The sequence below is a fragment of the Camellia sinensis genome, chromosome 8 (genome assembly GCF_055761805.1).
Source record: "Camellia sinensis isolate YWXY chromosome 8, ASM5576180v1, whole genome shotgun sequence".
NCBI classification, from domain to species: Eukaryota; Viridiplantae; Streptophyta; class Magnoliopsida; order Ericales; family Theaceae; genus Camellia; species Camellia sinensis.
In genome coordinates this window covers 17,185,835-17,312,273 of record NC_138968.1, presented here as the reverse complement: position 1 = coordinate 17,312,273, position 126,439 = coordinate 17,185,835, and the positions used below count along the sequence as shown (strand labels likewise).

Genomic DNA, 126,439 nt, shown 5'->3' with positions numbered 1-126,439 from the left:
ACCACCAGGTTGTAAAACTATTGGTTGTAAATGGGTTTTGAGGAAAAAACTTAAATCGGATAGAACTATTGATAAATATAAAGTAAGGCTTGCTACAAAAGGGTTTTAAACAACAAGCAGATCTTGACTTTTTTTGATACATTTTCTCCGGTTGTAGACGTGCCGGAACGTCCCGGGGTCCGCGCACGAAATTGGCACGAGAAATCCTGTTTTCGTTCATTGGACTACTACAGTTCGGACTCAATGTTATGGTTCTGAATCTAATCCCGCAAGGTGCAATGCAAGACCGATAAATCATCAAAGAGTCCAAATCCGGCAAATCGTTTTGGAAAACTGATTTTATAAAGAAGTGCCAAACATGGACTGCTTTGCTAGATACAGAGTCGCCACCTAAATATTTTATTTTGGGAGAATTCAGGAAACCCTGACTCGTGCCTAAGGCCACGTGTCCGTCATCATCAAAGTTGCCTCGGCTCGGGAATTTGGGTACGAAAGGGGAAGGTCATGCAATGAGCACCCCCGCTCGCCCGATCAAAGATCAGTCTGTACTAAGCATGATATCTTGCTTTTGAAAACACATGTATTCTTATTTCGGTTAATTAGCTAATCTTACTACGTGATGCGCACAGCAAACAAATATAGACTAGATCGCCTAATTTGGAACAAAACATTGCATGTTCATTTGTTTGAAAATGGTTTGAAGTTTGTTACTCGCAAGTTTAGACACCCCATTTTTGATCGTTTTCAAGACTTGGACGTCACCGCTTGAACACTCGGTGATCATCCTTGTTTGTGTTTGTCTTGAGTTCCCAAAGGTCTTGGCTACGCGCCTTGCCTTAGGATCTCTCAGCATGACTGTTTTGTGTCTGGTTTTGCACCAAACACTTGTGCTTTGCCTTTGAGGGGCAAGGAATGGCTTGTTGACTATCCCCACACATCACCGGCCATGGCTTGCGGCCACCGGCCACTGGTTTGTTGCCACCGGCCAAATGTTTGGCCGACCGGCACTCTTTGTAGTCGACCGGCCATCTATTTTGGTCAAATTGCATTTTTGGCCGGCTGACCACTGTGCATCTGCTTTTGCAGATATTTTTTATGCCAGCTGTACTAGCTGGCATACACTTTGCTGCCCTCCATACACGTGTATGGAGGGATCTCCCTCTTGACTAGCTTACTTAAGAAGCTTTGCAAGAGTGAGCTCTATAAGAGGGAGCCTCTTCTCCCTCCATTAGGGTTACACACAAAAAAAAATAGAGAGGGAGCTCTGAGTTAGGGTTGGTTCATAGTTGTAGCTATTTTATCTCTATATCTCTCTCTTTAGTGCATAAGTGTGTGTTTTAGTCTTACTATTGCACACAAGCGCATAGAGTTACACCTTCTCTAGTTTTTTGAGGGGCCAGAGAGCTGTTCTTGGTGTTCTTGAGTGGATTCAAGCTTGAAGAAGGGGTTGGAGCTCAGTTCTTGAAAGAGGTCTTCAAGGGTAACAATTTCACCCTTTATTTCCCATTTTTGCATAGCTTTTTTGCCCATCTTGAAACTATTTTTAGACTTTGTATATAACTAATAAAAGTCTTGTTTTTGAGTGCTTTAAATAGTTGTTTAAGGGTGTTTTGTTGTTTGGGGTTGTTTGACCCCTCTTAGGCCTTGTTTGGCCCCCATTTTGTGCTATTTTGGTAAGCTCCGGGACCACCTTGTTTGGGCCTCCTCGCCACTGAAATCTTGAGGGATTTCAGTGGTGAGAATGGTGGTTTAAGGTCCTAAAAAGGAGAGGGCCACCCCCTCTCCTTGTTGTCTTCAATATGTGCCATTTTAGCCTCATGTGTGAGCACCATTTTTAAGTGCATGTTGGCCATGTCTTAAGTGTTATTTGTGCTTATTATGCCATAATATAGCACTTTTTTTACTTGGTTTAGACACACCATGCTTGCCTTGCATACATGTCTTATAATGTCATGGTTTGCCTTAACATGTGCCTAGAATTCAGCCTATTATGCTTACTTGTTTTGGCCTACCTTTGTGAAGCTTTTGTGCTTGTTTTAGCATGCTTAAGTTTTGTTTTTGATTGTTTTGGTCGACCATGACATGCTTAGTATAGCCACCTTGCATTTTGGGTTGTTAGCGTTGGATGCGTGAGTGTGGAGCATGCTTTACTTGCTTTGTTTCAGTGGTTTGGAACCATTTGCCATGTCATTTCAGTCCTCATGGTATGCTTGAATGCTTACATTTGATGCCCCTTTAATGTGTTAAGAGGTTGGTGTTTCATGCTTCATGTTTGTGCTATTGTGTATGCTTCTAGGATTAGGTCATTTAGATGCCATCTAAGTGGTTCTTAGGGCTTACTTTTGCATGATTTAGGACTGTTTTGGTTCATTTTGGTCATTTGTTTCATGTGTCATATGATCATGTTTTAGGTCCTTGGGCTTGGTTGCATGCCTAGCTTGCGTTGGTAGGTTGATTTGGCATCATTTCCTACATGTTCTCAAAGCTTATTATGTATGCCATATGTCCATGGTTATTCCCTTTTAAGTGTGCTTAAAAGATGCTTCTTGATGCTTAAGTGTTTAGGCCTTAACATGTGCATGCTTGTGTGTGTTTTGCCTCTCATTTCCATAGCATTTAGCCACTGTTTTGGGCCTAATAGAGAGCTGTCCAAATTAGTGTAAGTCCCTCCTTTACATATTGTGGCATGCTCACCTTGTGTGTTGATTGCATACTTGACTTACCATGTATTGTTGTTTCTTGTTTAAGTGACACTTGCATTTGGCACGCATTTCCTTGACTAGGTTGCATAACATGTTGCATGCCTTACATACTTGCATGATTAGGTTACATCTTGCATGTCGATCATTAGCATAGTTATTACATGCTTACATGCTGGCTAGCTTAGGTTGTGTGCCTAGCATACTTGTCTTCATGTTCATATTGCATGCCTAGTTCGCATGCCTAGGTTGCATTGCATTGGCATGCATGCTCTGCCTCTTGAATTGAGTATGATAGAGGTTGAGCGCATTATTTGTTTATGTGTATTTTATCCTACATTAAAAATGCACAACTTGGTTCCTTGGGCCATCACGCATTGAAATGCGCGATTGGTGGTCCGAGAATCGAGTACCATGCCCCTTTGAGTCACAAACATGATATGGTGTGTTGGTGCACACATTTGCTTGGAATGCATTGCCATGCCTTGTTTTGCTCTCTGCTGCTGTCAAAACAGGTTCTACAGGAAGACTTGGCCGGTCGACTACATGGAGTGCCGACCGACCAATTATTGATGGCCGAGAGCTCAACAAATGGTCGATGACCATCCGGACATGGTCGGTGGGGTTTCCACTTGGCCGGTGGTGATCCACAGTGTCCATGGAGCATACCTTGGGAGTTATGCAATTTTCAAAGGAGCAGAGCAGGGGAAACAGAGGCAAACTTGTGCATGGTGATGGGTTTCCGAGAGGAACCAAGCACGCATGCATTGAGCCCTCTTCCCGAGGCTTCTTTTATTGCTTAATTAGCTTAGTTAATTGGCTTAACTAGTTAATCGTCTGTAATATTTAATTAGCTCGATAGTTAGTTAAATTGTATTATTCTTTCGGTCCCTCCGAGCGAGGCCAAACCTGTAATAAGTGTGGGTGCGTGCGTGCATATCTTCCAACCCGCACTTCTTTCTCCCTTTTACTTACCTGCTTTCAATGGTTAGTATTAGGGCATGTTTCAATTAGCATACTTATGCTCGTATGTTTGCGTCATTCATCAGTCTTGCATGCACTGGGCTCGGCGCATCATACTAACTACATCGTATTTCAAATCAAACTTGAATACATGTTATCTGTCGCATCTCACATGCCATTCATAGATTAGCCGAGCCTATTCTAGTGACATTTTGTATGAGATACATTAGCCACCTTAACATGAATTAGGATAATGCATATGATTACTAACTGGTTCACTGTTTTGGCACGGAGTACGATGTAAGTATTTATGCTTTAGCATCTCGCATGAGTGTGAATGTTAACATGATAGCATGCTTACCATGTGGCTATATGCTTATGTGATATAACTGCATGAATGCCTGTGGGTGAAGGTTGGATTGTTTGAATTGGGATAATCCATCGAAATCCGTATTTTAGTCTACTCACGAGTAGCAAAATTCAAACCATTTTCCAAACAAACGGAAATGCGATGCTTTGTTCCGACTTAGGCAATTTAGTCTATACTTGTTTTGCTGTGCGCATCACATAGTAATTCTAGGCTAATAGCCGATATAAGAACGCATAATGTTTTCAAAACAAGATATCATGGTTAGTAGAGGCCGATCTTCGGATCGGGCGAGAGGGGGTGCTCATAGCTGACCTTCCTCAATCGTACCCAAGTTCCCGAGCCGAGGCAAATTTGGTGATGACAGACACGTGGCCTTAGGCAAACGAGTCAGGATTTCCTAAATTCCCTCAAAATAAAATATTTAGGTGGCGACTCTGTATCTGGCAAAGCAGTCCATGTTTGGCACTTCTTTTCTAAAAATCTGTTTTCTCAAAATGATTTGCCGGATTTGGACTCTTTGGCTCAGATTTAGAACCGTGACAATTATTCGAGTCCGAACTGTAGCCAACCCACATACGAACAGAACGGGACATCCTCCCGGGACGTTCGGGGACGTCTACAGTTTCTGGCGACTCTGCTGGGGATTTAGAGAACTTGACTCAAACTCATGATATCTTGTTTTGACTACACTTATGTGTTTCTTTGCATTGCATGTGCATTGGTGCGCCTAGGACACCGTGTTGGCCATCTGCTATTCCTGAGCGGTTTGCCAGAGGCTCGCTTTGAGAAGCGTGCCATAAGGCTGACCAGTTGCGGGCTCTGCCAGTATGGTAACACAAACCCCGGTTTTAGCAGGGTACCCTTTTGACCATTCAACCTAGTGCATGTTCGGAAACCATAGTGACCATTCCAAGCTAGGACATGTTGCTCACCCGATTATAGGTTGTTTGAAACCACTGCGTGCGTAGTGAAACCCTATCTCCTGACAAAATAGGACAGGAAAACCCTACCCCAACATAGGAGTGTTTTAGCTCTCACTTGTTTGCTATGTACTCTAGAGTGTATCTCTACAGGGAATGCATGTAACAATTTACAAGTCTGGGTATCAGGCCCGCGGGCATCAGTATTTGATGGAATCAGTTTTACCTGAGGGTATTAGTTTAAATGCAGGATTTTGGACAGAATTCTGTAGGGAGCTGTAGACACCCCATTTTTGACCGTCCTCGAGACTTGGTTGTGCTTGCAGGTACACCCAATAACTAGTTCGATTGCTCACTGAGTACTCGATTGTCGCGGCAGAACGTCACCGGTTCGAGCTTCCCGGACCCTGTATCCTTTCTCTCTTTTTTTTTTTTGGACCTTGACTAGGTCCTTTCAAAGTGACCTTCTTGGTGCACTGCCGGCCATGGCATGGAACTGCCAGCCATTGCCTTGTTCCTGCCGGCCATTGGTGATGCCCTGCTGGCCATCAGTGAGCCACTGCCGGCCATTGATGATGGCCGGCACCACCCCTGTCTCAGCTGGTTTTCCTCCAGATCTTTTGAGCCAGCTGGTTTTTTGTTTGCACCCCTCCATACACGTGTATAGAGGGATGAAGCCCTTGTAAAGCTTCCTGGAGAAGCTTTGGCTTTGCATTCCTTTATATAAGCAAGAGACCTCCCTCTTTGCCAGGGGTTCTGCAACTTTGGAAGAAAAAACCTCTCTTTCTCTCTATATTGTTTGTGTCTTGTGGTTTGGAGTTGGATTTCCTTGCACTTTTACACTACAACACCTAGATATACACCACCTCCATTTGACAAAGCTTCTTGGGAGGTCTTCTTGAGGTCTGAAAGTGAGTTTCTACCCCCTGAAGTTGCTGGTTTCGCAGAGGGTCTTCAAGGGTAAGTATTTTCCCTATTTTTGCATTTTCTTGCACCTTGCTTTAGCCCTCTTTGCATATTGATTTAGGCTTTTCTTATAACTAAAAAAAGTCTTGTATTTAAGTCCTTTTTAAGTTTGTTTAAGGTCATTTTGCTGTTAGGGGTGTGTAGCCCTCTTGCATGCTTTGTTTGGCTTTGTTTTAAGCCATGTCTTGGAACCTTCGAGCTAGCCTTGGTTTGGCCTTCCTACCACTGAAATCCAGCGGATTTTCAGTGGTAAAGGTGTGGTTTTGAGGTCCTTAATCAGAGGGTGTGGCCCCATCTCTTTTGGTTCCTCTTTGCTTGCATTTTTGGCCTTCCAAAGGACCATCCTTCTATGTATTTTTGAGGCTTGGTTCAGGCCTATTTTTGTGACTTTTAGGACCTGCCTTGGCCCTGTCCATGGTTGGTTTGGTCATATTTTGCATGCATATAGTATGTGTAGTGTAACTCCATCCATAGCTCATCAAAGTAGCATGTGTGCTTAGCTTGTGTTGAGTCCATTTCAGTGGGTTTTTGGTGATGTTTTACCATGCCATGAACCTGTTTTGGGTTGGTTTTGTTACTCCATGCTTGCATGATGCACTTGTAGTGTAAATCTCCTAAACTAGCTTCATAAGATCCATGCCATGCCATGTCATTTTAGCTTGTTTGGTTTACATTTCAGCATATATTTGGTCATCATTTGGCATGTTATGACCCTATCCATAGTTGGTTCAATCATCCTTTTCATGCTCCATATAGGTGTTGAACAAATCTTGTTTACTAGCCATTTGTGCATGATGTTTTGACTCATCATACTAGCATATTTTGGCTTTACGCAAACTTGATTTTATGCTTATTTTGAAGTGTTCTAGGACTTTTTTGGGCTTCCATGGCCATATCACTCGTGCTTTGTATAGCTATAGTGTAAATGCTTAGGCTAGTCTTGGGTTTTGAGGCCCCTACCATGCCATACATGTGATGTTTGCATGCTTTGCCCTCATTCCATATGCTATTTCAGTCCATGAAATGTTGTCATACACTTGCATTTGACATGCCTTGAATGCTTTATAGAGCTTGTGCTTTATGCCTCAAGAATGAGCTTTTGTGCATGCCATTAAGCCTAAGCCTTTGGCTCATCATTTCAGTGCATTTTGGGTCCTATTATACCATGATGTAACTCTGTTTTATGTCTCCCAAGTCATGCCATGTTTGGTTTCAATAGGTGTAGTGCATTGCCTCTTTAAAGCCTTGCATGCTCCATGTTTTTGGCTTTGTGTTCTAGCCTTTGTTGGCTAGCTTTGAGCTTAGTTTTGGTCTTGTTTGGACCTACCCTAGGACTATTTTAGGTCCCCTCGGCCCCTTGGGGCTTGCCTTGTATGGCCGTGGCTTAAGTCCCTTTGCTTGCCTTGAGCTTTGAGCATCATGACATGCTATGCTTGCATGGTTGATTTGATTTGGCATCACTTTACATGAAATTTCAGAGCTTACCTCATTGTCATACATTCGTGTTTGTTGCTCCTTAAGTGTGCTTAAGAGTTGTCCTCTTTGTGCCTTAATACTTGAGCCACTTGGCATACATGTTTGCCTTGCCATTTCATGCTTTTCATGCCATCAATTCATCACTTATGGCCACTGATTTGAGTGTGGCTGAGGTCCGCTCATATTGGTGTAAGCCCATCGTGCATTGTGTATGCCATTTTAGTCCATTGCATTGCGTATGCTAGGTTGTAAGTCGCATTGTGTATGCCATATAGTTTATAGCATTGTGTATGCTAGTAGCACGTTGCGTCTCATCCTTGCATGTTTGCATGGTTAGGTCGCATTGCATTAGGATTGCATGCTAGTTGCATTTGTGCATGTCATGCATATTGCATTGTGTTTGGATTTAGGGTTAGTCCAAACACGGGGAACGAGGGGCGTTTCATACTCCGAGTGATGGAACGTGTCTCAATTCTCGGTCGCCGAAGCTCTTGATGATTCATGATAGAGTTCTAGGCTTTACTTGCTTTATTTGTGCATTCATTTTCATATTGATTTGCACAAGTTGGATCTTTGGCCATCATGCATCGGGATGCGTGATTGATGGTCGTGGATCCAACTAGGCCTCTCCCTTGATGTTTTGAGGTGATTTGGGGTGGCATAGTGCATATATACCCTTGGGAGACCCTCCCATTCCTCTATTTTGTGCTTTGTTGCAGTTTGGTGTCACAGCACACTAGTGGCCAGCAGTGCACCACTGATGGTCGGCAGTGTCACACCCTTGGCCGGCAGTGCCCTGTTGTTGGCCGGCATCTCTCCTTTCATGGCCGACAGGCCACTAGTGAATTCCCCAGCAGTGTTTTGGTAAGTTGCAGCAACAAACACTGGAAGACACCCTGCAAACAGAGCCTCTAAAGAGCAACCCGAAGGTGTTCCGAGGCGAGGAACCAAAGCAAGCATGCATACCTTCCTTTTTCGAACAGAGCTGGAGCAATTCTCTTTTACTGCTTACTAGTTAGTTAGCATGTGTTATTTGTAATAATTAATTTGTTAATTAATTAAGTTGTGTAATAATTAGTTGTAACTAGTTATTCATAGGGTTTTGTAATAATTAAGTAGCTTGTTAGCTAGTTAATTAGGCGGCTTGTATTATTTATTCGGACCCTCCGAGCGAGGGCATAATTGTAATAAGTGTGCGTGCGTGTGATGTATGTCTTCCAACCCCACGTCTTTCTCCCTTTTATTTATCAGCTTATGATGATTAGATTAGGACATGTTTCAATTAGCATACTTATGCTCGCATGTTTGCATCCATTCATCTGTCTTGCATGCACCGGGCTCGGTGCATCATACTAACTGCATTGTATTTCAATTCCGAGTTGAATACTTGTTAGTTGTAACATTTCACATGCCATCCTTAGAATAGCCGAGCCTACTACAGTTGCATTTTGCATGTGTTGCATTAGGCATTTCTGTATAGTTAGGATCATGCATGATTTCTAATCAGCTTCGGTTTTGGCTTGGAATACTCGGTAAGTTTTATGTTTTAGCATCCTTGCATGCGTGTGAGTGACTGCCATAATAGCATGCTTACCATGAGGCTAATTGCTTATGTGATATACCTGCCTGAATGCCTGTGGGTAAAGGTTGGGTTATTTGGATTGGAACAATTCATCGATTGTGAGTTTTAAGCCCACTTGAGAGTGGCAAATCATCATGTTTTCTAAGCCCACCCGAGGGTGGCAAATCCACACTTTAGCCTACTTACGAGTAGCACCATCAAACCATTTTCAAAATAAACAAACATGAGATGTTTCGTTCCAATTCAGGCGATCCAGTCTATACTTGTATGCTGCGCGCATCACATAGTAAATATAGGCTAATAACCGGAATAAGAACGCATAATGTTTTCAAAATTAGATATCATAATTTGTAGAGGCCGATCTTTGATCGGGCGAGCGGGGGTGCTCACGAAGTGACCTTCCCTAATCGTACCCAAGTTCCCGAGCCGAGGCAACTTTGGTGATGACGGACACGTGGCCTTAGGCAATGAGTCAGGGTTTCCTGAATTCTCCAAAATAAAATATTTAGGTGGCGGCTCTGTATCTGGCAAAGCAGTCCATGTTTGGCACTTCTTTCAAAAAAATCTGTTTTCAAAATGATTTACCAGATTTGGATTGTTTGATGATTCATCGGTCTTGCATTGCACTCCGCGAGGTTAGATACAGGACCGTGACAATTGAGTCCGAACTGTAGTGAGGCCCAAGGACGCGTCTACAGGAGCGTAGTTATTGAACTATGCTCAAATCTGTTCTGGTGAAATTGGGCTGAGATGCTGTCTGTTTTCTCTTTTGCTAGGTAGTCTTGGAACCATAACTTCAGAAGGCTTTGAGAGCCCCCAGATTCATTGGACTTGTGTTGATAGACTTTGTCAGGTCAGAGATTCAATTCAAGGGCAATCAGTGTTCCTTTGCCAGAGGCAGGGTAAAAGGGCCAGTCAAGCACAGATCACCAGTTCAGCAGTTACCAGATCAGTGGCCCTTATCCACCCAACCAGTGAACAGTCAGGCTGAGGCCTCAGTTTTTATCATAGAGATAGATATACCAGTTAGTCAGCCGGAACAGCAGAACATGGCAGGAATGGAGGAAATGATGCGTCAACTCCAAGAGAGCATGAAAACCATGCAGCAGGATGCCGCTCGTCAAGCAGAATTTGCCAAATAGCAGGCTGAGATCATGGCCCAACAGGCAGACTTAATTGCCCAGCTGCAGCAATAAAAAGGAGCATCTGCTTCACATCAGGCTCCTCTCCCACCCAGAGTTCCAACACTCGGGGAGACAGCTAATGTTCAGGAAGATATGGACATTCCGACAGGGCCACCTCCGCCCCCGATCCTACCCCAGCTATCTAAAGCACCGATCAACCTGCCGGATTCACCCTTTGAGTTCGAGTTAGACCCTACAGCGCTGAAGGTGAGCAAGCTGGAAAAGATGTTCAAGAAATCTCAAGGAGTAAAGTCCATTCCAGACATTGAGGACGGATACACCGACTCAGCCGTGACGCTGCCAGATCGGTTTAAGATGCCACAAATTGATCGTTTTGATAGATATGGGAATCCCATGGTGCATCTACGGTTGTTCTCAGATATACTAAGGCCGATGGGCCTCACCAGGTTACAGAAGCTTTCTTTGTTCACCCAGACCCTGTCGGGTATAGCGGCCATCTAGTACGCAAAACTGGAAGACTCTGTCAAAAGGAACTGGGAGGAGATGGCCGAGGCCTTCGTTGCACAGTACTCCTATAATATGCAAATCGAGCTTACAACCCGTGATCTTGAGACGACAAGACAGGAGCCTAAGGAGAGTTTTCTGACTTCGTAACTCGCTGGAGGGCCAAGGCCTCAATGATGACCATTAGGCCGACCGACAAGGATCAAATACGGATGGTTGTGCGCAACCTCCAGCCTAAACTCATACAGAAAATGATCGTTCTCCTATTCCCCACCTTTCCAGACTTACATGAGATGGGAGTACAGATCGAGGACGCTATGAAGCAGGGCCTCATTGATCAGGAGAAGGAGCAGCCCTGAAGGGCGTTTACCCGCAGTTCGAATGCGACCGCCAGCGGTGATGCAGCTGCAAGATCTTCCGAAGCGGGCATGGTCGCCACCACCACACCAAGAACAGCCACCCCCTTTGTTAGTGCATCCAATCCAAACCCCCGAACTTCGGACTATCTACCCCGAGGCAAGAGGGTTTTCAACCCACTCTATATGCCTTTGTCTAAAGCCCTAGGGGTCCTACTCAAGAAAGGACATCTGAAACCGTTAGAACAACGGCCTCTACCCAACCCCTCCCTGTGAAGCATGACTCGGCCAAGTACTGTGCTTTCCATCAACAAACCGGTCATGACACTGACAGTTGCGTCCGTCTTCGTCACGAGATACAAAATCTAATTGACAATGAGGTCATCGTTGCACCAAGCTCTGCAAAGTCTATCGGCACTTGATTAGTGAACTTGTAGGGGATAATGTGACTATGTGATCTGGGGGTGAACCACCTACGGGCGGCGTTCAGTTTATTTCAGATGTGGTATATGGCACGCACTGTTTTGAGCATTTGTGAATGCTGATTTTTGTACGTTCTGGCTTGGGTATTAAGTCAGTTCCGTTGTTTTGTTTCGAGTCTGTCTCTTTGTTTTGAGTCAATCTTTTCATACTGAGTCAGTTGAGGTCTGTCTTGTCGTATCGAGTCAGTCCTGTTGTACAGGAGTCGGGTGATTCTGAGGGTGTTACCTCGAGCATCACTATTTTGTTTTGTGCTTATCGTTTCGCTTTCTTTTGAGTCTGTTTCTGCTATGGAGCCAGTTGCGCCAACAGATCTAAATGAAATAACAGTAGTTTTTGCACCCTTGTGTTTGCTTCTGTCGTGTGCTAGTTGTGCCGGGATTTGAATGAAATGGCAGAGCGCCTCACCTACTCTACTGCACCTCGAACTCATTGCATTGACCTAAGTTTTTGAAAACTTTTTGAAAACTGCGGTGAAAACGAAGAGGAAAGAATTCCTCGGGTTTTGTAAAATTTGATCACTTGAGAGAAAGAGAGGCGTGCTAAGCCCTTAATGATTGAAATCATGCTTGTCAGCGTGAGTACTGAGAAGGACCCTGGCTTGATCCAGATTGGTTCCACACTATCTTCAACACGAGCGATTTGTCGCTTTCGTAAAAACTTTTAAAAACAAAATGTTTTGCGTGGTCCTGTGAAGACCTGTGTGGAATCGCTCTTGAGATTGTGCAGCCTAGGATCGCTCTCAGCCTCAAGATTCAATCCATTTGTTTTCAAACCTTGAACCCATTTAGAACGTTCAACGATCAATCATTAAGAGAGGCCTGTGTGGCCAGATTTGAAGCAGCCCTTGAACAAGAGGCATCAAAGTCAGATCAAGAAGATCAGGTCTTGCCAGAAGAAGCTTGTGAAGCTAGAATAGAAGCACCCCTTAAACTAGGGGCAAAATGTCCGATGTACTCGAAGAGCCGAAGATGAATCCTTTTGCAAATCAATAACAACAGCCACTCTTCTGGATATGGATGGCTTAAAAACCCTAAAACCATTTGGCATGGACTTGTTACATTTTTACCCTTTGAGAGGCTCGCTGGGCCGAAAACCCGGAAGGGCGACCCAGGCAAAAGTTAGAGCAAGAAAAAAATATATACAAAAAAAAAAAGAAGGGAAAAAAAAAGAAAAGAGAAAAAAAAAAGAAAAAAAGAAAAAAAAAAGAAGAAAAGAATCGAAAAGAAAAGAAAAACAGAAGCTCGCAAGGTCAAAAACCAGCAACGGACGCCTTGGCAAAAGTTAGAGCCTAAAAAGTGAAGTTTAAAATACCCGAGTGTACCTTAACCGGAACTACGTAAGGCTTGATTCCCATGTTTGGGATACATAGGCAACTTCATCCTGAAGTCCAGCCCCCAACGCTTTCATAGCGACTAAGTCCATGTAATGGTTTTAATCATCCTTGATCTCCATGTTTGAGATACGTAGGCAACTTCATCCTGAAGTCCAGCCACCAACACTTTCAAAGTGAATGTGTCCATATATTGGTTTTGACCATCTTCGTCTTCTCTGTATCCGAGAGTTCAGTTGCGATCATCACTAAGGAGGACTGTTTACAATACGCTACAACGTCATCCAGACAAGGGGCAACTTTCCGTTGCCATGAGTCGCCATTCAAACCAGGGGCAACTTTCCGTTGCCCTTTAAAGCACTGCGGTGCCATTCAAACAAGGGGCAATTTTCCGTTGCCATGCAGTGTCCTTCAAAAAAGGGGCAGTTTTCCTTCCGATCTGAGGTTGTACATCTCGAGAGGAAGTTCTGCGCTCGTTGAGCAGCGACCGTTTGCAAAAATAGTTTTTGAGAATTTTTATTGAGGTTGACTATTTTCTCGAAAATTGTTTCATTTTCCAAAACTGAACCATTTTCTTGGACCCCAAAAAGGCAAATTTTCAGTGCTCATAGCCTGACTTGCATGATTTTAAATCAGAAAATCGAACAAGCATGTTAATCTAAATCTCATGTTGGTCAAAATTGTTTTAGTAGAAAACCGAAACAAAAAATGTCAAAACGATGAACTAGGGGCACAGTTGAGTCAGGTGTTCTGTCTTTCCCCCGTCGCCAACATACTTGCCAGAAGGGCACTCTACCTGCCAACAAAGGTACAACTGAGGTTAACAACAAAGGGCTGAAAGCTCTCAACATCCTCCAAGCAACGAGATGTCAAACCAAGTGCGAAGCACGAATTGGGGTGGATTAAGATACTCCACTCCTTCATCCGGAACAACGACTAAACGTCGCCAGAGGTAATAGCTGCAAGCTAATAGTGTTAGGCATGAACCTGCTCCCTCTTGTTTATCCATCGACCATATCTGGGGAGGGATGAAAAATGAGAGAGTGAAGAACAGAGAAGTGTGAGTCGAGAGAAAAGTGAGCAAAAGGGGTTTTGAGAGAAAAACCGAGCCTAAGGGCCGAGTGATATGAGAATCACAAATAAGAAAGGGTAGGAAACAGTATTCGAAAAAACTGGCTCCTCGTGATCTGAGGTCTCTCATCTTTGTAACACGTCTGTGTATCGTGTCTTTTGTTTTGTTTTGTTTTGTTTACCTCAACTCTTGTTTTGAGTCAGTTCCGAGCGTGTCTCGTTGTGTTTAGGTTGTTTACCTTTTGTTTTTCGTTATTGAGTATTTTTCACTGTGTTCAGTTGTAGGCTCAATACCTTTTTTCTCAAATCGTTTTGTGCTCAGAGTGCTGTGTCATTCTCCACATTTCTGTAAAACAGGTTTGGTTCTTTTGTAAAATCGCAGGGGTTCAACCCGGGTCACTTGGAAACAATGAACATGTGGGTTCCGGATTGCATCTGAGTGTGTTTCAGCTTTTGTCGATTCTACCTTTGTATTCCGTCTTTTCATATTTGGACTGTTTTCGCCGCATGCAGAATGAACTAAGAATATTGTGTTATGGGCTATGAAGTTCAGAATGAGCAGTGTTCAAAATCAATTGTGAGCTGTGTGGGCTGTATGCAGATTAAACCAAGCACTGTGTTACGAGCCGAGTATTCAAAATGAGCAGTGGTTTGTTTGAGTTGTTTTGCTGTTAGCTGGTTCATTACCGGGTTATTACAATACAAGTGTTTGATTTTCAGACAAAAGACTAATCCCATTTACATTGAGGTGTAATATGATGCAATGCGAAGTATGAAATGTACAAATATGACACTTTTTCAGGCAAAAAGTTTGTGTTATTTCATCATCTTTTCAAGTACAAAGTTTTGGAGAAAACAAAAACCTATCTGCGGCAGTACAAGGTACTCTAGCTACCAGCAAAAAGAAAAGCAAAATAAGAAAAAGAAAAATAGCAAAAATCTAGATCAATGTCAAATGGTCTCAGGCCTAGAGGCCCGTCCTCATCCTCTTCCTGGACGAAGGTCCAAGAACATCATCATCAGCGCCGTCATCTAAGCCCGAGTTAGTGCCATCTCCGGTCTCCTCCTCAGATGACTCTACCTCCGCCTCCGCCTTGGACTCGTCGTCATCTGGAACTGGCGCCCGAGAGCTACTCCCAACATGAGTGCGACCCGCTTTGGTGCGGGGGTATACTCTGTAATCTCCTCGTCCTCGGGTGGGAACCGAAGGTCTGGCTGGAGCACCTCCTGCAGCGGGAATCAGAAATGGAGGCTGAAAAGTACAAATTGCAGACGCATCAGTATGTTACGCAAAACAGAGTATCAGTACAGAATGCGGTGTATGAGTACAGAGTATGAATGCTATGAGTAGTATGACGGTACAAAATGCAGTGACTGAGTGCAGTGTATGAATGTCGTGAGTAATGCTGTGAACAGTCTGTGGGCTACAGTGTATCAGATGCCGTGAGGGCAGTGTATTGAGTGTTGTGTTAACAAGGCAATGCATCAGATTATGTGAAACAGTTTATGTATGGTTTGAGACCATGGTCAGAAGAACATACCGGAATACTGTACATGGCCAAAAGATCCAGGCTTTGCTGGAACATCCCCCTCACCGAAGCAGTCAACTCCAGGGACTGGCAAGTGTACTCGGAGGAAGCCGGCAAAAGTGTTAGAAGTATCAATATTCTGCGGAATATCAAACGAAATGAAATAAAATGGCGGAACAAAATGAAATAAAATGGCGGTGCAAAATGCAAAATACAAAAGTACATATCGGAGGCAAGTCGTAAAAACCGACTAACTCATGATCAGCCGGAGGAGGAGCGATGGGGATCGGGTAAGTCACCCCACCCCGCCCTCTGCATGTCATCGTCGTGGGCAGTGCTGGCCAACTAGCCCCCCGTCCTCTCCGAGCTCCACCCCTGCCACGGACTCGAGCCATCCTCGATGTCCCTGCTCCAGCCGCTGGCACCGCCGGCCTCTCTCTCTCGACTCGATGGCCACTGCTCAAAGGCCGCATGATATACGTACGGACGTACTCTGTGTAGTCACCCTCGCCCCTGAAGCCCTCAGCATCCCAGCCGATCGTGTAATCAGCCATCTCCTCCAGGGTGTACCTCTCAATGTCCCTCATATGCTTAGGAGGGTGAACCGGGACTATCTGCTCTGGCAAACCCAGGGTCTGGGGTAAGAAACGCTCACCCAGGTACCAAGCCCGACAGACCGGCCCCTCCAGCAAGATCCTGAAGCGTGCAGTCTCCTTAGGACCGGCAAATCGCTCCTGCATCACGGCTGGCAATGGAGCCCAAGGCTGCCAGGTGATCTGTAAATGGCATGCAGTTTGTTATCTACTGATATTGAAAATACAGTGTAAAGTGAAGTTTAAATAAACTCTAAAGTTGAACATACCTCTGCGGGGGTGATGGTATCGAAATAGCGGCGAAAGAATATGAACGTCTCCCGTGGTCTCCGCACACACCTCACATCGAAGCGTCAGGAGAATGGAACGACAAGAGGGGTCTCCTCGTCAGGCACTGGGGCGAGTCTCGAAAAGTAGGCGTAGACCCACAATTGCAGAGCGAATATCAGTATGCTTATCAGATAAAGCAGAATACAGAATAAAGCAAAATTACAGAACCGTGTATTGTGCAGAGTGTACAGTGTGTACAATGTACAGTCAGTGTAAAACAGAGTATATGTGTGCCGTGTGTGTAATATACCGTCAGCGTGAAGTTCAGTGTGTGCAGTGTACAGAGTACAGAAAATGTAAAGCAGAAATGTAAAGCAGAAAAGAAGATGTACCTCCCAAGCCCGCCAGTAGCCTCCGAGCAACTGCTCGCTACAACGGGAGGCTGAGCTCATGTATCCGTACAGGGTGGCCAGGGCAGCGCCACCCCAGTCATAGCGCAAAATCCGCGTGACGTCCACTAGCGCACTCAACAAACAGAGGGGCACGGTATTCGCCCGGTCGACGAAAATGGTCGTCCCCAGTAGAAACATTAGGAAACCGCTAGCGTACTGCTCCACCTCCTCCTGGGTCATCGGTGCCTTCTCAGCTAAAGCCAGCTGAGTCCAGAAGTGGCTCTCGAACCACGAGTATCTGACGAAGCCGGGATGCACAAGAGGCGGCATCTCGCCGAGCAAGTAAATCTAAGCGGCCTCTCACTCATCCATGTCTGTGTCGAAGGGGATCGGATCACCCCCTACCCCGATGCCAGTGAGCATCGAGAAGTCATAGGGAGTCATCGTCATGTCTCCCGCGGCGGAAAGGTGGAAGGAGTCAGTGGTATCCCACCACCTCTCCACCAGAGTGGCGAGAAGAGGCCTGCTCGCAGTAAGCCGGGAGAGTCCTCTGCAGAAGGCGCCGAAGCCGGCCTAGTCTATGATGTGGCAGACCGCATTGGGCAACTCCATGTACCAATCGCGGACGGCGACATTCCCATACCCCCGGAAGGCATGGAAATCTCCCTGTATTCAAAAATAAACAGTTGCGAAGCAATATGAAATATACAGTTTTGAAGAATAGTCAAAATTGATGCAAATATAGTGTGTGTGCACGTTTTCAGATTCAAACAGATATCGGGTGCCGGTGTGCTCGAAGTGAACTACAATATCTGATGTATCAGTGCGTTTGTGTGGTTCAGTGAAGATACAGCGTATGTGTACGTTTTCGGATTCAAACGGGTATCAAGTACAAGTGTGTTCACAGTGAAATACAGTGTGTAATGTATCGATGTATCCGGGCTAAGCAGTTAGAGAACAGAATCAACTATGGCAGTTATGTTCTACATTACGGAAAATAAAGAGGAAAGACTGTACCTCAGAAGTGCCGAAAGACAGATGAGACTCTGGCTTGCGCAGAAGCAGCTCTAGTGGCACGCCCCTATTGAAACTCCTGAACTAGCGAAGTCCGTCAGGAGGAAGTATGTGAATCGCTGGCCGGTAGGTCACCGGGTCGAACGGGCGGATGCTCAAGGGCAAGAGCTCGGCCTTGGGATCCATCTCCTGATCTGGGGGAGTCCCGCCTTGTGGTAGATCGTCTGCCATGTCAAGAGTGGTGTGAAAATGGCCGGAAAATGTGAAAATCGGGTGAAAATACGAAAGGTCAACCGAAAAGTCAACCCCCAGGAGGGTGGAAAATGGCCGGAAAAGCCAGGGTGCGGAAAAAGCACAGAGATCGAGGTGAACTTGAGGGAAACAAGCCCCAAGAGGCAGAAATCAAGAAAGAGACATCGAAACGAAGTTTCGTTCGGTTCAAAATGTTCGAAACGCGAAGGTATTCGCGAATCGAACGTCGAAATGGGCTCTAAAACCAAGGAAAATGGAGGATCGAAGGGAGAGAAATAGCCTAGAGAGGTGGGGGAGGAATTTTCGAGCAAGAGAAAGTGAAGAAAATAGGGGTAAAGGCCCTAAAAGACCCGAGGCCAAATGACCAAACTGCCCCGATTCAGGCATGTTTGGCCAATCGGCCAAATATTTGGCCGGTAGACTTTTCTGATGGCCGGCGGACAACCGATGAGCCTCCTACAATCTTGTTTGGGTCAGATATGTGGTTTGGGGCCTTTATTGCTCAAGTTAGTGCAAGAAAGTGCATTTTTGAAGCTCAATCGGTCTCCGTTTTGACCTCAGACTGTGCCTTCTGTGCGCAGCACTTGAATATGTGCAAGGTGTATCCTTTTTGTATCCTTTTGTCCCTTTCAAGATTTGAAAGTTACCCCACACACGTTGCTTTACAATGCTTTGATGTGAACGCGCGTTGAGTTGTACGTCATTATGCTTGCATTGTCATACACCTTAAACACGCACGGTCTGGCGAGACCTTAAATACGCTCGATCTAGGAGACCTTAAATCCGTCGGTCTGCATTGTCATGCATGATCCTTGTCACGCGTTGCCATACGCATCTTACATGTGTTGTTATGCATCTTCATCATTTGCATTGTCATGCATTTCAAGCCGCGCTTTGTCGCGCATTTCAAATTCACATGCATTTCAAGCAACTTGCGTTGTCGCGCATTCCAGACAACATGCATTTAAAACCAAAAAAAAAAAAAAAACATGCATCATTTGCATTTCGAAAGAAAAAGCCAAAAACAACATGCATCATTTGCATTTCAAAAAACAAAAAAACATGCATATGTCATGCATTGTAAATAGCATGCATTATCATGCATTTGTCATGCATCCACTGTATATAGTGCATATGTCATGCATCATTGTAAATAATGCATATGTCATGCATTACATTGTAAATAGTGCATATGTCATGCATTCACTGTAAATACTATTCCATTCCATTGCATATTGTATATATTGCATTGTAACTTGCATGTATTCATTGCATCACCTCCATTTATGGCTTGCGCCTTTCCATGTTGAGCTTGGTCTGGTATGTGCCCATATCTTTCACGTCAAAGCACAGTTATGATATTATGTGTATGCACCTATTCCACGCCGGTATGTTGGTTTGAGGGTGATGGCACCGTTTCTGTGTTAGACGCGGCTTGTATGTGTCCATGCCTTTCCTAGGCAAAATACGGTTTGGCCGCAGGCCTTATCCACTGCATCCATTGCATTCTCCCCAGTAGATCGCATTGTACATAGCATTCATTGTATATAATGCATTGTACATCCATTCTATCCATTGCATATTGTAAATATTGCATTGTAGCTTGCATGTATTCATTGCATCATCTCCATTTATGGCTTGCGCCTTTCCATGTTGAGCTTGGTCTGGTATGTCCCCATATCTTTCACGTCGAAGCACAGTTATGATATTATGTGTACACACCTATTCCACGCTGGTAAGTTGGTTTGAGGGTGACGGCACCGTTTCTGTGTTAGACGCGGTTTGTATGTGTCCATGCCTTTCCTAGGCAAGATTTGGTTTGGCTGCATGCCATATCCATTGTATATATTACATTGTAGTGTATTTTTTGCATCCAGCATTAGGATCATTGGTCTTTCCTCAGTGGGTCATTTCCCCACTTATGTCATTCCATCCAATTACTTGTTCTTGTGTCCGTCTACATCACTCATAGTGCTGCATGTGTACCCGCCTATTCCACGCTGGTATGTTGGTTTGAGGGTTGCGGCACCTTTTCTATGGTAGACGAACTTTGCATCTCCATCATCCTTTTGGCATTTGTGTGGTTTTGAACCGCTCATGATTTAATCATGATTCAATTGCATTGCATTTTCATTTGCATTATTATACATAGTTTTGTATATATCGCATATCATTTTGCATTCATTTTGCATGTTATGCATGTTACTAACGATATCGTACCTGTTAAGTTGCTTTCTCTTGCAGGCACGATATTGTATGTACGGTTTATTTGAAGCTGGTGCAACCAGACGAACCGCACAGGTATTGTATTCTCCGAGTGAGACATATTGAGAATTGCATAATTCTCTTACATCCTTTCTGCATTGTAGTGTAGTTGGATTTGTTTTTTCTAGCTTAAAACTGTCGCATGATATGCTTCGTTACAACTTTCTTTGCATGATCATAAGTTATGTTCGGCTTCTTGCATTGTCAGTTGCATTTTGCCCCTGCCTTCGGGTGCATATCTTGTCTGTCTTACATGTTTGTCTAAGTCTTCGGCCTTGTCAAAAATGGGTCGTCTCTAGGCTTTGACACTCACTCCCGTCATTCTTATGACTTTCGAGTTCTGTCAAAGAGGGGCAACTGTAGACACCCCATTTTTGACCGTCCTCAAGACTTGGACGTCACCGCTTGAACACTCGGTAATCATCCTTGTTTGTGTTTGTCTTGAGTTCCCGAAGGTCTTGGCTATGCGCCTTGCCTCAGGATCTCTCGGCTCGACTGTTTTGTGTCTGGTTTTGCACCAAACACTTGTGCTTTGCCTTTGAGGGGCAGGGAATGGCTTGTTGACCATCCCCACACATCACCGGCCATGGCTTGAGGCCACCGGCCACTGGTTTGTTGCCACCGGCCAAATGTTTGGCCGACCGACACTCTTTGTAGTCGACCGGCCATCTATTTTGGTCAAATTGCATTTTTGGCCAGCCGACCACTGTGCATCTGCTTTTGCAGATATTTTTTTTGCCAGCTGTGCTAGCTGGCATACACTTTGCTCCCCTCCATACACGTGTATGGAGGGATCTCCCTCTTGACTAACTTACTTGAGAAGCTTTGCAAGAGTGAGCTCTATAAGAGGGAGCCTCTTCTCCCTCCATTAGGGTTACACACAAAAAAAAAATAGAGAGGGAGCTCTGAGTTAGGGTTAGTTCATAGTTGTAGCTATCCTATCTCTATATCTCTCTCTTTAGTGCATAAGTGTGTGTTTTAGTCTTACTATTGCACACAAACACATAGAGTTACACCTTCTCTTGGTTTCTGAGGGGCCAGAGAGCTGTTCTTGGTGTTCTTGAGTGGATTCAAGCTTGAAGAAGGGGTTGGAGCTCAGTTCTTGAAAGAGGTCTTCGAGGGTAACAACTTCACCCTTTATTCCCCATTTTTGCATAGCTTTTTTGCCCGTCTTGCAACTGTTTTTAGAATTTGTATATAACTAATAAAAGTCTTGTTTTTTAGTGCTTTAAATAGTTGTTTAAGGGTGTTTTGTTGTTTGGGGTTGTTTGACCCCTCTTAGGCCTTGTTTGGCCCCCATTTTGTGTTATTTTGGTAAGCTCTGGGACCACCTTGTTTGGGCCTCCTCACCACTGAAATCTTGAGAGATTTCAGTGGTGAGGATGGTGGTTTAAGGTCCTAAGAAGGAGAGGGCCACCCCTCTCCTTGTTGTCTTCAATATGTGTCATTTTAGCCTCATGTGTGAGTACCATTTTTAAGTGCATGTTGGCCATGTCTTAAGTGTTATTTGTGATTATTATGCCATAATATAGCACTGTTTTTACTTGGTTTAGACACACCATGCTTGCCTTGCATATATGTCTTGTAATGCCATAATTTGCCTTAACATGTGCCTAGCATTCAGCCTATTATGCTTACTTGTTTTGGCTTAACTTTGTGAAGCTTTTGTGCTTGTTTTAGCATGCTTAAGTTCTGTTTTGGGTTGTTTTGGTCGACCATGACATGCTTAGTATAGCCACCTTGCATTTTGGCTTGTTAGCCTTGGGTGTGTGAGTGTGGAGCATGCTTTACTTGCTTTGTTTCAGTGGTTTGGAACCATTTGCCATGCCATTTCAGTCCTCATGGTATGCTTGAATGCTTACATTTGATGCCCCTTTAATGTGTTAAGAGGTTGGTGTTTCATGCTTCATGTTTGTGCTATTGTGTATGCCTCTAGGATTAGGTCATTTAGATGCCATCTAAGTGGCTCTTAGGGCTTACTTTTGCATGATTTAGGACTGTTTTGGTTCATTTTAGTCATTTGTTTCATGTGTCATATGATCATGTTTTAGGTCCTTGGGCTTGGTGCATGCCTAGCTTGCGTTGGTAGGTTGATTTGGCATCATTTCCTACATGTTCTCAAAGCTTATTATGTATGCCATATGTCCATGGTTATTCCCTTTTAAGTGTGCTTAAAAGATACTTCTTGATGCTTAAGTTTTAGGCCTTAACATGTGCATGCTTGTGTGTGTTTTGCCTCTCATTTCCATAGCATTTGGCCACTGTTTTGGGCCTAATAGAGAGCTGTCCAAATTAGTGTAAGTCCCTCCTATGCATATTGTGGCATGCTCACCTTGTGTGTAGATTGCATACTTGACTTACCATGTATTGTTGTTGCATGTTTAAGTGACACTTGCATTTGGCATGCATTTCCTTGACTAGGTTGCATAACATGTTGCATGCCTTACACACTTGCATGATTAGGTTACATCTTGCATGTCGATCATTAGCATAGTTATTACATGCTTGCATTCTTTCTAGCTTAGGTTGTGTGCCTAGCATACTTGTCTTTATGTTCATATTGCATGCCTAGGTTGTATTGCATTGGCATGCATGCTCTGCCTCTTGAATTGAGTATGATAGAGGTTGAGCGCATTATTTGTTTATGTGCATTTCATCCTACATTGAAAATGCACAACTTGGTTCCTTGGGCCATCACGCATTGAAATGCGCGATTGGTGGTCCGAGAATTGAGTACCATGCCCTTTTGAGTCACAAACATGATATGGGGTGTGTTGGTGCGCACATTTGCTTGGAATGCATTACCATGCCTTGTTTTGCCCTCTGCTGCTGTCAAAACAGGTTCTGCAAGAAGACTTGGCCGGTCGACTACATGGAGTGCTGACCGACCAATTATTGATGGCCGAGAGCTCAACAAATGGTCGATGACCATCCGGACATGGTAGGTGGGGTTTCCACTTGGTCGGTGGTGATCCACAGTGTCCATGTAGCATACCTTGGGAGTTATGCAATTTTCAGAGGAGCAGAGCAAGGGAAATAGAGGCAAACTTGTGCATGGTGATGGGTTTCCGAGCGGAACCGAGCGCGCATGCATTGGGCCCTCTTCTCGAGGCTGCTTTTATTGCTTAATTAGCTTAGTTAATTGGCTTAACTAGTTAATCGTCTGTAATATTTAATTAGCTCGATAGTTAGTTAAATTGTATTATTCTTTCGGTCCCTCCGAGCGAGGCCAAACCTGTAATAAGTGTGGATGCGTGTGTGTATGTCTTACAACCCCCACTTCTTTCTTCCTTTTACTTACCTGCTTTCAATGGTTCGTATTAGGGCATGTTTCAATTATCATACTTATGCTCATATGTTTGCATCATTCATCAGTCTTGCATGCACCGGGCTCGGCGCATCATACTAACTGCATCGTATTTCAAATCAAACTTGAATACATGTTATCTGTTGCATCTCACATGCCATTCATAGATTAGCCGAGCCTATTCTAGTGACATTTTGTATGAGATACATTAGCCACCTTAACATGAATTAAGATCATGCATATGATTACTAACTGGTTCACTGTTTTGGCACGGAGTACGATGTAAGTATTTATGCTTTAGCATCTCGCATGAGTGTGAATGTTAACATGATAGCATGCTTACCATGTGGCTATATGCTTATGTGATATAACTGCATAAATGCCTGTGGGTGAAGGTTGGATTGTTTGAATTGGGATAATCCATCGAAATCCGTATTTTAGTCTACTCGCGAGTAGCAAAATTCAAACCATTTTCCAAACAAACGGAAATGCGACGCTTTGTTCCGACTTAGGCAATTTGGTCTATACTTGTTTTGCTGTGCGCATCACATAGTAATTCTAGGCTAATAACCAGTATAAGAATGCATAATGTTTTCAAAATAAGATATCATGGTTAGTAGAGGCCGATCTTCGGATCGGGCGAGAGGGGGTGCTCATAGCTGACCTTCCCCAATCGTTCCCAAGTTCCCGAGTCGAGGCAACTTTGGTGATGACGGACACGTGGCCTTAGACAAACGAGTCAGGGTTTCCTAAATTCCTCCAAAATAAAATATTTAGGTAACGACTCTGTATCTGGCAAAGCAGTCCATGTTTGGCACTTCTTTTCTAAAAATCTATTTTCTCAAAACGATTTGCCGGATTTGGACTCTTTGGTTCAGATTTAGAACCGTGACAATTATTCGAGTCCGAACTGTAGCCAACCCACAAACGAACAGAACGAGACTCATCCTCCCGGTGCGTTCGGGGGACGTATACAGCAAGTAAGCTAAATCACAAATTTCGATAAATTATTTCAATTCAAGTAACCCAACCTTCACCCACAGGCATTCAGGCAATTATATCAAATAAGCAGTTAGCCTCATGGCAAGCATGCTTTCTTGGCAACATTAACATACATGCAGTATGCTAAAGCATAAGCACTCACCGAGTACTCCAAGCCAACATAGAAACTAGTTAGTAATCAATGTATGATCCTAGTTCATGTTAAGATAGCTAATGCAACGCAGGCAAAAAAATGCAACTAAGATAGGCTCGGCTATTCTAAAATGGCATATGAGATGTAACAATCGATACACGTATTCAAATAGGTATTGAGATACGATGCAGGTAGTATGATACGCCGAGCCCGGTGCATGCAATACAGATGAATGATGCAAACATGCAAGCATAAGTATGCTAAGTGAAACATGCCCTAAAACTAACCATCAAAAGCAGTTAAGTAAAAGGGAGAAAGACGTGGGGTTGGAAGACATTTACACACTCACGCACACTTATTACAAAGTTCACCCTCTCGGCGGAGGGTCCGAATAAATAATACATGCCAACTAATTAACTAACTAACAAGCTAATTAATTATTACATAACTGAATGAATAACTAGCTACAACTAATTATTACATCACTTAATTAATTAACAAATTAACTAATTAAATTACAAAACCAAATGCTAACTAACAAGTAAAACTCTAAACCAAAATTGCCGCAGCAAGTTGAAGAAGTTTGAACATGCATGCTCAATTCCCGTCCCGGTAAGCTCTCCGGTTGCTCTCTTGAGGCTCTGTCTACAGGGTGTCCTTGAGAACTAGCTGTTGGGTCTTACCAAAAACATGCTGGGGAGTGCATCAGTGGCCTGCCGGCCATGGGGAGCTGCTGCCGACCATCCTGCCGGCCAAGAATGCACACTACCGGCCATCAACAAAAGAGTGCTGGCCACTGATGTGCTGGGACACCAAGCTGCAATAGAGCACAAAAGAGAGGAAAGGGAGGGTCTCCCAAGGGTATGTATGCACTATGCCACCCCATATCAACTCAAAATATCAAAAGGGGAGGCATAATCGGATCCACGACCACCAATCACGCATCCCGATGCATGATGGCCAAAGATCCAACTTGTGCAAATCAATGTGAAATGAATGCACAAATAAATACATAAAGCCTAAAACTCTATCATGTGTGATCAAGAGCGTCGGCGACCGAAAATTGAGACACGTTTCATCACTTGAAGTATGAAACGTCCATCGTTTCTCGTGCTCAAATTAAAACTTAATCCAAACAACGATGCAATGCAAGGTGTGCCAAACACGATGCTAATGCAATATGAACAACCTAGCAAGGCTAATGGCATGCACAATGCTAATGCATGCAACAACTGAGCATACACAATGCAAATGTCAATTAGTATGCACAATGCAAATGATGGCATGCTCAATGCTATGTAACCTCAGCATACACAATGCAAAGTATAAGGTATACACAATGCTATGAACATGGCATACATAATGCGATGTAATGCAAGCATGCAAACAACATGTAATCAAACATGCTCAATGGGCTTAAACCAAAATGGACAGACCTCGGCTATGCCCAAATCAGTGGCCAAAATGCTAAAATGAAGGCACCAAAAACACATACAAGCATGCATGCCAATTGGCTCACCAATTAAGGCACTAAGGTGTAACTCACAAGAACACCTAAAGAGTGAAGAGCATAGAAGTGTAACAACACTAAGTGCACTGAAATGAGGTAAGAAATGATGCCAAATTGATTAAACAACACAAGTAAAGCATACAAAGGTCCATAAGCATGAAGGCTAATAAAGAGGACGACAAAGGAGGCATGCAATACATGGCACAAATGCATGAACTAAGCACGGACAGAGCTCAAATAGGTCAAACTAAGGACCTAAACATGCTGAGATGAGGGCCCAAAGACCTAGGCATGCAAGCATACAAGCTAAGCCATAAACTAGGCAACAATGCACAACAGTCAAAGGCACTTAAAGCATGATTGAAGTGGGAATATGGCAATGCTATAGGCTCTGAAATGTCATGTTAAGTGGTGCCAAATCATGTACACAACACAAATGAAGCATGCAAAAGTGCTCAAAGCTTGAGGCAAGCGAGAGCATTTATACTACAAGTACACAAAACATGAAGCACGTGGTTAAGGCAACCCAAAACAGTCCTAGAACATGTTAAAATGAGACTAAAACATGTATGGAAGTAAGCCAAAACAAGCTAGCATGGTGAGCATGAAGCATGATGCATACAAGGCAAATAAGGTGGATTACACTACACCTATTAAGACCAAGCATGGAATGACTTAACCAATAAAAATCAGAGTTTTATCATGGCATAATAACCCCAAATAAACATTGAAATGATAGCTCACAAGCTATGGCATGAAGGCATAAGCAATGATTCATGTTAAGACATAAATGGGGTAAACCCTCCAACGCATTGAAAGCATGTCAAAAGCAAGTGTATGACCACATTACATGGACTGAAATAACATAACAAGTGATGCCAAATCATTCAAATAGGCCAAGTAACGCATGCTAGTGGACTCAATACACAAAGCCAACAAGTTAGATTGAACCAAGGCTACACAAAGCAAGCCATGTATGACCAAAACAACACAAATTAGACCTTAAACATGTTAAAACATGAACAAAGTCTCCTCAGAGTTAAGCCAAAAGCATGCTAGAATGACATGTTAAAGCATGATGCATGTTAAGGCAATAGAGAGGATTACACTACAAGTGCATGGAACATGCAAGAGGTGACCAAACCAAACCCTAACAGAGATATGACATGGCAAAAAAATCACCAAAAACCGACAGAAATGGCCCCAAAACAAGCTAGAAAGACATGCTCAAACATGAGGCATATAACACTAGTTTATGAGATTTGCACTACAAGTGTATTAGGCATGCATGGAGTGACCAAACCAAGTAAAAATAGTGGCATGCCATGCTAAAATAAGGCCAAATACAAGCTAAGATATGGCTAACATAAACTTACCAAAGGTGCTCACACATGAGGCATTCAAAGCAAGTAAACAAGACACAAAGGAGAGGGGATGACCCTCTCCTATTTAGGACACCAAAACCACCTTTCCACCACTGAAAATCCTCTGGATTTCAGTGGTAGAAAGTTCATGCAAAGGCTTCAACAAGAGCCTAAGGGGATGGCTCAAAATAAGACCTAACAAGGCCTAAGAGGGGGTAAACAAACCCCAACAAAAAAATGACCTCAAACAAAGATCTAAAGCACTTAAAAAAAGAACTTTTTTCAGTTGAAAGAAAGGCCTAAAACAATATGTAAGGATGGCCAAAATGAGGTACAAATAAATGCTAAAAAGTGGAATATACTCACCCTTGAAGTTCAACTTCGAAACCAGCAAGCTCTGAGGCTAAAAACCAACTTTCAAAGCTCAAGTAACACTCCCAAGAACCTCAGCCCAAAGATGGTGGTGTATCTCTATGTGTTGTAGTGCAAAAGTGTAAGAAAAATGGACTTTAGAGCACTATTCTATGCAATATAGAGAGAGAGAATGATAAATATATATAGAGATATATATATATATATATCTTCTCTAAAATGGCTGACCCTCTGATAGAGAGGAAAGGCCTCTCCTTATATAGAAGAAAAACAATGCAAAGCTTGTTAAACAAGCTTGGAAAGGAGCTCATCCCTCCATACACGTGTATGGATGAGAGATGAGTGAAAACCAGCTGGCTCAAAAGATCTGGCGTGAAACCTGCTGTGACAAGGGTTCTGCCAGCCATCAGTGGTGGCCGGCAGTGGCTCATTGATGGCCGGTAGGCATCATCAATGGCCGGCAACGACAAAAGAATGGCCGGCAGTGGCTGGCAGTGCACCAAAATGAGTATGCTGGAAGAACCAACACATGGTCCAAGAATGGGGCAGAAATGATACAGGATTTGGAAAGCTTAAACTTGTGACGTTCCGCCGTGAAAGTCGAGTACCCAACGAGCAATCGAACTAGTTGTTGGATGTACCTGCAAGCACAACCAAGTCTCGAGAACAGTCAAAAATAGGGTGTCTACATCGGTTACTAGAGTTACATCCATTAGATTATTAATTGCAGTGGCTGCAATTCATGATCTAAAAATTTATCAAATGGATGTTAAAACAGCCTTTTTAAATGGAGACCTGGATGAAGAAATCTATATGGATCAACCTGAGGGTTTCGTGAAACCTGGTCAAGAAAGCAAAGTGTGCAAGCTAGTTAAATCCCTATATGGCTTAAAACAGGCCCCTAAACAATGGCATAAGAAATTTGATTCCTGCATGATTGAGAATGGCTATAAAACTAATGAATGTGATAAATGCATCCACTATAAATCTGAATAAAATTCACATGTCATTATTAGCCTCTATGTGGATGGTTTACTTATATTTGGCTCTAATTTGCATATCATCGTGGAAACTAAAAATATGCTTAATAGCCATTTTGATATGAAAGATCTTGGTGAGGCTAATTATATTTTGGGAATGAAAATTACCAAAACCTGTGATGATATATTTCTTGATCAGTCGCATTATGTTGAGAAAATTTTGAGAAAATATAATTTTTATAAGTGCAAGCATGTTCTTAATCCTTTTGGTCCTCATGTGCGTTTATTTCCTATTGAAAATGATGAGAATGATATTAGTCAAAAGGAATATGCTAGTATGATTGGTAGCTTACGTTATGCGATTGACTGTACTAAACCTGACATTGCCTATGAAGTTGGAGTACTTAGCAAGTTTACTAGTAAGTCTAGCAGTGATTACTGGCTAGCCATTGAACGGATTATGAAATATTTATCAGGTACCACAAAATATGGCTTGTTTTATAATAAGTATCCTGCAGTACTTAAAGGTTACAGTGATATAGATTTGAATACCTTGTCAGGTGATTCATTATCAACCACTGGTTACTTATTTACCTTGGGAGGTGATGCTATAAGTTGGAAATCGAAAAAACAAACCATTATTGCTAATTCAACAATGGAGGCTGAACTTATTACTTTACCTACAACTAGTGAAGAAGCAAATTGGTTAAGAGATTTGTTAAATGAAATCTCTTGTTGGGAAAAATCGATTCCACCTATATTGATTCATTGTGATAGCATCGCAGCAATTGGTCGAGTTAATAACCGTTATTATAACGATAAATCCAGGCCTATCAGAAGAAAACACAGTACTGTGGGATCTCATATGAATAATGGCATCATAAATGTGGATTATATTAAATCTGGTGATAATCTTGTAGATCCATTAACTAAGGCCTTAGCAAGAGATAGAGTCTGAAATACATCGAGAGGGATGGCGTTGAAACCCATTGAATATAGCAGGAGCCATGTATGAGAATACTCAACACAAGGACCAGAGATCCTGTAACTGGGTTCAATGAGAAGAAAGATCATATGATGACCGTGAGAAATGCACTAAATTATTTTTTACCCATCTCTATGATGTAAGTGCATTTATCCTGTAACGCTATAGAGGTTAAGTTATTAAAAAAAACTCTTAATGAATTTATGTAGCTCTTATTGAGTGGGGTGTCATAGTTACAGGAGCACCCTTGACAGAATTCACCTATGTGAGTGTGGTAGTGGGGCCGCTACCTATGAGATTTGAGCTAATTCTCAAACACACTTATGAATCTTGAGATCGCACAAGGCCATAATGTCCTGGCTATTAAAGCTTATATGAACACCTGGAATATTATGTGTGTGCAATAATTATTTATTTCCCTTAAGCAGTCATAGTTCAATGCTGAGCATACTATTGGCTCTAGAGTAGATATTATTATTTCACTAATGGAGGTTCAATGCAGAGCACACCTACCATGATGCATAATATCCTTATTTGCCTAATAATCTCAGATTTTGTTACCTATAATATTAAAATAGGTGGGGGAATGTTAGCAGATATTTTAATATTATAATGTGTTATAGATTATATAGTGCTTGGGCTCCAAGCAACGTGTTCTCTAAGCTACCTTTCTTTGCTTCTAAGAAAAGTTTCTTTCTCTCTAAGTTCTCTTTTCTTCTCCTCCAAGCAACTTGCCCACCAAGTTTTCTTCTCCTCCAAGAAATTTGCCCACCAAGTTTCCTCTCCTCCAAGACACTTGCCACCAAGTTTTCCTCTCCTATAAATTGAGCTAACCTCTTATCTTGGAAAATATAAGAAGGTTTTGTTGTTTTATTATTTTTGGGTGAGATTGTTAGGCAAAGAAATAAAAGATGTATGTGATAAAGTTTTGGGTTTAACCAATTTGTGCAGTATTGTGAGTCATACGACTTAGTCGGGCTGTTGTATCTTGGGGGGGACAAGTCAAGGTTTTTATGCTGCACCTGTGTGAGGCTTTGCCTAACCGCAGAGAGCTTGAATCTCCTTAAAGAGAGTGGATTTCCCACGCCTCAGCCCTTTCAATAGTTATTGTAATTTTTATTATTTGTATTTTCTGATGTTTTATTTGTAATTATCACCAACAGAATGTGTATACAATTTCTTTATTTTATTTTATACAGTATCTCAAGAGAAAATCAAGCAAAACCCATTTCTTTAGAACTCATCATCTCTATCCATGGGAATTGCGACAACTGGCAATTAAGGCCATAGAAACATCTAATGCAGCACATCTTCGCCTTCGTTGTCGTCATTGTCACATTGCCTCTCCGCCTCTATTGTGCCGGAGTAGTCTCCTATTCCTCCATCGCCCCGCCTTAGCCTCAATCTACCTCCACCACACTGCAGTTCTGGGTCTTCTGTGATATCATTGATGGGTCTTTGTGCTATGGTTGAGAAAGAGAGAGAGGCTTGCCATCGATGGGTCCCTTGGTATTTCATGATATTTTTTTCATGACTCCTAGTATTATTCCTATAGTTTACACAAAAGGCACTAGTGTGAGAATTTAAGTTTTGGGGGTTTGGTTTTGGGTGCTTTTTTTTTTGGGAGGGGGGGGGGGGGTTTCATTGAAGAGGTTTTTGTTTATTATTGAAAATTTGTCGTTGGAAATAGGAAATCTTTTGTATTTGTCACTAGGTTTTTTTTTTTTTTTTTTGTATTTCTAGAAATAAAATTACATTTGTTTCCACTTCTATTTGTTCTTCTCACATAATGAAAATTAGAATCTCAAAAAAGACATTATTGGTAATTCACCATTGCACTAAATGATGTTAGCTGACAAAGGGTGTGACCTTATTTATATTGAAAAATTAGTCGACTTTCCTTGACATTTGTCTTGCATTTAATTGAACCCCTCACCGTTAGATAATTGGAGGGAATTTTACGATGTTCTTAATTTTATAGTTGAATTTTCTATTTCATCCTTTAGATCATATTTGTTTGTCAGATTAAGTTGATTGAAATTATAAGTAGGGTGAAATGAGATTACTAGTACCGTAGTATTCGGTTGAAAATATATGATAAATGGTGTTTGTTTGTTGGTTGATATTAAATCTATAAAAATACATAAAGATCCTCATTATATAAAATGTTAATTTTCTATTGGGTTAAATTCATTTTACCCCCTTATGGTTTGAGACCAAAACATTTTACTTCTTATGGTTCAAATATAGTCAAAAAAATCTCATATAATTTTGGACTAAAGTATATCTCTTAATATCGTTAACTATAGACGTAAAATGACTATAATACTCTCAAATCTTATATCATTTTCATTATTTTTTTCTCTTTCCTCTCTCATACACATAATTTATAATATCTAACATTAATTCAATTAAAATACACTTAATCATAAATTATTAGTAATTTATTTTTTTGATTAGCAAATTTTATTAGTTATTTATTATAATTCTTAAAATTCAATTTTAATTTTAATTTAATTATTGTCTTATATCACAATTAATCCTCAATTCTTAATTATTTATTGTAATTCTTAGAATTTTAATATAATTTTAATCTAATTATATTTTAGATCATAATTAATCCTAAATTCTTAATTCTCTTAATTATAAATCCTAGCATGTTAATCTAATTTTAATTTAATTATATTTTATATCAATTCTTAATTATTATTTACTTTATATTTTTATTTAATTATATTTTAAGGCAATCTTTAATTTTATTTTATAATTTAGATTAATCTTTAATTTATTTTATTTTAATTAACATATTAATTTAATTTTAGGATTGGAAGAAATAAGACTAAAATGATCTTTTTGTTGTGTTAATTTCACTTTATTTTTTCATAAAATCAAACACACTCTAAAAATTAGTATGTGTAATACATCTTCTGTTAATTTGAAAAGAAAAACCAACGATGTAACTTTAATCTAAAACCATATAAGGACTTTCTACCTGTATTTAAACCATAAATGGTTTTGGCCTCAAATCATAAAAGGATAAAATGAATTTAACCCTTTTTATTTTTGTAAAGTGAGGAGCAAAATTATCCTTCCACCCTCAACCCCCCCAGGTGGGGGAATGATAATTCCCTTCAGTTCGGGGATTTTCCCATTGCATTTTTTTGCTACTAAACATGATTTATGCTAAGCCCACCGAATTGCTAATCCAATTTAGTCCCTAATGGAGTTGAACAATAATTTGTCCATAAAAAACTTATTGGTTGTAGTGCTCGGCCTAAAGTATATATTTTATTTTGCCTATTAACTATTTCATATTTTTACTCCAACCATGCTCTTTATTTTAGCTATTTATCCAAATACTATTAATTTTATAGAATGCCACGTCAACAACAAAGATGGAGGGAAATGATCCTAATGATTGAATACATTTTGCCTAGCGTTGAAGGCTAGCTACATGTAGCTAGTGAATATGAGTTGAGCCAAAATGCCTAATCATATGCCTAGTGCATTGGAATTGAAAAAAATTAATCACACTAGGCATTTTAACTAGCAAGTATTATATGCCTAGTGCATTGGAGATGCTCTTAATATGCTAGGTTAGAGAAATGGGCCAACATAGTAAAACATGGGCCAACCCTTTAACATTATTATTTGAGTAATGATAGAGATATAAAAATTTTGCCAAAACCTTATACGAGTATGAGACCCACTCATTTAAGTGTTCAATAAAATTTTAAATAGAATATTTAGGATATCTAGTATTTTTATAAACATTTACCTCATTCTTTATTTTTTAGTGTCTCTGTGTGTCTCTATCTACAGTTTTTCTTAACTTATGGCTCTTTTCACCACCTTGCCGCTTCCCATCACAACCTCCACCTCCCTCATTTTCCTTAACATTACCAAGTTCAACTTCATGCTTATGTCATCTCCCCCTCCTCCTACCACCAAATCCCTTGTGATCGTTGCGACAAACCTTCTCCCTCAACCATCCTTTTGCACCACCAAAGCACCAATTTGGTTCAAGGGACTTTGATATCCAGGTTTCGGGCAATGAACAAATGTTGGCGGGTTAGGGTTTGTGATAGTGATATGGACTTCAAGATAAAGCATAAATTCTTTATCTTACAGAACAACAATGCATCAAATGTGGAATTATGTTTTAGTTATTGATTAGTGTTGGTTGGTTGCAGCTGGACATATCGCCAATACGAAGATTTGTTGGATTATTAGTTCTTTGGAGCCCCCTGTGGGGGTAGTCTTGATCAATAATGTTAGGGATCATGAAAAATATATCATGAAATCTATCATGAAGATTTTTCATCCCTTAATTAGTGTGTGGTATTTTATTGTATGACTAATCTAAAGGTGGAGAATCTGTCATGGTCATCTTCATGATATTTTTTTCATGATTCCTAGCGTTACTCTTTGTTAATAGGCCTTCGGGTCTTTGGTGTGACCTTTGCTTACTTGATATCTCTTGATTAAAACTTTAGTTTTGTGGAACTTGTGTAGAGAGGATTTGGATTCGGTGAGAGAATTTATATTTTGGGCTTGGTGAACTTAGTTATTTGTGAGAGATTATTTTGTCACCATTGTAACTCTTCGGAGCATTTTTGCTAACGGAATTCTTCTCTTTGTGATTGCCTGTGGGTGTAGACTTAGGCTGAATCACGAAAATCTTGATATCTTGTTAGTTTGTGATTGTTTCCTCTCTTAGATTTGCATGATTCTTCTATTTCGTATTCGAAACCATCAACTATTTTAGCGTAATTAAGTTTTTTAGGAACTCTCCGCTCAATAATTAAGAATCTAAATTTTATATTATTGAAATAAGGGGGGTTCCATGAACTCGATCAATGAAGGGGATGTGAGTTTGCAGTGGTGGTTCAAATGTTTAAGTAGTATAGAGTAGTTGGAGTTGAAGAAAGAGTTCGCGAGTGGCTCTTGTCTTGGTCTCATGAGGTTGAGATTTTAGTGAGAAAAATTATTTAAAGGGAGAATGAGAGACAACCGTAAACCCAGGCACCCAATGTTTGGTCATTGTCTTAATTTTTTTTTTTTTTACTTTAATTTCTTAATTTTTGGATTTGTGGATTATGTTGGTGATGGGTGGTAATGGGGATAAGATGTGAGTGAGGACGTGAAAAAGGTGGTGGTAATAGGTGACAGTGGAGATGATGAGGTGGTGGAGGTAAGATGAAGTAGAAGATGTTAAGCGTGATGATAGGTGGTATATGGTAGTGGGGGTAATAAGGGAGGAGAAGTCAAGGGTGACACTTAGAGCGGCCCCTGGGCCAATTAGTATACCAAAATAGTTAAAAGCCTTGCCTTGTTTAATTTGTGTCTCAAAAAAAAAAAAAAATTGAAAAAAAAAATAGTTTGATAAAAATAAATATAAAAAATGTTATTTTAAATTTAAAAAAATAATTTCTGACCTCTTAAAAAATAAAATTATATGAAAATGATAAGTATTTTTTTAAAAAAAATTATGAGATAATTGTTAAAAAGTCCAAGCTAAGGAGGGTATGAGGCATTAGATCTAGTGGATATTTTTTGTTGGTGAGAGATCCACCCTTTGTGAAATAATTTGGTGAGAAATCCTTTTGTTTATTTTGAAGGGTATTTTGTTTTTAATTTTACCTCTTAATTTATTTGTTGACTTTTGTTGACTATTTATTCCAAAAAAAAATTCATTTGCTCAAAATTTTTGACCGTCTGTTCAAAATATTTTCTATCTGTTAAAATTTGTATTTCCTAGCTATTCATTTTTTTCCATTTGTTCAAGTTTTTTCCCTATCTGTTCAATTTTTTTACTATCTATTCAATTTTTTTCTCTATTTATTCAAATTTTGTGGATTTCTCTCTCTATTTGTTCAAATTATGTGGGTTTCTCTTTGTTCTTATCTATTTGAAACAATAATGGTTGAAATATGTGTTTCTTTTTTTTATTATCTCTTCAACGCAATTACACATCTATTCATCTATGCCAACACTCACCATCATGATCACCATCACCATCAACAACAAGAAGAACAACAACTCATCAACAACAACAATAACATATAAGAGAAAAAAAAGTACTCTTGCAAAAGACCAAAAAAAGGGGGAAAAAACGATAAGCGACGTAACAAAAAAAACTCCATTATTTATTATCCACTATCTGTTCAGATCTAAGTAAACCTAGAGACAGATTAAAAAAACACAAACCATAACAAGATCTGGATTAAACAATTTCAAGCCCAAAGAACACCCCTCCCCCCCCCCCCCCAAAAAAAAAAAAAAAAAACAAACAAACAAACAAACAAACAAATGTTCATGATATGTTGAAATTTTTCATGTCCTTTATACATATATACAATCCAATCTTGAATACAAGAATAGATATATAGAGATACATACATTCACACACACACACACACACAAATTGTACTCCTCTTTTAGCTATCCAATCTAACACTAAACAAACAGTAATCAAAAAATTTAAAAAAATTAAAAAAATAGAGAAGAAATATATATATATATATATAAATATATAGAGAGCCTCCTTTGTTGTTTGTTTCTCATGTTATGTGGCAACATTCTTCTCGACTGCACAGTGTTCAACCCCCCTTACGTGCCGTCCGACAAGGCGAAACTACTCGACTACACCACTACCTCCTCCTCTCCATGGTGCACTTCGAAGAACCGTGGAGAGGAGTGACCAAGGTTTTAAAAAGCAGTCGCAACCATTACGTAATGCCGTTACGTAACGGTTGTGGTGGTTACCACCACCCGTTACGGATGCTATAGCAGTGTAACGAAAATTTATATGTGTAATGGCTGTTTTGGTATTTTGTAACGGCCGTAGCGGTACCTTAATGGCTGTAACAGTCCGTTAGACACCGTTATACCCTTTTATAATATTCTGAATAGCTTCCTTTTCAAAAAAAATAAAATAAAATCTTATAAAAAAAGAACAAATACTCAAGTGATCCAAATCCAAAGAAAAAATCTTATATGAATTTTCTTTCTTTATAATTTTTTTTAAAATCTATGGCAAAATTTTTATTTTATAATCCTTTCATTTAATAATTGCAAATATTTTTTATTCAGTTAGTTCAGGTATTGGTAAAAAATAATTTGTAAACATTTAAAATCAATTATTCTTAAAATCATTAACTATTGAAATAAAATGTAAAACGTTTTTTTTATAATGATTTGAAAATATGAAAGATATTGGATCATGCTTAATAATTAACAAAAATTGATCAAAATTTATGTTAAACCCCAATAAATGTGATTCTAAAAAAAAATGTGCGTATCGGTAAGCTTTCTTGAAATCGTGCGAAATAAAATAAAAAATCACGATTTCGATTATAGCAACTGTTGCGCTATGACCTTTACACCTTGCAATTGCTACTACGTCACCATAACTGTTACGGCGACTGCAACTACTTTTCAAAACCTTGGGAGCGACAAATTTGAGGTTGAGCCATCGCTTGCAGACGAGAGAGTAGACAGAGAAGTCTAGGGTTTTGGTAAGGGAGGAGAGACAGGAGGATGAGGAAATGGATAAAGTGTTTGCCGCGAAGTTATAGAAGTGGCGGAGGTTGACGGTGATTAGGGTCAGCGGTGGGTGTGTTAGTGGTGGTGGAGATGGAGTCAGCGAAGTAGGAGAGGAAAGTGAACGAGAGGGACTCAGACTAGATGATAGAGCGGTGGTGGAGGTAGTGGTTCTTGGTGGTAGTCGTAGTCATGGTGGTCTTGGTAGTGGCGGCGGAGCTGACGATCATAATAGTGGTGGCCTTTGGTTTGTTGCTGTATAGAGTGTTGTGTGGAGAGAGAGAGAGAGATATGAAGAAATGAGGAGTGAAAGAGAGGTTTGGATAAATGGGATTCAAAGGGGAAGAGACCTGTATATATAATGTAGGTATTTTTGTCATTTTGTGGGAGCTTGTTCCTATGAACATAATATTTCAGATCTATAAATTTTTGGGCAAAGAAAACCCAAATTTGAAATAAACCGAATGCCTTTTTTTTTTTAGTATTGTTTTTATTTCTTTCACCAAATTAATTTTTAAATTTTTAGAAAAAAATTCTGAAACAAGTTTCCAAACATGGATATAAGGCCACAAAAAAGAAATTTATTGGGCTACAATGTATTAAAGGCGCAAGAACGGGTACAAAAGAAAGGGCCCTATGAAAATTCTATGGCCTATTCGCAATTGTAAAAAGCATAGAGATATAGAGAGTTCAGTGGAACCCAACTCCTTGTTACTACTTTGTTTTTTTAATTATATATTTTTGTGTGTTTGCATGTTGGTCCTGAATAAATGGTGTTAATTGTAAATGGTCCGGATTCTCTCTAGTCTAGATTTGGGATAGTCCAGTCTAGTTCGGCTTATTAGGCTCACTTTTGGGCTCCTTTTTGATAATCAGAACCGTTCACATTTTAGAATTTGTTGAGTACATTATCCTTATAAAAAATCACGTCGATTAGATAACAGATACTATATATTCGAATCACTTTTGTCCCGAAAAAATGGACAGTTAGAAAATTAACGGTTCATTAAAAAGTGATTCGAATACATAGTATCCGTTATTCGATCAACGTGATTTTTTACAAGGATAATATACTCAACAAACCCTAAAATGTGAATAGTTAGGATTATCGAAAAGGGGCCCAAAAGTGAGGGACTGGACCCTCCAGTCAAGATGATGGACTAGAGGCAAGCCCCAACCAATTGTAAAATATGTTGAAGCTAAATGGGAAAATTACCAAGAAGTCCTTGAAAAAGGTGTGGCCTATTTAGTCCCACAACCTTTTGTTTATACTTAAAAGTCCTATAACGTTTTTCTTATTCTCTGCCTTCTTTCTCTTTCTGATTTTCGGCGATCGTCAACGGGCAACCACGTCTTTCTTCTTTTCTTTTTCTTTCTGATATATAGTCACCGGCGACCAACGACTACCATCGATTAGGGTTCACTGGCAACCACCGACCACTAACTCCTTACTTCACCCTCACTAACAGTAAGAAGATATGTTTTTTACGAAGAAGATGAGTAGATCTACTCAAATATGATGTAGATCTACATCAGATCCGGCTAGATCTAAACAAAAACTAGTTGTCGAAATACAATCCTCTCTCTATATCTGTTTCTCTCATTCGATATCTTAATTTTTCTACATTTTCTCTGCTATACACTTCTCTTTTCCAGTTTTAATGGAAAAAAAATTTAAGTTCTAAACAAGTTGTTTTTAAGTTTTAGTTACAAGCGGTAAAAATTGTAAAATTTTCAGTTTCAATTTTTTTTGTGCTAGAATGAATCATGGTTTAAAACTGTAAAATTTTACAGTTTCATAACATATTTTTCAGTTTGATTAATAAGGATAAATGCTTAATAGATTTTTGCTTTGAAACTGTAACATTTTACAGTTTCAAAACTTGTTTTTTAGTTTGATCAATATTGGAGATTATTTTCTTAAACCCTACAAAAATTGAAAAATAACATATGTTTTTTCTCATTGTTGCTATTTTTTGTTGTTACATTTTTTTTTTTAGTTTATCAATATTTAGCACATTTTGCTATATTTTTTCACTCTAATTTCTCCATTTATTCTAGCAATATTCTGGACATTTCGATGAGTTTCCAACAATGTTCTTACCGTCCAACGAACGTTCTAGATATTCTGGCGACTTCCATTGACATTCAAAACACTCTGATGAACTTTCGGCGATACTCCAGTGACTTTCCGGTAATGTTGAACATTCCGACGAGTCTCCAGTGACTGTCTGACGGAAGTCCGACAGTAGTGGAATGTAGCAGCGTCTGTAAATTTATTTATTTAAAAAAAAAAAGATTTTTTGGTAGCAATTAAAAATATATAAGGCTAATTGGTGCAAGTGTTTTGTTTTAGGATTAGATGGATTTTGGATTTTGTGTATGTGATTTATTGGTAGGTTTCCCAAATTAAATTTGTATTTCCTATGCTTCGTGACTGCTCAGTCTTGAATTATGTTTGGCTCTATTGCTGAATTGAAGTCTCTATTCCATTTTTTTTTTAAAATTATTGTATTGTTTTTAAATTTTAGATCTTTATCACAAAAATCAAAATTTTAAGCTTACAATTGTTGAAATAAATTTATACTTATAAATATTTGTTCAATTGCTATGTTTTAAAATTCTTATTTTTATGATCTATATATTACTTGTATCATTGGATTATATTCGTAAATTTCTTATATTGATGAAAATATAATCATTCTTGAGCAAATTGTGATAGCATTATTGAAATGGAAAGCAATAATAGGTTAACTCAGGGGATTGTCCCACACACCTCTGAACAATAATCGTAGACAATCATATTACAAAAATAGTTTGAAAGGTTTAATTTTTATTATATTATTTAACTTAGGTTTCATGAATCGTACTCACTTTCTTTTTCATTTTTATTTAATTTATTTACATATGCAATCAAACTTTGAAAGCTAACAATGTTTTCTTCACAATTAAGGAACGAATCAAAATAAAATGATGATTCATCGTAATATTTATTCTTACAATTGGTTCACTAAAAAATAAAAATAAAATTTTTATTTCAAATAAATTATAATTGACAATTGTAAAGAAAAATATTTGGTAACACAAATTTTTTTTTTTTTGGAGGATTCGCATGAGTTGGAAATTTAAATTTTATCAATTAATTATTGTGTTTTTTGACAAATCAAATGAGACTATTTGTATTTTTTTACATTGATAATTATAAGAATATAATTATTTATTTTTTATTATGTACAAGTATTGAACAAAATCAATAGGTTGTGTGTAAACAAAACAATTTGAAAAACCAAAACAATAATCAACAATCCAAACGGTGCCGTTTAATTTGTATACAATCAAAACTAACAAAGTTGTGCCACCAAAGCTGTGTCGTTTTCAACCACAATATTCCGAGTTCAGAAAATGTTAATAATACTAGTTCTCACTTCCGGTCCATGTCCAAGAAGCAAATCGATCTTCCCAGATGGTCAACTCAGGTTTGTGCTCGTCGAATTGGCTCTAACCATCCAGAGTAAACAATAAATATGGAGTCTTTTATACATATTAAAAAAATGATATTTACAAAAAATTTACTAAATTTTGCTTAAATATATAACACAATTTAAAATAATTTACTTTCTAGGAATCATGATTGGCATGTTTGATATAATTTAACAAAAATTATTAATATCATCATCATCATAATACTAGCAGTTAACTTGATCCTCAATCATAACAAATTCAATCGTCAATAAACATAAAATAAAATAAAATATCATGGAATCAAAATAAAAAAAAAATTATAATCATCGTCAAACAAATATTTCAGTAAGCAAAAATTTAAAACCTATTTTATATAACAAATATAATATGAGATGAGTAATAAAAAAATTAAAAAATATATAAAATGTTCAGTAATATAATAGTTATCTATTAATTTCAAAAAAAAAAATGAAAAGTTCCATAAAATCAATAAATAAATAAAATAGAGAGGAAAAAAAAAATATCTTTACTGTTTGTGATGAATGAAACTTGAGAGAAGATCAATAATATTGAGTTAGGCCTCCGATTTCTCCTTCTTTAGACTTCAATTAATTTTAGGGTGACTGAGGCCTCGTTTGGCAAGAGGCTATTTTAACCAATTAGCCAAAAAGTTACTAAATTAGCCAAAAAGCCAACAACTCATACCAAAAAGTCAAAGATTCTCTTTTCTCTCTACTTTTTGCACATCTTTTCGTAATTAGCCAAAAAGTCATCCCAAACATACAAGTTTTTTTTACCTACCTTTTTAGCCAAATAGCCAAAAAGTTACTAAATTAGCATGTTCCCAAACGAGGCCTGAGTGTGGCTTACTTTGCTCTAGGGCATAGAGCTAAGTCTCTGCCTTTTTTTTTTCCCCCTTCCCACCCAATTTTGATTCCCAGGCAAGGAGGCAACGAACAACACAATAGGTATTATAGATTGGTTAGACCTCAAATTATTTACACATAGTTTAAGAAGTTTTTATAATATATATTGGGGTCTCAACTTTTTGGGCCTTTCTAATTCAATTTGGGTTTTGAGATGATTTTGAACTTTTAAAATTAGAGTGGGCCTTTTTTTTGTGAATTTATATTTTAGATTGGGCCTTTTATTCCTTTAGGGGGAAATTACCCATAGGTCTCATGTGGAATATGTAGACACCATTTAATCCCATAACTTTTTGAGTACACCCAAAAGTCCTTTCCCCTCTCTCTCTGCTTTTTGCTTCCCTCTTTACACCTCCTCCTCTAACCCTAATCTCAGTCCTAAAGTCAAACAAGAAGGTGATGAAGAACAAGAACAAGAAGACGATGAAGAACAAGAACAAGAAGACGCTTATCCTCAGATCTGTGCTTAGATTGAACAGATTTGTGTATATATCTTTGTCAATTTCTCTCTCTTTCTCTCTCTATTTACAGATTTTTTTTGATATAGTTGTTGATCTATGGTTGTTGTTGTTGATGATGAAATAGATCTATAATATCATTGAAACAGATCTGTAATGACTCAGATTTGTACAGATATCACACAGATTTGTAATGAGAAAATTTTCGAATTCTGAACAAGTAATTTTCGAGTTTTTGTTACAGGCGGTGAAAACTGTAAAATTTTGCAGTTTCAAATTTTTTTTTGGTGCTGGAATGAATCATGGTTTAAAACTGTAAAATTTTGTAGTTCTATAACATTTTTTAGAACTGTAAAATTTTACAGTTTCATAACATGTTTTAAACATTCCGACGAGTCTCCGGTGATGTTGAACATTCCGACGAGTCTCCGGCGACCGTTTGATGGAAGTCCGACGGTAGTAAGATGTGAACAGTGTCTGTAAATTAAAAAAAAAAAAAAGGATTTTTTGGTAACAATTAAAAATGTATTGGACTAATTGGTGCAAGTATTTTGTTTTGAGATTAGCTGGGTTTTGAACTTAGTACATGGGACTTATCAGTAAGTTCCCCTTCATTTAGTTTAGATTGGGTCTTTTATTTGTTCAGTACTTTGAACTTATAATATTGAATTGGGCCTTTTTTTTTTTTTTTTTTAATGAACTAGTATAAGACTATACATATTTTTCGGATCCTATTTTAGTCTTTTTTAAGGGTCCAAAGCAGGGGATTCTATTTACACCAAAAAAATTATTAAGTACTTTCAATTTTTAATTACACCATGTTTAATTATTTAAAATTTTATTTTACTCTCATTACATCCTATTATTCTTTCCAAATTACCCTCAAGGTAAATCCAAATAATAAATGATAAACAAACTAAAAAGACTAAATTATTTCAAAAACTTTTCAATACAGAAAATAATTCTCAAATACAGGGGAAAAAAAAAAACCAAACTTATAAGCACATAAGTATTATAAATACAGAAATTGTGAAACCCCTTTATGTTTTCCAGTAACTTCACAGTTCATGCATGATGATCTAATCACAATTGTCAATTCATAAAGTACCTTAGTTTGCTAATATTTAGGTTGAACAATATTGCAAGAAAAAGAAGAAGAACAAGAAGAAGTATAAGAAGACGACATAATAACTTTGATCTCTTAGGGAAGAAGATGTAGATATTTAAATAAGAATAGTGGATTAGGGTGTACCATAAGTAAAAAAAAAAATTTATTTTAAGATTTAATATGTGTTATCCTTATTAGTAAATTCATATTAGGATATAATATGAATTAAAATTTATAACTTTAAATTAGGCGTACTGAAACATATTTTGAGTTCAAATAGAACCTCTCAGTCCAAAGCAGCTATTTTGTGGGCTTGCTCTGAAAATCGGGCCTGGCTTTTGGTGCACTACAGGGTTGCTCTAAATGAAATAACTACAGAGAATCCAAACTCGTTATTAAGTGTCATAAAAAATATTTTATAAAAATGGCCATGAAAATTTTTTGATTCTTAAATTATACATACAATAAGTCACAATATATAATAGAAAGATAAAAATTCTTTTATAACCATCCTCATAAAGTATTTTTCATAAAACTTAACATCTTTCCACACATTTTGTTTAGCAAGAGATATTTTGTGTGATTCGTGAAGCGGGACCACGTGAAAAGTCTTGAAGTGATTACGTGATAATTTGTTATATAAATAATAAAAGATACGATACATAAAATAAAAAATAAAAAATAAAAGAGAAGATGAATAGAGAAAAATTGAATAACTATTTATAGTAAAAGTTATTAGGCTCTTACGTGATAATTTTAGTATTTTTTTAAATATTTTATTTTATTTTTAATTTTTTTTTTTGACACTACACTATAATAATTACTTTACGTATTAACAAGACCTTTTGTTATCTCAATATTTTAATACTTTGCCTGATATTTTGAGATTTGAAGTTTGATGTGGTTATGGTGTGAGATATTTGAGAATATTCCTACAATAAGTACTTTATTTTGAAGATTTTTTGAATTTATGAATATTGTTTTGATAATTCGAATAGTTTAACTTTTAAATAATTGAGTATTGTTTTCTTTTTCTTTTTTTTTTTTAGACTTGAATTTGAGTGTTGGTTTTTATTGAAAAAAATCACATTAGTAGTAAGGCAAGCCTTGAATTTGTCAGGGTTCAAGGAGAATTTAAAACATGAAGTATTTATATTTATTTTGAAAAAAAATTATTTGTATTGCATATGTAGATACGAAAATTACTTGATTTATATGTGCTATGCACTAAAGTTATTTAAAAGATTAGGCGATGAATCAAAATTTAAAATATTGTATTAGTAAATAATTCGATAATAATTTGTGTGGAGGGAAAAAATATGAACCAAGCCCAAACCTAATCACGCTAGCCCAAAACAGGAAGTAGTAAGTCCAAACCCATCCCTTGCAGCCTATGGAGGATAGTTGGTAGCAACTTGGCATCCAATCAAGGCGCATGGGAGGACAAGCAAATATAAGAGATAACCTTCTAGCAAGCAAATCTGTAAAATAAAGTAGAGACATCGGATTAGGTATCACCCAATGATAACAAGTGTAGAATAAGAGAGAGAGTAGGCACAAATGGTAGAGGAAGAGAGAAAACAAAATACTATTTAGGACAACACAAAACACTCAAGGTTAAAAAAGAGAAAAACAACAAATGAGTCAGGACTTATGTGTGCATAAAAAAGTCAAGACCTAATGGGTAATAAGTCCCAAAAAGAGGATCGCCAGTAATAAGCCCAATTTATACCCGATTATTATGTGAGTCGGGTTTGAAAAAGTACTTCAAGCCTAGTCTAGCCAGGCCCACCCACAAATAATATTGTACAATATATATATATATATATATTGTTTATATGTTTTACATTGTTTAGCTTTCTTTTCTTATAAACATATATTATGTATTGCTAGTCATGTAAAAGAATTGGTTAGAAAATTTAAGCTACTAATTTTGAATAGGTTAAACAGACTTTAAACCACTAAACTAATTATATTTTTTATTTTAAAATATATATAAAAAATATATATTAAATAATATCATAGTCAAATAGGCAGATTTTGAATTTATTACTTGTTTTTAGAAGGACTTCCAAATAAACTATAGCTTTGATCTCGACTGAAATGTTATTATATAATATGGGCCCGGTCCGAATCAGACCCAACCCAGCCCTGTCCACCCCCTACCCAAGCCCAAACACTAATTTGAACAGCTGAAGGACTTTTTAACATGCAGTGTAGGGCTTGAATTCAAGTATTCAGCCTATCACTGCTCCTGTCGCGGCCCAGTTGATGAATTATTATTATTATTATTATTATTTTATTTTATTTTGCTGTTTTATGCGTTTTTAAATAATAACAATGTTTTACTTTTCACATATTTTCAAAAAAAATGCACAAAAGAATGAAAAAAAAAAAAAGAGTTAAAAAGCCTAGTGTATATATACATTATGGTAATAATCTGTATATGTAGATCCTATTATGTATATTGCTATCTACATACACATTGTACTCTTCACTTTTTTCAGTATAATAAAACTAGTATGAACTTTGAACATAATAAATAGTCTTGTCAAATCGTATAAATGTGTTCGGTTTTTCTTGCGTAATTTCTCACTATTATTTGTGATTGAAATTTATTTCACAACACATATTCTTGAGTTGGTTGAAAATAACTTGAAACTAACCAGCGAATTGAAATGTATATCATCCAATTGACTAATAGTTATTTTATGTACATGTAATTTAAGCACAAATTGAACATCACTCTTCAAACCAAACAAGATTAAAGAATCTTTAGTGTTCAAAACTGAGAAATGCCTGACAAAAGGGTGATTGAAGAATGGATAAATATAGAGATACATACATATCACTCTCATCACACTCTGCATTTCCCAAAATTATTCAATTCCACCACCACCACACTGATATTATCTTTGCTCCCTGAGCCATCGCTAGCTGAGTTAGCGCTGCAATTGCCTCAGCAACATGGCTTTCATTTATGCCTTGTTGAATCTACTTCCGTTAAGTGAAGTCTTCTCCTCTTTATTTTGCCATCCAGACATCTCCTGATGACCTGGCATGCGAAGTTGTTTGAAACTACGTCCCACAAGCCGTTAGTGGCGAAATAAAAAATTCATCTGTACTGGTTCTTCTCCTCTCTCTAACTTTCGGTTTCGGTATTGTAAATGGTTTGAGCGAGTGATCCCCTGCATCAATGGTTCATAATTTAGAAATATTGTTAAGTGTTTACATTTCTACATAGCACCAAAAATTATCTAGAAGGAATGGTAAAATGGATTAGTGATTTGCTATGGTCTATGGCAGTGCCCAACATGAACTCAATATTTAGCAGAACCAATTTAAGTGCACAAAAGATTTCACAAAATGAAAAACAGATGAGAGATAGAAAGCAATGCCCAACCTAAATGTTTAACATGAATACTTTTTCCACAAATAGAGATTTGGATGTTGGCATGGTTCTAAATAGAGAAATAAAATTTGTCACCAGTTGTTTGTCACCATTTATATCACCTTTTAACATGAATACTTATGATTAATTTTTTTGTTTGGAGACAATTATTAAGAAATTAATGAAAATACATAACATCTTGTCGTGTAATTTTATTTATTTATTTTTAGGCACATTAGAAATAAAAAAAGGAGGGAAGAAGGTTAAGACATCTCCCTCAAAATTCCTAGGATGTCCGCAACCAAGAGGCTACGTATCTCCGCTAGAGGGTCATTCACTACAAGCAAGTCCTCCGGTTGCTCAACTTCAAACTTTGCAAGGGCATCGGCACAAACATTGCCTTCTCTCATTGTAGTGTAATTTGGTGACATAAAATGGTGGGGAAAAAAAGGTGATATATGGCAGTCCACTTCTAAATATTGACATACCCATTTGTTTCTTTCGATATCAATATACTCTGGTATATCAATGAGAATAAAAATGACATTCATATCAGCTGATTTGTAATATGTATGTTCATAGGCAATTCATGAATCGATTCACAACCAATACAATTGATTCATAGCTGATACCGCCGATTTAAATGCTATAAAACTCAATCATGATTTTTCAAAGAATCAGCTCAATAGCAGGTATTTCCAGGCAGGGTCTACAAAAAGCTGTTGGACAATCTTCGCTGTATTTAAATAGATTAATTCTGTTTGGGTACTAAACGACAAACAGAATATAAAAGAATTAAAGGAAATGAGAGAATTTGTTTGATTACAAAAATCAAACTAGAAATAAAAATAAATAAATAAATAAAAAGATTTTATTTTGTTATAAAAATAAAATTAAAATCTGATTTAAATAAATAATAACACTGAAAATAAATTAAATAGCTTACTTGATTAATTCTTGAATAATAATATGATCAAACCCAGTGTTTGACACTGTGTCCTTAAGACAGATTCATCCTCTCCACAGTGCTTTCAAAATGTGGACGTCTATCTCCCAAGATGAAATGATCAACTACAAACAATAGCAGCACTACAAATTGTTTGCCTTACGAACACACTAAGTGTTTACACTCTTTCTTACAAGAAAATAATGCAACAAAATGAAGAATAAATTTGCAGAGCTCTTAAGGACGAAAATTATTTATTTTACATCAAATGAGGGCTGCCCTATTTATAGATGTAATGGTGGCTGCTGGTTTTGAATTGAACAGGTGTAAACCTGTTTGACCAGGTATAAAACCTGTTTGGTTTTGAATTTAAACAGATTTAAATCTGTTGGTTCAAAATTCAAACAGACAAAAACGGGAAGGGCCTTGTTTGGGTGTACAGAAAAATCGGACCAGATTATTTCTGGTTTAATTTGAATTATGGATTTTATTTTACCAAAAATAAAATTAAATTCAAATGTTTTTAGGTATTGGGCCGGACAAGCCCAACTCAACCTCACACCACGCATCCGCGCCCAAGCCCAGGCCCAGCCCAGCCCAGCCCGCCCAACTGACCAGACGGACGGCGGCGACGCGCGCGGTGATTTTTGGGTCCAATGGGTCTAGCCCATTTTTCCCATAACCTCCATCTCTAAAACACTTGGCTACCCCTTGGGGCACGCCTCAAGTACCAAACCCATGCCTTATAAACCCATTCAAAACTTCCCACCAAATCAATGTGGGACAAGTCTTATTCAAACCTTTAAGGATTTTCCATCAAAACTCCATTTCCATGGAGCATACTTTGGCTTCAATTTCTCATTCACTCAATAATGGTTTTGAGCAACCAAATATACCACGTGAATCACAACGCGGCATAGAACGCGTTACCACTTTGACCAACGAAAATCGACGTACGGGGCCCACTGTAGACGCGCCCGCGAAGGGGGCCCTCGCTTCTACAGTTCGGACTCGATTTGTGTCACGGTTCTTGATCTTGAACCAAAGAGTCCAAATCCGGCAAATCGTTTTTAGAAATAGATTTTTTTGAAAAGAAGTGCCAAACATGGACTGCTTTGCCAGATACAGAGTCGCCACCTAAATATTTTAAAATGGGGGAATTTAGGAAACCCGGACTCGGTGCCGAAGGCCACATGTCCGTCATCACCGGAGTTGTCTCGGCTCGGGAGCTAGGGTACGATTGGGGAAGGTCAGCTATGAGCACCCCCTCTCGCCCGATCCGAAGATCGGCCTCTACTAACCGTGATATCCGCTTTTGAAAACATTATGTGTTCTTAAACCAATTATTAGCCTAGCGTTACTATGTTATGCGCACAGCAAACAAGTATAGACTAGATTGCCTAATTTGGAAATAAGCATTGCATATCCGTTTGTTTTGGAAAATGTTTTGGATTTTGCTACTCGCAAGTAGGCTAAAACACGGATTTCAACGAGTTTTTCCAACTCAAGCAACCCGACCTTCACCCACAGGCATTCAAACAATTTTATCACATAAGCATTTAGCCGCATGGCAAGCATACTGTCATGGCAACACTCACACGCATGCGGGATGCTTAAAGCATAAATACTTACATCGTACTCCGTGCCAAAACAATAAACTAGTTAGCAAACATGCATGTCCTAGTTCATGTTAAGAATGGCTAATGCATCGCATACAGGATGCAATAGATAGGCTCGGCTAATCCTAAACATGGCATGTGAAATGCGATCGATTGATGCACGTATTCAATTTGGAATTGAAGTATAAATGCAGTTAGCATGATGTACCGAGTCCAATGCATGCAATACAAATGCATAAATGCACGCATGCATAGCATAAGGTATGCTAAATTAAACGTGCCTTAATACTAACCAACAAAGCAGGTAAGTAAAAGGGAAGAAAGAAGTGGGGATTGGAAGACATACACACCACTCACACACACTTATTACAGATTTGCCCTCGCTCGGAGTGACCAAATAAATAATACAAATTAATTAACTACGCAAGCTAATTAAATATTACAAATTGCCTAATTAGCTAAGCAAATTAACTAATCTAGGAAAAGCAGTAAACCGCCTCGGGAAGAGAGCCAGATGCAATGCATGCTCGGTCCTGCTCGGAAATGCACCGCCATGCATAGGCTGTCTCTGTTTTCCTTCTTTTACTCCTATGGAGGCTGCCAAAACCTTAGGACTGCTTCCTTGGACATTGGGGAACACCACCAGCTGAATGGGATTGCCACCGGCAGTGGGATGTGGCCACCGGCCATTGGTGAAGCTATCGGCAGAGAAGGGATTGCCGGTCGGCACTGGGAACTGCAGGTCGGCAGAGTGTTCCTGCAGAATCTGCAATTGACAGCAACAGAGGGCAAGGCAGAGCATGGCAGTACAATTCAAGGCATATATGCACTGATCATGTCCCCTATCATGTTTGTGACTCAAGAGGGCATGTGCCTCGATTCCCGGGCCACCAATCACGCATTTCCATGCATGATGGCCCAAAGAATCAAGTGTGCAACTTTCATATCAAATGAAATGCAAACCAATCAAACAAACCAAGGCCCAATTCCTATCACCAATTCAAGGAATAAGGCATGCATGCAAGATGCAATGCAACCTAGGCATGCAAGCTAAGGATGCAACATGGCATGGCAAAACACTTATGCAAGCATACAAGCAAACATGAGGCGATGCAAATGGATAAAAAGATGGACTTATACATGATTTAGGCAACTCTAAATAGGCCCAAAACAGTAGCCAAAGTGACCAAAATAAAGGACCAAAACACATACATACATGCACATGTTAAAGGGCCAACACTTAGGCACAAATGAGGCCACTCTCAAACACAATTGAAAGAGGCATAATGTGGACTAATGGCATGCAAAGTAAGCATTGAAAATCATGTTAAGATGGTGTCAAACCAAGCAACAAGATGGGCTAAACATTAGCATGCAAATGGTCCAAGTACTTGAAGCAAGTCAAAGGGACTTGAACCATGGCTAAGCCAACCAAGCCTCACAAGGCTAAGAGGGCTTAAGATAGGTTCAAGACAGACCTAGACTATGCAAAGGGGGCCCCCTAGATGGCATCTAAGTGGCTCAATTTCAAAGCATGCACAATGGGCAAAACATGGAGCATACTAGACAAGCTTTCAAAGCATTAAAGATGCGTCCAAGGCAAACATATAGGCATGCAAGGGGGACTGAAATGACATGGTGGATGATTCCAAATCACCAAATCGATGCAAAAATGCCATGCTATGCATTCACATACTTAAGGCCAACAAGCCGGAATGCAAAGGGGCTATACTAAGCATGTCAAATCCGACCCAAACAACTATGGACAGACCTAAAACATGGCAAAATATACACATAACCTTCACAAGACTAAGCCTAAAACATGCTTGAACAAAGGCTAACAACCTAAGGCATATTAAGGCAATAACAAGGCATTACATGGTAGGTATGCTAAGCATGCATGGTGTACCAAAACCGACAATAAACAGAGGCATATTATGATATAATAGGCACAAAAAAACAGCCAAGGCATGGTCAACATGAAGCTTAGCTAGATGCTCCCTCAAGAGGCCAAAAATGGTCCATTTCAAGGACAACAAGGGGAGGGGGTGGCCCTCCCCTTTTGGAGACTTCAAGGCACCATCTTCACCACTGAAATCCCTCAAGATTTCAGTAGTGATGAGGCCCAAACACCAAAGTCTCGAAACTTGCACAAAATAGCACAAAATGGGGCCTTTCAAGGCCTAAGAGGGGTCAAACACCTCCAAACCACAAAACACTCTTAATAAACAATCAAGAGGGCTAAAAAACAGAACTTTTTTGTATTATACACTAAGCACAAAAATAGTTCTAAGATAGGCAAAAATAAGATGCAAAAATGGGGTAAAAAGGGGTAAGATTCTTACCCTTGAAGACCTCTTCAACAATGATGCTCCAATAGCCCTCTTTGGCTTGAATCCAGCTCCAAAACTTCAAAACCAACCTCTTAGAACCTTAGTAGCTAAGTGAAGGTGGAACACTAGGTGTTTGTGTGCAATAGTATGAACTAAAACACAATTAAACACACACAAGGGTAAAAAGAGAGAGGTATAGAGATAAAATATGTATGGATTCTAACCCTAGAACTCAAAACCCTAAAAATGGCTGTCTAAACTCTCTAAAAAGTCCAATCCTAAACAAAGGAGACAAGGGCTCCTCTTATAGAGCTTCTTGTCTTGTAAAGCTTACAAGACAAGCTTCTAAAGAGGGAGATCCCTCCATACACGTGTATGGAGGGGAGCCAAAAGCAAGACAGCTGTCTTAAAATATCTACAAAAGCAGATGCACAGTAGTCAGCCGGCCAAAGATGCCATTTTGGCAATATACATTGCCGGTGGAAGCAAAAACCAGCCGGTGACCTTTAACCACTGCCGGTGGTGTGTGGGGATGCCTCACAAGGCATTCCCTGCCCTTCCAAGGCAAAATGCAAGTGTTTGGTGCAAAACCAGACACTAAACGGTCGAGTTCGGAGATCCTGAGGCAAGGCGTGTAGCCGAGACTTTCGGGAACTCCAAACGAACACAAACATGGATAATCACCGAGTGTTCAAACGGTGACGTCCAAGTCTTGAGGACGGTCAAAAATGGGGTGTCTACAGTTGCCCCTCTTTGACAGAACTCGAAAGTCACAACGATGACGGGAGTGAATGTCAAAGCCCAAAGACGACCCATTTTTGACAAGGCCGAAGACTTAGACAAACATGCAAGACAAACAAGGTATGCGCCCAAAGGCAGGGGCAAAAATGCAAGACAATGCATGAAGCCGAGCATAACTTATGATCATGCAAAGAAAGCTGTAATGAAGCATACATGCGACAATTTTAAGCTAGCATACACCAAACTACACTACAATGCAGAAAGGATGTAAGAGAATTATGCAATTCTCGATACGTCTCACTCGGAGGATACAATACCTGTGCGGCTCGTCTGGTTGCACCAGCCTTAAATGAACCGTACATACAATATCGTGCCTGCAAAGAAAACAAACTTAACAGGTACAATATTGTTAGCAACATACATAACAATGCAAAATGGATGCAAAATGATATGCAATATATACAAAACAATGTATAAACAATGCAAATGAAGATGCAATGTAATTGAAACAATGCAAACTATATGCAAAGCAATTGAATCACGATCCAATCACGAGTGGTTCGAAACCACACCTATGTCAAATAGATTGATGGAGGTAACAAGTCTGTCTACCATAGAACGGTCAACTGAACTATGAGCATCGTAGACAGACACAAGAACAAGTATTGAGTGGAATTGACACAAGTGGGGAAACGACCCGCTGGGGAAAGGACTACGATCCTAATGCTGGATGCAACAACTACACTACAATGTAATATATGCAATGAAAATGCTGGGGAAATGGCAATGGATATGGCGCGCGGGCCAAACCAAATCTTGCCTAGGAAAGGCATGTACGCATACAGGCCATGTTTAACATAGAACGGTCCACTGAACTATGCTTCGACACGAGAAGTATGGGCACATACCAAACCAAGCTCAACATGGAAAGGCGTAAGCCATAGATGGAGGTGATGCAATGAATGCATGCAAGCTACAATGCAATGGATATGGCACGCGGGCCAAACCAAATCTTGCCTAGGAAAGGCATGTACGCATACGAGCCATGTGTAACACAGAAAAGGTGCCGCAACCCTCAAACCAACATACCAGTGTGGAATAGGCGCGTACACATGCAGAACTGTGTTTTAACGTGAAAAGTAAGGGCACATACCAGACCAAGCTCAACCTGGAAAGGCGCAAGCCATAGGTGGAAGGTGATGCAATGAATGCATGCAAACTACAATGCAATATCTACAAATATGCAATGGAATGGATATTTACAAAAATGCATGACAATGCAGTATGATGCGACCTACTGGAAAAATGCAATGGATGCATGCAAGCTACAATGGAAATGCATGACAATGCACTATGATGCAACGGCTATGATTGCAGCTTTCCCTATCTTACCAACAGGGCGATATACTAGGTTGGTTCAGTATCCAGAACTGAGGCGCAGACATGCTGCCTCAATCTATGGGGCTTCCATACAGATTTCAAGCCGAGGATACACCCCTGGGTATTTAAACCAGACTTTAGTCTCGGAACTCCCGAACCTTTGCGTTCTAGGCATAAGCCGTTCGAACTCTAGTTTCCACCGTCCCAGTTGGTCTTCTAGGAACTCACCGCAAACATAGGCAGGTGGCTTTACCAGACCACCGAAAGTCGTTCGGGCACGACAAACACCAAAGGAATTGCACCTTTAGAGGATTTAGGGTCTCCTAGACTGTATATATTGCACAAGAAATGCATAACAATGCAAGTGATCTTGAAGTGCGCAACAACGTGGGGCTTAAGATATGCATGACAATGCAAGCGAACTGTGCACATCAATGCGCCAAAGGTCTTGCACCTTCCAAGGATTTAAGGTCTCCTAGACCGGCACGACAAACACCAAAGGAATTGCACCTTTAGAGGATTTAGGGTCTCCTAGACCGACACGACAAACACCAAAGGAATTGCACCTTTAGAGGATTTAGGGTCTCCTAGACCGGCACGACAAACACCAAAGGAATTGCACCTTTAGAGGATTTAGGGTCTCCTAGACTGGGATGCAAAATGTATGCATGACAATGCATGTTTTTGTTTGTTTTTTTTTGAAATGCAAATGATGCAAGTGCGACACGCATGCCACACGGAATGTAAAGTGATACAAATGAGACACGCATGCCTCGTAAGATGCAAAGTGATATGAAAGAAGATTTTGATAATTGGACTTATACGCTACGCAAAGCCGGTTCGTATTCAAAACAATGCAATGTACTAACAAGTAGAAGTGAGATGCGCAAGATAGTGCGATAGGATGCATGCAAAATGCAAGTAAGGTGCACAAAACAGTGCGATGCGCAAGAAAGCGCGAGTGATTTGAAATGCACAAGACAGTGCGATACGCTAAACAGCGCGATTGAAATGCAATGCACAAAACAGTGCGATGCGCTAAACAGTGCGAGTGATTTTAAAATGCACAAGACAGTGCGATACGCTAAACAGCGTGATTGAAATGCAATGCACAAAACAGTGTGATGTGCAAAATAGCGCGATTGAAATGCAATGCACAAAACAGTGCGATGCGCTAAACAGCGCGAGTGATATGCACAAAACAGTGCGATTGATTTGAAATGCACAAAACAGTGCGATAGAGGTGCGCAAGATAGCACGATGCAATGCACTAACAAGTGTAGAGAGGTGCAGAAAATAGCGCGAATGATAAACTGCACAAAATAGTGCGATTGAGGTACAACCACAAGATGCACAAGACAGTGCTAGTGAGATACAAATTGTAAGTGCACAAGATAGTGCGAGTGAATGCATGTTCTATGCAAATGAGGTGCGCATGCTAATGCAAATGACGACACACATGCCAATGAAAATGCGACACGCATGTCGATGAAGAAGATGGGGCACACGTGCTGATGGAAATGAGGCACACGTGCCGATGAAAATGAGGCACACGTGCCGATGAAAATGAGGCACACGTGCCAATGCAAATGGGGCACACGTGCCAATGCAAAATAATACAAATGAGACACACATGCCTCATGAGATGCAAAACAATGCCCAGTGTGACACGTATGCCACACGGAATGTAAAATGATGCCCAGTGTGACACGTATGCCACACGAGATGCGAAATGAAACAAATGAGACACGCGTGCCTCATAAGATGCAAAATGAAACAAATGAGACACGCATGCCTCATAAGATGCAAAACGATGCCCAGTGTGACACGTATGCCATACGGAATGCGAAATGATGCCTAGTGTGACACGTATGCCACACGAGATGCGAAATGAAACAAATGAGACACGCGTGCCTCATAAGATGCAAAATGAAACAAATGAGACACGCATGCCTCATAAGATGCAAAATGATGCCCAGTGTGACACGTATGCCACACGGAATGCGAAATGATGCCTAGTGTGACACGTATGCCACACGAGATGCGAAATGAAACAAATGAGACACACGTGCCTCATAAGATGCAAAATGAAACAAATGAGACACGCGTGCCTCATAAGATGCAAAATGAAACAAATGAGACACGCATGCCTCATAAGATGCAAAATGATGCCCAGTGTGACACGTATGCCACACGGAATGTAAGACGATGCTAAGTGTGACACGCATGCCACACGGAATTTAAAATGATGCTAAGTGTGACACGCATGCCACACGGAATGTAAAATGTAAATGGACTTAAATGCATAACAACGCACGTGTTTCGGAATGCATGACAATGCATGAGAGATGTGCGACAATGCGAACGATGCGCGAGGCGACGTATGCATTGAAATGCATGACAATGCTTGTAATAAAAATGCAATAACAATGCATGAGAGATGTGCATGACAATGCAAGGGGTGCGTGTTACAACGCATGTAGTGTGTGCATAAGAATGCAACTGTGAGGCGCATAATAGCGCGATGTAAGGCACCGAAATAGTGCGATGAATGCGTGCAACGCACACGGGGCGACTTTTGGATCTCGTAAGAAGGAAAAAGGATACCAAAGGATACAACATTGCATGAGTTGGAGTGCTACGCACAGAAGACGCGGTCCGAGGTCAAAACGGAGGCCGGTTGAGCATCGGAGATGCACTTTCTTGAGCTATGAAGACCAAAAACTATTCATATGGCCTGAAAAAGGTTGTGGGAACACCACCGGCCGGGAGGGGAGGTCACCGGCTGTCCACCGGCTGCAAAATAACTCCATCGGCACAAAATACTGCTGGCCGGCACAAAACATTGCCGACCGGCAAAAAGTTGCTGAGTCGGGGCAGATTCGACATTTCACCTCGGGTGTTTTAAAATAGGGTTTCAAAACCTATTTTCTTACTTTCCCTTCCGCCGAAAACTCACACATTCTCTCTCTAGAGCGTTTTCCTTTCCTCTTTTGCTCGTTTCTTCGCGTTTTACGCCCGTTTCATCGTCGGATTCGCGATTTTCTTCACGTTTCGGACATTTTCAACCGAACAAAACTTTGTTTCGGTGCCTCGTTTGGCGTTCCCGCCTTTTCGGGGTTTGTTCCCCTCGCTTTCCTCTTGATTTTCGTACCATTTCACATTCCGGCCTTCCCGGCCATTTTCGACCTTCTCGGGAGTTGACTTTTCGGTTGACTCTTCGTATTCTAGCCCGGTTTTCCTTCCTCCGGCTATTTTCTCATCATTCCTGACATTGCGGACGACATTCCACGTAGCGGGACTCCCCCGGATCACGAGATGGATCCCGGGGTCGAGCTCCTACCTTTGAGCGAGCGCCCGTTCGACCCGGAGACCTACCGGCCGGCGATCCATGTTCTGCCCCCCGACGGACTCCGCCAGTTTCGGAGCTTCGAGAGGCACGTGCCACCCGAGCTATTACTGCGCGAGCCTACCTCCCACCTGTCCTTCGGCGTTTCCGAGGTAACTCTCTTTTCTCTACTTTACTTTCTGCAATGTAGGGCACAAAAACTGTCGTAGTTTATTTATGCTGTTTAACTGCTTTAGCTCAGATACCCTGTATACTGTAGTTGATTGTAAACATACATACAACTGATATCTGCTTGAAACTGACACATGCACACACACTGCACTAGCCCTGAATCACCTAAACACACTGTATTTCACTGCATACACACTGGTACCCAGCATTTGCTTGAATCTGTCGAACTATGCACACATGCTATACTGTACTGAACTACCTGAACACACTGACGCATCACATGTTGTAGTTTACTGTAAGAACACCGGTACTCGGTATTTGTTCGAAATCTGTCAAACTTGCACACATGCCACATCTATATGCTTCTTAAAACTGCATTTTGAATGTTGTCTTGCAATTGTTATCTTCTGTTTACAGGGAGATTCCCATGCCATCCGCGGGTATGGGAACACTGGCGCTCGAGAGTGGTACGACGAGCTTCCTGACGCGGTCCGTCTCATAGTGGACCAGGCGGGCTTCGGCGCCTTCTGCCGAGGACTCTCCAGGCTTACCACATGCAGACCTCTCCTCGCCGCTCTGGTGGAGAGGTGGTGGGACACCACCGATTCATTCCATCTATCCACAGCAGAGGACATGACGATGACCCCTTACGATTTCTCGATGCTCACAGGCATCGGGGTAGGGGGTGATCCGATCCCCTTTGATATTGACATGGATGAGTGGACTGCCGCTCAGGTCCATCTGTTGGGTGAGGCGCCACCACTTGCTCGTCCAGGCTTTGTCCGGTACTCCTGGTTCGAGGTGCAGTTTAGGGTCCAGCCCACTCTTGTTGATGCAGCCCCGATGACCCCGGAGGCCGTGGAGAGTTACGCCCGCGGCTTCCTCATGTTCTTATTCGGGACGACCATCTTCGCCGACCGGGCGAACACCGTGCCTCTCTGCCTGCTCAGCGCACTGGTGGACGTCAGGGACATCCTACATTACGACTGGGGTGGCGCCGCTCTGGCCACTCTCTACGGATATATGAGCTCAGCTTCCCGCGGTAGCGGATAGTTGCTCGGAGGCTACTGGCGGGTCTGGGAGGTACGTTTCTTCTCCGCTTTTCTATCTTTTCTGTACTCTGTACACTGCACACACTGTAGTCTGCTTTATACTCGCTGTATACTGTACACACGACACACACATACATTCTGCTTTACACTGACTGTACACTGCTCACACTGTACACAATACACTGCATAACACACGGCTCTGCCATTTCTGGTTTATTCTGTATTCTGCTTTATCTGATAAATGCACTGGTATTTACCTTGCAGTTGTGGGTTTATGCCTACTTTCCTAGGCTCGCTCTCGTACCAGTCATGGAGACTCCTCTGGTCGTCCCGTTCTCGCGACGCTTCGACGGGAGATGCACCCAGCGGCCACGAGAGACATTTGGCTTTTTCCGCCGATACTTCGACACCATTACCCCGGCCGAGGTATGTTTTACTTGCAGTTCATTTAAGCTTCGCCTTTCACTGCATATTTCAAAAATAGTAGATAACAAACTGTATGTCACTTTCAGACCACCTGGCAGCCGTGGGCTCCATTGCCGGCGACGATGCGGGACCGGTTTGCCGGTGCTGAGGAGACCTCGCGTTTCCGGATCTTACTGGAGGGCCCGGTCTGTCGGGCTTGGTACCTGGGTGAGCGTTTCCTACGCCAGACTCTAGGGTTACCTGAGCAGATAGTCCCGGTTCACCCTCCTGCGGACATGAGGGAGACCGAGAGGCTCACCACCGAGCAGATGGCCGATTACACTATCGGCTGGGAGGCGACCCGCTTTAGAGGCATCGGCGACTACCGAGAGTACGTGCAGACGTACCTTATGCGACCTCTGAGCGGCGGCCGTCGAGCGGAGGGGGCTAGGCCCGTGGCGCCAGCAGTTGGGGCAGGAGAGGGAGCTGGAGCGGGAGCTTCGAGGAGGGCCCGAGTTCGTGGCAGGGGCGGAGTCCAGGGAGGACGGGGGACCGGTTGGCCTGTTCTGCCTGCTGCATTGACTTTCCGAGGGCAGGGTGGGGCGACCTATCAGGTCCCCTTCGCCCCTCCGCCGGCTGATCACGAGTTTGTCGGTGTCCCCGACTTGCCTCCGGTATGTATTACTGCCTTTTTGTACAGTCATTTCATTTCAGTTTATTTGCTATTCCACAGAATATTGATGCATCTGATACTTTTGCAGGCTTCTTCTGGGTATACCCGGCAGTCATTGGAGATTAATGCCTCCATGATGGGGATGCTTCAGCGGACTTTTGATCTTCTGGCCCTCTACAGCATTCCGGTATGTTCTTCTAACACTGGCCTCAAACCATTCATACACTGCTTCGCATAATCTGATGCACGACACAACACCTGATACACTGATCTCACAGCATCTGATACACTGCATACACTGCATTCTGCACTGTATTCTGCTCACGACATTCATACACTGTACTCTGCATTCTGCATTGATAAACTGCTCACGGCTTTCACACACTGCACTCATACACTACATTCTGCACTGATAAACTGCTCACGGCATTCTCACACTGTACTCATACACTGCATTCTGCACTGTTAAACTGTCCACAGTATACTGATGCATTTGCCTTTTATGTACTTTTCCCAGCCTCCTTTCCAGATTCCCATGGCAGGAGGTGCTCCAGCTGGACCTTCCGTCCCTGCCCGAGGGAGAGATGAGGAGGGCAGAGCATTCCCCCGCACGAAGGCGGGGCGCACTCATATCGGGAGTAGCTCGCGAGCTCCAGTCCCGGATGATGATGATGACGAGGAGTCAGAGGCGGAGGCAGAGTCGGAGGCGGAGTCATCAGAGGAGGAGACCGGAGGCGGCACTAGCTCGAGCTCTGACAACGATGTTGATGATGCTCCTGGACCCTCGTCCAGGAAGAGGACTAGGACAGACTGATGGCCCCCCGGAGTGCTCGACACGGATACAGATTTTTGTTATCTTTTCTCTTTCTTGTACTTTTCTCTTTTTGTTGGTAGTCAGGATGCTTTGTACTGCCGTAGGCAGATTTTTGTTTTCCTCAAAACTTTGTACTTAAAAGATTATGAAATGAAACGAACTTTTTTTTTTTTGCTTAAAAAGTGTTACATTTACATATCTCATGTATTGCATCGCACCACATCATGTTACACCTCAATGTAAATGGAATTGATTGGTCGTCTGAAAATTGGACACTCGCACTGTAATAATCAGATAACTAAACAGCCAACAGCAAAATAACCCAAGCAACCCACTGCCTGATTCTGGATACACAGCCCTTACTCTAGTAGGGATTGATCTGCATACAGCCCATAACACAGCATTCGATTTATTCTGCACATAGCAAATCCCGAACAAACAACCCAATTTGACAAGACGGACTACGGAGGCGAAACCAGCTGGAGTTGAAACACAATCGAATATAGAGAATGGCACAGCATTCTGAGCATAAACGATTAACTTTCGGAAAAGGGGTTTTCTTAACCAGGGTATCGAGCCTACAACTGAACACAGCGGGAAGGACTCAAACAAAGAGGTACACGACCTAAACACAACGAGACACGCTCGGAAGAGACAAAAGACACAACATACAGACGCGTTAACGAAGACGGGGACCTCAGATCACGAGGAGCCAGTTTCTCTGGATATTGTTTCCCACCCTTTTCTCATTTTGTGATTCTCACATCACTCGGCCCTCAGGCTCGGTTTTTCTCTCAAACCCTTTGGCTCGCTTTTTCTCTCAACTTACACCTCTCTATTCTTTATTCTCTCATTTTTCGTCCCTCCCCAGGGTGATTAATGAATGAATAGGAAGTTGTGGGTTCACGCCTGATGCTGTTAGCTCACAGCTATTTCTTCTGGTGGGTGGAGTGCCCTCCTGGCAAGTACGTCGATGACGGGGAAAAGACAGAACACCTGACTCAACTGTGCCCCTAGTTCATTATTTTGACCATTTTTTTATTTTTGCTTTCTACTAAAACAGTTTTGATCAAGATGAGAGTCGGATTAACGTACTTATTCGATTTTTGATTTGAAAACCATGCAAGTCAGGCTGTAAGCACTGAAAATTTTCCTTTTTGGGTCCAAGAAAATGGTCCGGTTTTGGAAAATGGAATAGTTTTCGAGAAAGTAGTCCACCTTCGTAAAAATTTTCAAAAACTATTTTTGCAAACGGCTGATGCTCAACGAGCATGGAACTTACTCTTTGAGATGCGCAACCTCGGATCAGAGGCAATGGAAAATTGCCCCTAGTTTGGAGAACGCCGCACGGCAACGGAAAGTTGCCCCCGGTTTGAATGGCGGCTCGCGACGACTGGTGGCAACGGAAAGTTGCCCCTTGTGTGGATGGTGCCGCAGCAGTCCGCCGACAGTCTTCATTGGTGGTGGCCGAACTCTTGGACACAGAGATGACAAAGACGCTCACAACAAATATATGGACACAATCACCTTGGAAGGTGTTGGCGACTGGACTTTGGGACGAAATCAAAACCATTGCACAGACTGGGACGCTATGAAAGCGTTGGGGGCTGGACTTCAGGATGAAGTTGCCTACGTATCCCAAACATGGGAATCAAGCCTTACGTAGTTCCGGTTAAGGTACACTCGGGTATTTTAACCTTCACTTTTTTTTTAGGCTCTCACTTTTGCCAAGGTGCCCGATGCGGGTTTTCGACCTTGCGAGCTTCTTTTTTTATTTCTTTTTTTTATTTCTTTTCTTTTTTATTTTTTGTATTTTTTGTATTTTTTGTATTTTTCTCTTGCTCTAACTTTTGCCTGGGTCGCCCTTCCGGGTTTTCGGTCCAGCGAGCCTCTCAAAGGGTAGAAGTGTAGCAAGTCCATGCCAAATGGTTTCTGAAGTTAAAGCCTCTCTGTATCTAGGAGAACGGCTGTTGCAATGTTTTGCAGGAGGATCCATCCCGGTTGCTCCACAAGCTTCTTCCGGCGAGGTCTACTCCTTCTGATTCGGCTTTGGTGCCTCTTGCTCGAGGGCTGCTTCAAAACTGGCCATACAGATCTTGCACGACGTTTAACCTTTGAACTTGCTGAACGGGTTCAAGGTTCAAAACGGACAAGTTGAATCTTGAGGCTGATAGCGATCCTAGGCTGCACAATCTCAAGAGCGGTTCCACACAGGTCTTCATAGGGCCATGTAAAACATTTGTTTTTGAAAGTTTTTAAGAAAGTGACGAATCGCTCGTGCCGAAGATAGTGTGGAACCAATCTGGATCGAGCCAGGGTCCTTCCCAGTACTCACGCCGACAAGCATGGTTTCGTTCATTAAAAGGCTTAGCACGCCTCTCTTTCTCTCAAAATGATCAAAATTTTGTAAAACCAGAGGAATTCCTTCCTCTTCGTTTTTATCACCACAGTGTTAAAAGGGGTTTTTGAAAAACTTAGGTCAATGCAATGAGTTTGGCGCGTAGGAGAGCAGACGGGATGTACTGTCAGCCCATTCGAATCCTCTGGCATTTATACTGAAAGCAAGCACGAAAGTGAGATAGCAACAGCTGTTTCATTCAGATTTGTTGGTGTAACTGGCCCCTCGGCAGAAACAGACTCAAAAACAAAAACGGGTAATTACAAGACAAAACGGTGTTCGAGGCAACAACCCCAGAATCACCTGGTATTATTCTATACAAATGGGACTGACTCGATACAACAAGACAGACCCTTAAGCAAAAAGACTGACTCAAGACAAAGAGACAGACTCAAAACAAAAGACTGACTCGATACCCAAGCCAGAATTTACAAAGCTCGGTTTCACCGATGCTCAAAAATGCGTGCCAGACGCTACATCCAAAAATACACCGAATGCCGCCCGCAGGTGATTCGCTTTCTGACTACATACTTACAGTATCTGTGTCCTCAAAATCCAATAACTGGGTAGTGACGGACTTGGCTGAGGTGGGCGGGAGGATAACCTCGTTATCAATCAAATCTTGCACCTCATGACGGAGGCGGAAACAATTGTCGGTTGGATGGCCTGTCTGCTGGTGGTACGCGCAGTACTGAGCAGCATTATGCGTGGTAGGGAGATTCTTCGGGAGTGGCTGAGGCTCCAAGGGTTTAAGGTGTCCCCTCTCGGCAAGGATCTGAAGTGCCTTGGACAAAGGCATGTAGAGAGCATGAAAGGCCCTGCGCCCTCGGGGCAGGTACTTTGGAGTCTGAGCGCTTTTACTAGCCGCACAAGCGAAAGGATCGGCGGGCGCCACCTTAGCTTTATGATCTTTCCCAGGTGCAGGGCTGGGAATAGGAGGAACTGTTCTGGCATGACGGGGCCTATCCCAGTTTTCTGACTGACTTGAACTACCCTCAGGTGGAGTGGGGAAAGCATCTTCCACAGTTTTTTCCGCGACTGCGGATACTTGTTGCTTGTTCATCCCCCCGGCTTTCAAAGCCTCGACTGCCCACAGCAGTTGTTCAATACGATCGGCATCTACCTTTGCTTTGTCTTTTCTTCTGGCGTCAGCCTGATCGAGGGTTTGAGTCGATGCCGGCATGTCATTGCCATAGCTGGAGGCCATCTCCGGTTGGCTAAGTTCGATCACAATTCGCCCCAACAGCGGGGGTTCCTGGGGTACAAAACTCCCGGCATATGGTGCGGTTGGAGGTGAAGTTGACATTCCGTAGGCGAGATCCGCCACAGACCTCTGGAGATCAACTGTCATCCCCATTAATTCAAAGGTGGTGGGCTCGCGAGCCTGATACAACTGGGGGGTCCAAACCGGGTGCACAACAGGCGACCTGGGTGGATGCGACATATCAATGTTGGCCTCACTTTGCAGGGTGATCCCTTGATCTAATGCAGTCGTCATAACCACGAACTCTTCTGAATTCTGCGTCGTCATAAGTCCTGCCTCGGCAAGGGGGAACACTGGCTATTCTGTATCAACTCTCTGACCCTCTGAACTGAAAGGAAAAATAAACAGCATTTTAGCCCCAAACGGATCAAACACAGGCGTAGCCGAATAACTGAACTCTACTACTGATCACTGTTCCCCAGAAATCACTGTCCCCAAAACTGAACTGATACCCACAGATAACTGATTCCTGACAACACTGATACTGGTGCCCTCGGGCCTCAAACTTGCAAACTGACATGTACATTCCTGTAGAGATACATTCTAAAAGCACATAGCAAGTAAAGAGAGCCAAAACACCCCTATATTGGGGTAGGGTTTCCCTGTCCTATTTTGTCAGGAGCTAGGGTTTCACTATGCACGCAGCAGTTTTTCAAACAACCTAATATCGGGTAAGCAACCTGTCCTAACTTGGAATGGTCACTATGGATCCGAATATGCACTAGGTCGAATGGTCGAAAAGGGTGCCCCGGTAAGACCGGGGTTTGTGTTCCCATACTGTCAGAGCCCATAGCCGGTCAGCCTTATGGTCATGCTTTGACAAGACAAGCCTCCGACAAACCGTTCAGGAATGGCAGATGGCAAACACGGTGTCCTAGGCGCACCAATGCACATGCAATGTAAAGAAACACATAAACGAAATCAAAACAGGATATCATGAGTTCGAGTCAAACTCTCTAAAATCCCCAGCAGAGTCGCTAGAAACTGTAGACGCGCCCGCGAAGGGGGCCTTCGCTACTAAAGTTCGGACTCGATTTGTGTCACGGTTCTTGATCTTGAACCAAAGAGTCCAAATCCGGCAAATCGTTTTGAGAAATAGATTTTTTTGAAAAGAAGTGCCAAACATGGACTGCTTTGCCAGATACAGAGTCGCCACCTAAATATTTTAAAATGGGGGAATTTAGGAAACCCGGACTCGGTGCCGAAGGCCACATGTCCGTCATAACCGGAGTTGTCTCGGCTCGGGAGCTAGGGTACGATTGGGGAAGGTCAGCTATGAGCACCCCCTCTCGCCCGATCCGAAGATCGGCCTCTACTAACCGTGATATCCGCTTTTGAAAACATTATGTGTTCTTAAACCAATTATTAGCCTAGCGTTACTATGTTATGCGCACAGCAAACAAGTATAGACTAGATTGCCTAATTTGGAAATAAGCATTGCATATCCGTTTGTTTTGGAAAATGTTTTAGATTTTGCTACTCGCAAGTAGGCTAAAACACGGATTTCAACGAGTTTTTCCAACTCAAGCAACCCGACCTTCACCCACAGGCATTCAAACAATTTTATCACATAAGCATTTAGCCGCATGGCAAGCATACTGTCATGGCAACACTCACACGCATGCGGGATGCTTAAAGCATAAATACTTACATCGTACTCCGTGCCAAAATAATAAACTAGTTAGCAAACATGCATGTCCTAGTTCATGTTAAGAATGGCTAATGCATCGCATACAGGATGCAATAGATAGGCTCGGCTAATCCTAAACATGGCATGTGAAATGCGATCGATTGATGCACGTATTCAATTTGGAATTGAAGTATAAATGCAGTTAGCGTGATGTACCGAGCCCAATGCATGCAATACAAATGCATGAATGCACGCATGCATAGCATAAGGTATGCTAAATTAAACATGCCTTAACACTAACCAACAAAGCAGGTAAGTAAAAGGGAAGAAAGAAGTGGGGATTGGAAGACATACACACCACTCACACACACTTATTACAGATTTGCCCTCGCCCGGAGGGACCAAATAAATAATACAAATTAATTAACTACGCAAGCTAATTAAATATTACAAATTGCCTAATTAGCTAAGAAAATTAACTAATCTAGGAAAAGCAGTAAACCGCATTGGGAAGAGAGCCAGATGCAATGCATGCTCGGTCCTGCTCGGAAATGCACCGCCATGCATAGGCTGCCTCTGTTTTCCTTCTTTTACTCCTATGGAGGCTGCCAAAACCTTAGGACTGCTTCCTTGGACATTGGGGAACACCACCGGCTGAATGGGATTGCCACCGGCAGTGGGATGTGGCCACCGGCCATTGGTGAAGCTATCGGCAGAGAAGGGATTGCCGGTCGGCACTGGGAACTGCCGGTCGGTAGAGTGTTCCTACAGAATCTGCAATTGACAGCAACAAAGGGCAAGGCAGAGCATGGCAGTACAATTCAAGGCATATATGCACTGATCATGTCCCCTATCATGTTTGTGACTCAAGAGGGCATGTGCCTCGATTCCCGGGCCACCAATCACGCATTTCCATGCATGATGGCCCAAAGAATCAAGTGTGCAACTTTCATGTCAAATGAAACGCAAACCAATCAAACAAACCAAGGCCCAATTCCTATCACCAATTCAAGGAATAAGGCATGCATGCAAGATGCAATGCAACCTAGGCATGCAAGCTAAGGATGCAACATGGCATGGCAAAACACTTATGCAAGCATACAAGCAAACATGAGGCGATGCAAATGGATGAAAAGATGGACTTATACATGATTTAGGCAACTCTAAATAGGCCCAAAACAGTAGCCAAAGTGACCAAAATAAAGGACCAAAACACATACATACATGTACATGTTAAAGGGCCAACACTTAGGCACAAATGAGGCCACTCTCAAACACAATTGAAAGAGGCATAATGTGGACTAATGGCATGCAAAGTAAGCATTGAAAATCATGTTAAGATGGTGTCAAACCAAGCAACAAGATGGGCTAAACATTAGCATGCAAATGGTCCAAGTACTTGAAGCAAGTCAAAGGGACTTGAACCATGGCTAAGCCAACCAAGCCTCACAAGGCTAAGAGGGCTTAAGATAGGTTCAAGACAGACCTAGACTATGCAAAGGGGGCCCCCTAGATGGCATCTAAGTGGCTCAATTTCAAAGCATGCACAATGGGCAAACCATGGAGCATACTAGACAAGCTTTCAAAGCATTAAAGATGCGTCCAAGGCAAACATATAGGCATTCAAGGGGGACTGAAATGACATGGTGGATGATTCCAAATCACCAAATCGATGCAAAAATGCCATGCTATACATTCACATACTTAAGGCCAACAAGCCGAAATGCAAAGGGGCTATACTAAGCATGTCAAATCCGACCCAAACAACTATGGACAGACCTAAAACATGGCAAAATATACACATAACCTTCACAAGACTAAGCCTAAAACATGCTTGAACAAAGGCTAACAACCTAAGGCATATTAAGGCAATAACAAGGCATTACACGGTAGGTATGCTAAGCATGCATGGTGTACCAAAACCGACAATAAACAGAGGCATATTATGATATAATAGGCACAAAAAAACAGCCAAGGCATGGTCAACATGAAGCTTAGCTAGATGCTCCCTCAAGAGGCCAAAAATGGTCCATTTCAAGGACAACAAGGGGAGGGGGTGGCCCTCCCCTTTTGGAGACTTCAAGGCACCATCTTCACCACTGAAATCCCTCAAGATTTCAGTAGTGAAGAGGCCCAAACACCAAAGTCTCGAAACTTGCACAAAATAGCACAAAATGGGGCCTTTCAAGGCCTAAGAGGGGTCAAACACCTCCAAACCACAAAACACTCTTAATAAACAATCAAGAGGGCTAAAAAACAGAACTTTTTTGTATTATACACTAAGCACAAAAACAGTTCTAAGATAGGAAAAAACAAGATGCAAAAATGGGGTAAAAAGGGGTAAGATTCTTACCCTTGAAGACCTCTTCAACAATGATGATCCAATAGCCCTCTTTGGCTTGAATCCAGCTCCAAAACTTCAAAACCAACCTCTTAGAACCTCAGTATCTAAGTGAAGGTGGAACACTAGGTGTTTGTGTGCAATAGTATGAACTAAAACACAATTAAACACACACAAGGGTAAAAAGAGAGAGGTATAGAGATAGAATATGTATGGATTCTAACCCTAGAACTCAAAACCCTAAAAATGGCTGTCTAAACTCTCTAAAAAGCCCAACCCTAAACAAAGGAGACAAGGGCTCCTCTTATAGAGCTTCTTGTCTTGTAAAGCTTACAAGACAAGCTTCTAAAAAGGGAGATCCCTCCATACACGTGTATGGAGGGGAGCCAAAAGCAAGACAGCTGTCTTAAAATATCTGCAAAAGCAGATGCACAGTAGTCGACCGGCCAAAGATGCCATTTTGGCAATATACATTGCCGGTGGAAGCAAAAACCAGCCGGTGACCTTTAGCCACTGCCGGTGGTGTGTGGGGATGCCTCACAAGGCATTCCCTGCCCTTCCAAATCAAAATGCAAGTGTTTGGTGCAAAACCAGACACTAAACGGTCGAGTTCAGAGATCCTGAGGCAAGGCGCGTAGCCGAGACCTCCGGGAACTCCAAACGAACACAAACATGGATAATCACCGAGTGTTCAAACGGTGACGTCCGAGTCTTGAGGACGGTCAAAAATGGGGTGTCTACACCCACCTAAATAATAGACCAAAGTTAGGAAAAAATTCTGGTTTTACCCAGAATTTTCCAACCATTTCCAACAATCCCCCACATGAATGGAATTTGATGACAACGGAAATACAACAACATACAGACTTTATCAAAAGAGTATAAGTCGAAAATATCTTGCATCAGGATAGGTAGCTTTCGGCCTTGAACCTTCCTTAGTGATAATCTATCGAACTTACTAGCTAACTAATGGACACGATGCCTTGAATTGTTCAGCCGTTTGTGTAAGCCAAGACAATAGATTTCACACAAAATATCTTCTAACACATTGTGGTTCTCACTGTTGTGTTCATTTTGGCCTTGAACGCTCTTGGTTTTCATGAGTGTTTCTAGAGAATTTCGCCTCTTCATTCTTAGAAAACCGGCCCCAGTTCGACACTTATATAAGTGATTCTTATTATGAGTATCTCCTTATACTCGTCTTGATTTTATTCCTAAATCAAGATATAAGTAATCGTTAAAAGCAATGCTTATCCTTAAACCCCTGTAGACAACACATGTTACAGATATCACTCTCATCATAGGAATGGGTAAGAAATTTTAATCCCTTGGTGATTTCTGACGAGCCATACATAACTTAGTTGTCCCTTTGAACTTAGTTCTTGGGATCTCCAGTCATATAAGTAGGGTTACCATTATGACGACTCTTATGTAATAGGCATTAATCCCATTCCCTTCGATGAACTGTACACTAGCTCTTTTGTCAAACATTTTGTTAACGGATCCGCAATATTCTCTTTAGATTTTACATAATCCATTGAGATTATTCCATTTGACAACAACTGCCTAACGGTATTATGTCGACGACGAATATGTCATGACTTACCGTTATACATATGATTCTTTACCCTGCCTATTACAGATTGACTATCACAATGAATGCAAATAGCTAGCACAGGTTTTGGCCACATTGGAATGTCTTCTAAGAAGTGACGAAGCCATTTTGCTTCTTCTCCTTCTTTGTCTAAAGCAATGAACTTAGATTCCATTGTAGATCGTGCGATGCATGTTTATTTCGTGGATTTCCAAGAAATATTAGCGCCTCCCAGAGTAAAGACATATCCACTTGTGGATTTTGAATCTTTAATATCCGATATCCAATTTGCATCACAATAACCTTCAAGTACTGCTGGATATTGAGTAAAGTTCAAACCATGATCACGGGTGAATCTTGGATATCTAAGAACCCGAATGATCGCCTTCCAATGGTCTTCTCCGGGGTTACTAGTGTACCTACTCAATTTACTGATAGCATAAGCTATATCAGGATGAGTACAATTCATTAGGTACATTAGGCTTCCAATGATTTAGGAGTAATTTAACTGAGATACTGTCGCGACCCAAACCCGCCCCTATGGGTTTAAGCATCGTAACCGGCCAGCAATCCGTGATTTCCAAAGGCCTGCTTAACAGTAATGACAGTAATACAGAGTAAGGGGCTGGCGGAAGCCAAAACAGTAAATAAAAGATGTCCAATGAGCTGTGACAATCTAAATGCGAAAAGACTTTTACAAACAAGCCACATTCATAAGCAGAACATATATACATACGTCGTATACAAACATCCATGTTAGGGACCAAATCCCAACACCATAACTGTACAGTACAAGTCTAAAACGTTTATTACAAACAGAGACAGAATGGTGAAACTGGGACACCCCAAAACAGCCTTAGCTTGAAATGACTTGGAACCTTGCAGTGAGGCACAATGGTTGGCTTGACAAAACGAGAGCTAACCTGATGCCCCTAGCTCCAGTCCGGTGCCTAGACACCTACATATAAATATAAACAGTGATCTAAAACCCAGTGAATAACATATGCGTAAAGAGGTTAAGAATAAATGTCCTTTCAGTAATGAATCAGTCATATCAGTCACTTAGAAACCATAACAGTCATATGTGGTACATCCAATAGCAAACAGTACAGTAGGTCTTAGCAGACCGAACAGTCAGTTGATGGCCATCATAACAGTATACAGTATTGGTTCCAAGTATTAGAACCGACAGAGATCTCTGTGACAGTAGCAGTAACAGTACAGTAACAGTGAGTTGCTATGGATGCCACGTGTACTGTTCATAAATAGGGCATCATTCATTCAGTAAACAGTATCACTTCAGAAAATAGTACAGTTAATTGTTCAGAAAATAATCATCATTGAACATATCTTTACAACATTATTACTCACAGAGCACTGGGCTAAAGATAGGCTAATGAGCGTCCTCAGATGCCAACCCTACACAGTAACAGAATGAATACACACTAGGGATTAATAACTTAGCCCCTTAACTTGACTTGGTGTGGTTCTATAACATTATCCTCATTAAGATGCCTTAAACTAGGCCTAGGAATGCCTAGGATGGAATGAGGATGCAAAGATGCACTTTAAAACACTTTTTAAAATTTTGCTGAAAACAGGGGTCTCGCTTGAGCGTGGCTTTCTTCGCTTGAGCGAGCTTACTAAAACAGAGGGGTCGCTCAAGCATAAACTCCTTCGCTCGAGCGGTCTATAAAAATGCAAAAGTACTGGTTGTTGAAAATCCTCACTCGATGCTCGCTCGAGCGTGAGACATACCCTTCACTTGAGCGTAGGTCTCGTCGCTCGAGCGTGCGTCTGCGTGCACCAAAAACTTAAGAGCTTGCAATTCACGCTCGAGCCAACATTCCGTCGCTCGAGCGGACCCCTGAACACACAGGTGCTCGCTCGAGCGTGGAATCCTTCGCTCGAGCGAGGAAGCCAAATTCTGGGTTTTCCAGATTTGTCTTCTAAGCTCAAACCAAGCATTCAACACCTCAAAACTCAACCTTTTGGGCCAATTTTCTGGAAAACACTTGGAAACCAACAGCATAACATGTTTTGAATATCAATTTTGTAAAAATCAAGCCCAAATGTGAGACAATTGAACACAATTTCAACCCAAATTTCAAGAACATGATGTAAATGCACCATGCAAGTGTTTATTTGAAAACAAAGTTTCTAACACATGATCAAATGAACCATTGACTCCAAAAACAAGATGAATTCTTAGATTACAACCATAATCTAGACATGCATGGAAGAATTTCATGAAAAACAACATTAAACTTCATGATATGTACATACATGCACACATAGCTACCCAATTCAACTCTTTAAACCATAATTTGACTCTAACCTCCAATAATCCCATGAACCATGCAAGAAAAACTCAAATTCACAATTAAGAGGATGAATTCTCTACCTTAGGTCTTGAATCTCAAGTGTGCTAGCTCAATTTTTGCAATCTTCCTACAATTCCTCAAATTTCGAAGCCAATTTTCTTGTTGAACTCAATTTCTCCTATCTCTCCCTCTCTCACGGTTTTGGGTCAAGAAGATGGAGTGAGGAATGATGCTAAACAATGTAAAGAGTGAGAGAAGTAGTGGCCTAGCATAATCCACTCAATGGCAATAACGTAAATAACTCAAACTAATGTAATTTAATCTAATTCAATCATCCAAAATTAAATTTTAATTAAACCTACCATAAAATCACATAAATTCTAATAAGCATATAACACTAACCAATTTCTGATTCGGTCGTCGATAAGGCCTTCAATTCGCAATTCAAAGTTAAAACATGAACATATCATTTAATGACTAATAGATAGAAATGTAATTAAACAACATACTCATGCATTCAGTTCAGAATTTTAGTCTGATCAATTACTTATCATGCTTAATTAGAGATTAGCACTAATTAGAGGTGAGGGTTGTCACAGTCTTCCCCCCTTAAAAGAGTTTGGCCCACCAAACTCGGATTACCTTCATTTTGGTAGAATACTAGATTCAGAGGGAACAGTTCAGGATATCTCTTCAATATATCGTCTTCCATTTCCCAAGTGGCATAAGTGCCACCATGGTTTTGCCAATCCACTTTCACTAACGAGATTTCTTTGTTTCTCAACTTCTTGATCCGTCGGTTTACAATCTGAATAGGCCGTTCTTCATAGGTGTAGTTATCACTTAGCACTACACGGGTAGGCTCAATGACATGGAAGTGATCCCGAAGATAATCCCTCAACATTGAAATGTGAAAGACATTATGCATATGTTCCATTTCAGGAGGAAGCGCTACTTGATACGCTACCAGATTAATCTTTTCAATGATCTCGTACGGCCCAACATATCTCGGTGCTAGCTTACCTTTGACCCCAAAACGGGTCTGGCCTTTCATTGGCGTCACTTTAACAAAAACATGATCACCCACTTCATACTCCTTGTCTCGTCTTCGGACGTCCGCATAACTTTTCTGACGGCTTTGTGCGGTTTTCAATCTTTGCTGAATCAGTTTCACCTTTTCTGTGGTTTCCTGTACAATTTCGGTCCCAAGCAAAGGTCCATCTCCAACTTCTGCCCAACAAATAGGAGATCGGCATTTTCTACCATACAAAGCCTCGAAAGGCCCCATACCAATGCTCGAGTGAAAACTGTTGTTGTAGGCAAATTCAGCTAAGGGTAAATGGCTTTTCCAATTTCCTTGGAAATCAAGAACACACATACACAGTAAATCCTTTAGAGTCTGGATGGTCCTCTCTGATTGGCCATCTGTCTGAGGATGGTATGCACTACTCAGTCTCAATTCAGTACCCAATGCCGCTTGCAGACTTTGCCAAAATCTCGATGTAAACTTCGAGTCCCTATCAGAAACAATAGATACAGGCACTCCATACAGTCTAACAATTTCATCAATATAAATTGTAGCGAAATTGTCCGCGTTATAAATTGTTTTGACAGGTAAGAAGTGAGCAGATTTCGTCAATCTATAAACAATAACCCAGATTAAGTCCATACTTTTATTGGAGCGAGGCAGTCCAACCATAAAATCTATAGTAATATGTTCCCATTTCCACTCCGGTATTGGTAAGGGCCAAAGTAAGCCTGCGGGTCGTTGATGTTCGGCATTGACTTGTTGACAATGTAGGCATTTTGATACGAACTCGACAATTTCTTTCTTCATTCCCGGCCACTAGAAATTCAGTTTCAAATCTTGATATATTTTTGTATTTCCTGGATGGATGGAAAGTTTTGAATTGTGGCCTTCTTGTAAAATTCGCCTTTTCAGTTCAGAGTCATTTGGTACACACAACCTTCCCTGGAATTTTAACACATCGTTCTCAAATTTAAAGTCTAGCCTCGGTTTGGATTCCCGTTCATCGATGATCTTTTACAGTAAGTCATCTTTTTGTTGTCTCTCTTTAATCTCCTCAATAAGTGCCGGTTGAGCAGAAATAGCAGCCAATGTCCCACCTTGTTCACGCAAAACAATCTCAACTCCAAATTTGTCAAGATCACACAATAGTTCTTTCTGTTTGGTGAGTAGATAGGCTAAATTCCCAATTGATTTTCGGCTAAGTGTATCAGCAACGGTGTTGGCTTTTCCTGGGTGGTACAAAATTTGTAGATCGTAGTCTTTTATCAGTTCTAACCATCTCCATTGTCTCATGTTCAACTCTTTCTGTGTAAAGAAGTATTTTAAACTCTTGTGGTCTGTGTACACCTCACATGTTGCCCCATCTAGGTAGTGACGCCAAATTTTCAATGCAAACACCACTGCATCAAGTTCTAAGTCATGAGTCGGGTAGTTCTTTTCATGTGGTCTCAGTTGTCAGGAAGCATATGCAATAACTTTACCATTTTGCATTAACACACATCCCAAACCCTTGTAAGAAGCATCACTAAAAATAGTAAATCCATCTGTACTTGAGGGTAAGGTGAGAATCGGTGCAGTCATGAGTTGAGTCTTTAACTCTTGGAAGACTGATTCTCTCTGATCGGTCCAGTCAAATGATATTCCCTTTTGAGTCAACTGAGTCAATGGTAAGGCAATTTTGGAGAAGTCTTTCACAAACCTTCTGTAGTACCCGGCTAAACCCAAGAAACTTCGAACTTCTGTAACATTTGTTGGTCTAGGCCAATTCACCACCGCTTCAATTTTGTGTGGGTCAACTGTAATACCATCCTTACTAATTACATGTCCCAAAAACATAATGTTTTCAAACCAAAATTCACATTTCGTTAGTTTTGCATACAGTTTTTGTTCTCTTAGGGTCTGCAAAGCAACTCTCAAATGATGTTCATGTTCTTCCGTACTCTTGGAATAAATCAAAATGTCATCTATTAAAACAACTACAAATTCATCAAGGAACGGTTTAAAAATTTTGTTCATAAGGTCCATAAATGCGGCAGGCGCATTGGTAACTCCAAAGGGCATAACAAGAAATTCATAATGTCCGTACCTCGTTCAAAAGGCAGTCTTTTCAATGTCCTCTATTTTCACCTTCAACTGGTGGTATCCAGATCTAAGGTCAATTTTGGAGAAGACCTGGGCACCCTGTAACTGGTCAAATAAATCATCAATACGAGGTAATGGGTATTTGTTTTTCGTTGTTACCTTATTCAATTCACGGTAGTCAATGCAGAGTCTCAGTGAGCCGTCTTTCTTTTTCACAAATAAAATTGGTGCACCCCACGGTGAAGTACTGGGCCTGATAAACTTTTTGTCCAGCAATTCTTGCAGTTGAACTTTCAATTCCTTCAATTCAGTAGGTGTCATTCTGTAAGGAGCTTTGGAAACTGGCTGTGTACCCGGTAACACTTCAATGGTGAACTCAATCTCTCTATCAATCAAATCCCCTGGCAAATCATCTGGAAAAATATCTGGGAATTCTCTGACTATAGGAATACTGTCCACATTAGCTTTAGCATCTGTAGGTACAGTTAATATGCAACATAGATACCCTTTACACCCCTTTTTAATCAATCTAAAAGCTTTCATGGATGAAATCAGGTATGGGGGAGGTACTACTCCAACTACGTTAAACACAAATTCAGGTAAACCAGGTGGACGAAAAATAACTTGTTTTGTTACATAGTCTATGATAGCATGATATTTTGTTAACCAGTCCATTCCCAAAATCACATCAAAATGATCAATGTTCAATGGCAGTAAATCAATATACAAATGTACATCCCCAACAACAATCTCACATGTAGGATACATATAAGAATATGTCATGGATACCCCAGCGGGTGAAGATACAGCTAACAAATGGTTCATGGGTTCCAGTGGTGTATTTAATTTTCGCGAAAAAGCATGCGAGACAAACGAATGCGTAGACCCCGAATCAATCAGAATATATGCATCTTGAGCACAAATAGAGAGTATACCTGACACAACTGTCTCGGTATTCTACACATCTCCCAGTACGAGTGCAAATACCCGGCCTTACCTTAAAGGCTCTTTCCCAGTAGCTTTGGGGTTGGGTTTTGGTGGAGCAGTTGATACTGCGACGCTAGCTGCAACTTTACTATTGCTTTGAGAAGTGGAAAGGAAATCTTTGACCACGTGGCCCACCTTGCCACACCTGTAACAAGCACCATAAATTTTATTGCATACCCTTTTGTGTCTCTTGCCACACTCTGAACAGGGCGGTATGGAATTGTTACCCTGAGTAGAACTGTTCGAAGACCCAGTGTTTTGCTTCTTGTTCAATGAACTGTTCCGGCCTTTCTTAAACTTAAAGCCCCGTCTCTTACCACGCCACTTAGTTGCTAGTGTTTCAGTCTGTTTCAATGCTTCGATATTCGACTCAGATATTATTGCTCGGTCGAGAACATCCACATACTTAACTAACTTCAGAACGTTGATTCAGTCCAGTATCACGACATTATGCCCACCCTCAAACTTTCTGACCTTTTTATAATCTGTATCCACCATGTGTGGTGCATATCAGGCGAGTTCGGTGAACTTTGATTCATATTCTGTTACTAACATGGTACCCTGTTTCAACTGTTCAAATTCAGTTACCTTACGATCCCTGACACACTGAGGAAAATATTTCTCAAAGAAGGCTCCCTTAAACTGAGCCCAAGTCATAACATTATTGGTATCACGGACGAGCATCCACCACCGTCTAGCCTCGTCTTGTAGAGTGAAGGTAGCCAGTAACACCTTGTGTGCTTCAGAGCACGGAAACACTTCGAACAACTTCTCCATTTCTAGAACCCATGCTTCGGCCTTTAATGGTTCAAGGCCTCCCTGAAATGATGGTGGTTTCATTTTGCTGAACTTCTGTGTCAAAGCAATAATGTCCTCATTAACATTTGGTTCCGACTGTACTGGAGGAGGTGGGGGCTGTTGGTTCTGTTGTTGCCTTAAGGCCTCAGTCAATAGTTCAACTGTTCTTTCAAATCTTGCCATTCTGGCATTAGATGGTTCCGTTTCATCGGCATTCCTTGCATTGTCCATTTCACTATATGCAATACAGTAATCATAAACATAGGAAATTGCTTACTCAAACACATTAGCACATTAGCACATATATTCATGTCATGGCCACACACACTTTTTCAATGCTCATGCAATGCCCTATTCACTTTTCTAGGACATCCTATAGCTCATTTGGACACGTGTGTCCGGTATAACTCGTGCTTTAGTATCGCTCTGATATAACTCGTGCCCTATTCACTTTTCTAGGACATCCTATCGCTCTGAAAATCTTGGCTGCAACAGGTTAGTTTTTCTGTATATGATGGGTGTTATTATGAGTTACACTGGACTATTATAGTGGATAGTTAACTAATATGGAGATTGCACTTTACACCGAGGATACTCATGACTTGTCTACTAGCATGCACAAGTATAGGGAACTTTACTTTTGTATTAACTGAATTGTGGTTTTGACTCAATAGGTTCCTTCATGCTTGTCCACTGTGTCTTTAATGACTCATGATGTCTAAATATCACACTGTAGTGGCACATAAGTTGATTGTTAAGTGGAGTAGTGCAGTCATTTGTTGTTGAGTATATATGAATATGTAAATGTTTGTGGGTATCATTTCTGGAAACCCTCACGAGACTTTACTCGTCCACTTGGGGTAACCTTGTGGTTTAAAGGCTTGTTGCATATGCTAAATGCAACCGTTTTCCCACGAAAGAGGAAATAGATAGATTTTGTTTAATTTTACTTTATTTTACTTGCTTGAGGACTAGCAAGTAGTAAGTTGGGGGATGTGATTAAGGCTGAAATGTACGTCATTGAGGCCGTTAATTAGAATCTCTTAACTTCACTTGCTGGTCAAACTGTATATTTATGTGTGTTGAGTGTCAATCAGGTTGTACATCGTTGGAGCATAAAATGAGCAAAAAGACAGAATTTGGGCAGAGTTGACTTTCCCGCACGTGCGTTGACTTTTTCTGGGAAAGTCAAATCGACGTTTTAAACCTGTTTGGACAAGATTGAAAGTATAAAAAGGCAAGTAAAAGGCTGGATTAGGGTTCAGAAGTTGTTTTGACCTAAAGGGAGAGGCTAGGGTTTGGAAAGGAAGAGAAACAAAAGCTCCAAGATGTCTCCCATGGTGGTTCCTTCTCCTTCTACCTCCTTCCACTCCTCCATGAGTGGCTAGTCTTCTTTTCTAGGGTTTTGATGAAACCCTAGCCATGTAATAGGTTTTTCCTTTTTTGATTTTATATTATGTAAAGGTTTGAACCATTGTATGGTGTTTTAGAAATTCTTTATATATAATTTTCATTATCTTTTCAAATATTTGACTTTCTGTGATTGTTGAATATTATCCATACATGAGTTTTCTATTCCTTCACGTTCAAGGTATGGGACGAACCATGCTACGAGGAACGAGTCGTATCACTACCCTAGTTTAGAGTGAACGATTCATATTACTTGAGATGGTTCGTGCTCGTACATTGAATGTGATGATCTTCTTGTTAAATGCTTTGAGCTTGTAGTTGCGAAGCATTAATCCGTTCAAACCATAGCATAATTAATTTCAATTGGAAACCCTAATTATGTGGTTAGTGGTGAATTCTCTACCCTAGGATTTTTCCCCAATTCAGTAAATCCAATTTCATTTATTATTGATAATTTAATTCCTTAGTTTAACTTATTTGTTATTAAATTAGGTTATGATCATTCAATCTTTTTATCAAAATTAATTTAGGAATTTAACAATTAAATTAGTTTAATTTCACAATAGTCCCTGTGGATCGATACCTGGACTTGCCATTATTCTGATAGAATTTGGTATAGTTTAGTATTTAATTTTGGTGTGTTCAACGACCCATCAAATTTTGGCGCCGTTGCCGGGGACTTCTGGCGAAATTAGTTAATTTAAAGTTACATTCTTATTTTAATTTTTAGTTTAGGATTTTATGCTTTTGGTGTTGCTAAGTGTGCAGAGCGTTTGAAATTGGAGCTATCACTGAAGTGCAAGCGGAGCGCAGCCGAGCTTCAAAAATTAAAAAAAAAAAACCGCAGCACTAAAGTGAGTAAACAGAAGCAAACACTCACAAGCAAAGCACCAAAGTGCTAAAACGGAAGTCAAAGCTCAAACAGAGGTTGGAGACAACGTCTACACGTCAACCATCCGTAAGACGAGTAAAGCGTTTTCGTTAAACCGCTGTGAGTATTTCTTCCTTTGGTATTTTGCGTTCATACTTAGTGCACAGAGTCGGAACTTGTTGTGTGTGTTTGGGTAGTGTATGCACGGGCGTCGTTCTTGTCGCCCTGAATTGTGGAGTTTGGACCTTGAACTAGAAAGGACCCTTAGGAGACTTAGGACCTCTGCCCGTATTCCTAGGCTTGAATATTCATATTCATACATTGAGCCATTAGAGATGGCAGATCCTAATGTCCCGAATGTGCCTAACCGGACCCTTAAGGATTATTTTACACCCACTGCATATACATCACCATCATGCATCCAATTGCCCAATACCACTGCTGCTCGTTATGAGATTAAGTCCAGCACTATACAAATGCTCCCATCATTCCATGGACTAACTCATGATGACCCTTATAAGCATTTGAATGAATTTCTGGAAATTTGCTCGACAGTGAGGATCCAGAATTTCACAAATGAGGCTTTAATGTTGCGATTGTTTCCATTCTCGTTAAAGGATAAAGCCAAACACTGGCTAAATTCTTTACCTGCTAATTCAATCACAACTTGGGACCAATTACAGCAACGGTTCTTAGAGAAGTACTTTCCCATAGGTAAAACCAACCAGCTTAGGCGAGCCATCACAAACTTTGCTCAAATGGATGGCGAGCAATTCCATGAGACGTGGGAAAGACTTAGAGACCTTCTCCAACAATGTCCTCACCACCAAGTGCCTAATTGGCAACTTGTTCAAACATTTTATTATGGCTTAACTGAGCCGCACCGCCAAATGGTGGATTCGTCCTGTGGTGGGACATTTATGTCTAAAAATGATGCCGAGGCATGGCAATTGTTTGAGAACCTAAGTGATAATTCCCTTCACCATGCATCTGCAGCCCGACAAGTCCGGCAACCCGTAGTTGGAGCCCCGAAAAGAGGGGGCATTTATGAGGTCGGGCAAAACCTAGAGTTAGCACAACAAGTAGAGGCACTGTCCCGCAAGATGGACCAATTATTAGCTACGGGTCATGCCCCTACCCAACAAGATCAACCTCAATTTCACGAGGCATGTGTTATTTGCGCGAGCCCTGCTCATGACTTAAGTGAATGCCCTTCGGCATCACAATTTCCGGAGTTAGTCCAAGAGCATGTGAATGCGGCTCAAGGATTCTCCAACCCGGGTAATGATCCATACTCCAACACATACAATCCGGGATGGAGAAATCACCCTAATTTCTCATGGAGACCCCCTTCACAAAGCACTTCTTACAATCCGCCACCACCAAGGCAGAATTTCAATAATTTTGCCAACCAATCATCCTACCGACCACCGCAACCTTATCGACCCCCACAACCGTACCGGCAACCACAACCCCCGCCTGTTCCTCAGGGCAACTTTGCCTTTGAGACTCAGGTTTTGGAAGTTCTCGTAGAACTTAAGGGGTTAGCACCGGTAGTTCACTCCCATAATCACTCTATTGCCAAGCTAGAGGCCCAATTGGGTCAAATGGCTAATAATATGAATCGAAGAGAGGAGGGAAAATTACCAAGTCAAACTGTGGCCAACCCTAAGGGGCAATACGGGGCAGAGAGTTCGGGTGGGAATGGTAAGCAACATGAGCAAGTGCAGGCGGTGGTTGCTTTAAGAAGTGGTAGGGAGTTAGAGCCTCAGTCAGTTGCATCTGATGCAACTAGAGTTAGGAAGGGTGACCACGGTGGTTCACCTAGGGAGAATAAGGGTGAGGAGGAAACACTTAAGAGGGATGACTTAGTCCCTAACACTTCATTTGAGCCCAAGGCACCATATGTGCCTAAGGCACCCTTTCCCCAGTGCCTTGATACACCGTCCCCTTTGAATAAGAAGGCGGCATCTATGGAGGCAATGATGGAGGTCTTTAAACAGGTAAAAATCAACCTCCCCCTGTTGGAGGCGATTAAGCAAGTACCATCATATGCCAAATTTTTGAAGGACCTTTGTACGTAAAAGCGTAAATCTAGGACACATGTATCCCAAAAGGTCCTACTCACGGAGCAAGTAAGCTCCATCTTGTTGAATGACACACCTCCTAAGCTTAAGGACCCAGGTGCCCCAACCATTGCATGCATTATAGGGGACCATTTCATTGATAGGGCCTTATTGGATTTAGGGGCTAGTGTTAATTTGTTGCCGTACTCTGTGTACGAGGAATTCGGGCTTGGCGAGTTGAAGCCCACTACTGTTACTCTCCAGTTGGCTGACCGGTCCCTCAAAGTGCCACGAGGCATGATTGAGGATGTGCTAGTTAAGGTTGATAGGTTCTACTTCCCTGTTGACTTTTTGGTTTTAGATATGGAACCGGTAGCCAGTTCGAGGAAACAAATCCCGGTGATTTTGGGTCGACCTTTCTTGGCTACGGCCAGTGCATGCATTAATTGTCGGACCGGGGTTATGGAAGTTTCATTTGGTAACATGCAAGTGAAACTTAATGTTTTCCAAGCATCACAACAACCTCATGAGAGAGAGGAGTGCTTATTAGTGGATGTTGTGGATGAGATTGTTGAGGAGGCTTTGCCCTCCATTCTTGTAGAGGACCCTTTGGAGGCTTGTCTAGCTCATTTTGGGTTTGAAAATTTTGATATAGATGGGTCAGTTGAGGAGGTGAATGTTTTGCTTAATTCTTCTTCTACACCGGATTTTCCTCCATGGAAAGCCCGGTTTGAGTCACTTCCTCCTCTGTCGAGAGAGCCTACCACACCATCTTTGGTCACACCACCTACACTTGAGTTGAAGCCACTTCCGGCCACACTCAAGTATGCATTTTTAGGGCCCCAAGATACTTTACCGGTCATCATTGCATCTGACTTGACTGCAGCGCAGGAGAGTCAGTTAATGAGTGTCCTCGTGGCACATCGGAGTGCTATAGGGTGGTCAGTGGCTAATTTGAAAGGGATAGATCCCTCTGTGTGCATGCATTATATACACCTAGAGGAGGACACCAAACCTTCTCGCAAAATGCAACGGAGACTGAATCCTAACATGAAAGAGGTGGTGAAGAAGGAGGTTTTGAAATTATTGGATGCGGGTATCATATACCCCATCTCAGATAGCAAGTGGGTGAGTCCCACACAAGTAGTGCCCAAGAAATCGGGCATCACTGTTGTTGAGAATGAAGGAGGAGAGTTAGTCCCCACACGAACCACTACTGGGTGGCGAGTGTGCATTGATTATAGGAGACTAAATTCCTCGACTAGGAAGGACCATTTTCCCTTACCTTTCATTGACCAAATCCTAGAGCGGTTAGCGGGGCAGGGTTTCTATTGTTTTCTTGATGGCTATTCGAGGTATAATCAAGTCCCGGTGTACCCCGCTGACCAGGAAAAGACCACATTCACATGCCCTTTTGGTACTTTTGCTTACAGGCGCATGCCCTTTGGGCTGTGTAATGCACCGGCGACCTTTCAACGGTGTATGATGGCCATTTTCTCCGACATGGTGGAGAAATTCTTAGAGGTTTTTATGGATGACTTTTCGGTGTTTGGACTGTCTTTTAAGGAATGCCTTAGGAACTTGACTAGAGTGTTAGAACGATGTACTGAGGCAAACCTAATCTTGAGTTGGGAAAAGAGACAATTTATGGTTCGTGAGGGTATAGTGTTGGGACACATTGTGTCCCCTCGAGGTATAGAAGTTGACAAGGCTAAGGTTGACCTCATTGCAGGCCTTCCTCCACCCAATTCCGTGCATCAAATTAGGTCTTTCCTAGGGCATGCAGGTTTTTACCGTAGGTTCATCAAAGACTTTAGTAAGATATCACATCCTTTGTGTAGTTTACTAGTTAAGGACGCGCCTTTTGTCTTTGATGAAGCATGCTTAAAGGCATTCGAAACACTAAGAATGGCCTTGACCACCGCCCCAATCATGAAATCACCAGATTGGTCTCTTCCTTTTGAAATCATATGTGATGCCTCCGATTATGCTGTCGGGGCTGTGTTGGGCCAAAGGGTCAATAAGGCACCATTTGCTATATATTATGCTAGTCGCACTCTCTCGGATGCTCAATTGAACTACACTACTACCGAGAAAGAGTTGCTAGCTGTGGTCTTTGCCTTAAACAAATTCCGGTCTTATCTCCTAGGTTCCCAGGTCATAGTCTTCACTGATCATGCCGCTTTGCGGTATTTACTATCTAAGAAAGAGAACAAACCTAGGTTGATTAGATGGATTTTGTTGCTTCAGGAATTTGATTTAGAGATCCGTGATAAGAAAGGATCTGAGAATGTGGTGGCGGATCATCTCTCCCGAATCCTCGTTGAGTATAATAGCGACCCTCTTATTTTGCATGATTCGTTTCCGGACGAACAACTTTTTGAGCTGTCACAAGCGAGCCCCCCGTGGTTTGCACATATTGTGAATTACTTGGCCATTGGGCAAACTCCGCAGAATTGGTCTAAGCAAGACAAAGACCGATTCTTTTCATAGGTCAGGTATTACTTTTGGGAGGATCCGGAGTTATTTAAATATTGTTCCGACCAAGTGATCCGACGGTGTGTGCCGGAGAGTGAGGTGCATAGCATTCTTACATTTTGTCATTCTTCTGCATGTGGAGGTCATTTTAGTGGGCATAAAACAGCCACTAAGATTTTACAAAGCGGGTTTTATTGGCCCACAATTTTTAAAGATGCCCATCAATTTTGTAGAACTTGTTTGCGTTGTCAGCAAATGGGTTCGATGTCTCGGCGTGACATGATGCCAATGTCCCCTATTCTTGTGGTAGAAATATTTGATGTTTGGGGGATTGATTTTATGGGCCCTTTCCCGTCGTCGTTCGGGTTTGAGTACATTCTCTTGGCAGTAGATTATGTGTCTAAGTGGGTGGAGGCAATAGCTACCCGAACAAACGATCATAGAGTGGTAATCAAATTTTTGCATGAAAATATCTTTAGTCGTTTTGGATTTCCTAGAGCCATAATAAGTGATCAGGGTACACATTTTTGTAACCGGTTCTTTGAGTCGATAGTTAAGAAATACTCTATCACCCATAAAGTTGGCACTCCATACCACCCTCAAACTAGTGGCCAAGTAGAAGTCTCAAATAGGGAGGTAAAGCACATAATTGAGAAAACGGTGAGACCGGATAGGAAAGATTGGTCACAACGATTAATTGATGCATTATGGGCTTACCGCACTGCTTATAAGACACCTATTGGGATGTCACCATATAGGGCGGTGTTTGGCAAAGCTTGTCATCTCCCGGTTGAACTTGAGCATCGAGCATTGTGGGCCATAAAGAAGTTTAACTTCGATATGGCCGCGACTTGGCTCAACCGGAAATTGCAACTCAATGAGCTGGAGGAAATTCGGAATGATGCATATGAGAGTTCGAGAGTTTTAAAGCTCGGACTAAGGAATTCCATGACAAGCACATTAATAGAAAATCCTTTGAACCCGACCAAAAAGTGTGGCTTTTTAATTCAAAATTGAGACTCTTTCCGAGTAAGCTAAGATCAAGATGGGATGGCCCCTTTGAGGTTGTTGAGGCATTTAGTCATGGCGCCGTTGAGGTGCGAGATCCAAAATCTTGCCACACTTTCAAAGTGAATGGCCAAAGATTGAAACCATATATAGAGGGGATTGGGAATGGGGATATGATTGAGTCCATTGCTTTGATGGACCCATTTTACTATGATTGATAAATTGATTTCTTGTTCTCTTTTCTTTCCCTTCTATGCTATTATGTTTTTCTTTGTTCTCGTTATGCTTTACTTGCGTCTAGGAGACTTTAAATCCTCTAAAGGTGTAATTCCTTTGGTGTTTGTCGTGCCGGAACGGCATCTGACGGTCTGGTATAGCCACCTAACCGTGTTTGTAGTGAGTTCCTAGGAGACCAACGGAGACGGTGGAAACTAGAGTTCGAATGGAAAAGCCTAGAACACAAAGGTTTGGGATTTCCGAGACTAAAGCCTGGTTTAAATACCCAGGGGTGTGGAGATTGCTTCAAAACTACCTCGGCTTGAACTCTGTATGGCAGCCCCATAGATTGAGGTAGCTTTATGCGCCTCGATTCTGAATACCAAATCAACCTAGTCTGTCACCCTGTTGGAGAATAGGGAAAGTTACAAATACAGTTAGGGAGAAAAGTAATACCTGTAATTTTCGCGTGAAGATTATACCTTTAATGGGCATTCCGTATGTTCTTTTGTGCTATATTTATTCCGGATGTCAATTGAAGGTAGAAATGTTTATTCTCAGTGTTTAAAAGCATGCTTTCATGTTTATTTTTTGTGTTTATACTTGATCAATTTTAAATAAATAATATAATATAATTAAAAAAAAAAAGAGCTTATACTTGTTCACTAAAAAAAAAAAAAGGGGTGAAATTGCCGCACGTGCGGCCTAAGCCCCGCACGTGCGGGACATTTGGTGAAAACCAACCTTGCACTTTGCTAAATAAGCAACTGTGGAACGGCGTGCGTTGACCAGCCGCACGTGCGGCTTGACTCCCGCACGTGCGGGACGCCGATTTTCCAAAAATAAAAAATAAAAAATCGCGCGGAGTTGAAATCGCCGCACGTGCGGCATGGGCCCCGCACGTGCGGGAAAATTTGGCAAAATCAAGTTGCACTCTGCTAAATAAGCAAGTGCGGGAGTGGCGTGCGTTGACTAGCCGCACGTGCGGCTTGACTCCCGCACGTGCGGGACGCCGATTTTCCAAAAAAAAAAAAAACTTTTTATTTATTTATTTATTTTTATTTCCTATTTTCGTACCAAAAAAAAAAAAAAAAAAAAGACAACCCTTATCTAACACAACTCACTCTCTCCCAATCACTCTCACTCTCAAATTTCTCTCTCTCTCTCTCTCTCTCTCTCTCTCTCTCTCTCTTAACCCCACAAACCCACTTTCTTCTTCTTCCTTTTCTTCTTCTTATTCCCTTTTCTTCTTCTTTCTTCTTCCTCACCACCATCATCTCATCGCCGGCACCACTTCTCTCGCCGTCCGACGAAACTCCGGTGACCACCATTTTTTCCGGCGAACCTCCATATTTTTTTTCCCCTCTCTTTCTCTACTTTTTCTAGGTAATTTCTCTTTCTCTACCTCTTAGCCATGACTGATTTATTTCTTTTTAGTATTTTTAGTGGTCATTATCATTTATTATTTTTTTTAATTTTATTTGTGCTCTTGTAGTTGTAGAATGCATGTTTGTTAGTTTGTTCAAAAAAAAAAAAAAAACAGAACCAAACTCGGCACATGAGAAAGATGAGCACCGCACGTGCGGCCCTTTATGGCGCACGTGCAAAAAAAAAAAAAAAAAAAAAAAAAACTCATAAATATTGGTACTAACACTAATCCTAATTTAGTTTTTTTTTTTATTTGTTATATTTATTTAGTTTAAATTGCTTCGTAGTGATTCTGGTTAATTTAATTAGTTAGTGCAATTTGGTTTTATTTTTATTTTTCTTATACTTGTGTAGTTAGTGATTTTATTTTTATCTTATTCTATGATGTCATTATTCATATGCTTTCTAAGTAGTTTAGTTTATTTTATTTTATTTTATTTTCTGAAGTTTTATTTAATTTTCTTCTCTTCAAAAAAAAAAAAGGGGGGGGGGGTTTAGTTTTGGTTGTTTTACTCTATACTTTGGTCTATTTGGTAGTTTAGTTATTTTATAGTTTAGTTTAGTTTAGTTTATAGTTTAGTTAATTTAATTTAATGACATTTTACTTCATTTATTTAATTAATTTCATTTTTTAAAAAAAAAAAAAAAGTGGGAATTGCATGTGGTACATTAGTGGGCAAATTTGTGCTTTCATATTTTATTTGATTCTCATGCTGGTTTCACGAGTTTCTGTATTTATTGTTGGTGTGTACAGGATATGAGTCGCCGTGTCTCTACTCGGGCCTCCAAAATGGCCAGGGGTGCATCCTCTTCGGCACCACCACCACCACCGTCACCACCATCCTCGCCACCACCACCAGGTGACCTGCCACGGCCGGAGTGGGCTTCACGCCCTCTTCACAAGCTCACGCAGTTCAACCTGCCATTTTTCCAGCGTGACGAGGACACTACTTGGGCTATTGAGCAGCTCCGACTCCGGCAACAGTTGGGCATTTGCGCTGTGACCGCGCCCACTTATCCTCGTCTGGTCCGACTATTTTACCAGAACCTGCATGAGACACCCACCACGGTTGGACTGCTCTCTAACATTGATGGTCATGTTGTCCACATCACCTCAGCCATGATTGCCACAGTATTAGAGTTTTTCGCCAAACCGGAATATCAGCCTTTCCCGAAAGTTGAGGATCGACAACCCATACATCGCCTCATCCAGCAATACTTCCCGGGAGCCCACGGTGACAACAGTTTCACATGCTTGCGGCGGAGCAAGCTACCTAGCCGCTTGCTTTTCCTTGATTTCGTGGTCCATAAGAATGTCCTTCCACTTGGGCATCGAGCTGAGCGCCGTTTGGAGTTTGTGCGGGTTTTATACGGGTATCAGCTTGGCTATCAGGTCCCGCTTGAGGATTTCATTTTGATGCATTTGCAAAAATTTCTACGTGAGGCAGTTCGACCTACTCCTCTGTAGAACCTGACTTGGCCACTACCATTCGCCAATTTGTTGACACTTGTGTTTGAGCTGAACCACCTCCCCATTGCTGAGGATGAGGAGATTGATAAAGGGTATCCGACATTCGGCCAGCGGGAATGGCAGCACAGCATATCTCGCATCCCGCAGCCGGTAGGTGCCCCAGTTGATGAGGCCCAAGACCCCGTACATGACCACCCAGTTCATCCTGTTCCCCCCGTGCCTCCCCAAGGGGACCCACTCTACATGACTCGCGAGGAGTACTTACAGCTTCAGCACTCTGTCGATCAGGTCCACCGTACTCTTCGTGATCACCACCAGAGTCTCATGGAGTTGCACACGGATTTTCAGGCTCATCGCGACTATTCTCAGGCGCGCTTCGATCAGCTACACGCCGATAACCTCGCCATCCGGCAACAGGGTCAGGATGACGCCTTCGAGACGCGCGCTTTGATGCAAACCTTGTTTGCCCAGCATTTCCCACCACCACCACCACCGGCTTCTCCGTAGTACCCGCCTGTATACTGCTTTGTCTCTTTTATTTTTATTTTTATTTTCCTTCTTCAAAAAAAAAACAAAAAAACAAAAAAAAAAAGAGAGTGAAGTGTGTATATGTTACTCTCTGCCCACCTGGATATGCACCTACAATTCTGGTAATTTTCTCTCATTTCTCTTTCATTTTCCATTGAGGACAATGTCATATTCAAGTTGGGGGATGAGAGTCATATTTTCATTTGTGCATTGCTATTTGGCTCATAATTCATGCTTATACATGTTTCACTTGATTGCATTACTCCACTTGATGTGACTTTTTGCTAGTAGAGTGATGATATTTGCATATGTTAATTAGAGAGCATAGTAGACTTGTATGAAAATGATTTATCGGGTAGATACTTGCATGCCATGTTTGCACGAGGAGAGTTGTCTATGTTTGTGGTATTAGTACACTTGTCATGAGTATGCCTTAATTCACATGAACACACTATCATAGCAGTGATCTTTTTATTATAATCCCTGGTGTACATCATTGATAATAGCTAGAGTTGCAGAAAAGAATAAATGAGGAGCCAAGATTCTTAAAAAAAAAAACACTTGACTAGTTTGGGTCCGTAGCTTTTTTAACTCGAGTTATTAAGCCCGTAGGGGTGTCTCTACACCTAATGCCCTAAAACCGTCTGGTTTGGGAGTCATTGGCCCAATGCTTGTTACATGGGTTAATTAGAAAGCTTAAGGGACTTGGACATTGCACAGTTAAGGAAAAATAAGAAGAATGACTTGTTCGGATTCGTAGCCTTTTCAACTCGAGTTATTAAGCCCGTAGGGGTGTCTTTACACCTAGTGCCCTAAAACCGTCTGGTTTGGGAGTCATTGGCCCAATGCTTGTTACATGGGTTGATTAGAAAACTTAATGGATCAGGACATTGCACAGTCATTTAAAAAAAAAAAACAAAAAAACAACAACAACAACAACAACTTTTGAAAATCTTGGCTGCAACAGGTTAGTTTTTCTGTATATGATGGGTGTTATTATGAGTTACACTGGACTATTATAGTGGATAGTTAACTAATATGGAGATTGCACTTTACACCGAGGGTACTCATGACTTGTCTACTAGCATGCACAAGTGTAGGGAACTTTACTTTTGTATTAACTGAATTGTGGTTTTGACTCAATAGGTTCCTCATGCTTGTCCACTGTGTCTTTAATGACTCATGATGTCTAAATATCACACTGTAGTGGCACATAAGTTGATTGTTAGGTGGAGTAGTGTAGTCATTTGTTGTTGAGTATATATGAATATGTAAATGTTTGTGGGTATCATTTCTGGAAACCCTCACGAGACTTTACTCGTCCGCTTGGGGCAACCTTGTGGTTTAAAGGCTTGTTGCATATGCTAAATGCAACCGTTTTCCCACGAAAGAGGAAATAGATAGATTTTGTTTAATTTTATTTTATTTTACTTGCTTGAGGACTAGCAAGTAGTAAGTTGGGGGATGTGATTAAGGCTGAAATGTACGTCATTGAGGCCGTTAATTAGAATCTCTTAACTTCACTTGCTGGTCAAACTGTATATTTTATGTGTGTTGAGTGTCAATCAGGTTGTACATCGTTGGAGCATAAAATGAGCAAAAAGACAGAATTTGGGCAGAGTTGACTTTCCCGCACGTGCGTTGACTTTCCCGTACGTGCGTTGACTTTTTCTGGGAAAGTCAAATCGACGTTTTAAACCTGTTTAGACGAGATTGGAAGTACAAAAAGGCAAGTAAAAGGTTGGATTAGGGTTCGGAAGTTGTTTTGACCTAAAGGGAGAGGCTAGGGTTTGGAAAGGAAGAGAAACAAAAGCTCCAAGATGTCTCCCATGGTGGTTCCTTCTCCTTCTACCTCCTTCCACTCCTCCATGAGTGGCTAGTCTTCTTTTCTAGGGTTTTGATGAAACCCTAGCCATGAAATAGGTTTTTTCTTTTTTGATTTTATATTATGTAAAGGTTTGAACTATTGTATGGTGTTTTAGAAATTGTTTATATATAATTTTCATTATCTTTTCAAATATTTGACTTTCTGTAATTGTTGAATATTATCCATACATGAGTTTTCTATTCCTTCACGTCCAAGGTATGGGACGAACCATGCTACGAGGAACGAGTCGTATCACTACCCTAGTTTAGAGTGAACGATTCATATTACTTGAGATGGTTCGTGCTCGTACATTGAATGTGATGATCTTCTTGTTAAATGATTTGAGCTTGTAGTTGCGAAGCATTAATCCGTTCAAACCATAGCATAATTAATTTCAATTGGAAACCCTAATTATGTGGTTAGTGGTGAATTCTCTACCCTAGGATTTTTCCCCAATTCAGTAAATCCAATTTCATTTATTATTGATAATTTAATTCCTTAGTTTAATTTATTTGTTATTAATTAGGTTATGATCATTCAATCTTTTTATCAAAATTAATTTAGGAATTTAACAATTAAATTAGTTTAATTTTACAATAGTCCTTGTGGATCGATACCTGGACTTGCCATTATTCTGATAGAATTTGGTATAGTTTAGTATTTAATTTTGGTGTGTTCAACGACCCATCAACCATGCAAGAATAACTCAAATTCACAATTAAGAGGATGAATTCTCTACCTTAGGTCTTGAATCTCAAGTGTGCTAGCTCAATTTTTGCAATCTTCCTACAATTCCTCAAATTTCCAAGCCAATTTTCTTGTTGAACTCAATTTCTCCTATCTCTCCCTCTCTCACGGTTTTGGGTCAAGAAGATGGAGTGAGGAATGATGCTAAACAATGTAAAGAGTGAGAGAAGTAGTGGCCTAGCATAATCCACTCAATGGCAATAAGGTAAATAACTTAAACTAATGTAATTTAATCTAATTTAATCATCCTAAATCAAATTTTAATTAAACCTACCATAAAATCACATAAATTCTAATAAGCATATAACACTAACCAATTTCTAGTTCGGTCGTCGATAAGACCTTCAATTCGCAATTCAAAGTTAAAACATGAACATATCATTTAATGACTAACAGATAGAAATGTAATTAAACAACATACTCATGCATTCAGTTCAGAATTTCAGTTTGATCAATTACTTATCATGCTTAATCAGAGATTAGCACTAATCAGAGGTGAGGGTTGTCACAGATACCGCATCACCTTTATTTTTTGATAAATAAAGATTGACGTCTACAGGTGTTCTAGCTAAATTCATATCATCCTTGATAAATTTATCAAGAATTTTCTCAATATAATGAGATTGAGATAACGCATATCCGTCAGATGTTTTAGTAATTTTCATTCCTAATATAACATCTGCGACCCCCATATCTTTCATATCAAATCTTTTGTTAAGCATTTGCTTAGTTGATTTGATCATGTTTTGACTGCTTCCAATGATAAGCATGTCATCCACATAAAAACAAACTATGACATATCCTTGGTCAGTGTTTTTAACATAGACGCATTTGTCACATTTGTTTATCTTAAACCCATTAGTAAGCATTGCATGATCAAATTTTTCATGCCATTGCTTAGGTGCTTATTTTAATCCATAAAGAGATTTTACAAGCCGACAAACTTTCTTTTCTTGCCCCGACATTACAAATCCTTCGGGTTGCTCCATATAGATCTCTTCATTTAGATCACCGTTTAAGAAAGTTGTCTTAACATCCATTTGATGTATTTCTAAATTAAACAACGCTGCTATAGCAATAAGCATGCGAATGGATGTTATTCTTGTCACAGGGGAATATGTGTCAAAATAATTCAGACCTTCATTTTGTCTGTAAGCTTTAACTACAAGTCTTGCTTTATACTTGTCAATTGAACCATCTACTTTCATTTTTCTCTTGAATATCCATTTATATCCAAGAGGTTTAGAACCTGGTAGAAGATCCACCAATTCCCAAGTATGATTTTGCATAATGGATTCAATTTCATTATTAACAGCCTATTTCCACAAAGGTGCTTCAGGACCTGTCATTGCTGCCTTAAAGCTTTGAGGTTCATTTTCTAATAGGTATGTTAGGAAATCTGGACCAAAGGATTTTGATGTTCTCGCTCTCTTACTTCGTCTTGGTTCATCATCAGGTAAATCATGTTGGTCGAGACCATTACTAGTCTCTTGTGCTTGATTGTCATTAGTCTCTTGACTTTGTGTGCAATCATAAGTTCTTTTCTGTAAACTTAATTCTTGTCCTTTCTTGTAAGGAAAGACATGTTCAAAAAGCACAGCATTCCTTGACTCTATAATAGTGTTCACATTTATATCAGGTATTTCTGATTTATAAGTCAGAAACCGATATGCACTATTATTCTGAGCATAACCAATAAACACACAATCTACTATTTTTGGTCCAATCTTAGTCTTTTTAGGAACAGGAACTTCAACTTTTTCCAAACACCCCCACACTTTTAAGTATTTGTAGGAAGGCGGTCGACCTTTCCACAATTCATAAGGAGTGCTGTTGGTTTTCTTGTGGGGTATTCTGTTAAGAACATAATTAGCAGACAATATTGCTTCCCCCCACAAGTTCTGTGGTAAGCCTGAACTTAGTAACATAGCATTCATCATTTCTTTTAGGATTCTATTCTTTCCTTTAGCAATTCCATTTTGCTGAGGAGTATAGGATGTTGTAGTTTGGTGAATAATGCCATGTTGTGCACAAAATTCATTTAATGGTGCATCATATTCACCACCCCTATCAAATATAAATCAAAATATAACATCCATCACTTGTTGACTATGATGTGCTTGATTCATAAATTTCAAAACATGATTCATAAATTTCAAATAAAAAATCCAAAATAATTATGACCACACAAATCAGAATTAATGTTTTGACAAAATCATATCCTCATAAAATTTTTTGCCTAAGAATCAAATAATTCAAAAAACCCATTTGATTGTAAGAGATACAATCAAATATTTGTGACAAAAGAAAATCATATTATCTCATCTAATGCAAGAGATACACTCCCATATTAATATAATGGTTTATGGTTTAACAAATTCTACTACGCAAGTTAAATAATAATTAACGACATCTCATGTCACAATTTCAAGACAAACTAATAATCAACATAAAAGATTTCTTAAATTTACTTCCAATTAAATGGAATGATATAACTACATACATCTTCATGTTTAAATTTCTCTGGTGTTTAAACACCCATCCAAAATTTGATTAGAAATACTCAAATTAATCTGCTTATGTACATAGTCAACATATCAATTTATCATTCCAAATCACATGAAATTATTTTTAAGAAATAACTTGAGTTGATATCAATACATGCATAGCAAACGCATCAACTAAAAACAATGAATTAACAAAATAAATTAATCATGCATGATCCCAAAACTTGCATCATGAGATAAAAAGATTCTCAACCCATAAATAAAATCCAACGCGTTTTAAACTTTAAACTCCGAAAAATGACAAAACATACCTTCATTTAATCAGTTTGATTTAAACAAAAATAAACTAATTATATATACATTAAAATGTCCTTGTGAATATATATATATATATATATATATATATGTTTTTCGACTCATGTGCAGAAACTATTCACGACTACGGATCCATACACAGAAATTAAAGAATGAATCAGTAAACCAATAAAGAAAATAAACTAGCCACAAAGGTTTCTTCGTAATAAAAATGAAATTAGTTTGTAAAACTAATATTTAACTCCAGAATCAAATACTTCCATGTATACTCATGATGAACTATGATAAAGTAAAAAGAACTAACACCTTTTCGCAAAGGGTTCAAAATTAAGTGGCCTTCCAAACGAAACCGTAAGTCACGTACAAAATTTACAGATTGTGACCGAGACACAAAGTTACATGATAGATTAACAAAATTAATTTTCTAATTACTACAACCAGAAAATAAATTAAAACACAAAATAATTTTATTTTCCTTGTTACTAACAGTAGAAAAATAAAATACCAAAATAATATCTGATTACAAAAATCAGAAAAATAAACCACAAATTAATTTTCTAGTTACTAAAACTAGAAAATAAATTATAACACAAAATAATTTTATTTTCCTTATTACTAAAACTAGAAAAATAAAATACCACAATAATTTTCTATAACACAAATTAAGTTTCTGCAATTGTTAATGACACTAGTATATTACTACTAGTTCTCAAAGAAAAGAGACAGTATATTACTACTATATGTCAAATAGCCTAAACACTATTTGTTTTTCCAACCAGAATATGTCTTTATGAAATCACAGAAAATTAAATACAATGAAGATACCAAAAGAATTTGTCTTAAGATTGTTGGACAATCTTCACTGTATTTAAATAGATTAATTCTGTTCGGGTACTAAACAACAAACAGAATATAAAAGAAATAAAGAAAATGAGAGAATTTGTTTGATTACAAAAATCAAACTAGAAATAAAAATAAATAAATAAAAAATAGATTTTATTTTGTTACAAAAACAAAATTAAAATCTGATTTAAATAAATAATAATAACACCGAAAATAAATTAAATAACTTACTTGATTAATTCTTGAATAATAATCTGATCAAGTTCAGTGTTTGACACTGTGTCCTTGAGACAAATTCGTCCTCTCCACAGTGCTTTCAGAATGTGGACGTCTATCTCCCAAAATGAAATGATCAACTACAAACAATAACGGCACTACAAATTGTTTGCCTTACGAACACACTAAGTGTTTATACTCTTTCTTACAAGAAAATAATGCAACAAAATGAAGAATAAATTTGCAGAGCTCTTAAGGACGAAAATTATATATTTTACATCAAATGAGGGCTGTCCTATTTATAGATGTAATGGTGACTGCAGGTTTTGAATTGAACAGGTGTAAACCTGTTTGAACAGTTATGAAACCTGTTTGGTTTTGAATTTAAACAGATTTAAATCTGTTGGTTCAAAATTCAAACAGATAAAAACGGGAAGGGCCTTGTTTGGGTGTACAGAAAAACCATACCAGATTATTTCCGGTTTAATTTGAATTATGGATTTTATTTTACCAAAAATAAAATTAAATTCAAATGTTTTTAGGTACTGGGCCGGACAAGCCTAACCCAATCTCACACCCACGCCCAGCTCGTCCGACCGGACGGCGGCACGCGCGTGGTGATTTTTGGGTCCAATAGGTCAAGCTCATTTTGCCCATAACCTCACTCTCTAAAACACTTGGGTACCCCTTGGGGCACACCCCAAGTACCAAACCCGTGCCTTATAAACCCATTCAAAACTTCCCACCAAATCAATATGGGACAAGCCTTATTCAAACCTTTAAGGATTTTCCACCAAAACTCCATTTCCATGGAGCATACTTTGGCTTCAATTTCCCATTCACTCGGTAATGGTTTTGAGCAACCAAATATACCACGTGAATCACAGCGTGACATAGAACGCGTTACCACTTTGACCCACGAAAATCGACGCACAGGGCCCACCTAAATAATAGACCAAAGTTAGGAAAAAATTCTGGTTTTACCCAGAATTTTTCAACCATTTCCAACAAAAGCAACTCAAACACAGAGAGCTAGTTACCTGGAAAACACAAATGTTAAATGGACACCAAGAAAAAACAATCCAATTTACCTAATCCAAAGCAATCAACCACTCAAAATTGAAAAATTATTTTTGGTTAATTTGTTGGGAAACATGTATGATCTATGTATTAATGAAATCGGAAACTAAATCTATAAATCACAACAACATTCTACATCCCTATAGATCTCGATGTAGCAAGAACTCCCAAGACTCGACGCCCATTCTAGTTTATAACCTTCCACCAGCACCTTTGATTCTCTCCAACTCATCACGTCTACCAGGCTATGCAAAAAAAAAAAAAAAAAAGATCATATCAACAAAAATAGTCTAGAATTGTGAACGTTTGATTCATCAAAACCAACATATTGATATCTTGATAAGTTTATGGGTTTAGAGTTACTGATGCAATCTGTTCTTACAGATTAATTGATTCTTCAATTTACACAAATCACATGCATGATTTGTGGCTTGAATTTGGATAATTGATTTGGCTTAATCCCTATAATTACAAGATATGATTGTATTCTTCACCTATAAATATAGGTGTTTTTGTGTATGTAAATTATTTGAGTGAATCAAATACAATGTAACTGACTGACATTTGGGTTCGTGAGCATACAGACAACGCGCTCAACTATGTAAATTAGGGTTCTTTCATTTTTCTTAAAACTTACACAATTAAGATCATGACTTATTCAAAGAATAAAAATCTCGCATTCCTAATGACATTAACAAATTTTTACGAGTTTTAAATTTTAATAATATATTACAAAATTGTGATCTCTATTAGGATCAAAATTATACTACAAATTACCTTATGATCATCAGACAGAGATATTGCAACACCTCCTCGAGACAGCACAGCTCTCGAATCGCCACAAGTCGCAACCACCACCTCCTCCTCTCCGACCACCGCGACCACCACTGTCGAACCTATCGTTACCACAGACAACACCGCCGTACTCTCCGCCGCCCTCTCACAATCACTCACTTCCTCATCCATCTTCTCAAAACTATTGGGATATATCTCCTTGCTGGAGTTTGAGACCCAATTGATTTGTTAAAGAATTTTAATTTGGTTTGGTTTAAGTATAATATATTTTAATTTATTATATTAGAGACCTAATTCAGTTTAGTAACAATTAGGATTTGTTTACAAAACCCAAGATTTAATATATATATATATATATATTATGTTCATCCGAGGCATTAATATAGCGGCAGCAGAATACACTTTGGTTGGTGAGATAGGGCTTGAGTTGAACAAGCAATTCGATGGATTTTGTTTTGTGGAGCATCAATTTGTTTGATCATTATTTGGTGGGTTGATTTGGTTCGTTATTTTGGATCTTCTTCAATTCTGGTTTTGAAGATTTTGGTTCATCTATTTGGTGAGGTCTTTCCTCTTGTTTATTTGTGATTATTTGGAATTCACCTAAGGTTGGTTTTTGTGAGACAATTCGTGTCTCGTTTGTAATCGTTTGGAAACTTTTTGGTTGATAGTGAAATCGGATTTCGATCCTGGGGACGTACCTCACATTGAGGGAACCACGTAAAAATTCTTGTGTTGCTGTTGATTTAATTTTTCCGCATTAGTTTTTATTCCCATTGATTGATTTACTTGTGGGGAATCATAGATTTTCCCTAACAACTGGTATCAGAGCTTACGGTTTATTGGGGTTTATTTATTTGTGTAAATCAATGGAGGGGAATGCGGGTCGTATGTCTAGCTTCAATGGAAGCAATTGGGTAACTTGGAAAACTAAAATGGAAGACCTATTATTTTGTAAAGATTTATATGGGCCTATTGAGGGTGATAGTGGCAAACCTGATGACATAAAAGATGATGAATGGAAGAGGCTTAATCGAAAAGCTGTTGGTGTTATCTGTCAATGGATTGATGACAGTGTGTTTCATCATGTTGCTATTGAAACTTTAGCACATGATTTATGGAAAAAATTAGAAGACCTTTATGATAGAAAATCAGCCACAAATAAAACTTTTCTGTTTCGTAAGTTGGTTAATTTAAAATATAAAGAGGGCAGCCCTATTCCAGAACATCTGAATGAAATAAAGAGTATTGTTAACCAACTTGATTCTATGAAAATTATTTTTGATAATGAGTTGCAGGCTTTGATGCTACTTAGTTCTTTGCCCGAAAGTTGGGAGACTTTGGTTGTGACAGTTAGTAATTCGGTGCCCGATGGAGTTGTCACAATGAGCCAAGTCACTAGTAGCTTGTTGAATGAAGAAACTAGAAGAAAATCAGCGGGTTCCTCTCATTCGGAAGCATTTGTTGTGAGAGGCTGAAGCAAAACAAGAGGGAGGAGTAAGACTCCTCATGGTCGTAATCAAAGCCGCGGCAAATCAAGGGATGATTCTTTTTCAAAGAAAGACATTGAGTGCTATTATTGCCATGATAAAGGGCACATGAAGCGGGAATGCCGAAAGCTCAAGAACAAGGAGAAAAGGGGTGACAAAAGTGTGGATAAGAAGTAAGAAAGCACAATGGCAGTTACTACTGATGATCTCATGGTCATTTATGAAGATGATTGTATCAATTTTGTGGGCCAAGAGAGTAATTGGGTGATTGATTCTGGTGCTTCTTTTCATGTGACTTCTCGAGTTGATTTCTTCACTACCTACACCAAAGGAGATTATGATTCTGTTCGAATGGGTAATGACGGTTTGTCCAAGATTATTGATATGGGTGATGTTTGCTTGGAAATAAATTTCGGCTGCAAGTTGTTGCTTAAAGATGTGAGGCATGTTCCCGACATTCGCCTCAATTTGATCTCTACCGGGAAGCTAGATGATGAAGGCTTCAACAACAAATTTGGTGATGGAATATGGAAACCCACAAAGGATTCTTTGGTGGTGACTAAGTGCAAGAAGACTCGTACACTTTATTCGATGCAAGGGAAAATTTGTAAAGGTTTTGTCAATGCACTTGAAGATGATATTTCTACCGAATTATGGCACAGGTGGCTTGGCCATATGAGTGAAAAGGGGCTACAAGTTTTGTTCAAGAAAGAGCTTTTACCCGGTTTGAAAGGTACACGTCTTAAAACTTGTGTTCATTGTTTGGCGGGTAAACAACATAGAGTTTCTTTTCATAAAAATGTTGCTTCTAGAAAAGAAAATGCTTTGGAGTTGATTCATTCGGATGTTTGTGGTCTTTTGAAAGTTAGAACACATAGTGGTGCACTTTATTTTGTTACTTTTATTGATGATTATTCAAGGAAAGTTTGGGCTTTTATACTAAAAACTAAAGATAAAGTTCTAGAAGTATTTAAGCATTTTCAGGCCATGGTTGAAAGAGAAACAGGGCAGAAATTGAAGTGCATCAGATCAGACAATGGTGGTGAATACATTGGGCCATTTGATGAGTATTGTCATAGCCAAGGTATTCGGCACCAAAAGACAGTTAAGAAGACTCCTCAACAAAATGGTGTTGCCGAGAGGATGAACCGCACCATTGTGGAAAGAACAAAGTGTCTGCTTTCACAAGCTAAATTGCCAAGATCTTTTTGGGGTGAGGCAATGAGGACAGCGGTTGACGTGATCAATTTGTCTCCTTCTTATCCTTTGAATGGTGATGTTCCAGAAAGAGTTTGGACCGACAAAGATGTGTCTTATGAGCACTTGAGAGTGTTTGGTTGCCGAGCTTTTGTTCACATTCCAAAGGATGAGAGGTCTAAGCTTGATAGCAAGTCAAGACAATGCATTTTTCTTGGCTATGGGCATGATGAGTTTGGTTATAGATTGTGGGATCCGGTCGACAAGAAAGTTATTCGAAGTCGTGATGTTGTGTTTCTTGAAGACCAAACAATTGAAGACTTTGGCAAAGGTGATCAACCGGAGTCAAAAACTAGTGACCTCATTGACATGGATCCATCTCCTTCATCTTCAGTTGATGATGAAAATAAGGGAGATGTGCAGCCACCCATTGAAGATGTAGAGGATGATGCTAATCCTAATGAAGTTAAGGCAGAAATTGAGGAAGAGCATTCAACTCAAGAATTGCCACTACAACTTGAGTTGATGAAATCTACAAGGGACCGACAACCTTCAAGAAAGTATCCTCCTATTGAATTTGTATTGATATCTGATCAAGGGGAGCCCGAGAGCTACTAAGAAGCAATTGAGCATGCAAAGAAAGGTGATTGGAAAAAGGCCATGGACGAGGAGATGAATTCCTTGCTTGAAAACCAGACTTATGATTTAGTGAAGTTGCCTAAAGGGAGGAAAATTCTGAAAAATAAGTGAGTTTTCAAATTGAAGAATGATAGCAAGAATCTGAGGTACAAATCACGTCATGTTGTGAAAGGCTTTGGGCAAAAGAAAGGCATTGACTTTGATGAGATTTTCTCGCCGGTTGTGAAGATGTCTTCTATTCGGGTTGTACTTGGCATAGCTGCAAGTATGAACCTTGAAGTTGAACAACTTGATGTGAAGACCGCATTTCTTCAGGGTGATCTTGAAGAATAAATTTACATGGAGCAACCAGAAGGTTTTGTGGAGAAAGGGAAAGAGAAATTTGTTTGCAAATTGAAGAAAAGTTTATATGGTCTCAAGCAAGCTCCGCGGCAATGGTACAAGAAATTTGACTCTTTCATGATGAATAATGGTTTTTCTAAAACCACTTCGGACCATTGTGTGTTTGTGAAAAATTTCTCGGATGGTAAATTTATTATTCTTTTGCTTTATGTTGATGACATGTTAATTGTGGGTCAAGACTACTGTAACGCCCTCAAATTAAACCCATAATATACATAACATTAACATGCACTAATAAAAGAAAACAAATCATTTGAGTTATTCATCAGAGTACTTTTATTGAAAGACATCACATGTAACATCAAAATAAATGCCCTAAGGGCTTACATCTTTCCAAGCTAACACTTGGACACAAAAGAATGAGTACTAACTCATTTACAGGTTAAACCCTTGGCTTGAATGTTTACATGTAATCTCAAATAAAAACAAATAACTAAAGACAAGTCTTCAAAATCCAAAAGTCAAATCCTTCCAAGCTAAGTCCTTGGAGGTAGCTTATCACCTGAACCTGAAAATGATGTTCCCATATAGGGTGAGCCACAGCCCAGTAGAAATATACTAAACCAAATATAAGCATTGAATAAAGCAATAGCATTCAATAGATGGTTAACCAAGATAATCAATTTTATCATTATACAGTCTCATGACACTAATGTCTAAGACACATTTCACTTTCCATTATTATCAACATGGCTCAGAACCTGGCCAAACTTACAACAGTGAACTATATATCATATTCACATTACTTTCAATATCAACAAAACAAATGAGACCCAGGCTCATATCAAAACACTTCATACTTCTCGTTTGATACACATTTTAGTGTTGTATCAATAACATGTAAAAACACTTCAATATCAATAAGCACACATAATAGTGATGCTAATGGAGTCCATCCCCTATCTCCTCCCAAACAAAATCCGGTTTAGAGGTCCATCCCCTATCTTCCCCTAAACCGTGGAGTATATCCCCTATCTCCTCCCAAACAAAAATGCATATACAATGTATTAAACACTTGTCATATACAACACACAATCAATACATGTATTTTCTGTATTAATTCAACAGTCTAAATCGATGACTTAACCAATGCGATTAGTTTCAGTTTTCCCTAATCCACATGCAATGTCTACAACAATCACGACTACCCTCCACCGATAGCCCAAAACAGTTATTTCTAAACAGGAAATAAATGTATCAACTAACATAATTCCAACATTTTCATAGATGAGTGATTAAACTACCAACTACACCACTTAATCAATAAATTCATTAATTCCATGAATTCAACTAAATTCCCCAATTTTCCCTAAATTAATTATATAAATTAATTTATTACAACAACTAGGGTTTTTCCCAAAATTACCAAACAACCCCCAACATATCAAAATACCAAAACTTAGAACAAAACCTATAATATGGAGTAGGAAATCCCTACCTCGAAGTGAGGAACTCAAATGGAGATGATGACCAAAGACCAACGTGCTCCAAATCCCAAGTTTCTCAGATTAAAACGAAGCCCTCAACCCACTCTAACTTTTTAATAAAGGACCAAGGTTAGATACTCACCCTAGGTAGATCAATTCTTAGAGAGAAGACAAGTTTAGAGAGAGAGAGAGAGAGAGAGAGAGAAAAAAACTCTCAAGGGGTGGTTTTTAAAAGTTAAGAAAGAAAAAGTAGGTCAAAAAGTGATCCAAAAAGTGAAATCTCAGACTGATGTAGTCGACTCCCCGCTCGAGCGTCCAAACTCCCGCTCCAGCGTCGAATACGCACTCCCAGTACTTTTGCAGAACCAGGTCCCCGCTCGAGTGTCTAACTCCCCGCTCGAGCGGCACTCACACACTTCCGCTCGAGCGTCCAATCCCACGCTCGAGCGTCCAACACTGCACAGGAAATACTGGATGGGTGATAATCCCGCTCGAGCACCAAAACCCCCGCTCGAGCGGACAAGCAACAAAAGAATCCCCGCTCGAGCGTCAAACTCCCCGCTCGAGCGGACAGGTCAAAATCTGGGCAACTAGTTTTGGTATCTAAACTCAACCGACCTATAACAGACCCGCCCAACACATCCTATAACTCAAAATACAAAGAGATTAAAGGACAACAACAACCAATATATAATGACAGGATCCACGGAACCTACATCCAGATACAATAATCTAAAGGGAAAAGACCGGGGTCGCTATAACCTCCCCTCCTTAAAAGAATTTCGTCCCCGAAATTAAGCATAAGGTTTCGAAAACAAGTTTTTCTCAAATTCCAACAATATGATAACTCAAAATTAAACAACCTGACCCAATACCAGCCATTTCATCTCTTATCAAGTGGCATTTCACAATATGTAAAATAACATATATTTCCACCTGTATTAACACTATGAAATTTTCTTTCAATTCCAACAATTTTCAATATATTCAACATATGCAATGTTCCATTAAACTTCCATTTCGAGGCAAGTTCCAAAATATTTCCATTAACCAAAACATTCTCAATGTTTTACAGCTTAAGACATATATAAAGCTCTAAAGTTCAACAATATTACAAAATCTAAATACAAGATTACAAATCGATAAACATGTCCGGATATTTTTCGCGGACTTCCAACTCACGTTCCCAAGTGGCTTCCTCTACCCCGTGATGTTTCCACAAAACTTTTACCAAAGGAATGGTCTTGCCTCGCAAGACTTGATCCCGCCTATCTAAGACCCGAACCGGCCTCTCCTCATACGAGGTATCCTCATCTACCTCTAAGTCGGTCCAATCCAATACATGCGATGGATCCGGCTCATATTTCCGAAGCATACTCACATGAAATACGTCATGAACTTCAGACAACTGCGGCGGCAAAGCTAAATGATAAGCAACCTCGCCAATCCTCTCGAGGATCTCAAAAGGACCAATAAACCGAGGGGACAACTTCCCACTCTTCCTAAACCTCATCAACCCCCGCCTATGTGATATTTTCAGAAAGACATGATCACCCACTTCAAACACCAAGGGTCTCCTCCTACGGTCGGCATAAGATCTCTGACGACTCTGGGCTGTAACAAGCCTCCTACGGATAAGCTCAACTTTCTCCGTCATTTCCCTCACTAACTCTGGACCCAACAAAGGTGCATCACCCACCTCGGCCCAACAAACTGGAGACCTACACGGTTGGCCGTACAAGGCCTCAAAGGGTGCCATACCGATACTAGACTGGAAACTATTGTTGTAGGCAAACTCCACCAAAGGCAAGTGTCTCTCCCACGACCCACTAAAGTCATGAACACAACCCCGAAGCATATCCTCAAGGATCTGAATAGTACGCTCGGACTGCCCATCAGTCTAAGGATGATAAGATGTGCTAAAGGTCAACTTAGTGCCTAAGGCACTCTGCAAGCTCTGCCACAATCTGGCAGTAAAACGAGGATCTCTATCGGAGACGATCGTCACTGGAGCCCCGTGCAACCTCACTATGTCCCGAATATATAAGTCGGCAAGATGATCTACTGAATCTCTTACGCGCATAGGAATGAAGTGCGCCGACTTAGTCAACCGGTCTACAACCACCCAAATAGCATCACTACCTCGCTGAGTCCTCAGAAGACCTACAACGAAGTCCATAGTGACATGCTCCCACTTCCACTCGACAATAGGCAAGGGTTACAACAAACCCGCTGACCTCTGATGCTCGGCCTTCACTTGCTGACAAGTAAGGCACTTAGACACGAAAGCTGCCACATCTCTCTTCATACCCCGCCACCAGAACTGGCGACCTAAATCCCTATACATCTTAGTACCTCCCGGATGCACCGCAAGGTGTGAATGATGGAACTCGCGGAGTACCTCCTCTCGGCAAGACTCCGGTACAAATAGACGGTCTCGGTATCTCACACTTAGGTCGGGATACACCGTCAAACCCTTCTCGACTTTCCCACTGGAAATCTTCTCTCGAAGAGATTCTACCTCAAGGTCACTTCTCTGAGCCTCTAATACTCGAGCCACCAGTGTAGGCTGCGCAACAACATAAAACAAGGCCGCAGCCTCAACGGATTCGCTCAGAAGCAAATCAAACTCCCCAAGTGCACCTAACATCTTCTACTCTCGGATGGCTATATTAGCTATGTCACCAACAGATTTCGTGCTAAGGGCATCGGCTACTACATTGGCCTTCCCCGAATGATAATGCAATTCGAAGTCATAATCCTCAATGAACTCCATCCACCTCCTCTGCCTCAAATTCAAGTCTTTCTATGTAAATAGATATTTCAGACTCTTATGATCCGAGAATACCTCAAACCTCTCACCGTAAAGATAATGCCTCCAAATCTTCAAGGCAAAGATCACCGCTGCTAACTCCAGATCATGCGTAGGGTAATTCTTCTCGTGTATTTTCAACTGACGTGAGCCATAGGCAACCACTTTCCCCTCTTGCATCAACACACAACCCAGATCCTCTCGTGAGGCGTCACAATAGACTGCATAACCCAACCCTCTCTCCGGAATAATCAAGACTGGAGCGGTGGTCAGTCTAACTTTCAACTCCTGGAATGACGTTTCACAAGTCTCACTCCATACAAATTTGACTCCCTTCTGAGTCAATCTAGTCAAAGGGGAAGCTAACCTGGAGAAATCCTTCACAAACCGACGATAATACCCAGCTAATCCCAGAAAACTGCGGATCTCATACACACTTTTAGGCTATGCCCAATCTTGCACTGCCTCTGTCTTGGATGTATCAACAGATACCCCTTCCCCCGAAACCACATGGCCTAAGAACTTCACATTTTCTAGCCAGAACTCACACTTCCCAAACTTAGCATAAAGCTTATGGGCTCTAAGTAACTCAAGCACCACTCTCAAGTGTTCCTTGTGCTCCTCCTCCGAAGGTGAATAAATGAGAATGTCGTCTACGAAAACGACCACAAAACGATCCAGGAATTCCCGGAAGATCCGGTTCATCAAGTCCATAAAGATTGCCGGTGCATACACTATGATTAACAGGTTGAAATTAGAGTTGAGCAAGTCTTTTGCTATGAAAGATTTGGGGGCGGCAAAGTAAATTCTTGGTATGAAAATTTTTTGTGATCGCAAAGAGGGGCTGATTTGGTTGTCTCAAGAAAGCTACATTGAAAAAATTCTTAAGAGGTTCAACATGGATAAAGCAAAGCCGGTTGGTTGTCCAATTGCGGGTCACTTCAAGCTTAGTTCGAATCAATGTCCTACAAGTGAAAAGACAAGGAAGATATGTTGAAAATTCCTTATGCTTCAGCAGTTGGTTCTTTGATGTACGCCATGGTTTGTACAAGGCCAGATATTGCTCACGCCGTTGGTGTGGTGAGTCGGTTTTTCTCTAATCCGAGTAAAGAACATTGGGCAGCGGTAAAATGGATTTTGAGGTATTTTCGAGAGACTTCGAAGGTATGTTTGTGTTTTGGGGATGGTAAGCCGATGCTTGATGGGTTCACAGATTCTGACATGGCCGGTGATGTTGATTCTAGGAAATCTATTTCGGGGTATTTGATGGCATGGCAATCTAAATTACAAAAATGTGTTGCTCTCTCAACTACTGAAGCTGAATTTATTGCCATTACGGAAGCTTGCAAAGAAGAGTTATGGTTGAAGAAATTTTTGCAAGAGTTGGGTTTGAAGCAAGAAAAGTATGTGCTTTATTTTGATAGTCAAAGTGCTATTCATTTGAGTAAAAATTCTACTTTTCATTCGAGATCGAAACACATTGATGTGAGATACCATTGGATTCGTGATTTGTTAGATTCAAAATTGTTACAACTCGAAAAGGTTCACACAGATGATAATATTTCAAATATGTTGACTAAGACTTTGTCGAGGGACAAACATTTAAAGTGTCGAACTTTGGCTGGTATGGTTGATATCTCCACCTAAGTCGATAGGGGGAGAATTGTTAGGATATATCTCCTTATTGGAGTTTGAGACCCAATTGGTTTGTTAAAGAATTTTAATTTGGTTTGGTTTAAGTATAATATATTTTAATATATTATATCTAATTTTTAGAGACCTAATTCAGTTTAGTAACAATTAGGGTTTGTTTACAAAATCCAAGATTTAATATATATATATATATATATATTATGTTCATCCGAGGCATTAATATAGCGGCAGCAGAATACACTTTGGTTTGTGAGATAGTGCTTGAGTTGACCAAGCAATTCGGTGGATTTTGTTTTGTGGAGCATCAATTTGTTTGATCATTATTTGGTGGGTTGATTTGGTTCGTTATTTTGGATCTTCTTCAACTCTGGTTTCAAAGATTTTGGTTCATCTATTTGGTGAAGTCTTTCCTCTTGTTTATTTGTGATTATTTGGGATTCACCTAAGGGTGATTTTTGTGAGACAATTCGTGTCTCGTTTGTAATCGTTTGGAAACTTTTTGGTTGATAGTGAAATCGGATTTCGATCCCGTGGACATACCTCACATTGAGGGAACCATGTAAAAATTCTTGTGTTGCTGTTGATTTAATTTTTCCACATTAGTTTTTATTCCCATTGATTGATTTACTTGTGGGGAATCATAGATTTTTCCTAACAACACCCCACCATCACCTTCTCCCAATCCAACGAAGTCATTTCCACTCTATCTTCTTCATCTTCTTCAATCCTTTTCACCAATAACCGGTGTAACCGGTCACAACAAGCATGCATGAGACGTGAGCCTCCATGTTCGTCGCATACACCGAAAAAATCAAAATCTCTCAAATATTTGGTTAGAAGCCCTAGTTTCACTCTTAGGGCATCCTCTATTTCTCTTCTTCGTCCAATCACCGAAATCGATCCATGTGATGAACACGTGACGCTCTAAGCCCAATCTCAAAGACATGCACAAGCTAAACTCAACTCAGTATAACTCAGCCTAAGCTTAAGATTAAAGTATAAGTCCAAGTCTAATACCAACCCTAGCATATGCACAAGCACAAGCCTATGCTCAATCCAAACCAAGATTAAGGGGTTGTTTGGGATGATCTAAATAAGTGTACTTTTTGTCTTTTTATAAAAAGATGTGCAGAAAAGTAGAGAGGTGATGTGATGGAAAAAAAGATAAAAAGATGGATTATTTGGGGGATGCCAAACCACCCCTAAGTCCAAATCTAAGCCCAATTTTATTGATACTTACTTTATAAGACAATTCTCATTCATAACTCAATGGTTTCGGCCTATCATTTTTATATTGTAATCTTCTTACTTAAGAAAATACAAAATTACTCGGACCGACCTCAACCAGCGATTCGGTCACACTTTAATTTTGAACTAGAGTTGCCGAAAAATCATTTACTGTTTTTGGCTTCAATTTTTTGGAAATTGAGTTTTTTGTTTTTCATGTTTTTCTTTTAATGAATATTTCAAAAAATTTAAGTAATTTTTTTTTACTTTTTTAGATGTACCTTACTTAGATATATTTATAAAAAAAAAAATATTTGTAAAAAAAATATTTTAAAAAATAATAAATACACAAGAATATAAAAAATGTACTGAATTTTTGTATTTTTTTTATTTAGTAAATTTTTTTAAGATTTTTTTTCCCACAAGCATTGGAATTTTGAAGTATATTTATATTAGGTGTATCTAAAAATTACAAATATTACTTAAAATATTAAAAAAATTTAGTTAAAAAAAAAACATGAAAAATAAAAAAATTCAATTTAAGTGAATATTTGTTTGGGAACCCTCCTTTTTAGCTAAAAAGTCAAAAAGTTACTAAATTAGTCAAAAAGCCAACAACTCATACTAAAAAGTCAAAGATTCTATTTTGTTTCTACTTTTTGCACATCTTTTTGTAAAAAGTCAAAAAGTCATCCCAAACATACTATTTTTTTTTAACTCATATTTTAATTAAATAACCAAAAAATTACTAAATTAACTTGTTCCCAAACGAGGCATCAGTTTTAAAACCAAACAAGCTGATTATTTCCAACAGAACCACCATCCACCACCGACCACCTCTCTCTCTCGACTCCAATTGCTCTCAATCCCTTTTACCTCCGTTTTCCTTTGATTTTAACGTGAGCAAGAGCCAAGAGATTAATAGAAGAATCAGAAAACAGAGTGGTGTGGATGCAACTATCAAAATTGTGGATAAAATATTTCTTTAAATTTAAAGTATTTTAGATGATGAAATCCCCATTTTAGAGGCAACCCAACCCATCTTTGTTTTCTTGCTAAGTTCAGTTGAGAGTAGTGGTTTTGCTTTAACAAACTAGGCTAGAGCAGAAAGAAAAAAAAGGTAGTTTTTTTTTGTTTTGTTTGTGTGTGTGTGTGTGTGTGCGCGCAGGGAAGAATGTGGGTGAAAAGATGTGGAGTTTGTGTCAAAATGGAGGAGGTCTTGTGGGTTTTGATCACTAGAGTTTTAAAGAAAGAGAGTGGAAATGGTACTTTTAAACCGACCATTTCCTACCATTCTTGCTTCTGAGTCTAGCGCAGTGACTCGCGATCTGCAACAGCAGAAAAAGGGGGTTGGACTTGCAGCGACAAGGGTCATGAAAGAGGGTAGGTGGTTCACGGTGGTCGGCGAAAGAGTGATGGCGAGGGTGTAGAGGTCAGTTCTCCTATCACCCATTCCGTTCTTTTTTTCTTCACAATTCATTTCTGAGAGAGGAGAGGGAGACCACTGTTTGTTTAAGAGAGAGAGAAGAGAGGGAGAGAGGACGGTTGGCGTAGGCAAACAGAGCAAAAAAACATGTGGGTCATTTTTTTGCTTTTGTTGGTGCTGCGTAATTTGAGCATAGTTGGGCTGAGGATTTTGTGTAGACCAAATATTATTGTTAAAACAACTATAATTTTACATTCATTTTTCATAACCATTAGATAAGAAAAGAAAAACTTTCCTTACATGAATAGAATGGAGAGGATCAAATTGGGGAGTAGGATTATGTAAAATATTGCTTAATTAGCTAAAATTGTTTAATTTGCACTGATTCACTTGCTAATTGCGAGTTGATTTTCTATTAATTTCAAATTTATAATTCGTATATGAAATCGTCCCCTTCTACTAGGGGTGTCTGCAATGCAGTTCGGTCAGTTTGAGAGTAAAATTATAAATTAAACCGTAAATGGCAGATTGACAAATAATCAAATCATGGTTTGGGCAGTTTGGAGCATTTTCAATTTGCTAGTTTATTGAAGAGTATTCTTAAACAATTATAAACTATTTACATAATATATAACACTAAGTTGCATAATACATTTCATATACATAATACAAACTAATTTTGCATATATTTTTCATAAATATAACTACTAATTTATAACAAATTTCATATAAATCTCTCTCACACTTATTTTTACTTTGATATTTCATTAAATATTAAAAACAATATGTATTAACTATAACAGAGTGGCTTTGACGACGAGTATAAATTTCAAAATTTAATCCGCAGTTAGTAGATGAATCAGTGAGAATTGCGCAGTTTTAGTGGATTAGGTAGTATTTTCCACAGCCCTACCCTCTACCATAGTTAATACATATATACATAATATATATTTATTTATTTCCAATGTAATATAAAATTAAAAATAAATATGAGTGATATTTGAGATGTAGAATTTGTTGCAAATTAGTGTTATGTGAAAAATCTAAAATTCCGAAGATATTGATTTGTGATTATGTATCAATTTTAAACAATAAATAACAATCACAATCAAACAATCAAAGACGAAACAACATAACGATTTAACGTGAAAAAACTACAATTGAAGCGCCTCCAATTGTGATAAAAAAAAAAATCACGGGCCAAAGCCACAAAACAATCCACTAAGAAGACAAAAAAGAAATTGCACTCCAACATTGAATCCACAACGCCGATGTTGAATTATAACAATGAGCCACTCCAAAATCTACCAAAATTTTAAGCCCAAATTCCTCAAAATCCACTTAAGAACAACCCTCTCTTTTGTATTAAATAAAACAAAACAACCAAATCTTTTGATATAATTCACTCAATTCATGATATAAACTCTCACAGATATCAAAGGAAGTAACCAAAGAAGTTCCAGAAGAAAACCCTAATATCCAAGAAGAAGACCTGGAAGTCGTACCCTAAAATTAGATTGAATCGTAGATTTATAGAGACCAGGGACGCGATGCTCGCTCGAGCGAAGGAATGCTCGCTCGAGCGAGGAGACTAAAACGAGTGTTTTTCCAAGTGTCTTCGCTCGAGCACCAAAGTGTCGCTCGAGCGAAAAATGCATCTTCTCAGTATTTTTTCAGTCAGTGAAAACTTCTGGAACCAAAGATTCTTCGCTCGAGCGCATATTCCTTCACCCGAGCAAACAAACAACTTCGACTGGATGATATAATTAAGATCAAGACCACAAACTCCTCTACTTTGCATAGACACAATTCGGATTGGATTCGCATCTAAATACTCATAGCCTCACTGAAATAAAAGAATGAATAAAATTACAACTGGAAAGAGTTTTGTCAAACGGGATTGGCAATAACAAAAACCCAACAACATGTATAAAAAATATTATGCAAAATAGTGTTATATATTATATGCATACGTTTGATAATTGATTAAAATTATTCTTCAATTAACAAGCAAGTAAAACTGACTAAACTGCGGTTTGATTATTGATAATAAATTTGTCATTATCCACAATTTAATAATAATTTTTTTTTTTGGACGTTTTGAAAATTCAAATAATTCTTCTCTTAAATATTTGAGTATAGGTTATTATTGAAAAAAATCATATTAGTAAAGTGACTGGGATAGAATTGTTAAAACTTTAATTCCAAAATAATTTACACTTTTTAAAACTAAAAAATAGTTTTCGTTTAAATAAATTTATTTTTCATTTTTCATATCCTAAAAACTAAAAAATAAAGATTTTTTTTAAATAAAAAATTATTCTACTAAAATAAACAAAGCATTAGTAGTGTTGGAGAGTCGAGTATGCACACAGTGCAACAACAAGAAAAAAAGTGAAAGCAACTAATTACTGTAGAATTAGGAACTAAGTAAAAAAAAGTAGTTGTTCAAACAGATTTGAGTAGGGGTGGGCGCGGATTGGTTGCGGCCACGAAACCTCCAATCCGCCATCCATCCGCTAAATTGGCGGATTGGTGAAAATCAATCCGCATCCGTCCGCCAATCCAGCGGATGCGGATTTGGCGGATTGGCGGATGGATGCGAATCGGTTTGGCGGTTTGAAAATTTACAAATTTTCAACATACAAAAAAAAAAAAACCCAGGAAAAAATTCAATTGTCTGAATGTGATGTGCCTGCCTGGGATTAAAGGGAATTGCATATATTTTACAAATGATTTGTGTTGTTGTACAAACAGGTACATTAAAAGTTCAGGATATGACACGGGTGTTCAACTTGTTGGAGGACTCAACCATTGAGCCACTTTACCCAACAAACATTGCATCAACAAAGCTTCCCCTTCTTGCTGTTTGGGTTACTTACTCCAATTCCTTGGTGAGACCATGAGATTAGCCGCATGGCATGGCACGGTGAAAGAGATCACAGAACCTTTTATCTTTGTTCTATGAAAATAACCCATATGTTCAAAGTATTTTACTCTAGCTGTTTCTATCTTTTGTATTTTATGTAAATTTGATATTCATTATCAGGCATTTTATTAGAATACAAGGAATTTTCAATAAATTCAAGTTTGCTGTAGAATGCTTTTGTTTAAAGGAATGGAAAGAAGTTGGGGCCGTTTTGAGCAAGGTGCTATTAATATTATTTCACATTATATTTTTAGTCTCTAATGCAGCAAATCTGCCATTCATCTTCACATGTGATGTGAGACCAGAAAACATTGCACAAACATACATAAATTTGATAGGTCTAAAACTGCAAATTGAATCTTGAAAAAGAAGAAGATATCCAATACCATTCACTAAATAATAAGCAAAGGGTAATATTATTGAACTCCACATTTATTTTATTTTATATGTCATCTTGCCACTAGTGTAACATATAACAGTTACCACAAGTGCTCTCCAATTCTCTCCCACCTACAATATCTAATGTTGCTTCTTTTTCTTCTCCAAATAAAAGTGATTTTGTTGGAAATTCAAGACTGCCCAAGCCAAGTGCCAAAAACCAATCGCTAGCCAAAGTGCATATATTATCTAAGAAAATTATTCTCAAATGCACCAGAAAAAGAAGGGAAAAAAAAGTTTATTTATCTATTCACAAGAGATGTCAATAACAGAACATGAGTAAAACAAAAATCCATTGCTCACAAAAATAAAACCATAAGTACAAAGAAAACTTCAACAATTCCAAAAAAGCATCAACTTAACAAACCTCATATGACATGTTATCAATTTCCATTATCTTCTCCTGGGCATCCAAATCATATGCTTATAAATATGATTTGTTGCACATCATATTTGAGTTTATAAATATGTTTATAAATATGATGTGATATGTTTATAAGTTCTCCATCAAAATTTGAGTTTACATAAGCCAAATCATATTTGTAAACAAACACATCATATTTATAAGTTATAAACCATATTCTCACATCATATTTATAAGTTATAAGCCAAACATTAAATGTGAGACCAAAAAACTCAAACTCAAATTATATTATAAGTTATACTTGGCATATCCATATTCTATAGATTTCAAGCTAAGCCATCATACATACATTACACAATGTTGCTTAGATGTTCTCTTTAGATTATTTTCCTGGGTACATATGCTTCCAGCTATTGGACTCATTTCTTTCAAAAAACAAGTAATGTTTTATTGATGGAAAAAACATTACAACAGGAAAGAGGAAAGAAAAGGAAGCATGTTATGTTTTAGCAAGTGCATTTTGGTAAACACATTCCGGTAAGTATAATTGTTTGACATCCAAAGGAAATTGAATACTCCAAAATAATTCCAGATTGTGAACAGATTAAAACAGATTCTGAATAAAAAAAAATAAACCAAACCTCTCTGTGGTTTTCTCTCTGTATGTATTCCTTTCTCTGTGTGTAGAACCCTTAACAGTTAACACTGTGTGACTGTGTCAATCAATCTAACCACGTCTCTAGTTTTAGAAATGGAACAAAACAAAATAATAATAATAGATTACACTCTAACAGATTAGATTTAGAAGTTTAGAACTGGAACCAAAAACAAAAAAAAAAAAACCAATTAAGAAGAAGAAGAAGAAGGTGAGAGAGAGAGAGAGAGAGGTACCTCAGTTACAGTCAATGTAGACTAGTAGACTGTAGATCGATCAATCTAACCATCTATTTTGTTTTAGAACTGGAACAAAAAAAAAAAAAACAGATTAGACTCAGATCATCAGAAGAAGAGAAGAAGAGGAAAACAGAAGAAGATGAGAAGAAGAGGAAAGCAGAAAGAGAGAGAGAGAGAGAGAGAGAGAGAGAGATACCTCAGTCACTGTGTAGATCGATCGCCGATGCCGTGTACGCCGTGTAGATCGATCGCCGACGCCGTGTATGTATAGATCGTCCGACGATGTGTTGGGTAGAGAGAGAGAGAGAGAGAGAATGAGAATGTCGAAATTAGGGCAAAATGAGAGAGAGCTATGCATATCAGAAACGAAAAGGGGGGAAAATGAGAAATATATCAGCCCCAAAAAAAAAATAGCCATTGTGGTCAGGTCGGGTCTGCCGACTAAAATGGTGGATCACCCGCCACCTGACCTGAACCCGAAAAAAATCAAAATCTAGGCCTATACCCGCCCGCCACGTGGCACGCATCCATCCATTGTTGGTCGGGTCGGTCGAGTGTGGCGGGTTAGTGGATCCGCTGCACAGCCCTAGATTTGAGATAGAGAGTTGAAAGCTGACTTACAAGTCAACTACCTAAGCAAAGCAAGAGTACTAAATCTATACAAATTTCCAAGTATTAATGAGGTTAATGTAATTAAATATTTTATTAGATATTATCATCCTATAAAATGCTGACCTTTTAAAAGACTTTTTTATGGAAAATTAATCTTTATTTTTTCCAACTTACTTGTAACGCCCTCAAAATAAACTCATAAATCATACAATCTTGACATGCTTAGGCATAAGAGAGTAAAGCATAATTTCATTAATCAGAGTGTTCACTACAAAAGTATTACATGTTGACATCAAAAGTAAAAGTCCTACGGGCTTACAACTTTCCAAGCCAACACTTGGTTACAAAAGAAGAGTGCTAACTCTAAACACAAAATAAGTCCTTGGCTTGATTTACATGTAATACACAAAAATAATCACAAAAAGATCTCTCAGCCACTAAGCCTCCCAAGGTACGTCCTTGGAGGTGGCATGTCACCTGCACCTGAAAAGGATGTCCCATATAGGGTGAGCCAACGCCCAGTAGAGATATGCTAAACATAATATGAACAATAACTAAAACATTAACATTTGATAAATGTTTAACCGATAAAAACAACATACAGTACAATCCCGTTCCAAAATCCTTCACTTAACCGATTCTCAACTTACAACACGGCTCAGAACCTGGCCAAATAACTTACATGAGACTACGTCTCATGCCAACAATACTTCAAACTGCCATTTTACGGAAATTGCATCCGCAGGATTCGACACCCATGTATAATTATTTTCTAGTTGCCATTTTACGGAAATTCCATCCGCGGGACTCGGCACCCATGTATTTGTATTTTCGAATTGCCATTTTACGAAAATTTCATCCGCGGGATTCGGCACCCATGTATAATTATTTTCGAATTGCCATTTTACAGAAATTTCATCCGCGGGATTCGGCACCTATGTATTCAAATACTCATCATATATAATGACCAATCAATACACATATTCGCTGTATTATTCCAACCGTCATACTCAATGACATACTCAAATTGATTAGTTTTAATTTACCTAATCATCATGCAGTGTCTACAACAATCAAGACTATCCTCTACCGATAGCCCAAAGCAGTTATTTCTAAACAGATAATAAATGCATCAATAGATAAATTATCAACAATTCTCAAAGGTGAGTGATTATTAAATCCAACTCCACCATTCTACTACATACTGAGCCAATTTCATTATTCCCAACTCAATTTCATATTTCCATAATATTCCCAAATTAATTATATAAATTAATTCATAACACCAAATTAGGGTTTTTCTCCTTCTTTCTCAATATTGACCCAAAGCCTCAAAATATCTTCAATAACATCAATACCCTCATTTTATGACCAAAATACACAAATGTGGATCAAAATAACAAAACCCCTCTTTATAACTTTTGAAACCCTAATTCCCAAAATTAAACCATTTATACAAAATGCTCAAAATCTATGTCAAAGATCATAAAGATGAGTAGTTATCCCTACCTCAAATTCGGAGCTCAAATGAGAAGATGAAGAATTTTGAAGGTGCTCCAAATCCCAAGATTTTCGAATCAAAAGGTAGCCCACACCAAGATCAACACTTTTTACAAAGGCCCAAAGGTAGGAGATCACTCAAATTAGATCAAACCCTAGAGAGAAGTTGAAGTTTTAGAGTGAGGTGCTCTCCAATGGCGGTTTTGAAAAGTTAGAGAGAGAAAGGAAGTTGAAAAGTGATCCAAAAAGTCACTTTTCAGACTGATATAAAAGTTTCCCCGCTCGAGCGTGGAACTCCCCGCTCGAGCGTCAGACACAAACTCATGCTCGAACGTGAAAAGCGCCGCTCGAGCGTCGATTGCACACTTTCAAAAGTTTTGCAGACCATGGTCCCCTCTCGAGCGTCAGAATCCCTGCTCGAACGGAGGAACAAAATCAAAGGGCCACGCTCGAGCGTCAAAAGCCCCGCTCGAGCATCCGAAGACCTGCCGAGCAAAATGCTGTGAGATGAAAAACTATGCTCGAGCGTCAAAACACCCGCTCGAGCGGAGAAGCAAAAACGAAAGGCCCGCTCAAGCGTCAAAAGCCTCGCTCGAGCGTGAAGGCCAAAATCTGGGCATCAACTCTAGGTTTCCAAACACAACCAACCTGTTTCAAACCTGCCCAACACAACCCAAGATTCAAATTCAAGATAGAAGGATGGGAATGAGAATGAGATAACGACACAACCACGGGACCGAGTCCAGAATACAATAAATAAAGAAAGGGAAAATCGGGATTGCTATATTACTTTTTTGGTTTAAGGTGAAAGCTTTTGTTGTGATATATCTTATATTTTTACTACACATTCAAAATTATTGTAAGGGGCTTTTTATAGAGGTGGAGGGTTAAAGTTGAAAATCAGAGTAAAAAGCTAAATCATGCTTCACCTAGGCCAATGCAGAGGTCCAAGGCAACGCATCTGATCCAAAGTTTTAGGGGTATATGTTATATTTTTTGTTAGGGTTTTTATTGTAGACTGGTTAAGTTTAGATGTTTAAAGTTCTGTAATTTTTATTCCAAGTAGTGGATTTGATTTCCTCCCCTCTATGAGCATAACCATATTGCCGAATCATGTTTAAATTATATTTTGTGTATTTAATTTATTTCTCTTTATTGTAAATGCCATAACTTACAATTAAAAATTTTAGGTGTTATTGTACAATGTCAAAGCAATATTTCTAAACAATGACAAACGAATCCAAATTAAACAAAAAATTATACTTGCATAGCTCCAATCAAGCTAGTTCTAACTATGAAAATCTTTCAAGAAAAATTGAAATGCAGTCCAAAGGAAGCTATGTAAATGAAATACTAAGTTTTCGTATAAAAATTTAATCTAATGATGCATATATAGTTTCCCCATCATATGTTTAATAAGGCTGCCTTAATAATACAGAAGCAACAGAGGATGCCGACAATTATAATTTACTTAAATATGAAGCATTTGATATGAAACCATTTAAGGTTCACTTACATTCAAAGTGATGGAATTTATGCATTCACCTGATGGCATAGGCAAATCTGCAGGATTTGTGTCAATTCTATGATCTTCAATTGGCATCTCTTGTGGGCATAGAAAAGGTTTGGGAGGCATCTGCAATTGTTCTACATTCCCTTCAAGCATTTCAACAACTTTGTTCATTGAAGGATGGTCACTAGGCATCATTTGTATGCACCACAAAGCCACTATTATCATCTTCTTCACCATCACCCCTTCCTCCTCATTAGTCTCTCTCATTTCTATGTCCCTTCCTTCTTTGAATTGATCATAAATCCAAGAAGGAAAGTAAATTTGGCTTGTATGATCAGCAAAGGCATTCAAATTCCGCCTCCTACCAGTCATTTCCATCAACAACATTCCAAAACTGTAAACATTAGCTTTATATGAAACGCCTCCAATGTTTTTGTAGAATAACTCTGGAGCCATATAACCCATTGTCCCCCTTGCTGGAGTCAAAGTCACAATGCTATCATCAGTTGAATACAATTTTGCAAGCCCATAGTCAGAAACTTTTGGAGTAAAATTCTCATCAAGAAGAATGTTGTGAGGCTTGATATCAAAATGCAAAATTTGCATGTCACAACCCCAATGTAAATATTCAATCCCACGAGCCACTCCTAGAGAAATCTCATACATTTGCTTACAACTCAATGTTATGTATCCTTCTTGAAAAAAAATATACTTTTCGAGAGATCCATTTGGCATGAAGTCATATAAAAGAGCTCTCTTAGATCTCTCTGCACAATATCCAATTAGCTTAACCACATTAACATGATGAATCCTTCCAATGGTAGCAACTTCATTGATAAATTCTTGTCCATTGGCTTTGGGCTTGCCCAATACTTTTACTGCTACAAGATGACCACTTCTAAGCTTTCCTTTGTAGACAGAACCATAGCCTCCTTCTCCCAACTTGTCTTTGAAACCTTTGGTCATCTTTTTAATATCTAAGTAAGAGTAGCTAATTGGCAAGAGGTGATTTTGACTTCGTAGATAACCTTCAATGTTATCGAACATCGATAAATGCCTTATCTTAAACTTACGGATTAAAAATGCAAAAACACGCAAGGCAAATAGAATTCTTGTCAAAAGGATTCCTCCTGTATGTAAAAATCACAAGATGACAAATTAAAAATCATTTTTTGTCCTGCCATTGTTAGAATTTGGAAATATTTACCCTAGTGGGGGACAAACATCGGGTAAAATTTAGACTCGTTAAGAAATATATAGAAAACTCTTGTGTCCAAGTCTAACCTAGTCTGACTTCAGGCCTGGAAGTCTCATCCAAAATCCAGCCCTAAACTAGTATTACAATCCCGAGCCCACCAAACAAGCCCATAGATTAAATAAAAACTAATATTATAAAACTCAGAATTAATAATTTTATATCCACAAAAACTAAATATCAAGCCATATCCTAGGTATAAATTCAGATAAATAAATTTTCTATAAGTATATACATATTGATAGGTAATATTATGGTAAAAAGGTGTGTATTATAAACAAGTAATAACATTTGTGGATTTAATACCCACAAATGTCATAACTCAATTTTATGAGAGTTATAATTGTAAAAATAAAAAAAAATTATAACCAAACACCACATAAGATATAAGCAAAGAGTTTTTGGATCATAATTAAAATAATATCATAACTAATATTATAATGAGTTATAACTAACACCACGATCTATATAACCAAGTTATATAATTAACTCATAATTAATATCATAATAGGTCATAATCAAATACTATAAATGTTATAATTATGGGGCACATGGTATATAACATTTCTCATCGTATATGTTAACAATTGGGTCAAATCAGGCCACAAGAAACATTTCTAAATCGAACTCATTTAATAAGCAGGCTTAAAAAGTTATTCTAACCCAACTTTGTAAGCTTAAATATCAATCTTAGGTCTCGTTTAGTAATATGCTGTTTTAGTAATTTTTTAATTTTTTTAACTAAAAAATGAGATAAAAAAATTGATATGTTTGGGATAATTTTTTGATTTTTTACGAAAAGATGTGCAAAAAGTAGAAAGAAAAAAGAATCTTTATTTTTTTGGTATATAATGTTGATTTTTTAATTTTTTTAATGACTTTTTGACTTTTAAATTAAAAAGTAATATTACCAAACGAGACATAAGTCTTAAAAAAACACAAGCTTGACAGCCCATCAGGTCGTGCCCAACCCTAATCCACCTTAAAATCAATTGACAAAATAACTTTTTCCAGTTACAAAGGGGAGTAATTTACCTATGATTCTGAGCTCGTAACCCCATCTACGATCTATAAGAAAAATTAAACAAAAATCAGACGACATGCATAAAAATTACAAATAAATTAAACTAAAATCCAGAAACAAAAAAGGAACTCACATGGACAATCCCAAGGACCCTTCGATGGAACTTGAACTTTAAAGACACACCGCCTTAAAACTAACCATAATGAAATATTCAATTAGTCTTAATTATCAAAATTATCAAAAGCGTCTTGATAGGAATGAGAAAAGTAACCGGATGAGATCCAACAATTTGAACATTGGTATGATAAAATTGCACCACAATATATAAGAGTTTTATAAATTAATAATTTTTATCCTTAAAAGTAAAAAACTTATTGCAAAAGATATTAATACCTATTATCGCAAGAATAATTGTTAAAACATTGTTCTGAAAAGTCAAAAACAGAGATTTTTAGCAACAACATTTTGTAAATGAATAAGGAGTTTTTATTGTTTTCTTCCAATTAACTTTTGAATTAAATATTATGTAGTTGCCCACTGCAATAAATTAAGATTTTAAAAATTAAAATTTAAAGATAAAAGTGCTTGTTAGGGAAGAAATATTTTTATTGCTAGAAGTGTCATTATTATATTTATTTTTAACGACGAAATTTGAACATTAGTATTATCATTTTACAATCAAAATTAGCCTATGAATTTTTTTTTTAGAATCAAATTATTTTGTCACTAAAATGCATTTATTAGTGACATTTATAATTTTTTGTCACTAAAAGCCATATTTTTTACTTTACAAAACATCTTTTTAATGACTATTATCACAACGACATGAATTGATTTCTAAATATTTTTTGCAACAAAAATTTCACACTCTTTAGGGTCTGTTTGGTAACGTTTACATTTTCAGTTTATATTTACAAAAATTTTATAAACTGGTTTTTATTTATTTTTTGTTTATTTTTAGAAAAACATAAACTACAAACGCGTTTGGTAATTGACAAAATGTTTTAAAATTTTAAAAATATAAAAAAGAGTGAGAAATGGCAAGTGGCGGCGAAAGACGGTGGTGGAAAGTAGTGACGGTGGGTGGTGGGTAGCTGGTGGTGGTGGGTGGGTGGGTGGGTGACAGTGGCAGGTGGGTGGCGGATGGCGGGTGGTGGCGGTGAGTGGGTGGGTGACGGTGGTGGGCGGTGGGTGGTAGCGAGTGGGCGGTGATGGCAGGTGGTGGGTGGTGGTGGCAGGTGGGTAGCGGATAGCGGGTGGTGGCGGGTGGGTGGTGGATGGTGATGGTGGGTGACGGTGGCGGGTGGTGGGTGGTGGTGGTGGTGGTGGTGGTGGTGGTGGTGGTGAAAGGTGGGTGGCGGATGGCGGGTGGTGGCGGGTGGTGGCGGGTGGATGGTAGGTAGTGATGGTGGGTAGGTGGGTGACGGTGGTGGGTGGCGGATGGCGGGTGGTGGCGGGTGGTGGCGGGTGGATGGTAGGTAGTGATGGTGGGTAGGTGGGTGACGGTGGTGGGTGACGGTGGCGGGTGGTGGATGGTAGCGAGTGACTGGTGGTGGCGGTGGTGGCGGGTGGTGGCTAGTGGTGGCAGGTGGGTGGGGGATAGCGGGTGATGGTGGCGGGTGGTGGTGGTGGATGGGTGACGGTGGCAGGTGGTAGCGAGTGGGTGGTGGTGGTGATGGTGGTGGGTGGTAGTGGTAAGTGGGTGGCGGGTGGGTAGTGGGTGATGGTGGTGGTGGTGGTGGTGGTGGTGGTGGTGGTAGTGGGTAGTGGTGGCGGGTGAGTGGCAGATGGCTGGTGGTGGATGGTGGTAGCAGGTGGGTGGTGAGTGGTGGTGGCAAGTAGGTGGCGGGTGGTGGTGGCGGGCGGTGGATGGTAGTGGCGGGTGGATGGCAGGTGGGTGGTGATAGTGGTGGTGGCGAGGGATGGGTAGTGGCGGCGAGCGGGTGGCAGATGGGTGGTGGCTAGTGGGTGGTGGTGTGTGGTGGTGGCAGGTGGGGGTGGGTGGTGGGTGGTGGCGGAAGACGGCGGTGGAAAATGGTGGCGGGTGGTGGCTAGTGTTAGGTGGTAAAAAAAAAAAAACTGAAAACTCAAAATGGAAACACATTTATTGTGTTTTCATTTTTTGGCCAAATTTATAAACTGAGATCACTGATTTATAAATCAAAAATTTTACCAAACAAGTTTTTATTTGAGTTTTTTAAATTTTTGTAAATATAAACAGAAAACTGAAAACGTAAGTGTTACCAAACGGCACCTTATAGATTGTAATGACTTTGAAACAAATATAAATAGAGAAGGGAGAATACATACAGTCGTAGTCACTACTCAACTGATCTGCATTTTTTGAAAGAAATAAACAGTGTTAGAGACCAAAGCATTACTATTCTGTGGAATGTAGATAATAGGTCTTAACAATTCTATCTATTTTCAATGCAATGTTCAGACATAATGTGATAAATTAAAAGTGATATAAAAATGTGACAAATCTAACATCATTCATGTTTGATCATTGAAATGAAAGTGAAATGAAATGATTATTTTATTAGAATTTTATTTTCTCATAAGCTCAACAATTAAGGGGTGAAAAATAGAACATGAGTCCCCGTCAAGAAAAGAAAAAGAAAAATGGAAAAATGAAAAAATAGAGCAGGAGACTGATAGAAACTTGTGAAAATTAACTACTAAGAGATAAAAGGTCAATCCCAAAGCTTGATTTCTCCTTTAATTTTACAAACTAGTGTTCCATTTGGCTTCTTGTTTTTCAATTTGTACAATAAGAATTATTTACTTTCAAAATGATCTTGTGGATTAACTGCATACTGAGAGGGTAATTTATGTGGAAATTGGGCCGAGCTAGGTGATGTGCCGTTCTATGGGCTACAGTGAGAAGGACTGAGTAAAAGGGCCTGATAGTTAGCCCTGGTCCCAGAGAGCCTTGCAGTTAGCCAGGTCCCAGAGAGCCTTGCAGTTAGCCCAGTTCCAGAGAACCTTGCAGTTAGCTCGGTCACCACGGTCAGCACGATGGCAGTTAGCTCGGTCAAACCATCTTGAGCCGAGGTATTGTTGGCTTCTGCTTAGGACCTTGCTGTTAGATAGCTCGGTCCAAGCTCATTGTGGATAGCATGGTTTCAGACAACCCAGGTTGAATATGTCAACCGAGGTACACGCACAGTGAAAGGAAGAACCGAGCTAGTTGGAGCTCGGTCTAGTCTGCGGCTTTAGCATGGCCATGTTATCTCGGTCGTAACATCCAACCATGGTAAAACCATCTCACTTGGTTTAAGCAGTAAGGGGGGTGTTGAAGGATAAGCCTTATCTTTCAGGAATGTGATTCCTAGGAGGACTCTACATGGAGGAGTAAGAGTCCTACTAGGATTATGCCACACGAAACCTATAAAAGCTCATAACATCACCTATGGAGAGGTAACACAACTTTGATTCCTGAATATACAGAGCTTTTTGTCTATTTGTCTATTTTGCTGACTTAGGCATCGGAGAGGTATCCGGCACACACCCGCCGGCTAGCTCACGTTTGTGTTTTCAGGGAGTAAAGCGACGTCGTACGGAGGAGTGCAGACTTGATCAACAGGATTATACGAGAAGGTTTATTTCTTTCTCGTACAATTGGCGCCGTCTGTGGGAATCACAGAAAGAACAAAACCTCTTGATCAAAGCTTTCCTCGCTAAATTAGACGCAATGGCGCACAATGAAGATTTGCCACAGTCCGCCACTGACGGGCAAACTCCAGAGGGAGGTGGGAGGCGCGAAGGTTTGCCTTCCATCCCTCCCATGGCAGATCTGGAGCCCCAGCGACAGAATCCCCGGAGAGATGCAAGGGGAAGGCGGGGTAACAGCCCCCGTCGCTCATCAAGTCCCGATAAACAGAGGCGGAGGATCGACCCCCAAATTTTGGAGGACCGGATAAAGAAGCAGGACGAGTTAATTAGGAGAATGGCGGCGGACATGGAATTGATGAAGCGCCAGATAAAAGGGAAAGGGGTGGCGACAGGAGAGGGGCGCAAAAGCAATACGCCCCCTCGCCACTCTGAAGATCGCGGTAGGCATACCACGCCATCGCAAGCAGAGAGTAAGAGCCTCAGAACAGGCGACACTCAATTAAGGACTTCTAGAACTCGTTACTCCAGGTCTGAGAGAACGAGATCATTGAGGTTTTACACTGAGGGAAGCACCTATCGGCCCTCACATATGCACCAGACATCATCCAGGCAAACGGAGTTGCCTAGATCGTCTGACTTACGGACTGTGCTTGAAGAAAGGGCACGACGGAAGGAGGATGCTAGGGCACGCGACCCGCACAGAGTTTCAGCCCTTCAGCGGTTGGCTTCTCGGACGCATGGAAGTGTCGAGGTTGGAATGCCAATACCGCACCTTGCCTACGAACCAACAGATAAAGCATTGGCAAGGCTACATAGCTCGTCGTTCGTTCCGGCGATTGAGAACGCACCCTTACCTTCATGCTTCATCCAGCCTAAGTTTACGACATACGAAGGGAAGATAGACCCTTACATGCACCTAAGCCACTTTCGCTAGGTCATGGCAGTATATCGGCAGAACGAGGCTTTGATGTGCATCCTATTCCCATCCAGCCTTGGCGACATAGGTTTAACCTGGTTCGAAAGGCTACTAGAAGGCAGCATAGCCTCCTGGACGTAGTTGGCAGAGGTGTTCGTGATAAGGTTCAGAACAAACACCAAGACCCCAGTGGAGATCGATCAGCTACTCTCCATTGACATGGGCGACAAGGAAACATTGAGATCGTACAACAGTCGCTACTGGGAGACGTTCAACCAGATAGGGGACTGCCCCACCAATCTCGCCATCGCACAATACAGAAGAGGACTTCCAGTCGGAAACAGATTGAGAGATTCGATTACTATGACTCCACCTCTCACGATGGAAACCTTAATAGAGAGAGTGCACCAACATATTCCGGTGGAGGAGGATGGCGCCTATAGTAAGGAAAAATCTGGTGCAACAGCAGCGCCAGATAAGAAGACTACGGCAAAGGTGAACATGATAGAACGTCCAAGCAAGAATGGACGAGGCAGGCGAGACAACGAAGAGAACTGAGATAAAAGATGGTTGAGAGTCCGCACTGCCATTACCACGATATTCAAGAAACCAATCTACCGACTTCTCAGTGAGATACGTGATGAACCTTTTGTCAGATGGCCAGCTAAGCTGGGGGAAGCGCAAAAGGACTACAACAAAAGATCCCGGTGCACCTTCCATAAGGAAAAAGGGCACCGCACTGAAAATTACACGCCATTGAGACAGCATCTGGAGGAGTTAGTGGCAGCTAGGCACCTGGACCGATACATAGAAGGAGGGACATGGCCAGCCCCCCAGAATCACGATCACCCAGACGGAATGCCGATCAACGCCCTACCTCAAGGCGTGATAAACATAATACATGGGGTATTCGAGCCTGAGCAAGTATGTGAGCTCAGGGGCATGATAAAGAAGGCTGAGCACTTAAGGGAGGTATTGAGTGCACAGCCCACCATTAAAAAGGGGAAAACAGAGGCCACGAACGTCATGTCTTTCTCAAACAAAGACTTGGCAAGGATATATTGCCCTCACAATGATGTACTGGTCGTCACACTCCGCGTCATGGATTACAACATCAAACGGATTTTGATCGACCAAGGAAGCTCGTGCGAGATAATGTATTACGAAACCTTCAAACAACTGAAACTGAAGGACAAAGACTTGGCACCTGCCGTATCTCCCCTGATTGGGTTTAACTCAATGCCAGAGTGGCCAGTCGGCAAGATAATCCTCCCAGTCAGAGCAGGAAGCATGACTAAACAAGTGGAATTCTGGGTATTGAAAGTGCCCTCCACTTATAACATAATCTTGGGAAGGATATGGCTGCATGCCATGAGAGCCGTAGCATCAACCTACCATAGAGTAATGCGATTTCCCAACGAAGCGGAGTAATTGAAGAGGTCTATGGAGACCAAATTATGTCCAAGCAATGCTTCGTCACAGTAAATGGCAGCAGAGCTGCCAGGGGATTTGTTCAGATGATGGAAGAGCCCAAGAGTAATGAATTGTTTGCGGATGTTGGCAAAGCCGCTGAACAAAAGGCAGTGGAGGACTTGGTACAGGTAAGAATAGATGAAAAGAACCCGGATAAGTTCTTTTTGCTTGGCTCATCTACGTCCAGCACTGAGAGAATAGAGGTCATGGAATTCTTGACCTCTAACATCAAAATGTTTGCCTGGACGCCGTATGACATGCCTGGCATTGACCCAAGCTTCATCTATCACCAATTGGATGTCCACCCAACTGCCAGACCAATTATATAGCGCACTCGCAGATCGGCACTCCACCATGCCGAGATAGTGGCGGAAGAAGTAGAAAACCTGCTAGAAACGAGAGCTATCAAAGAGGTGCACTACCCCAGATGGATCTCCAATACAATAGTGGTACCTAAGAAGAATGGAAAATGGTGTGTCTGTGTGGACTACAAAATAGTCAACAAGGCATGCCCAAAAGACAGCTTTCCTCTTCCATAGATAGACCAACTGGTAGATCTGACGGTAGGACACAACCGTCTTAGCTTTCTTGATGAGTACAGAAGTTACCATCAGATCGCCATGTATGAGCCAGACCAGGAGGTCACATATTTTACGACGCCAAGAGGACTATATTGTTACAAGGTCATGCCCTTTGGCCTTAAAAATGCAGGGGCAACATTCCAACGGATGGTTACCAAGATGTTCGAACCATTGTTAGGCAGAACAATGGAAGCCTACATCGACGACATGGTGGTCAAGAGCAAGGATAAGAATGACCATCTCAGGGACCTAGGCGAGATGTTTCAGATCCTGAAGAAGCACAAGCTACGCCTTAATACATCCAAGTGTGCGTTCGGCGTAGGATCTGGCAAATTCCTAGGCTTCCTGGTGACCAACCGAGGTATAGAGGCAGACCCTTCTCAGATCAAAGCAATTCAGGATCTAGAGAGGCCCAACTCAGTAAAAGAAGTACAACATCTCACCGGTATGACAGCCGCGCTCAACCGGTTCATCAATCGGTCGTCAGACAGAAGTCGACCATTTTTTCAAGCATTAAAGGCCAAATTTGAGTGGGATGAAGAATGTGAC

General features: G+C 40.0%; 1 protein-coding gene and 1 pseudogene across 5 annotated transcripts; both read right to left on the bottom strand.

Moving 5' to 3' along the window:
- Positions 1-46,306: 46,306 nt before the first annotated feature.
- On the bottom strand, positions 46,307-108,800 carry LOC114263480 (protein phosphatase 2C 51-like; annotated as a pseudogene).
- Positions 108,801-110,507: 1,707 nt separating this feature from the next.
- On the bottom strand, positions 110,508-122,081 carry LOC114263461 (rust resistance kinase Lr10). Of its 5 annotated transcripts, none has more exons than XM_082882132.1 (4): positions 121,613-122,081; positions 119,436-119,495; positions 119,314-119,346; positions 116,756-118,153 (listed from the first exon to the last, which is right to left on the bottom strand). In XM_082882132.1, exon 4 carries the CDS (start codon positions 118,068-118,070, stop codon positions 117,012-117,014), a length of 1,059 nt encoding a protein of 352 aa, XP_082738258.1. In that variant the 5' UTR covers positions 118,071-118,153; positions 119,314-119,346; positions 119,436-119,495; positions 121,613-122,081; the 3' UTR covers positions 116,756-117,011. The 5 variants fall into 5 exon arrangements, with proteins under 5 accessions (XP_082738256.1, XP_082738258.1, XP_082738259.1 ...); XM_082882133.1 differs by having other exon boundaries at positions 116,756-118,051; XM_082882130.1 differs by lacking the exons at positions 119,436-119,495; positions 121,613-122,081 and adding an exon at positions 110,508-110,619 and having other exon boundaries at positions 117,056-118,153; positions 119,314-119,419.
- Positions 122,082-126,439: the final 4,358 nt, after the last annotated feature.

Excerpts from the sequence above, each read along its gene's own strand:
- LOC114263461 (XM_082882129.1), bottom strand. The coding sequence starts at position 119,380 with ATGTCGTCTGATTTTTGTTTAATTTTTCTTATAGATCGTAGATGGGGT. Across the intron at positions 118,154-119,313 it reads TTACGAGCTCAGAATCATAG|GAGGAATCCTTTTGACAAGA; the intron begins GTAAATTACTCC and ends TTTTACATACAG.